General features: G+C 44.9%; 1 protein-coding gene across 4 annotated transcripts; it reads right to left on the bottom strand.

Annotated features, from left to right (window-relative positions):
- Positions 1-599: 599 nt before the first annotated feature.
- il15l (interleukin 15, like) lies at positions 600-97,919 on the bottom strand. Of its 4 annotated transcripts, none has more exons than XM_072274772.1 (7): positions 97,720-97,919; positions 79,425-79,569; positions 38,162-38,378; positions 22,485-22,535; positions 18,638-18,778; positions 6,047-6,365; positions 600-1,259 (listed from the first exon to the last, which is right to left on the bottom strand). In XM_072274772.1, the coding sequence occupies exons 3-6, from the start codon at positions 38,276-38,278 to the stop codon at positions 6,240-6,242; spliced, it is 435 nt and encodes a 144-aa protein (XP_072130873.1). In that variant the 5' UTR covers positions 38,279-38,378; positions 79,425-79,569; positions 97,720-97,919; the 3' UTR covers positions 600-1,259; positions 6,047-6,239. The 4 variants fall into 4 exon arrangements, with proteins under 4 accessions (XP_072130873.1, XP_072130874.1, XP_072130875.1 ...); XM_072274773.1 differs by having other exon boundaries at positions 79,440-79,569; XM_072274774.1 differs by having other exon boundaries at positions 79,425-79,517.
- Positions 97,920-122,148: the final 24,229 nt, after the last annotated feature.

Below are 122,148 nucleotides of genomic sequence, written 5' to 3'. Positions count from 1 at the left end.
TCCCTCCCTGCCAATCCTGATGCTGTCAGTGATAAGCATGGTGAAAAGTTTCACCAGGACATTGCGGTCATGGAGGAACTGATTCAAGGCAACTGGAATCCATCAACGCTGGCTGACTATTGTTGCACACTTAAGTGAGAAGCATCGGACACTGAGTACAAACAAAAACCATCAACAAAACATTTTTAGCTTAGTTGAGCTATTGCAAAGCGTCCACATCATTACGAATTTAAACACATAATATTCAAAAAAGTTAATTTCTTGTTTCCTCTACATTCCTACGTGACACAAGTAGTCTGAAATTATATTTTTGTGTTCAGCTTCAAGCTGTCTATCATAAATTTTTTAAAAATTCTGAGGAACCAACAGTTTCGAAAAAAGTTTGCTGTCCAGCATAATAAATGTACTTTGAATCTTTGAATCGAGTTCTTGGCCCCTGTCTCTCAGAGTTGCAGATATTAGGCCTCAGAGGTGTTAGGTCAATGCCTCAGCTCATCCCACAGAGCAATAGTTCACTGGTACTACACACTAGATTATTTATGCATAACAAGCTGCCTCAATGGAAGCTGCAATCAATATCTAGATTATTTGTACTGGGTATTGCAAAGGCAAATTGGTTTATTATTGTCACACTTACAATAAAAAAAATTTTGTTTTGCAGGCCATCCATATAGATCAGTTCATCTCATCAGAGCATTGAGGTAGTACAAGGGCAAATAGCAATAGAATACTTACGCAAGTTTAACAGCTGTGGGGAAAGTGCAGTGCAAATAGACATTGGTGCAAAATCATAATGAGGTAGATAAGAGTCCATCTTATACTAGGGAAATGTTCAATAGTTTTATAACAGCATCCTTGACCCTTGTGGTACATGCTTTCAAGGCTTTGATTGGAGAGGGGGGAGAATGACAATGTCTGGGATGGGTGTGGTCTTTGATTATATTGGCTGTTTTCCCAAGGCAGTGAGAAGTGTAGACAAGATCCATAAGACCATAAGACCTAGGACCATCATTAGGCCATTCAGCCCATCTAGTCTGTGCAGGCAGTGCTGGTAGATACTAATTAGTCTCCCCATTTCTAGTAGGCAGTTGCTATGATCTTTTAAAGGAGGGAGGGGTCTTCTGTCAATCTTCCTTTGAGTTGCCAAACAGTTTTCTGTCCCGTTCGAAGCGCCTTGTTATAGCGGACGTGGTCATTCGGAGAAATTCTTCATTTACTCTGCAGCCTTCCAAGTAAATCCTTCCTTTAACTTGTAGACTCTGGATGAAACCACAAATTAACTGTCGTTAGGGTGTATTCTGGAGTTATGCAATATTGCCAATATTAATCTCGACAGCAACAAGCCAACCTGGATTGTAGATTGAGTTTAAAATGCAGCTCAGAACGGTGGTCTTCCTGGAGCTGCAGACCGGGGTCAATTGTAAACCATTCACCTGAGATGTCTGCAGATGCATCAATGCAGCCCAGAGACAATGGCCATTAACGGCAATCATTTTGGGAGTGTTGGTGTGAAGATCTAGGTGTTTGAAAATTATGTGCAACTGAAAGGAAGCATTATGAATGCAATGTAACTATTGTCCTGTTGAAACCTTTGTTCTTTAACATATAACATATGATGTAATATTGGGTCAGGAGGCCTGTTCTTCCAAGAGTGTAACTGTACGATGCCTGCTTGTTGTGCAGAATAAAGACTTCTATAGCATCAACTTCAGTGTCTCCTGGTGACCTTGATCAAGGTCACAACATTTGGGGGCTCATCCAGGATATGTTTGTGACCCATCGTGTGGCAAGCAAACTCACCAGTCTAAGTGGGTGAGTATTTTTAAGATTAGCACTCACACGTGGGTCTGTTCAAGTCAATGACCACGAGATCACGAAGTTTCGCCTACACAGCGGAGAGTGGAACTGGTAGATATAGAGGCAGTGTGGTGTGTGCGTGCATGTGTGTTTTTGTAAGAGACTAGACATTTTTGGATAATTTGGTGAGACAGGGCCAAAGTGATCATGGGGATTAGGGATGTGCCAGTTGGTTCAAGGACAGAATGGGTGAAGGGATGTAGTTGTTCCTGAACCTGGTGGTGTGGGACATCAGGATTCTGTACCTCCTGCCCAATAGAAGCTGTGAGATGATGGGGATCTTTGAAGATGAATATTGCCTTCTCAGGAAAACACAGTGAACAGAAGCAAGAGAGGGCCATTCAGCCTTTCATGTCTGTTCTACCTTTCACTGTAACTCATTCACGTCTGACCTCTTACTTCATTGCAACTTACCTGTAACAGCTCCGCTTTCCTACACTAATCCCAATTATATTCTCCAATCAAAGAGTGAGGGGAGATTTGATAGAGGTATACTAAATTATGCAGGGCATAGATAGGATAAATGCAAGCAGGTTTTTTCCACTGGGGCGGGTAAGGCTAGAACTACAGGTCATGGGTTTAGAGTGAAATGTGAAATGGTGAAAAGGAACTTGAGGGGGACACCTCTTTTGGAAGAGATTTCTCTTCCCATTTAACTACTGGGTGGCCAGTTTCTTATCTTAACTCTGTTTTTGACCCTATTGCTCTTGGGAAGATTATAGAGAGTTCTGTGTAGGTCACAGACAAACGTTCAACTCTGGAACAGTCAGCAGTTAAACAGCAGGATTAAGATCATTCAGTTTCCTGGATTCTCCCAACTTTGAGGACACAGAGATTACCAATAGGGTTGAATCAAGAGGCTTGCTTTTCCACAGGGTGGGTGAGTAACTGCCTTTTATCCCTAACATGACCAGATATTTGTAATCAGCAACATACTGCTCACAGTGAGAGGCTATCAAAGCTTCCAGCAGGATTTGGACCCATTTGTAAAATGGGTGGAGAAAAGGCAGGTGGAATTTAATACAGAGAGGTGCAAAGTGTTGCACTTTGGGAGGACAAACTAGGGGAGGATGTACACAGTGAATGGTAGGGCACTGAGGAATGTGGTAGAGCCGAGGGATCTGGGAATTGTCATCATCATTATGTGCCGTGTTGTAATGACGTGGGCAATCATGGTGACCATGATTGTTCTTAGCTAATTTTTCTACATAAGTAGTCTGCAATTACCTTATTCTGGGCAGTGTCTTTACAAGACAGGTGACCCCAGCCATTATTAATACTCTTCAGAGACTGTCTGCCTGGTGTCAGTGGTCACGTAACCAGGACTTGTGATGTGCACCGGCTGCTCATGTGACCATCCACCACCTGATCCCGTGGCTTCACATGACCCTGATCGGGGGTGGGGCTAAGCATTTGCCCCAGAGTGACCTGCAGCCTAGCGGAGGGAAGGAGCACCTTCCACCTCGTTTGGTAGTGATGTATCTCCACCTCATCTGGGAATACAAATCCAGAATTCCTTGAAAGTGGCATTATATGTAGATCGGGTCACACAAAGAGCTTTAGGCACATTGGCCGTCATAAATCGAAGTACTGAGTACAGGAGATGGGATGTTATATTGAAGACATTAGTGAGGCCTAATTTGGAGTATTGTGTGCAGTTCCAGTCACCTACCAACAGGAAAGTTATCGATAAGATGGAAAGAGCGCTGAGAAAACTTACAAGGGTGTTTCTGGGACTTGAGTTATAGAAAAGGGATGAAAAGAGGTGAAGGCTTTATTCCCTGGAGTGAAAGAGAATGAGGAGAGGTTTTACAGAGCTATACAAAATTATGAGGGGCATAGGTAGGGTAAATGCAAGCAGGCATTTTCCCACTGAACACAAACAAGAGGAATTCTGCGGATGCTGGAAATTCAAGCAACACACATCAAAGTTGCTGGTGAACGCAGCAGGTCAGGCAGCATCTCTAGGAAGAGGTACAGTCGATGTTTCAGGCAGAGACCCTCCGTCAGGACTAACTGAAGGAAGAGTGAGTAAGGGATTTGAAAGTGGGAGGGGGAGGGGGAGATCCAAAATGATAGGAGAAGACAGGAGGGGGAGGGATGGAGCCAAGAGCTGGACAGGTGATTGACAAAGGGGATATGAGAGGATCATGGGACAGGAGGCCCAGGGAGAAGGAAAAGGGGGAGGGGGGAAACCCAGAGGATGGGCGAGGGTTATAGTCAGAGGGACAGAGGGAGAAAAAGGAGAGAGAGAGAGAAAGAATGTGTTTATATAAATAAATAAAAGATGGGGTACGAGGGGGAGGTGGGGCATTAGCGGAAGTTAGAGAAGTCAATGTTCATGCCATCAGGTTGGAGGCTACCCAGACGGAATATAAGGTGTTGTTCCTGCAACCTGAGTGACGGAATATAAGGTGTTGTTCCACTGAAGTTGAGTGAGTCTAGAACTACAGGTCATAGGTTAAGGGAGAAAGGTGTAATATTTAAGGGAAACATGAGCGGGGAATGTCTTTATCCAGTTGGTGGTAAGAGTGTGGAATGAGCTGCTGGTAGAAGTGGTGAATGTTGGTTTGATTTCAATATTTTGGAGAAATTTGGATAAGCACGTGAGTGCAAAAGTTGAGGTGTATGTCAAAGGGATTAGGCAGAATAACAGTCTGGCAGAAACTAGATGGGCTGAATGGCCTGCTCCTCTGCTGTCGTGCCTATACTCTCATTTCCCCAAATTTCCTTAAAATTAAAAAAAAAGGCATTCACGTGGGGTTGTCTAGGACGGAGTGCCCGTGGTCCTCTTTGGGCAGACAGCTATAAAGACTCACCACTCCCTGTGGAGGGATTTTTCCTCCCATTTATCTACTAGATGGCCAGTTCCTTATTTTGACAATGTTTCTGACCCCATTACCCTGGGGAAGATCATGGAGAGTTCTGCATGGATGTGGGCAAATGTTCAACTCTGAAACAGTCAGTGGTTAAACAGCAGGATTGAGAACATTCAGCTTCCTGGAACACAGCAGTTACTAATAGGGTCAAAGCCAAAGGCTTGCTTTTCCACAGGGAGGGTGAGTAACATGCCCAGTTTTAGTAATCAGCCACATACTGCTCACAGTGAGAGGCTACCAAAGCTTCCAGCAGGATTTGGACCCACTTGTAAAATGGGTGGAGAAAAGGCAGGTGGAATTTAATACAGAGAGGTGCAAAGTGTTGCACTTTGGGAGGACAAACTAGGGGAGGATGTACACAGTGAACGGTAGGGCACTGAGGAGTGCGGTAGAGCAGAGGGATCTGGGAATTGTCATCATCATTATGTGCCCTGTTGTAATGACATGGGCAATCATGGTGACCACGGTCGTTCTTGGCAAATTTTTCCACAGAAGTGTTTTGCCGACGCCTTCTTCTGGGCAGTGTCTTTGCAAGTCAGGTGACCCCAGCCATGATGAATTTCAGAGACTGCCCGGCGTCAGTGGTCGCAGAACCCAGAACTTGTGATCTGCACTGGCTGCTCATGCGACCATCCACCACCTGCTCCCGTGGCTTCACATGACCCTGATCGGTGGCGGGGGGGTGGTGGTGGTGTGAGATGCGAGGGGCTAAGCAGGTGCTACATCTTGCCTAACGGTAACCTGCAGCCTAGCAGAGAGAAGGAGCAACTTCCACCTCCTTTGGTAGTGATGTATCTCCACCTCATCTGGGAATACAAATCCAGAATTCCTTGAAAGTGGCATTAGTAGATCGGGTCACACAAAGAGCTTTAGACACATAGGCCTTCATAAATCATAGTATTAAGTACAGGACCATGCTAGCAATTGGAAGTGGTGGAGCCGTTTTGATAGCAATATTTAAGAGAAATTACGATAGTTACATGGATGGGAGGGATGTGGAGGGCTGTTGCCTGGCTGTGGAGCAACAGGGTTAGACAGAATAAAAGGTTGGCAAGGCCTATACGGGCTGAAGGCCTTTTCTGTGCCGTAAGTGCTCAGACTCTTTGAAGAAGGCCACATATAGTGCATCTAGGAATTTGGGAATTGGGTTGGGGGCTGAATGGTTAAGTGTTAAGTGTTTTTTTTTCTCCTGATTTTTAGAAGCAGCAGAGCAAAGACTTGTTCCACGAAGTGAACAGATTGTACTGACACAATTCCATAATAAACACAAATACTTCTCCCCCATGTAAAACATTGCATGATCATCTAACCTTAGTCAGCGTCCATATGCAGAGTCCTGTGTCCTTTCCAGAATGTTCCTTCTCCTTACTGAAGACCAGGGACATCCCCCAGAAAGCCTGTCGTCTCGCTGTAATCCGTCCACAGAAGATAGCCTCCATTTCGATAGCACTTCCACATCCATGGGGAGTCCAGGAGATAACAAGGCACTTTTTGAGCTGATGGTCAAAGCTGTAATCTGGAACAACTAAACCGGTTGAGGTACTGCAGAAGGCGCCTCAGGTTACCGAGGAAAATTTCAGCTGACTTCTCGTCATAGATCTCACAACGTTGGCAGCCGGTCGATGCATTCTGCAGAGAAGGCAGAGGCAGAAAGTGTTTACAGTGACAGAATCCTCCACTGGTTTACAGTGACAAAATCCCCCACTGGTTTAGTGACAAAATCCCGAACTGGTTTACAGTGACAAAACCTCTCACTGGTTTAATGACAAAATCCCGAACTGGTTTACAGTGACAAAATCCCCCACTGGTTTACAGTGACAAAAAAAAACCCACACTGGTTCACAGTGTCAAAATCCCTCACTGATTCGCAGTGACAAACACCCACACTGGTTTACAGTGACAAAATCCTCCACTGGTTCACAGTGACAAAATACCACACTGGTTTACAGTGATAAATGCCCCACCAGTCTACAGTGACTAACAGCCCCACTGGTTTATAGCAGCTAACACTCCCACTGGTGTACAGTGACTAACACTCCCACTGGTTTACAGTGACTGACACCCCCACTGGTTTACAGTGACTAACACTCCCACTGGTTTATAGCAACTAACACTCCCACTGGTTTACAGTGACCGCCACTCCCACTGGTTTACAGTGACCAAAAAATCACATTGTTTTACTGTGACTGACACCCCCACTGGTGTACAGTGACTAACACTCCCACTGGTTTATAGTGACTAACAGACCCACCGGTTTACAGTGATGAATGTCCCCACTGGTTTACGGTGACTGACAACCCCACTAGTTTACAGTGACTAATACCCCCACTGGTTTACAATGACCAACACCCCCACTGGTTCACAGCGACTATCACCCCCACTGGTTTACAGTGACGGTCAACCCCACTGGTTTACAGTGACTATCACCCCCACTGGTTTACAGTGACGGTCACCCCCACTGGTTTACAGTGACTATCACCCCCACTGGTTTACAGTGACTAACACCCCCACTGGTTTACAGTGACGGACATCACCACTGGCTTACAGCGACGGTCAACCCCACTGGTTTACAGTAACCATCACCTCCACTGGTTTACAGTGTCTGTAACCCCCACTGTGACAAAAAAATCACACTGTTTTACCGTGACTGACACCCCCAATGGTTTACAGTGACTAACTCCCTCACTAGTTTACTCTATCTTATGATGGTTAACATCTCCATGAGTTTACACTCGTTTTTGCTAGCTTTCAATGGTTAACAATCCCTGGCATAGTAGCATAGTGGTTAGCACAGCGCTTTACAATACCAATGACACAGCTTCAATTCCCTTGTCCTCCGTAAGGAGTTTGTACATTCTCCCCATGACGCATGATTTTTCTCCAATTTCCTCCCACAGTCCAAAGATGTACCGGTTAGTAGGTTAATCGGTCATTGTAAATAGTCCTGTGATTAGACCAGGGTTAAATCGGGGGTTTGCTGGGTGGCATGGCTTGAAGGACTGAATAGCCCAGTTATGTGCTGTATCTCAATAAACAAACAAATAAATAAATAATTGCACCAGATAAAGCTTGTTCACACTTGTTTACAATGGTTAACACTCTTGCTAGTTTACACAAGAGATTCTGCAGGTGCTGGAAATACTGGAAGAACTCAGCAGGTCAGGCAGAGGTATGAGGGGAGTAAGTAGTCAACTTTTTGGGCCGAGACCCTTCATCAGGACTAGTTTACACTAGATAACAATGGTTACCATTTCCATGAATTCACACTTCTTTACAATGATTAATATCTTCGGTACATCCATCCCAGTGAGCGAGGCCTTGGTGTTGGAGGTGTCTGATTGCTTTCTCAGGTAGTGCTCTTTGTAGGTGTGCACAATGGCAGGGAAGGCTTTCTTTGTGATGAAATTTGCTGTATCTGCCACCTGTTGTTGATTTTTCCACTACTTAGGAGGATTTTCCATTCAAAGGCATTGGTGTTTCCATACCTGGCTGTGATGCAGCCAGTCAATACACTCTCCACTGCACATCTGTAGAAATTTGTCAAAGTTTTAGATGACGTGATGAAACTGCATAAACTTCTAAGAAGGTAGAGGCACTGTCACGCCTCCTTTGTGATGGCACTTGTGTGCTGGTCCCAGGGCAGATCCTCAAGTACGATAACGCCGAGGAATTTAAAGTTACTGACCCTCTCCTCCCCCAGTCCCATAGCAAACACTTCCTCCTGTAGGCAACAAGCAGCTCCTTGCTTTTCTGATGTTGAGTGAGAGGAGGTTATTGTGGCACATTTCAGCCAGCTTTTCAATCTCTCCCTCCTACATGCCAATTCGTCACCACCCTTGCTTTGGCCAATGACAGTGCAGTTGTCACCAAACTTAAATATGGCGTCAGAGCTGTACTTAGCCTCACAGTCATGAGTGTAAAGTGAGTAGAGCAGCCATACAGTGCACCTGTACTGATCGAAATTGTGGATTGAAGCTTCAAAGGTTCAGAGAACATTTATTATCAAAGTATAATAACCTAACCCTAACCCTGAGATTTGTCTTCCTGCAGAGAGCCACAAAACAAAGAAACACCGTACAAACTGCTCCACGATAAACATCGAACCCCCAATGCACAAAGAAAGAACTAATCATGCAAGTGGCAAAAAGAGAACAAAAGACACAGAATATAAAAGGTCAAACCACAGAGTCTTTGAAACAGTCATGGAATGTTCAGTTTCAGCTCAGTTCAGTTCAATCTAGCTCCGTATTGTTCATTGATTGTAAGCTGCAGAGTCAGTCTGCTTTGGTCAAAATTGCCCAAAATAGCTATCAAAAAAGGAGCGACCAGAAACCAAAAACACATCATAACGTGAACTACAGCGTCACATCCACAAATCGCGTCGATTAAACCTTGCCCAAGACCTAAGACTTTGGCACCACCACCTGGCAGCATTGAACAAGAGGGAGAGGAAGAGAGACCGGTCGAATGCAGACGCCTTCCTCTGGCAGCAGTAAGCAGGAATTGTTGCCTACCCGTGAAGAGTTTGTCACACAGGAAATGTGCAAATTGCACACAGTGAGTACCCAGCACCAGCATCGAACCCTGGTCTGTGAGGCAGGGGTCAAAGAGCATAAAACGGTCCAGCACCGGGACAGGCCCTCCAGCTCACAGTGTGCTGAACACAGCGCCAAATTAAACTACATCTCTTCCATATCCCTCTTGCGGTTCTATGCAGCAGTGGGTTCCTGCTCTCCGATCCCGCCGAGCATTTTTCAATGTCTTCAGGAGCGGCCCGGAAGATGTACGCCTTTGGAGTGGGGCCCTGCAGCCCATTCGGGGTTTATCTTTTGTTCTGTGGATGTCTGTAAAGAATAAGGATTTCAGGTTGTATACTTTATACACTCTCTGATATGAAATGGAACTATTGAACCATTCACTGCATGTCACTGTCAAGCAGCCTATTAAACACATCGGTTGTATTTGCTTCCACAACCTCCTGTGGCAGCCCATTCCAGACAAGCACCAAACTCTGTGTAAGTGAAACGTGCCCTGTACATCTCCTTTAAATCTAACCCCTCTCACCTTAAACACAAGTCCTCTACTGTTTGATATCTCGATCTTGGGAAAAAGACTCTGGTACTTTATACAACCTTCACCTCTCATAATTCTATAAACTTCTATCAGGTCTCCGCTCAGTCTTGAACACTACAGAAAAGAACTCAAGTTTGTCCAATCCCTCCTTATAGCTCACACTCTCCAGTCCAGGCAGCATCCTGGTGACCCTCTTCTGCACCCTCTCCAAAGCCTCCTTTACAGCCATCATCATCATTATGCGCGGTGTCGTATGATGTGGGCGATCATGGTCTTTCCATGACCATGACTGCTCTTGGCAAATTTTTCTACAGAATTGGTTTGCCATTGCCTTTTTCTGGCCAGTGTTTTACAAGACGGGTGACCTCAGCCATTATCAATACTCTTCAGAGATTGTCTGCCGGGTGTCAGTGGTCACATAACCAGGACTTGTGATGTGCACCGGCTGCTCATACGACCATCCACCACCTGCTCTCATGTCTTCACGTGACCCTGATCGGGGGCTAAGCAGGCACCACACCTTGTCCAAGGGTGATCTGCAGGTTAGCAGAGGGAAGGTGTACCTCCAACCCGCCACCCATTTTTTAAACTTAAATTATTTAAATTAAAAATTAAATGATTTCTTTTTTGTATATATTTATTGTTATTTACAGTTTTTATTATTATGAATTATAAAGTACCACTACAGTAAAAAAACAAATTTCGTGACATATGCCAGTGATATTAAACCTGACTCTGATTCTGAAGAGGAACAGTGGGGTTGTTAAGAGATCTGATTGCAGAGAGGAAGATTTGTTGAGTGTGTGTCATCAGGCTCCTGTACCTCCTCCCTGATGGTCTGTCTGTCTGTCTAGGTACCATATCCGATGCGGACGTTGGTGCCATGGTTTTCCATATGGATCTATCCTTCGTCTTTTGGGTGACTTCCGTTTCCTCGATGTGTAGCCACCTGGCTATCCTTTTGACGTACAGAAGCCGAGGTCTTCCTCTAGGTTTGCTCCCCTCCATCTTTCCAGAGAGTATGAGTTTTTCCAGTTCATCTTTCCGCGTGATGTGTCCTAGGAATCTGAGTTGTCTTTCTCTTATTGTTGGTTTGAGTGATCGAACTGCTTGGGCTCTTCTGAGAACTTCTTCATTTGACGTGTGTGTGGTCCGTGATATTTTTAACATTCTCCTGTAGAACCATAATTCAGCTGCTTCTAGTCTCTTTTCCATCGCTGGGGAAATGTTCCAGCATTCACTTCCATAAGTCAGGATAGAATAAATGTAGCACTGCAGTATTCTGTTTTTAGTGTGCGTGCTCATCTTTCTGTCTGTTAAAATGGTAGTATTGAGAAAAGGGCATTGTCCTGGATGGTGACAGTCTTTAGTGATAGGTTTGCTAGTAGAAACCTGAATATTAATTTATTCTATCTCACCATGAATGCTGCCTGACTTGCTAAGTTTTTCCAGCAGCTTCTGTCTTCTCTGCTGCAAGCGTTTGGGAGACCAGTCCCAGCCGGTATACCTGGCTGAGTCCATGTTCTTTGAGGGGGTGGCCATGGGATCTTCAATATGAGCTGCAGGGGTTGTGAACACACTCAGCTCCATCATGGGCACCAGCCTCCCTGGCATCCTGGCACCTTCAATGTCCACCCCCACCTTTCCTATTAGCTGTTCCTCTGAATCACCTTGGATAGTTTATAAAAATGATTCTGACGTTTGGTGTCAGGATCTGAATTTCAGCTCATCACTCACCAAGTAATGAGCTGAAATTCACTTCCTATTGCTTTGAAACCACAAATTACTCTGCATTTAATGCTAGAGTAACTTTTCCCATCCAATTGTGCATGAAAGCTATGTTCTATTTATGTATTTACTGTAGGATCCTGATGTTTTTGAAATCCAAAGGTTCTTTGGAAGTCTGGATAAGGCATAAAATGTGTTTGCTGATGATCGCCCTCAACCATCAGGCTCTTGAACCAAAGGGGACTGCAAGGGAAATGGCTGATCAGGAATCAGAATCAGAATCATTTAATACCACTGGGAAATGTTGTGAAATTTATTAACCTAGCAGCAATGGTGCAATGCAATACATGAGAACAGAGAGAAAAAGAAAACTGTGAATTACAGTACATATATATGTACATACATACACACAGTCACATGCAAAAGATTGAGCACCCCTGGTCAAAATTTCTGTTACTGTGAATAGCCAAGCAAGTAAAAGGTGACCTGATTTCCTAAAAGCATAAAGTTAAAGATGACACATTTCTTTAATATTTTAAGCAAGATTACTTTTTTTATTTCCACCTTTTACAGTTTCAAAATAACAAAAAAGGAAAAGGGCCCGAAGCAAAAGTTTGGGCACCCTGCATGGCAGTACCTAGTGACACCCCCCTTGGCAAGTATCACAGCTTGTAAATGCTTTTTGTAGCCAGCTAAGGGTCTTTCAATTCTTGTTTGGGGAATTTTCGCCCATTCTTCCTTGCAAAAGGCTTTTAGTTCTGTGAGATTGTTGGGCCATCTTGCATGCACTGCTCTTTTGAGGTCTATCCACAGATTCTTGATGATGTTTAGGTCGGGGGACTGTGACGGCCATGGCACAACCTTCAGCTTGTGCCTCTTGAGGTAGTCCATTGTGGATTTTGAGGTGTGTTTAGGATCATTATCCTGTTGTACAAGCTATCCATTTCTCATCGTCAGCTTTTTTACAGATGGTGTGATGTTTGCTTCCAGAACCCTGGAGTCTGGTCTTGGAACTCAGAACATCAGAGCCTGGACGTGGAACTCGGAACATCGGAGCCTGGACTTAGAACTCCGAACATTGGAACACAGAGTCGGGACTCTTCCTAGACACAGGGCACAGAAAACAGAGCACGAAAAGACAGTTCCCTACTCAGGGTAGTGGCAAACGGCCGGACCTACCCAGCGGAGACGAGGACACGAAGAGACAGTTCCCAACTCAGGGTAGTAGCTAACGGCTGGACCTACCCAGCGGAGGCGAGGACACAAAGAGACAAAACACAATGATAGACAGTTCTTTTATCCTGGCACGAAGTGGCTCCACATAGCGGTGAGCTCTCGACTCGGCCCCAGAACTACAGACAGCGGCTCTAGACTCACTCTGGAAGGTTAACTTGACGGACCCGCTCTGGCGAGATAGCATAGTGGGCTCGCTCAGGCACGGTAACTTGACAGGCTGGATCTGGCGAGGAGAGGCGACTTACTGGCACTCGCTTCAGGGAGAAGACTTGACTTGCTCTGGCAAGGTGACTTGCTCACACTTGCTTCGGTGACGTGAGGTGACGTCAGGTGACGGTCTAGCCCCAAGCAGCTGTAAGCCCGAAACTATATACTGACTGTTCAGCTGAGAATCAAGTGCCTTTAATTACAGAGCCCAAGAAACATGGGGAAACAAAGAATTAAAGGAAAGCCAGGAGTCAACGGTCCCGGTCGTGACAGAAAGGAAACTTAAAGGGTCGGTATTTACTAACAATCAAAGATCCCCTCTTTTTCATTTATTCCGTGGTACTAGGCAGGGTTGTCCTCTTAGTCCACTACTATTTGATATTGCTTTGGAACCGCTAGCTATTGCTATTCGTGACTCCCCTAATAGATCTGGCATTACCCGTAGAAATGAGACTCATAAATTATCACTATATGCAGATGATCTACTATTATATATTTCTAACTCAGGGAAATCTATTCCGGCCATATTAACACTGCTTGCTCAGTTTAGTAGTTTTTCTGGTTATAAACTGAACCTAGGTAAGAGTAAACTTTCCATTAAATATGCAGGTTCCCATTTATAGAAATTCTCCATTTAGAGTGACTACTGACTATTTTACTTATCTAGGAGTTAAAATTACTAAGAGACATAAGGATCTATTTAATTTCAACCTTTTACCATTAATTAATCAAGTTAAACAACTGATTACTAAGCGGTCCCCATTGTCCCTATCATTGATTGGCCGAATCAATGCTATTAAAATGATTATTTTACCTAAATTTTTATATTTATTTCAAACGATACCAATTTTTATTCCTAAATCCTTTTTTGATACTATCGATTCTAAAATTTCCTCTTATATATGGCAAAATAAAAATCCAAGATTAAGTAAAAAATACTTACAGAAATCTAAGAAAGATGGTGCTTTGGCATTGCCTAACCTAAGATTTTATTATTGGGCAATTAATATTCTATATTTAATATTTTGGACACAAGATTGGACTATAACTCTAAGCCCATATTGGGTAAACCTTGAAGGCCACTCTGTACAAGGGTTTTCTTTAGCTTCCATTTTAGGAACTTCACTTCCTTTTGTACTATCTAAATTGAATAAACAAATGTTTAACACTATAGTTAAACATACATTGTGAATGTGGTTTCAATTTCTTAAATTTTTTGGCCTGAATGAATTGATGTTATCAAGTCCTATTATATCTAATTTCTTTTTTCAACCCTCGGTAATGGACCAAGCCTTTTTGATATGGAAAACGAAAGGTGTAATATGTTTTCGTGACTTATTTCTGGATAACTGTTTTATGTCTTTTGAGCAGTTATCTAAGAAATTTGATTTGCCTAGATCCCATTTTTTTAGATACTTACAAATAAGAAATGTTTTAAATACTACGTTGCCTACCTTTCCGACTTCAAATCCTACTGATATTATTGATAACATTTTAGGTTTAAATCCTTGTCAGAAGGGATTAATAGCAATTATCTATGATATAACTATGAAATTACAGCCAGGTATATCTGATAAGATTAAAAATGAATGGGAAAGGGAACTTCAACTTTGTCTACCTACAGAGAAATGGGATAAAATTTTTCAATTAGTTAGTACTTCTTCTATATGTGCTAAACATACATTAATACAATTTAACCATATAACCATATAACAATTACAGCACAGAAACAGGCCATCTAGGCCCTTCTAGTCCGTGCCGAACACTTACCCTATCCTAGTCCCACTGACCTGCACTCAGCCCATAACCCTCCATTCCTTTCCTGTCCATATATCTATCCGATTTAACTTTAAACGACAGCATCGAACCTGCCTCAACCACTTCTGCTGGAAGCTCATTCCACACAGCCACCACTCTCTGAGTAAAGAAGTTCCCCCTCATGTTACCCCTAAACTTTTGTCCTCTAACTCTCAACCCATGTCCTCTTGTTTGAATCTTCCCAACTCTCAATGGAAAAAGTCTAACCACGTCAACTCTATCAATCCCCCTCATAATTTTAAACACCTCTATCAAGTCCCCCCTCAACCTTCTACGCTCCAAGGAATAAAGACCTAACTTGTTCAACCTTTCTCTGTAATTTAGGAGATGAAACCCAGGCAACACTTTAGTAAACCTCTGTACTCTCTCAAATTTATTGACATCTTTCCTATAACTCGGTGACCAGAACTGTACACAATACTCCAGATTTGGCCTTACCAATGCCTTATACAAATTCAACATTACATCCCAACTCTTATACTCAATGCTCTGATTAATAAAGGCCAGCAAACCAAAAGCTTTCTTCACCACCCTATCCACATGAGATTCCACCTTCGGGGAACGATGCACCATTATTCCTAGATCCCTCTGTTCTACTGCATTCTTCAATGCCCTACCATTTACCATGTATGTCCTATTTTGATTAGTCCTACCAAAATGTAGCACCTCACATTTATCAGCATTAAACTCCATCTGCCATCTCTCAGCCCACTCTTCTAACTGTCCTAAATCTCTCTGCAAGTTTTGAATACCTACTTCATTATCCACAACTCCACCTATCTTAGTATCATCTGCATAGTTACTAATCCAATTTACCACCCCATCATCCAGATCATTAATATATATGACAAACAACATTGGACCCAGTACAGATCCCTGAGACACACCACTAGTCACCGACCTCCAATCTGACGCACAGTTATCCACAACTACTCTCTGGCATCTCCCATCCAGCCACTGCTGAATCCATTTTACTATTTCCATATTAATGCCTAATGAGTGAACCTTCCTAACTAACCTTCCATGTGGAACCTTGTCAAAGGTCTTACTGAAGTCCATATAGACAACATCCACCGTTTACCCTCGTCAACTTTCCTAGTAATCATCAAAAAATTTAATAAATTTAAAGTAGTACATAGAGCTCATATGTCCAAAGATAAATTAGCTCGTTTTTATTCCCATATAACCCCTATTTGTGATAGATGTCACTCTGAGGTGGCTTCTTTAACTCATATGTTTTGGTCCTGTCCTCTCTTGGAAAAATATTGGAAAGATATTTTTGACATTATTTCAACAGTTCTATGTTTTGATTTACAACCCCATCCTATTATGGCAATTTTTAGATTGCCAATGGTAGAACATAGATCTTTGTCTTCTTCAGCCTGTCGGACGATTGCATTTGTTACTTTAATGGCCAGAAGATCTATTTTGTTGAACTGGAAGGAAATCAATCCTCCTCCTACATTCCAATGGTTTTCTCAAACTACATTAAGTCTAAATTTAGAGAAAATTAGAAGTGATATTTTTGATCCTTCGGTTAAATTTGAAGAAACTTGGAGACCTTTTATACAACATTTTCATATGATGTAATCTGACCTTTCTGAATCATTTTTAACAATTTATATGAATAGAGTGGAGTTGATGACATTACTGAAGGTGTCTGATTCAAGATATTGCTCTAGCCCTGTTTTGTTCTGTTTCTTTTTGTTTTTTTTTCATTTTCTTTTGGGGATTTTTCTTTGTTCATATATATTTCTTTTTATTTCTTTTTTTATGACTAATTTCATTATGAGTTTGGAAGTCTATTATACCTATGTTACTTAAAATCCTTTTTGTATATGCTTATTAAGATTATTCCAATCTTTGTATCAACATTGTTACTATATTTATAATTTTGAAAATTAATAAAAAGATTTAAAAAGAAAAAAAGAAAAGGAAATTTAAAGGGAACTAGGGAATAACTGATTGGGACTGTGACAGTACTATGTCTGCCCCTGTCGGGAAAGCCTGGAATAGACCTGAATTCCAACAGGCATAACTTCACTTGCCCCATTATTGAAATGTTCCCACAACCAATGGACTCCCTTTCCAGGACTCTTCATCACATCTCAATATTTATTGCTTATTTATTAATTATTCCAATTAATTATTATTTCTTATTTTTTGTATTTCCACAGTTTGCTGCTTTCTGCACACTGGTTGAACGCCCAAGTAAGTGTGGTCTTTCATTGATCTGTGATGGTTATTATTCTTTAGATTTATTGAGTATTCCCACAAGAAAATGAATCTCAGGGTTGTATATGTTGACATACATGTACTTTGATCATAAATTTACTTTGAACTTTGACCGCCCAGGGCATGCTTCTTCTTGCTGTTGTCATCGAGAAGGAGGTACAGGAGCCTCAGCGCCCACATCACCACGTTCAGGAACCGTTATTACCCTCAGCCATCAGGCTCTTGAACCAGTGGAGATAACTTGATTCAGTAAGCCCACAGGAAAATGAATCTCAAGGTGGGGAAGTCTAGGAACAAAGGACACAGCCTCAGAATAGAGTGGCATCCTTTTAGAATGGAAATGAAGAGGAGTTTCTTTAGCCAGAGGGTGGTGAATCTGTGGAATTCATTGCCATGGGTGTTGTGGAGGCCAAGTGATTGGATATGTTTAAGGCAGAGGTTGATAGGTTCTTGATTAGTCAGGGCATGAAGGGATACGGGGAGAAGGCAGGAGATTGGAGCTGAGAAGGAAAATAGATCAGCCTTGATGAAATGGTGCAGACTTGGTGGGCTGATGAGCCTAATTCTGCTCCTATAGCTTATGGTCAATCCACATTCCTTCGAGGTACAGCACAGTAACAGGCTCTTCCTGTCAAAAGGGCTCCAGTAACATCCAACTAACTTTGTAATCTATACGTCTTTGGACCTGTCCAGTATAACACATTGATGTGGCATATGTGGAGATTCGAAGGTTCAAAGATTTAAAGAATTAAAGATTCAAATATTCAAGGAGTCAAAGGCATTTATTATACAAGTATGGACACAGAATACAGCTCACTAGTTCATCCTCCCATAGGCACCACAAAATAAAGAAACACCATGGAACCCATTCAAGAGAACATCAGAAGCTCCATGTGTGGAAGAGATTTTCCAAATTAATTCCTTTCCTGTGATTCCTGTACATCCTCTACACCTCTCACAGGATCAGGTCCAAAACCAACATGTAAATGAAGTAGACGAGGAGCTGAGAAGCTCAGAAGTGACAGAAACTTGGCTAAAAATGTAGACTCCATTCCATAATCAGAGGAACTCAGTGAACTTGTTGTAATCAGCTATTGTATTGAAATGTTGTTTATGTTCCAACCGTGAGGTGTTACATGTTAACCAAACTGAGCATTACACACACAAGAAAGCAGCATGCATCATCAAGGACCCAAGAGGAGCCCCAGATCCCACAGCACCAGGGTCAGGGACAACTCAACCATCTGGCTCCTGAATTGCTGTGGATAACTTCACTCACTTCAACACAGAACTGGTTCCACAACTGACGGACACACTTTCAAGGACTCTATAACTCATATCCTCAAAATTATTTATTCACTTATTTAGATATAATTTCTTTTTGTATTTACACAGTTTGTATTCTTTTGCATATTGGTTGTTTGTCAGTCTTTGTGCATAGTTTTTCCAATATATACTTTGATAATAAATTGCCTTTAAACTTTTACAAAGTTTTAAAAATGTAACTCCCTGTATTTGTTTCCAAGTCACTCAACCCCGTGAAGTCTCTGCTGTGGTGACACCAAAGAGTTAACAGATGTTTGCGGAGGAGTAGTGAGACTTACCAGGCGTAAGGTGAAGTACTCGAGTCTGTCACTTAATTTGGAAATGAGCTGAGACACATTTTGCTTCCAAACTCCATTAAATTCAAAGCCCAAGACAAAAAGTTCACTCTTAAAACATCTCAGCGTCTCCTTGTAACAAAACTGTGCAAAACAAATATCACAGTGTTTGTATTAGGACAAAAAAATACAGCGGGTAAGCATAGTATAGAAACATAGAAACATAGAAATAGGTGCAGGAGTAGGCCATTCGGCCCTTCGAGCCTGCACCGCCATTTATGATCATGGCTGATCATCCAACTCAGAACCCCGCCCCAGCCTTCCCTCCATACCCCCTGACCCCCGTAGCCACAAGGGCCATATCTAACTCCCTCTCAAATATAGCCAATGAACTGGCCTCAACTGTTTCCTGTGGCAGAGAATTCCACAGATTCACCACTCTCTGTGTGAAAAAGTTTTTCCTAATCTCGGTCCTAAAAGGCTTCCCCTCTATCCTCAAACTGTGACCCCTCGTTCTGGACTTCCCCAACATCGGGAACAATCTTCCTGCATCTAGCCTGTCCAATCCCTTTAGGATCTTATACGTTTCAATCAGATCCCCCCTCAATCTTCTAAATTCCAACGAGTACAAGCCCAGTTCATCCAGTCTTTCTTCATATGAAAGTCCTGCCATCCCAGGAATCAATCTGGTGAACCTTCTCTGTACTCCCTCTATGGCAAGGATGTCCTTCCTCAAATGTATCTACATTCAATGGCCACTTTAGGTATACCTGCTTGTTAATCGGCTGTCGGTGGTTTCATTTAATATCAGAGAGTGTTTACAGTATACAACCTGAAATTCTTACTCTTCACAGACACCCACAAAACAGAAGAAAATCCCCAAAGAATGAATGACACAGAATGTCAGAACCCCAGAGACCCCTCCCCACTCCCACACACAAGCAGAGGCAAAAGCACTAACCCTCGCCCCTTCTCTCGCTTTGCTGCAGCGGAAAAATCAACCCCCCTCCACTCACCATGCAAGCAATAGCAAAGCCCCAGAGACCATGACCTAGAGTCCATCAAAAACTACTGACCATCTCGGACAGAGTCTCTCTCTCTCTCACAAGGGAGGGAGAGAGAGAGATACTGTTCCTGCAACAGACAAGAGGGGAGACCAACAGCTCGCTGTTTAGTTGTTGCAACTTGCAGCCTTGTTCATTTGAGTTCCCCCGAAACTAATCAGCCAATCATGTGGCAGCAACTCAATGCATAAAAGCATACAGACATGGTCAAGAGGTTCAGTTGTTGCTCAGACCAAACATCAGAATGGGGAAGGAATATGATCTAAGTAACTTTGACTGTGGGATGATTGTTGGTGCCAGACTGGGTGCTTTGACCATCTCAGAAGCTGCTGATCTCCTGAGATTTTCACACACAACAGACTCTCGAGTTTATAGAGAATGATGTGATAAGCAAAAAAATATCCAGTGAGCAGCAGTTGATAAGCAAAAAAAATCATCCAGTGAGCAGCAGTTGATAATCAAAAAAAAACATTCAGTGAGCAGCAGTTCTGTGGGCTAAATTGCCTTGTTAATGAGGGAACACACACAAAATGCTGGAGGAACTCAGCAGACTAGGCAGCATCTATGGTAAAGAGTGCAGTCGACGTTTCGGGCTGAGACACTTCAACGGGACCTGTAATAGTTGATGAATTATTCTTGTTCATTTAAATAATTAATTGTTATATGTAGAAATATGTTAATTGCACACGTCATCACGCCACCATGTGATATGTGTGTGCCTCAATTAAAGCAAAGATGAAGTTTCACCCGTAATCTTGGACTCCTGTATCTTTATTTGAATTAATTGAATGTTTTAAGGTGCAAAACATAACATTGGCACCGAGGTATTTTTAAAACAAACCCGAGACGGCTACTGACCTGTCAAAGAGCAGCGAGTCATTTGGACTAAAATAAAACGCTGCGAGGAACGGTCATTAAAAGAAACAGCCTAACATGTGCAACGACACAGAGTTCAAAAGAAGGGCCATGAACGGACGAATTCAGGGTTCATAGAGTGAGAACTGGGTGAGAATAATCACTAAAAAAATCATAAATGGCCAGCTACATTGAAGAGATTACATAACAACCAATTGGTTCATGTATACTGAACTATTGGAACAATACCTTGAAGCAAATGAAATAACTAATGAGAAGCGAGTGCCAATTTTACTGAGTTCATTGGGCTTAAAGGGATAGGGTTTGCTTCAAACCTGCAGAAATTAGCTCTCCTGATACTGTCAAAGTAAATCAGGGACATTTGGAACCAAAGCCGTTGTTGATTGCAGAACACGTTAGGTTTCTTAAGTGGAATCAAAAAGAAAGTGAGTCCATTTCAGCGTACATGGCCGATTTGAAGAGGTTGTCTGAGCATTGTCAGTTTGGTGATAGGATTAATAATACACTAAGGGATTGTTTATTTTGTGGAATATTACAAGAAAGCATTCAAAATAGCTCCTAGGTGAAGCACAGCTTACATTTACAAGAGCACTGGAAATCATTGTTTCAATGGAAACCATAGACAGAGACACAACTGAGTTGCAGTCTGAAGGGCAGTACGGTAGCAAAATGCTTTACAGTACAGGCAACCCAGGTTCAATGCCTTTTAAGGAGTTTGTACGTTCACCCTGTGACTGTGTGGGTTTCCTCTGGGTGCTCCGGTTTCCTCCCACAGTTCATAGACATACCAGTTAGTAAATTAATTGGGCATTGTAAATTGACGCATGATTTGGCTAGGATTAAATCAGGGGATTGCTGAAGGGCACAGCTTGAAGGACCAGAAGGTTCTACTCTGCATTGTTCCTCAATAAATAAACAATGAAAGTGAGGGTGAATAAAATTTAAGCATTGAAACAGAAACCGGCCTGGCCAAACAAATAGTGTTACCGTTGTAATGTGGGTACTGAGTATAGAACATCAGAGCACTGTGCAGGTCTTTTGATCCACTATGCTGTGCCAAGTCTTTTAATGTAATCTATGATCAATATACCTTTTCCTCCCACAGAGCCCTCTATTTTTCTTTTGTCCCCATGTGCATACCGATCTCTGTGCAAAAAACTTACACCTGACATCCCCCTCACCCATACTTTGCTCAAATTACCTTAAAGTTATGCCCTCTGCTATTAGCCATTTCTGCCTTGGTTGTCATCTTGATCTAGACTACTGTGCAAAAGTTTTAGGCACATATATACATTATATATATATATATGTGTGTGTGTGTATATATATATATATATATAACTAGTATGTGTATTGTATATAGTATGTGCCAACGTAGAGCAGAGAGCAAATTGTAAATCTAGTGGGAGCAAAGGATGTTGGGAATGGTGAGGGTGGAGTGCCGCTGGAGGGGTGCAGGACAGGTGGCAGAGAGGGAGTGCCGGGGTGAGGGGTGGTGCGGGTATAGTCATACCAGACACTCTGAGACACCAGGAAAGTTCATTTGATTCCAAACAATTGGTTTATTGATCATCACAGAATGTCTCTCTGGTGCTTCCTGCTCCCTCCCCTCTCCCTTCCCCTTTTCCCAACCATGATTCCCCTCTCCCTGTCTCCTTGCCACTCTTAGTCCACGATGAAGACCCATATCAGAATCAGGTTTATCATCACTCACATAGGTCATGAAATTTGTTTTTTTTTACAGTGCAATACATAAAATTACTACAGTACTGTGCAAAAGTCTTAGGCACCCAAACTGTATATATATGCCTAAGACATTTGCGTAGTACTGTATGTTATACATAAACCATTCCTAAAGTCACAAAATCTTTTCTTTTGATACACGTAATGGTAATAAACCAATGACTTACTTCTATAAAATTCAGATCGGGGCAGTAGAGACTGATGTCACCTCCTCCTCCCTGAAAGAGATGAATATTTCTCATTTTAAAAATCAGTTCTCACAAACTCTGATCGGGGGCCACAGCAGACATCCCACCCTGCAAAAACTCATTTCAGGGAGATAGCACCATCAATTTGTGGGAGACTCCTGGAACTTCCGGGAGAGTTGGGATGTCTGCAATAGAGTAGCTCCTTAGCAGCCGGCCAGCTAGTTTAAATAACGTTAGCTATGCTAATGAACGAATGACACCTGTTAAACTCACCTCAACACGTCTTTTACATTTTAACCCAACATGGGCAATAGAAAAGTCACTGTTGCAAACAGTGCAGCGAGCAACACTGTCATTATTTTTGACCCCTATTAGGCAGGGGTACACTTTAGGGTAGTCTGGGGTGACGTACATTTTATATTTTCTTTTTTTGGAACACTTTCCCATGGCGCGTGCTCTCTCTCTCTCTCGTGGTCGCTCTCACGTTCGCTCTCTTGTGGTCTTTCTCGTGCTCTCTCTCTCGTGGTCTCTCTCATGCTCTCTCTCTCGTGGTCTCTCTTGCACGCCGCTCGCTCTCTCTTTCATGCGCACGCGCTCTCACACTCTCTCTCGTGGTCGCTCTCGCGCATGCTCTCTCTTGCTGTCGTGGTCTCTCTCAAAAAAATTGATTTCCCGGACATTGTATATAATTTGCGGGCATCAGGGAGCCACTATTAATAAGCGGGAGACTCCCGCAACTTCCGGGAGAAGTGGGATGTCTGCTACAGTACCACAGCGGTTGCCGTGACGGTATTACAGCTTGAGGTGTCGGAACTTGAAGTTCAATTCCGGCGCCGTTTGTACATTCTTCCCCCACGCGGGTTTCCTCTGGCTTCCTCCCACATTCCGAAGACCTACTGGTAAGTAGATCAATTGTCCTATGATTAGGCTTGGGTTAAATCGGTGGGTAGATGGACAATGCGACTCGGTGAACTGGAAGGGCCTATTGTGAGCTGCATCTCTAAGTAAACAAACAGAGTCCTGCCAAGGGGTTTCGGCCTGAAACGTCGACTGTACTTTTTCCCACAGATGCTGCCTGGCCTGCTGAGCACCTCCAGCATTTTGTGTGTGTTGCTTGGATTTCCAACATCTGCAGATTTTCTCTTGTTTGAGAACAGACAGACAGATGGATAGATGGACAGATATACAGATAGACAGATGGATGGACAGACAGGCAGACAGATAGATGGATAGATAGAGAGATAGATAGAATGACAGATGGACAGATAGACAGACAGATAGATAGAAAGATAGACAGATAGATAAATAGATAGATAGATAGATAATTAACCAACTAATCATCGAACTAACACAAAATGCTGGAACAATCAGCAGGCCAGGCAGCATCTGTGGAGACAGAAAGAGATCAGGCTGAAGACCTTTCATGAGAGCTCAGTTCCTCAGTACTTCAGTTTTGATTTCCAAAACTGTAGAAGATCAAAAAAAAAGCAGAAATTTGTAAACTCAGCCAGTTCCATCACGGGCACCGGGCTCCCCAGCATCCAGGACATTTTCAAAAGAATATGCCTCAAAAAGGCGCCATCCATCATTAAGGACCCCCATCACCCAGGACATGCCCTCTTCTCATTGCTACCATCAGGGAGGAGGTACAGGAGCCTGAAGACACACACTCAATGATTCAGGAACAGCTTCTTCCCCTCTGCCATCCGATTTCTGAATGGACATTGAACCCTTGCACTATTTATTTATTTTCTAGCTTAGATTAGATTTGTACCATATATCCTTTTCATAGCTGATAGTAATTTTATTATTTATTGCACTGTACTGCTGCCACAAAAGATAAATTCCGTGATGTAGACACAAAATGCTGGAGGAACTCAGCAGGTCAGGCAGCATCCATGGAAATGAGTAGACAGTCAACATTTTGGGCTGAGACCCTTCATGAGGACTGGGAAGGAAGGGGGAAGATGCTAGAATAAGAAGGTGAGGGGGAGGGGGAGGAGGATAGCGAGAAGGTGACGGGTGAAGCCAGGTGGGTAGGAAAGGTAAAGGGCTGGAGAGGAAGGAATCTGGAGGGGGGAGTGGACCATAGGACAAAGGGAAGGAGGAGGGGACCAGGGGAGGTGGTAGACAGGTGAGAAGACATAATAGGCCAGATTGGGGAATAGAAGAAGAGGGGAGGGGGAGGGATTTCTTTTTAGTGGAGGGAGAAACCAATATTCATGCCGTCAGGTGGAGGCTACCCAAACGGAATGTAAAGTGTTGCTCCTCCACCCTGATGATGGCCTCATCTTGCTACGAGAGGAGGCCGTGGACTAACATCTCGGACAGGAATAGGGACCGGAGTTAAAATGTTTGGCCACTGGGAATTTCCGCTTTTTGGGGCAGAGGTGCTCGACGAACTGGTCCCCCCAATTTGCAATGGGCCTCAGCACTGTAGGGGAGGAGAGCACTGGACACGATAGACAGCCCCGATGGATTTGCAGCTGGAGTGTTGGGAGGAGTGTTTGGGCCCTGAATGGGGGGTGAGGGAGGAGGGGCCGGTGTAGCACCTTGGCTGTTTGCAGGGGTGAGTGCTGGGAGGGAGGTTAGTGGGGTGGGATGAATGGATAAGGGAATCACAGAGGGAGTGAAAGCTGTGGAAAGTAGAGACAGAGTAAAGATATGTTTGACGGTAGGATCACCTTGGAGATGGCGAAGGATGATGCGATGGATACAGTGCTGATATATGCTTCTTCGCGGGTCAAAGGTGACCTGGCACTCGGGGCGGCTAGTGTTTCCAGGACTCCCTGTGAATGCGGAGCAGCGTATATTGGCCAGACGGGATGCACGGTGGAAACCCGCATCAAGGAGCACTAGAGGTGTATCCACTTGGGTTACCCAGAGAAGTCAGCAGTAGGAAAACATTGCATTCACAATGGCCACAGGATTGACCTTGACAGCATGAAAACTACTGTGCCGTGCCAATGGCTTTTGGGGCTGCCCGGTGAAGAAAGCCGTCAAAATAAAACCAGAGGAAAAGGATTTTAACAAAGATGAAGGTCTCGCTCTAAGTAAGAACTGGAATTCAATTGTTGGACGGCAGAAACCTGATTGGACGAGGACTAACCAATCAGGAGGGATGGACGGTGGAGGTATAAATACCACTGGGCTAGAGGTGCCCAGGCATCATCCCTGATGAAGATGGCAGAGTTTGTCATCAAAGCGTCAGTTAAAATTGATATCTGTCACCCGGCTGAAGCCTGGGAGTTTATTGTTTAATAGCTGTATTTGCTGCCAGTAAGTCATTGCTGTACTTCACCAGTGCCATCTTAATGATCTGACGTTGAAATTCACCGTCCTTGTTACATAACATTAGATGTTTAATGCCAATATTGTAGTTAATAAACATTGGATTAAATTTATACTTAATGCACAGAACTTATGCAAGCTCAGCAACAGTTTTTAAAGCAGCAGTTAGAATTTGTACCCACGAAGCTGGTTTTTGGGACTTGCAAAAGTTGATCAGCAGCAGAGACACCTATTCAGTACTTTAGGCTGCCAGTGCTGGATCTGAATCAGGTTCAAAGATACAAAGTTCATTTTTATCAACTTGTGTATGCAGTATACCTCTAAGATTTGTCCTCCCACTGACTACACAGAACAAAGAAACACCATGGAGCCTGTTCAAAGAAAAACATCAAACCCTAGCACACAAAGAAAAGAACGAATCGCGCAAACGGCAAAATAAACCGAGTGAAAAAACACAGAATATAAAACTTGAAACCACAAAGTAATTGAAACAGTCCAGGACAGTTCAATTCAGTTTAGTCTAGCGCATGTCGTTCGTTGACTGAAAACTGCAGAACCAGTACATCCTGATCAAAATCGCACAAAATAACAACAAAAGGGAACAACCAGAAATGAGAAACATCACGAGGTGAACTACAGAGCCCAATCCACAAACCGTGTCTAGGTGAATTAGCAGTGAACAGGGCACAGTCCCATTAACACCATCCATCGTGAACCACAGCCCAGCGTACCTGGATTCACTCAGATGCTGGAAGTCCAAAGCAACAGACAGAAAATGCTGGAGGACTCAACAGGCCAGGCAGCATCTATGGGAAAGAGCAAACAGTCGACGTTTTGGGCCGAGACCCTACATCAGGACTGGAAAGGGAGGGGAGAAGTCAGAGTAGGAAGGTGGGGAGAGTGGAGGAAGAAGTACAAGGCAGCAGGTGATAGGTGAAGCCCAGAGAGGGGAAGGGGGTGAAGTGAAGAGCTGGGAAGTTGATTGGGGAAAGAGATGAAGAGCTGGAAAAGAAGGAATCTGATAGGAGGGGCCAGAAGACCATAGAAGGAAGGGCCAGGGGATGAGCACCAGGGAGGTGATTGTCAGGTAGGAAGATGTGAGAGAGGGAAACAGGAATGGGGAATGGTAATTACTAGAAGTTCGAGAAATTGATTTTCTTGCCATGTTGCCCCCCCCGCCCCCCACCACTTCACCATTCCCCTTTCTTATTTCCCTCTCTCACCTTCTTTCCTTACTTGTCTATCACTTCCCTCTGGTGTCCCCTGTCTCCTCTTCCCCTTGGACTTCTTCCTCCCCTCCCCTCACCTTCTCACTCTGAATTCCCTCCCCCTTCCTTTCCAGTCCTGATGAAGGGTCTCGGCCTGAAACCTCGACTGTTTATTCATTTCCCTAGGTGCTGCCTGACCTGCTGAGTTCCTCCAGCATTTTGTCTGGCTGGACTTCGGTCGGAAACCAAAAACAAAATCGAAACTTTCAGGCACCAGAAAGCAGAAACAAGGATGAGCTCAGCATGTCAGGGCAGTGCTCTTGGAGGAGAAACAGAATTATCACACATCCACTCCAGGGACTTGTTCTACACCTCTCGTAGTCTTGGTAAGCAGCCAGCATAATCAAACCACCCGCCCTGAACATTCTCTCTTCTCCCTCCCATCAGGTAGATGATGCAAAAGCCCTCGGGGTTTGCTTCCGAAGCCTTCCCCATGAGTTGGTTTAGCCGCAAGGCAGCAGAGGTTTGAGATCAGAGCTTTCCTTTTCTGAGTTGAGCTGCCAACCACAGCTGACGAGACCCCCATCTACCCCACCCTTTCTTCCCATACCTTGCCACAGATGAGACCCACTTAGCTTTTACTTGTTTGCATTTACACTCAGTGCCTCCTGTACCTCATAAAGGTGTCACTGAGTGTACTTATGTAGAATTGCACAAAGAGACATGAAACAAGGAACCAGGCCCATCACCTCACACCAACCATCAAGAATTTTCTATGGCAGGGGTTCAACAATTTCTCAACATTGATCCTATTCAAGCCTCTCAGCCAAATACTTTATTAATAACACTTCCTCTGAAAAAATTATGGAGAACAATCATCACAAACAATCAAGAGGCAACTGAAGGTCCAGACATGTTCAAGGAGAAGTGGTCAGAACGAGGTGGTGATTGTCAGGTTGGAGTTGGGGTGTGTGAAGTGGAGGAGTTTTGGAGCCTGTCCACTCAAACCAAACAAGGTTTAATTGATCTAAGCACCAGGCTGATTTCTGGTACAGGCCAGAACGTGATGACGGGGTCCAGGCCCAGAGCATATTGATGTGACAGAGCCTGTGTCTTAGACTGAGGAACGACCTGCTATTTGGACGACTGAAATGCCAGCCCAGATGGATTTAAAAGGCAGGGTGTCAGGACCAGAGGCGAGGCGAGGCTTGGGACGGTTCAGCTCGCTGCTCTGTGATGTTCACTCTGCCCTTCCTGCACTGAGGCTGAGAATTGTTCTGTGGCTGCCTGTAAGGAGACAAACATCAAGGCTGTGTAATGCATACATACTTCGCTAATAAATGTACTTTCAGCTTTGAACTCATAACTTGTCAACTTCTATCAGGCATCCCTCAGACTTGAAGAAAAGCAAATCCAGACTACCCGGTCCCCCTTCACCACCAAAGTGCTCCATCCTGGGCAGGTGCATCTCAGTGAATCACCTTTGCATCCTTTCCAGTGCAATCATTCCCTTCCTAGTGTGGTGACCAGAATTCAGCCTAAACAATGTTCTTTATGGTTGTATCTTGACCTCACATTTATTTTCTATTCCTGGATAACAAAAATGAGCCTTAACTACCTGTTGCTCCTGCAGGAAGGTGTCTGCATTTGAATGGTTTCTCTCTCCTTTCGCTCGATTGTGCTGTAATCCTTGGCCTTGCGCAAGGTTTAATCGGCACTGTTTGTGGATTGGACTCTGTAGTTCACGTTATGATGTGTTTCTGGATTCTGGTCACTCCTTTTTCTGTTGCTATTTTGTGCATTTTGGTCGAGGCAGACTGTAGATAACGAATAACAGTGCGAGATTGCACTGAACCGAATGTCCTTGGATTCTCCCGATGACTTTGTGGGATGTTGTTTTATATTCTGTGTATTTTGCTTGTTTTTTTTGCCATTTGTGTAATTTGCTTTTTTGTGCGGTGGGGGTTTGAAGTTTTTCTTTGAATGGGGTCCATGGCTTTCTTTGTTTCATGGCTGTCTATGGAAAAGTCTTAGGCACATATATGTAACTAGTGAGACTTTTGCACTGTGGTAATTTTATGTACTGCACTGTACTGCTTCTGCAAAAAAAGTGATGATAAACCTGATTCTGCTTAAGGTCTCTATTGTGGACTGAGAGTGGAAAGAGGCAGAGAGAGGGGAGGAAGTGGGAAGCACCAGAGTGACAATCTGTAAGGACCAAGAAACCAATTGTTCAGAATCAAATGGTCTTGCCTGGTGTCTCAAGGCTGGCTGTGTTTGCAACCGTACTGTCACCCCCACCCCCCGGCACCCCTTCTCTGTCACCTGTCCCACTAGCGGCACTCCACCCTCACTATTCCCAACATTTTCAAACTCGGTCTCCAGTCCATGCTGACAAACACAGTACTGTGCAAAAATCTAAGGCATTCTAGCTCTATATATGTGCTGAAGACTTTTGCACAGTACTGTATATATTGCTCCATAGTTCCAGCATCTGCAGAATCTCTCTTGTCTCAGTTCAACTGAGAATGTCCATGACATGGCTGTGTTACTGGCAAACCCAGGCCTGGCCTTGAACTTGAACTTTTTCCACAGCCTGCAGTATGTTTGAATTGGGTACCACACTCGGGGTGAAGGAGCAACACCTCATATTCCATCTGGGTAGCCTCCAACCTGATGACATGAACATCGATTTTGTAAACTTCTGGTAATTGCCCCTCCCTTCCTCTCTTTCACCATTCCACATTCCCATTTTCCTCTCTCACCCTATCTCCTTACCTGCCCATCACCTCCCTCTGGGTCCCCCCCCTTCCCTTTTTTCCATGGTCTCATACCCTCCTATCAGATTCCCTCCCCTCCACCCCTCCTGATTTTACCTATCAACTACCACCTTGCTCTTCTCCCTCCACTTCCCCCACCTTCTTACTCTTATTTGACCCCTTCCTTCCAGTCCTGGCAGTTGTAAATTTGAGCTCTGCCCAGCCACACAGTCATGGGCAGAGAGAGCAGAACTGCGGGCTGAGCACACATCCCTCAGGAGTGCCAGGATTGATGGTCAGCGAGGCGGAGATGTTATTTCCAAGCTGCACTGATCGCGGTCTTCTGGTGAAGAAGTCAAGAATTCAGAGGTACAGAGGCCCAGGTCTTGGAGCTTGTTGATTAGAAGTGAAGGTATGATTGTGTTGAATACTGATCTGCAATCAATAACCAGCATCCTGACATAGGTATTTGTGTTTTCTAGGTGATCCAAGGCCGAATGGAGAGGCAATGAGATTGTATCCACTGTAGAACTATTGTGGCGATAGACAAATTGCATCGGGTCCAAGTCCCTGCTTAAGCAGTAGTTGATTCTGGCTAAAACTAACCTCTCAAAGCACTTCTTCATAGTGTATGTGAGTACACCTGGCCTCAATCAGAATCGCTCACACTCTTTTATACTAAGTTTGCACTATTTGTTTATTTTGCAACTCAATAAACAGTTTCTTCTTCTTTTCTGACGTCTCTTTTTTCATTTCAAGGTGGCTGAGGTCCTGTCCGAGCTGCTGCTCAAACGACCGTGCTCCACAGGCGCTGGCTTCTCACTCTCAGATGCACCGTGGGGACTGGAGTCTCAGTATCTCCAGGTACAGCCTGGAAGGTGTGCGCCTTTCGGGGTGCGGCCTCACGGATGACCCGGTTCCTCGCCGCTGTCACTGAATGAAGTGCTGCGGAAGATTGAAGCATGGAGACGGCAGGCGGTGCACTCTGCTGTCAGAAGAATCACGCCTGCACTCAAGCGACCCCTTTCTTGATGAGTGCAAGTCCGTCACGAGTCGGAGGGCTCAGACAAGCGGCACAGCAGATCGTAACATCGAAGCGGCGAGCTGCTCGTCTCCCCGCTCTTCTTTGTTGCAGTAGCAATCTCTCTCCCTCTCCCTCGCTCGTGAGGAAGAGCCTGTCTGAGATGTTGAAGTGTTGGGATGGACTGTAGTTTCTGATCAACTCCAGATCAACGCCTCTTTGAGGGCTTTGCTATTGCTTGCATGGTGAGGGTGGGGGGGGTGGATGCTTTTCCTGGAGCGAGCGGGGTGAGAGGGAGGGGAGAGAGTTGATGTTTTTGACGCTGCTTGTACTTGGGAGCGGGGAGGGGCTTTGGGGGTTCTGTCATTCATTCTTTCTGGCTTTTATTCCGTTTTGTGGATGTCTGTGGAGAGTAAGAATTTCAGATTGTATGCTGATACATTCCCTGATCTTAAATGGAACAAGTGGAATCATTAGTGTCACTTTTATGTATTGCACTGTACTGCCGCCACAAAACAACCAACTCCATGACATATCTCAGTGAGAAAATATCAGAACTCCAGGCAAAGCAGAGCAGTGAGGAGGGTGTCTGCCAGACAGTGGCAACTGGGGGGACATCTGCAAAAGGAGTGGTGACGGGGGAAGGACAGGCCATACACACCGGTGTCACCGGGATCCAGGTGCGCCCATTTGGGAATACGTACCGGTTTGGAAAGGTCGAGTGCGGGCCAGAAGCAGCCCAGAGTGTATCGCAGTGGCAGGACCCGGCTCCGAGTGCGGGGTTGACCCAGTGCTCGGACAATTTAAATTCCAGGCCAGATGGACTGAAGGCAAGAGTTGAGCGAGTTCAGCTCTGTGATATTTTACTCTGCTATCCTGTGAACTTGCTTCGGCTGCTACACGCTCTGTGTCTGCAAGTTTCACAGCCATTTGCCCTGCTATATGTTGAGCTGAGACCGAGGCTGTGGGCCTACGCCAGCTGCTCTTGGCTCCGGGCTCCGGGCTCCGGGTCTATGGGCTCAATCTGGTTCAGAATGCTGCTGCTTGCTCTTACTGTTTCCATGATTTGTGTTTCAGTCTCTTCCTCTGCGCGTCTTGTTTTAAAAATGGGTTCTTTCATGTTTCTTGCTTTGTGACTGTCCATAAGACAAATCTCAAAGTTGTATAATTTAAACATACTTTGATAATAAATGTACTTTCAACTTTTGAACTTTGGTATTGATTCTGACTGGCTGAAAACCTGTGAATGGCAGCCAGTGTCTGTACTCTCCCCACCTCTCCCCCTTCATGTGTGTAAACTTGCGCATTTTGAAAGCTTCCCAGAACTGACAAAGAGGTTCTGCAGATGCTGGAAATCCAGAGCACCACACACACACAAAGCTGGAGGAACTCAGCAGGTCAGGCAGCATCTATGGAAAAGAGTACAGCCGAGACCCTTCATCTGTATCAAGTCTTCATCATGAAACACTCACAGACACACACAATCACACACACACACACACACACACACACACACACACACACACACACACACACACACACACAGACACACGCGCGCACACACACAGATACACGCACACACACACACACACACACTCACACACACACACACACAGACACACGCGCGCACACACACAGATACACGCACACAGACACACACACACACACAGACACAGACACACTGACACACACATACACAGACACACGCGCGCGCACACACATTGACACAGACACACACACACACACAGCCACAGGTACACACACACATGCACGCACACACATTGACACAGGCACACACACACTGACACAGACACACACACACAGCCACAGGTACACACACACAAACACACACGCGCGCGCATGCACATTGACACAGACTCATACAGACACACACACTGACACAGACACACACAAACACAAACACACACGTACAGACACAGACACACATATAGACACACACACACACATGCACACACAGACATAGGCACACAAGTACACAGGCACACACAGACAGACACACAGACAGACACATACACAGACATACACAGACACATATACACACACACACACACAGACACACCCACACATACATACACACACACACACACACACACAGATGCAACATGCAATTTATAGTAATTAATAATAAATAGTATAGACAACAGAATAGTCAATATAACATAGAAATACAGTTGCGTCAGTCTGACGGCCTGGTGGAAGAAGCTGTCCCGGAGCCTGTTGGTCCTGGCTTTTATGCTGCGCTACCGTTTCCCGGATGGTAACAGCTGGAATAGATTGTGGTTGGAGTGACTCAGGTTCCCAGTGATCCTTTGGGCCCTTTTTACGCACCGCTCTCTGTAAATGTAACCTCGCGATAGACTGGTGTCCTATCCGGGGGGGGGGGGGGGCAGAGTCTCATACTCTTAGTTGCTTCACGCCACAAAAACCGGCATAACCGCCAGCTTGATGGGCCACAAGGCTCGGAACAGACTTTAACTTTTAACTTTGTAGATGTCCTGAATCATGGGAAGTTCACGTCCACAGATGTGCTGGGCTGTCCGCACCACTCTCTGTAGAATCCTATGATTGAGGGAAGTACTGTTCCCATACCAGGCAGTGATGCAGCCAGTCAGGATGCTCTCAGTTGTGCTCCTTCTTCAACTGTCTGAGGTGAAAAAGGCAAAGTTGTGTCTTTTTCACCACACAGCTGGTGTGTACAGACCATGTGAGATCCTCGGTGACGTTTATGCTGAGGAACTTAAAGTTGTTTACCCTCTCAACCCCAGATCCATTGATGTCAACAGAGGTTAGCCCATCTCCATTTCTCCTGTAGTCCACAACCAGCTCCTTTGTTTTTGCGACATGCACACACAGCGTGCGCGCACGTGTGTGTGTGTGTGTGTGTGTGTCTGTGTGTGTAGAACACATTAGATTCTCATTCCACTGTTGTTACACTGAGTGCGAGCACTTTACCGTCTTCTCTGGTGTCTTCTTAGAATGGGAATTAGTCCTAAAGTCAAGTCAAGTCTAGTTTATTGTCATTTAGCTTTACACAGTACATGTATACCAGCAAGCAAGGCAACAGTTGTTTGGGTCAGGGTGTAAAGCACAGTAGTACCATAACACACAATAGCTTAGTAAAGTAAGAATTAAATCTACAAATGAATTACACATAGTTAAACAAAGTAAATTAAATATTGCCGTGTACAGTACAAATTATTCAGTGATACTTGAAAAGTGATGCGGCTGGGAGTTCAGAAGCCTGATGGCCTGAGGGATGTTTTTCCATCCTGACTGTTCTTGTCTTTATACATCGGAGTCTCCTGCCTGATGGTAGAAAGTCAGAGGATGCTGGATGGGTGGGTGGGACCACTGATAATACTGAGGGCCCTGCGTACGCAGCACTCCCGATAAATGTCCCCGATGGACGGTAGGGAGACCCCTATGACCCTCTCGGCTGTTCTCACAGTCCTTTGTAGGGACTTCCAGTCCGATGCTCGGCTGCTCCCAGACCAGATGGAGATGCAGCTTGCCAGGGCTCTGTCCACGGTGTTGCTGTGAAGTTCAGTTAAGATGGTGGAGGGGAAGAGGGGCCTTGCCTCAATCTCCTCAGGGAGCGGAGGTGCTCTCACCCAGCCGGTGCGCTTGGCTTGGCTTTACAGCGCCTGTCCCACCGTACACGGCAGAATACTCCATTTCTTTAGTAATGGGGATGTGTAAATGTGTATATTTATATGTTGTTTCTATAAAGTATTTAATGTAGACACTAACCAATTTCCCCCGGGATCAATAAAGTATGACTATGACTATGCTTCTGTTTATATGATTGTAACTACATTGTGGGAAGCATCATATTCTGATGCATGTGTAGACTTGTTAACCTTGTGGGTAATTAAAGATGGTAGGTCGTAGTGCCTAAAACTGGGGTGGACCGCTCTCCATAGGAGAGAAATCGTGCCCCCAAGGGTTCACACTGGACAAAATAGTACTGCGTTTTCTGGCAGATACCTTTTTGTAAATATTGGTAGTTTTCTTTTCAGTATTTTCGCTAATTTTTGTCATTTTTTTTTATGACGCATCAAATAAACACCCTCACACGAAAATGCTAAGCAACTCCAGCCATTTGTTTCTTTGGTCAAAACCGGTGTGCCGTAACAATCACACACAAAGTACTGCAGGAAGTCCAGAAGCCAGGCTGCATCTCTGAGAGGAATAAAGGACAGATGGGCTGTTCAGAAATCTGATGGTGGAGGGGAAGAAGAAGGTCCCAAAACACTGGGTGTGTGTCTTCACTCTCTTGTACCTCCTCCCCGATGGTAACCATGAGAAGAGAGCATGTCCCAGATGGTGGGGGCCTTCATAATGAATGCCACTTTACTGAAGGAGTCCAATAAGGCATTTAATGATAAACTCTACTCAAGGAATAATGATATTTTGGAAGCTGCTCCTGCAGGAAAGGTTGGAGGCAAACAATTCAGAGGCAGTTAAGGCCTTTCAGAGACGGAGTGTAGAACGAGGAGAAAGTTCAGAACTTCCGGTATGCTTCTGGTTTAAGATGGTGCTACTGAAGTTGGGTGACAACTTACTGGTGGTTAATAAAGCAAGAAGTGCAACTAAATACTTTATTAATAACGCAGTTTTGGGGGTAATTTGTGGTGAACTATCATCGTAACCAATGAGGGTCCATGTCCTAGTGTGGGGCACGATCCGGTGTTTGGATGATTTTAACCCCAGCCCAGACTGAAAAGGCGAGATGTCGGGACCAGAGGCGAGGGTCAGGCCCATTCCGTTTATTCTTCTCCGATGCTTACGCCTCTCTTTGTGGCGCTGAGGCTGTGAGACTGCTCCGGCTGCTCCGTGCTTCATGTCTGTGAGTTTTGCGGTGATTTTCCCCGCTAAATGATGGACTAAGACTGAGGTGTTGCACCTGCTTGGGCTGCTCTGGGCTCTGCATCTATGGACTCAATTTGGTTCCCAAGTCTGTTGCTTGCTTTTATTGTTTGCATGATTTGTGTTTTTTTTTCTCTTTCTCTGAGCAATGGGTGTTGGTCTTGTTTTTAAAATTGGGGTTCTTTTGGGTTTCTTGCTTCGTGGCTGCCGTTCTCAAGGTTATATAATTATACTTTGATAATAAATGTACTTCGAAATCAGAGGTATAAAGGTCCTGGTTCAGAATTCCCTCAAGGAGAATTCACAGGTTGAGTCAGGAGTAAAGTTCAAAATAGATCTGTTATCCAAGTACATATATGTCACCATATACAACCCAGAGATTCATTTTCTTGTGGGCATTCTCAATAAATCCAGAATAGAACAATAACCCCAAAAGAATCAGTGAAAAACCATACCAATGAAGAAGACAAATGCAATGTTAGCATTCATTTCAAGAGTACTGGAATATAAAAGCAAGGATGTCATTCTGAGGCTTTAACCGGCATTGGTCAGAGTGCACTTGGAATATTGTGAACAGTTTTGGACCCAATGCAGTATCTAAGGAAGGATGTTCTGACCCTGGAGAAGATCCAGAGGAGGCTCATGAGACTGAAGGGTTTAACATACGAGGAGTGTTTGGTGGCTCTGGGCCCGTACTTGCTGGAGTTCAGAGAATGAGGAGGGATCTCAGTGAATCCTATCCAATATTGACCAGCCTAGATGAAGTGGACATGGAGAGGGTATTTCTAATAATGGGGGAGTCTAAAATCCCTTGAGAACGGAGATGAGGAGGGATTTGGTGGATCTGTGGAATTCACTGCCTTGGTATTGCCAAATTATTGGGTGTGTTTACGGCAGAAATTGTTAGGTTCTTGATTGGGAAGGAAGTTAATGGTTACAGGGAGGAGGCTGGAGAATGGGATTTTAAAAAATCAACCATGATTGAACTGCAGGGCAGACTTGATGGGCCAAGTGAGCTACTTCTGCTCATATGACCATTCGGCTCCTGAACCAGTGTGGATAATTTCATTCACCACAACTTTGGACTAATTCTGCAACCTGCAGACTCACTTTCAGAGACTCCTTACAACTCATGTTCTCAGTATCTTGTTTGTTTGCACATTGGTTGTTTCCTGTGAATGCCTGTGAGAAAATGAATCTCAGGGTAGTATATGGTAACATCCATGTCCATACGTTTGATATCTGACATGGGAGATCATGGTCCCTGCTCTTGGCACATTTTTCTGTAGAAGTGGTTTGCCATTGCCTTCTTCTGGGCAGTGACTTCACAAGAGGGGCGGCCCCAGCCATTATCAATACCCTTCAGAGTTTGTCTGTCTGGGGGTCAGTGGTCACACAACCAGGACTTGTGATCCGCACCGGCTGCTCATACGACCATCCGCCACCTGTTCCCACGGCTTCACGTGACCCTGATTGGGGGTGAGGAGGAGGGGCTAAGCAGGTGCTACACCTTGCCCAAGGGTGATCTGTAGGCCAGTGGAGGGAAGGAGCACCTTACACTTCCACCCCGCCACGCAACTTAATTGGTAGGGAGGTTAATGGTTATGGGCAGAAGTGATGTGGATAACTTCACTCACCACAACACTGAACTGATTCTATGACCTGCAAACTCACTTTCAGGGACTCCTTACAACTTATGTTCTCAGTATTATTTTTACCTGCACCCATAATTAGCAAGGTAGCATAGTGGTTTGCACAAAGCCTTACAGCGCCAACTATCAGGTTCAATTCCCACTGCCGCCTTTAAGGTGTTTGTGCGTTCTCCCCGTCACTGCGTGGGTTTCTTCCACGCGCTTCGGTTTCCTCCCACAGTCCAAAGACCCACCGGTAGGTAGGTTCATTGTCATGTGATTAGGCTAGGATTGAATCGGGGGTTGCTGGGCGGCGTGGTTCGAATGGCCGTAAGGGCTTATTTCACACTGTATCTCAATAAACGAATAAATAAAGTCTGTTTCCTTTTGCATGTTGGTTGTTTCCTGTGAATTGGTATCGTTCCTTTTGGCGCTTTGCGGTGCATCGGGTGGCATTCTTACCCTTTCCGTAGCATTTGACTACTTTTTATGAGGCTGAGTTGCTAGTTCTATGCTTAACCCAGCACGGATGGAAAACGTGCAAGGAGCCGGCCAGATTCGAACCCAGGATCATTCACACCGAAGTCCAGTGCTGATGCCACTACATCACTGGCTGGTTAGTTTCCTGTGAATTCCCGCAAGAAAATGAATCTCAAGGTAGTACATATATTGTGAACTTTAAACTATATTTGATGGTCTTACAGATAAAGCAGTGAAAGGAGAACAGAGGGTCACACCGATGGATTTTTATGAGAGAACGTAGGAGGTCAGGTAGAGAACAGACGATGGGGTTGAATGAATCTTTGAATGTACATGGCTATGAGACACAGTCAGTCGGAAACTCAATGACCCTTACCACAATTTTCTGCAGGTCATCCAGATCGATGATGGCCTCGTTCAAACACCCGACCATGCCCTGAGCCATCGCCATGACAACACACAGCGGGAGGCAACAGTAGTACTGGCTCATCATGTCTGGCTCTTCAGGGTTGGACGCTAAGCACTGAGGATGCCTGGGGAATGTTTTCACTGCTCCTCACTATTGCCCGTCTCCCTCCTGCAGTCTTCATCTTCTGAAAAGCAAACCAACCATCAGCAATGGATTCAGAGTAGAGGCCTGGGCCTAGCATTAATTTTGAAAGGACTTGAATATAAAAATGAGTATGTGCTGCTGAGGCTTTATAAGACATTGGTGAGGCCTCACATGGGCCTCTTATCTAAGAAAGGATGTGCTGGCATTCAAGAAGGGCCAGAGGAGGTTCACGAGAAAGATTCTAGGAATGAAAGGGTTAATGTAGGAGGACTATTTGATGGTTCTGGGCCGGTACTCACTAGAGTTTAAAAGAAAGGGAGGGGTATTCTATTTGAAACTTATCGAATATTGATGGACGTGGAGAAGGTGTTTCCTATAATGGAGGAATCTAGGAGCAGAGGACCAGAGTAGAGGGGCGTTAAGGAGGAGATAAGGTGGAATAGTGGTGAATCTCTGGAATTCATTGCCACAGACAGCTGAGGAGGCCAAATCTTTAAGGCAGAGGTTGATAGATGTTTGATTGGTCAGGGCATGAAGACATCCGGGGGAAGGATGTTCAGCGCGCGAAGGGACATGGGGATTGGGGCTGAGAGGGAAATAGGTCAGCCATGATAAAATGGCAGACTCGATGGGCCAAATGGCCTAATACTGTTCCCATATTGTATGGTCTTTTGGAATGTCACTCACAAGGAGTCTGAGATCCCCACATTCAGTAATTTGCAGTATGTTTCATTGCTTAGAAAGAAGTTGGGTAACAGCATTGATTGTGCAATCAGATGGAACTGATTGTGGACTTTAGAATGAGGAAGGCACCAGTCCTCATCCAGGGAAAGTGTGAGCAATTTCAAGTTCCGGGGTGTCAGCATCTCTGAGGATCTCTGCGCCCAACTTATTGATGCAGCTACTGAGAAGGCACAGCAGCAGCTATGTTTCATTGCGAGTTTGAGGAGATTTGGTATGTCTCGAAAAACACTCAAAACTTTCTACAGATGTACCGTGGAGAGCGTTCTAACTGGCTGCATCACCGTCTGGTGTAGGAGTGGGGAGCTACTGCACAGGATTAGAATAAGCTTCAGAGAGCTGTAAGCTCAATCAGCTCCATCATGGGCACCAGCCTCTGCAGTATCCAGGGAAACTTCAAGGAGCGAAGCCTCAGAAAGGCAGCATCCATCATTAATGACCCTCATCACCCAGATCATGCCTTGTTCTCATTGCTACCATCAGGGAGGAGGTACAGGAGCCTGAAGGCTCACACTCAGAATTTCAGGAACAGCTTCTTCCCCTCGGCCATCAGATTTCTGAATGGACATTGAATTCATTAACCTTACCACACTACTTCTTTATTTCTGTTTTTCCATTACTTATTTAATGTAACTATTTAATATATATACTTAATGTAATTCAGTTTTTTCTCTATCATTATGTATTGCATTGTACTGCTGCGCAAAGGCAACAAATTTCACAACATATGGCAGTGATATTTAACCCGATTTTGAAACCATGCTCCACTAAATATGATATTGGGAAGACAATGAAGAACATCTTGACCTTTTTCCACAGTGCAGGATAGCAGTCAGAGATTTCTTTCTACACATTGGCTGTTCGTCAGTTTTCGTGTGTAGTTTTTCACTGATTCTGTAGGTGGACCTCAAAGGGCAGCTGAAGTTCCCCAACCATATCGCAGCCACCACCCTGCGGCCAGACATTGTCCTAGTGTCTGAGTCTACTAAGCAAGTGGTGCTGCTGGAGCTGACAGTCCCATGGGAAGATAGCTTGGAAGAGGCCTTTGAAAGGAAGCTCTCCAAGTACGCAGGACTGGTCAGCAACTGTCAGCAGGCTGGATGGAGAGCGAGGTGTCTCCCAGTGGAGGTTGGTTGTAGGGGATTCGCAGCCCGTTCTTTAGTTAGAGCCTTCAGCATTTTGGGCATCGAGGGAGAGAGGAAGAGGAGAGCCATCCACAGCACCACCGATGTGGCAGAGAGGGCCTCAAGATGGCTGTGGCTCAAAAGAGGGGAGCCATGGAGTCATAAGTAGCTAGCCAGCTGGACACAAGCTGGGGTCTGATCAGCCCCGGCTGGGTCACCTAGAGGAGGTTGTATGATGTTGAAAGACCCGAAACACCTGATGATTCCAGGAACATCACTGAAGATGTGTCCGGAAGCATCAATAGATGTATGTACACAGGATTTCTTTGATGTACTGTGAATGCCTGCAAAAAAATGAATCTCAAGGTTGTAGTTGATGACATGTATGTACAGGCATTTGAAAATAACTTTACTTTGAACTTTGAACATCTGTCGTTACCAGAATCAAATGTGTACCTGCCGGAGTTTAAAAGAATGAGGGGAGGGGGCAACTCATTAAACCAATTGAATATTAAAAGGCCTAGAATAGACGTGGAGCAACATGTATGAAATGCTGGTTTGGTTTTCAGCCCGAAACCTCGACTGTTTATTCACTCCTCCATTGACACTGCCTGTCCTGCTGAGTTCCTCCAGGAGGTGGCCACAACTCCAGGCCTTGGAACGAAGTATCCAGTCTCCCACCATGAGATGATCATGCAGAAGCCAATCCCCAGGATTTGTCCAGAAGGACTTCAGGGTACATGGGCCCCACCTTGAAGGTACACTGGTTTAGACTGGGAGTGGGTGGTTTCCAGTCCCATTGCTTAGGCAGAGATTTGAACAGGTACATGGATACGAAGGGGGTCCCAGCTTGGGATCCACTCACCACTCGGTTAACATCGAAAAGGTTAGGAGCCCCTTGTTTAGAGGGATATGGGCCAGTGGACTAGCTCAGATGGGCATGGCTACCAGGAGTTCAAAAACTTTCAAACGTGAACAAATATGAAACCACCCACAGACTGTGTGTACTGTGAACATTAGGAGATCCATTCCCGTGATCACCAGACAGCTGTCTGCTCCTGTATGCCTCTTTTGTTATTCAATACCTTAAGATCATAAGAGAGGTGTTCTTAACATGGAGTCCATGAACCCCTTGGGGGTACTTGGATAGATTCCAGGGGTCCATGAACTTGGGTGGGAAAAATTTACATCTTAATTTTCACTAATTAACTGAAATTTAGCATTTCCTTCAATGATGATGTAGGCAAAAAACCGCAGGAGGATTAGCTGTACCTTTGACTTTGTCACCAATAGAAATCATGGAGATTTTCATATCATGTTACGAATGTTATAAGTATCTCAAAATACCCAGCCTGGAAGGCCAGCGCACCTTCAGGGTGCCAGGTTTTCATAGCCCTGGAGGTGGGTAGCCCATAGACCCAAGTTCTTTGGGCACAGAGCTCAGAAAAAGCGAGGTCTCCCCTCTGGCTGTGAAACAGGGACACCTCTTCTTTCCTTATTAGGAAGAGAGAGGGAAAGCTTGTGGTATGTTGAATTACCGGGTGAACGAGTAGTCTTTGGGGTTCTGCAAGTCTGTGGCTTTACTGATGCTTTGTTGCACGCTTGAGTGCTCAGTGGGGGCAGTCGATGTTTTTTTGCTGGTGGAGGGGGATCGTTGCTTGCTGCTGCTTGTGTACGGGAGGGGGGAGCTGGGGGTGGCCTTTGGAGTTCTAACACTGTCATTCATTCTTTGAGGCACTCCTCTGTTTTTGTGGATGTTTGCGAAGAAAAAGAATTTCAGGATGTATATTGTATACATTTCTCTGACACTAAATGTACCTGCTGAACTTCAAAATGACTATAGTTATTAGACCTGCCGCTGGATTGAATGTGATCGCAGTCTTACTGTCTGCAGATACTTGTGCGACGTAGCTGGCCAACTATACGCCCCACAGCCACCTGTGGCAACAAATTCCACAGATTCACCACTCTCTGGCTAAAGAATGTTGGAGTCCATTATTTAAAGATGCGATTTCAGAGTACTTGGAGGCACATGATGAAGTAAGCCAAAGTCAGCATGGTTTCCTTATGGGAAAATCTTGGCTGACAAATCTGTTGGAGTTATTTGAAGAAATAACAAGCAGGATCGAGAAAGGAGAATTGGTGGATGTTGTGTACTTGGAATTTCAGAAAGTCTTTGACAAGGTGCTACACATGAGGCTGCTTAACAAGATAAGGGCCTATGGCATTACAGGAAAGATAGGAACCTGGATAGAAGATTGGCTGATTAGCAGGAGGCAAAAAGTGGGAATAAGGGGAACCTTTTCTGGTTGGTTGCAGGTGACTGGTGGTGTTCCACGGGGGTCTGTGTTGGGACTGCTTCTGTTCACGTTATATGTCAACGACTTGGATGACAGAATTGATGGCTTTGAGGCCAATTTTGTGGATGACACGAAGATAGGTGGAGGAGCAACAGGTTGGGAGTCCTTGTGCAGGATTCACTAAAGATTAGCTTGCAAGTTGATCTGGTGGTAAGGAAGGCCAATGTGATATGAACATTCATTTCAAGAGAACTAGAATATAAAAAACAAGGCTTTAATGCTGGGGATTTATAAGGTATTGGTCAGATCACACGCACAGTATCGTGAGCAGTTTTGGGCCTCTTATCTAACAAAAGATGTGCTGGCATTGGAGAAGGAGCAAAACAGGTTTATGAAAATGATCCTGAGAACGAAAGGGTTATTTAACGAGGAGTGTTTGATTTCTCCGGGTCTGTACTCACTGGAGTTTAAAAGAATGATGGGGGATCTCATTGCAAAGTATTGAATATTGAAAGGCCTAGACAGAGTGGAGGTGGAGAAGATGTTTTCTACAGTGGGGAAGTCTAGGATAAGAGAGCACAACCTCAGATAAGAAGGACATCCCTTTAGAACAGGGATAAGGAAAAATCCCCAGGGAAAACACAGACAGCCAGGAGCTGGTGGACATGGAGATGATGCTTCCATTAGTTTAGGAACAGAGGACACAGCCTCAGAATAAAGGGATATCAGAACAGGCTATGGAACGTATATCAGATATCAGAACAGGAAGAATTTCTTTAGCCAGACAGTGTTGAATCTGTGGAATTCATTGCCACAGACAGCTGTGGAGGCCAAGTCATTGGGTATATTTAAAAAGGAGGTTGATAGATTCTTGGTTAGTCAGGACGTCAAAGGTAACAAGGAGAAGGCAGGAGAATGGTTTTAAGAGGGATAATATATCAGCCATGATAGAATGGTAGAGAAGATTTGATGGGCCAAATGGCCTAATTCTGCTCCTATGTCTTAAGGTCTTACCTTTCTACTGAAGTGAAAAGTTTCAATAGAGAACCTCCTCTGATTGCCATTTGACATTAATACCTCTGTTCCCGTGTTAGGTTCTTCTGTTGAACATCACGGAACTTGTGCATGCAAGGTGAGTGGGCACGAAGTCCCATGCATTGAGAACTCTGCATATTTCACTGTTTTAAAAACATAGCTTTCAGCCAAAACAAATTGACCTGTTGCTATAACTTTATTTCTCTGTAGTACCAGCATAAAGCATGCCTTACTACAGTGAAAAACTGTTGTAAAGCTGAATGGAATTCAGCCAAGCTTGACAGAGTTCTCTTCCAAGAATTTAGTTTAAGTTAGCAAATTCTTTTCTGTGCACTTAGCAACAATGATATTGGTAATCCCCCCAGTATGGTTTAACAAGATATCTCGCACGCCCATATTTTCTTGGAACATTGAAGGCCTTCGGAAAATTATATGGTTTAGTAGGAGGTATTATTTATTCCTTTGCTCATGAATCACTATAATCCGAGCCAAGGTCTTTTTCACAGAAATTAGGGATTTCTAAGGAAGCTGACACAAATTCTTTGTGGAGTCTCTGATACCTCCCACCAATGTACACTGTATTGTCTGGTTTGGCTCAAGTTTCAACGATTCAAAGTACATTTATTATCAAAAGTTTGTGTGCAGAAAACAACCCTGAGATTCATCTTCCCCACAGACAGCCATGAAGCAAACAAACAGCAGTTCAAAGAAAAAAATCAACCCCACCCCGCACACACAGCCTGCAAAGACAAAACCGATCATGCCAATGGTAGAAATGAGCGAAAAACACCGAGTACAAAACGTCAACCAACAAAAACATTGAAAATTCAGGTCCACAAAGTTCAGGCCAGTTCAACCGAATGTGGTGGCAGAAACTTCTTCTGTTGGGTTCTTGTATTTTGTATTCTGACAGAAAGTGATCCCAAGATTCCCCGTTCTCCTGGAACATCCTATCTTAAAAGGAACATCCAAAATTCCACAGCTAGAAATGTTAAAGTCACCCCTGCTGCTGCCTCTTGGATTTATGGACCAAGTGAGGATTCGAGTACAGGAGCAGGGAGGTACTACTGCAGTTGTACAAGGCCTTGGTGAGACCACACCTGGAGTATTATGTGCGGTTTTGGTCCCCTAATCTGAGGAAAGACATCCTTGCCATAGAGGGAGTACAAAGAAGGTTCACCAGATTGATTCCTGGGATGGCAGGACTTTCATATGAAGAAAGACTGGATGAACTAGGCTTGTACTCGTTAGAATTTAGAAGATTGAGGGGAGATCTGATTGAAACGTATAAAATCCTGAAGGAATTGGACAGGCTAGATGCAGGAAGATTGTTCCCGATGTTGGGGAAGTCCAGAATGAGGGGTCACGGTTTGAGGATAAAGGCGAAGCCTTTTAGGACTGAGATTAGGAAAAACTTCTTCACACAGAGAGTGGTGAATCTGTGGAATTCTCTGCCACAGGAAACAGTTGAGGCCAGTTCACTGGCTATATTTGAGAGGGAGTTAGATATGGCCCTTGTGGCTAGGGCGATCAGAGGGTATGGAGGGAAGGCTGGTGCAGGGTTCTGAGTTGGATGATCAGCCATGATCATAATAAATGGCAATGCAGGCTCGAAGGGCCGAATGGCCTACTCCTGCACCTATTTTCTATGTTTCTATGTTTCTATGAGGGGACAGGGTGTTGAGCTGTATCCATCAGCCATTCCCAGAAAATCCTTTCCATCTTCAAGATGCCAGCAGATTCCATTAGCACCCCAGGAGCTGAGCGACACCAAAGCCCTCTGGCAATCTTTGTAATTTCTGGATTGGCCCAAACCATCACACAACTCCAATAGATGCCTCAAGTCATTCCTGGCTGTCCATCTGCCAACTGAAGCCGCCATTATTTACTTAATGATCCTCAAGTACCAAGAGCATGGACAACCATATGATCCCATGGTCTATGGATACCCATAACACCAGAAGATGTTGGGGTGGAACTGGTGACCCATGTTGAATTCCTGCTGCTGCGTGTAAGGTGTTTGTATGTTCTCCCTGTGACCGTGTGGGTTTCCTCTAGGTTCCTCCCACAGTCCAAACACCTACTGGTTGGTTTGTTAATTGGTCATTGTAATTTGTCACATAATTAGGTTAGTGTTAAATTGGGGGGTTGCTGGGTGGCACGGCACGAAGGGCCTGAAGAGCCTATTCCATGCTGTATCTCAATAAATAAATATAGGAACAGAAATAGGCCATTCAGCCCATCAAGTCTGCTCTCTCATTCAATCATTTTTCTTTTCTCAATTCCATTCTCCCATTAACTCCCTTACTAATCAAGAACCTATCAATCTCTGCCTTAAATAGACTCAATGACATGGCCTCCACAGCCCTCTGTGGCAAATGAATTGGATGCACCACACTCTGGCTAAAGAAATTTCTCCTCACCTCTGTTCTGATATCCCTTTATTCTGAGGCTGTGCCCTCTAGTCCTAGACTCTCCCACTAATGGAAGCTCATCTCTATGTCCACCATCACCAGGTCATCAGTATTTGCCCAGAGCTATGGTAATGACAGATGCCCTCACACTCATCTAGTGATCTGCACCAGCTAGGCCTGGTGTAAGATCATTGACTTATTCCCCAAAGTGGATTCTCAGTTCAAAGGTTCATGAGTTAACTTTTACTATCAGAGAAATAACTCAGCCAGAACACTGGTTTTCAATCTCCCGGGGTCTGTGCACAGTGAAACTGCTGCCCTAAAACACTCAGATCCAGGAACATCTATTCCCAAGTACAGATATACTACAAGCTAATGTGCAATGTTCCCTCTAAATTTTAGCAGTCAATGTGTGCAAAAATCTTACGTTGTGCAATTTTTTTTCCTGTGACAAAAGTATGTGCACACTGAATGCACACGTGGCACAATTTATGTAGGTTTACAAAATATTTGACATAAAACTGCACAGAATAACAACAAACTAACATACATATTTAAGTCACTCAGTTATTTTTTCTCTCTCCTGTCTTTGGCATTTACCCATTCTTTGTAAACTATCTAGACTAATAGAACTTCCATCGAATTGATAGCTTTTGATTCTCATTAACATATCCAAATGACATTCACCCAAACGGTTTCTCGGCTTGTTTTTGAGTTGATTCATTACACTAAAACCTCGCTCACAGTCCGCACTAGACGCAAGAAAGGCTCCCCCAATGTCCATCAGCTGTGCAAGGTGGCAAAACTGTTCATTTTGAAGTACAAATGCCAACATTTCAGCAAAGTACGAAATCAGTTTGGATTTAATATTTTCTTGCACGGAAAATTTGAAATCATTAAACTGTCTAACTATTACAGTGTTTTCAGCTAGAAAATGGTGATATTTTAGACATAAGGCATTAACTTGTTCATCGCCAAATGTGAAGTCACAATCTGCAATTGCAGAGAAATCAAAAGCTGACCATTCTTGTACCTCATCTTCAGGAAACCTTTCTTCTAAATGAACACAAAGACATTTATATAACACATAACACATTTATAAAAGCCAACAGTGAACTTGAATCTACTGTTGTTGGCTTAGCAGAACTTTAACTTTGTCACTCCACGAAACATTGTCTCCCAGCTACTGCTTTCTTACCTTGTTTATTTTGCCTCACGTAAAATGAAGTGAATCAATCAGTGACAGGCCACTGTTTTGCAGAATCTTGCACAGTGCAGCCAGTTCATCAAAGACATCACTTAAAACATGTAAAGCTACTTTGTATGTGATGTTTATTAATTTCTTGTGACAGTATTTAGCCACAGGGTCAGTTGACTGATCTTTCTCAATAAAAACTTAGTAAGCTACCTACAGGATTTGAAACAAGTCTTTGTAAACTTTACAACATGAACACTGTCTGCCAAAGATGGCTGCCGCCGTGATGCAGCTGTACAAACCAGAACCGGAAAGGTGAGGTGACGTAAATTAGTGATGTGCATTGTGGTATTTGAAAAACCGATTAACTAGTTAACAGAAACATTTAGCTAAAAGATCGTTTTCAATAATTATAATTATTAATTACTACATTATTTTAGGAAACAATTTCCTTTGTACGCTGGTTGAAAAATGTGTGCGCGCGTGCGCACGGCTTAGAGGGAACATAGCTAATGAGGTGAACAAAAATGTTTGTAACGCGTTCAAAAGTTCATTTTAAGATCAGAGAATGTATACAGCATACAACCTGAAATTCCTACTTTTCACAGACATCCACGAAACAAGAACCCCCATAGAATGATAGAAGCATCACAGCCCCAAAGCCCCCCTCCCTTCACACAACTCAAGGACCGACAGGGTCTCCCGCTCTCCGTCAAAAGAGAGGGAGAGAGAAAAGGATCATCTGAGTATCAGAGCCTTCATCCAGTAATAGCTGGTGATTAGGAAGAATACTGCCTCCTGTATTGTTGTTTGGGGATCAGATTAGAAAAAAAAGGTTAGTAAAATTAGTTATTAAATCCAAGTGGCTAAATTTCAATGTTAGGAGAAACAATTAGTTTTATCACTATCGAGACATGGTAAACTATTGGAACAGTTCTTGCATACTGTATTTGGATAAAAAGACAGATCCCTTGAAGCTGTGAGATGCTCTGTTTTCAAGTTCTTTTGTGTTAATACCAATAGCTTGCCCTAGTTCAACTGCATGGACCCTATGAGCAAAGAATCTCACCAGCACCTCTGCTTCCTCAGGAGGCTATTGGGATTCAGTATATTCCATTAGACTTTCGCCAATTTCTTTTTACATAGATATACCATAGGATGGGATAGCAGAGTGGAGATATGTCTCTACCCAAGGAGGTGTAAGGTGCTCCTTCCCTCCGCTAGCCTGCAGGTCACACTTGGGCAAGGTGTAGCATCTGCTTAGGCCCCCCCCACCAACAATCAGGGTCTTGTGACGCCACGGAAGCAGGCAGTGGATGGTCGTATGAACGGCTGGTGTATTTCACAAGTCCTGGTGATGCAACCACTAACAGCAGACAGACAACCTCTGAAGAGTTTTGATAATGGCTGAGGTCACCCGACTTGTAAAGACACTGCCCAGAAGAAGGCAATGGCAAATCACTTCTGTAGAAAAATTTGCCGAGAACTATCACGGTCATGGAAAGACCACGACTGCCCACATCGTACGACACGGCGCATAATGGCGATGTAATACGACACGAGACATAACGAACGACAACTGTTTACTCTGTGGGCTTCACGTGAGCAAGAACACTTCATCGCAGCCTGTTGCACGTGACAATAATAACACCCCCCATTTAATCCTTGCCTAATCACAGGTCAATTTACAGTGACTAATTAACCCATTAACTGGTACGTCTTTGGGCTGTGGGAGGAACCTAGGGCACCTGGGGGAAACCCACCCATTCCACAGGGAGAATTTACAAACTCCTTACAGTGGACTCCGATCTGCATCACCTTCAAGTGTAATAGCTTCCTTCCTATTTGGCCCTTTACCTTTTCCACCTATCATCTCCCAGCTTCTTACTTCATTCCCCCAGCATCCCCACTCACCCAGCTTCCCCCTCACCTGTCACCTGCCAGCTCGTACTCCTCCCCTCCCCCACCTTTTCATTCTGGCTTCTTCCTTCTTCCTTCCCGGTCCTGAAGAAGAGTCCTGCCCCAAGATGTCACTGTTTATTCATCTCCATAGACGCTGCCTGACGTGCTGAGTTCCGCCAGCATTTTGTGCTCTGGATTTCCAACATCTACAGAGATTCTTGTGTTTATGACTCTTACCAATTCTTGTAGCTAGCATTCCCACCTTGGTTTGGGCACCTGGTCACTGAGACAGACACCAGAAACAACCTCGATTTCTGTAAACTGACTGTGGGGTCATTAAATGTAAAGCTAAACTGTAATTTACTTACTATCCAAAGTTCAAAGTAAATTTTATTATCAAAGTATGTATACATCACACATAGAACCCCGCCAACAATCAGGGTCATGTGAAGCCACGGGAGCAGGCGGTGGATAGTCATATGAGCAGCTGGTGTATTTCACAAGTCCTGGTGATTCAACCACTGATGGCAGACAGGCAGTCTCTGAAGAGTATTGGTAAGGGCTGAGTCACCCATCTTGTAAAGACACTGCCCAGAAGAAGGCAATGGCAAACCACTTCTGCAGAGACACTTGCCAAGAACAATCATGGTTATAGATGTCATACAACACAGCACATACAGTGCCTATAAAAAGTATTTACTTCTCTTGGAAGTTTTCATATTTTATTGTTTTACAACATTGAATCACAGTGGATGTAATTTGGCTTTTTTTTGACACTGATCGACAGAAAAAGACTCTCTCGGGTCAAAGTGAAAACAGATCTTTATAAAGTAATCTAAATTAATTACAAATAAAAACACAAATTAATTTATTCTATAAGTGTTCACCCCCGCCTTTAATACGACACACCAAATCATCACTGGTGCAGCCAATTGGTTTTAGAAGTCACATAATTAATTAAATGGAGATCTGTTTTTGTAGACCTGTGTACAGACAAGGTGTTTCAATTGATTGTAGTAAAAATACACCTGTATCTGGAAGGTCCAACTGCTGGTGAGTCAGTATCCTGGCAAAAACTAGACCACGAAGACAAAAGAACATACCAAGTAAATCCCCAAAAAGGTTATTGAAAAGCACAAGTCAGGAGATGGGTGCAAGAAAATTTCCAAGTCACTGAATCCCTTGGAGTACAGTTAAGTCAATCATCAAGAAATGGAAAGAATATGGCACAGCTGTAAATCTGCCTAGAGCAGGCCATCCTCAAAAACTGAGTGACCGTGCAAGAAGGGGACCAGTGAGAGAGGCCACCAGAAGACCTGTGACAACTCTGGAGGAGTTACAAGCTCCAGAGACTGAGATGGGAGACACCGCATACAACAACTGTTCCCCGGGTGCTTCATCAGTCACAGCTTTATGGGAGAGTGGCAAAGACAGAGCCACTGTTGAAAAATCTCACATGAAATCTCAGCTAGAGTTTGCCAGAAGGCATTTGGGAGACTTTGAAGTCAGCTGGAAGAAGGTTCTATGGTCTGATGAAAGCAAAATTGAGCTTTTTGGCCATCACATTAAGCACTACGTTTGACATAAGCCAAACACCACAGATCATCAAAAAACACACCATCAAAATTGAGTTACAGAGAAAGGTTGAATAGGTTAGGACTTTATTCCCTAGAGCGTAGAAGAATGAGGGGAGATTTGATAGAGGTATATAAAATTATGATGGGTATAGATAGAGTGAATGCAAGCAGGCTTTTTCCACTGTGGCAAGGGGAGAAAAAAATCAGAGGACATGGGTTAAGGGTGAGGGGGAAAAAGTTTAAAGGGAACATTAGGGGGGGCTTCTTCACACAGAGAGTGGTGGGAGTATGGAATGAGCTGCCAGACGAGGTGGTAAATGCGGGTTCTTTTTTAACATTTAAGAATAAATTGGACAGATACATGGATGGGAGGTGTATGGAGGGATATGGTCCGTGTGCAGGTCAGTGGGACTAGGCAGAAAATGGTTCGGCACAGCCAAGAAGGGCCAAAGGACTTGTTTCTGTGCTGTAGTTTCTATAGTTCTGTCGCTACCGTGAAGCATGGTAATGGCTGCATCATGCTGTGGGGATGCTTCACTGCAGCAGCCCTGGAAGGCTTGTGAAGGTAAAGGGTAAAATGAATGCAGCAAAATACAGGGAAATGCTCAAGGAAAACCTGATTCAATCTGCAAGGAGTCTGTGATGTGGGAGAAGATTTGTTTTCCAGCAAGACAATAACCCAAGCATAAAGCCAAAGCTACACAGGAATGGCTTAAAAACAACAAAGTTAATGTCCTGGAGTGGCCAAGAATTTGTGGCTGGACTTGAAAAGAGGGGTCACTCACCATCCCCATGCAACCTGACAGAGCTTGAGCAGTTTTGTAAAGAAGAATGGGGAAAATTGCAGAGTCCAGTTGTGCAAAGCTGATAGAGACCTATCCACACAGACTCAAGGCTGTAATTGCTGCCAAAGGTGCATCTACTAAATACTGACTTGAAAAGAGTGAATACTTATGCAACTAATTATTTTGTGTTTTATATTTGTAATTAATTTAGATCACTTTGTAGACATCTGTTTTCACTTTAACACAAAAGAGTCTTTTCTGTTGATCAGTGTCAAAAGAGCAAAATTAAATCCACTGTGATTCAATGTTGTAAAACAATAAAACATGAAATCTTCCAAGGGGATGAATACTTTTTACAGGCACTGTAACGACGATGGCTCATGCATCACAACTTGGGTTGGCATCTGCTCTGCCCATGACTGCAAAGTCTTGCAGAGCTGTGGATGCAGCACAGTAAACCCGCCTCCCCTCTCCTCCCGTGACTCTGTCTCAACTTCCTGCCCCGCAGTAAACCAGACAACTTACTCAGATACACCTTCCACCCCGTTCATTCTCTCCTCTCCAACCCTCTGATCATGCAAAAGATACAAAGGCTTGGGGATACATGCATGAACAGGCTCAAGAACTTCTATCCCACTGTTATCAGACTCTTAAACAAACCTCTTGTACGATCAATATGAACTCTTGTACGATCAATAACGAAACCCAATCTCCCTCGGGGTCAATAAAGTATATCTATCTATCTATCTACGTTTGTATCTATTGACCTCTCATTCTATCTTGCACTTTATCTGGTTACCTGTCGTGCTCATTCTCTGCATTCCAGTCCCAGGGTGGAGGAGCAACACCTTATATTCCGTCTGTCTAGCCTCCAACCTGATGGTATGAATATCGATTTCCACTTCCAGGTATAAAAAATTTTCAAGGGGAGAAACAATACCATCACACACAAATTGCTGGAGGAACTCAGCAGGTCAGGCAACATCTATGTAAAAGAATGAACAGTCGATATTTTGGACCAAAACCCTTCTTCAGCGCTGAAAAGGAAGGGGAGAATGACGGAATAAAAAAGTGGGGGGGAGGAGAAGGAGGACAGTTGGAAGGTGATAGGTGAAGGCGGATGGGTGGGAAAGGTAAAGGGCTGGAGAGGAAGGAATCTGATAGGAGAGGAGAGTGAACCACAGGAGAAAGAGAAGGAGGAGGGGACCCAGGGGTAGTGATGGGCAGATGAGAAGAGACAAGAGTCCAGAGTGGGAACTGGAAGAAGGGAATGGGAGTGAAAATTTAGTTTACAGAAGCAGAAATTGATACTCCGTCAGGTTGGAGGCTACCCAGACGGAGGCTCGTTCAATCTAACAGCACCAAGATTTGCAGGGAAGAAGTCTAAATGGGAATGCAGAAAATTAATCTTTCGTGACCTGTTGCATTTCATGGTTTTGTCAACTAGCAGCACATAGTTTGGTGCTCTGCAGTTGCCAAGAAAGTTTAACTGGGACACAGCGGGGGAACTCTTACTTGCATGCACAGAATGTCAGCGAAGTACTTCATGAGTACTTTGTCAAGTATTTGCCAAGGATAATAAATATAGAGTAAGCTAGGGCATTTTGAGGTCAAGGAGGAGGAAGTGTTGGATCTCCCAATATACTAAGCTGGATAGGTCTCCAGAGCCTGAGGAAATTTACTCACATCATTGAAGGAGGCAAGAGGCAGGAGACGAGATTGACCAGGAGTAGAATTAGGCCATTTGGCCCATCAAGTCTACTCTGCCATTTCATCATGGCTGATCCAATTTTTCTCTCATTCCAACCTCCAGCCTTCTCCCTTCATGCACTGACAAATGAAGAATCTATCAATCGATCCCTTAAATATACAAACAGACTTGACCTCCACAATTGCCTGTGACAAAGATGTCCACAGATTCACTACTCTCTGGCTAAAGAAATTCCTTCTCTTCACTGTTCTAAAAGGACGCCCCTCTAGTCTGAGACTCTGTCCCCCTGGTCTTAGAGACTCCCTCCATAGGAAACCTCCTTTCCACATCAACTCTACCAAGAACTTTTAACATTCGATAGGTTTCAATTAGGTCATTCTTCTGAATTCCAGTGAATACAAGTCCAGAGCCATCAAACATTCTCCATATGACAAACCGTTCAATCCTTGAAATATTTTCGTGAACCTCCTTTGAACTCTTTCCGGTTTCAGCACATCCTTTTTAAGATAAGAGGCCCAAAACTGCCTCACCTGTGCTTTATAAAGCCTCAACGTTACATCCTTACTTTTATATTCCAGTCCTCTTGAAATGAATGCTAATATTGTATTTGCTTTCCTCACCACAGACTCAACCTGAAAACTAACCTTCAGGGAATCCTGCACAAGCACTCCCAAGTCTGTTTGCACCTCAGCTTTTTGTATTTTCTCTCCATTTAGAAAATAGTCAACAAATTCAATTCTTTCGCCAGAGTGCATGACCGTACACTTCTCGGCACTGTATTCCATCTGCCACTTCTTTCCCCACTCTCCTAATCTGTCCAAGTCCTTCTGTAGCCTCTCTGCTTCCTCAAAACTACAGCCCCTCCACCTATCTTCGTATCATCTGTAAAATTTGCAACAAAGCCATCAATACCATCATGCAAATCATTAACATATAACGTAAAAAGAATTGGTCCCAACACAGACCCCTGTGGAACACCACTAGTCACCGGCAGCCAACCAGAAAAGGCTCCCTTTATTCCCACTCTTTACCTCCTGCCAATCAGCCACTGCTTTATCCATGCCAGAATCTTCCCTGTAATACCATGGGCTCATAGCTTGTTAAGAAGCCTCATGTGTGGCACCTTGTCAAAGGCCTTCTGAAAATCCAAATATACATCAACTATTTTTCCTTTGTCTATCCTTCTTTTTATTTCTTCAAATAATTCCAACAGATTTGTCAGGCAAGATTTTCCCTTGAGGAAACCATGCTGACTATAGCCTATTTTATCATGTGCCTCCAAGTACCCCAAAATCACATCCTTAAGAATCAACTCCAACGTCTTCCCAACCACTGAGGTCAGACTAACTGGTCTATAAATTTCCTTTCTTCTAAACTCTCTCCCTTCTTGAAGAATAGAGTGACATTTTCAATGTTCTAGTCTTCCAGAACCATTCCAGAATTTACCGATTCATGAAGATCACTTTTAAAGCCTCCACAATCTCTTCAGTCACTTTTTTCTGAACATTCGAGTGTCCACCATCTGGTCCAGGTGACTTATCTACCTTCAGATCTTTCAATTTCCCAAGAACCTTCTACCTGGTAATGGTAACTCCACACACTTCATGACCCCTGACACCTGGAACTTCCACCATACTGCTAGTGTCTTCCACAGTGAAGACTGATGCAAAATACTTATTCAGTTCATATGCCATTTTCTTGTCCATCATTACTACCTCTCCAGCATCATTTTCCAGCAATCTGATATCTACTCTTGACTCTCTTTTACACCTTGTGTATCTGAGGAAACCTTTGGTATCCTCTTTAATATTATTGGCTGGTTAACTTTCGTATTCCATCTTTACCTTCTTAATGACTTTTTTAGTTGTCTTCTGTTGGTTTGTTAAAGCTTCCCAACCCATTAATTTTTGCTCTATAATAAGCCCTCTCATTTGCTTTTATGTTGGCTTTGACTTCTCTTGTCAGCCACAGTTGGGCCATCTTGCCTTTAGAATGTTTCTTCCTCTTTGGGATGTATATATCCTGTGCCTTCCAAATTGCTTCCAAAAATTCCAGTCATTGCTGCTCTGCCATCATCCCTGCCAGTGTTCTTTTCCTATTAATTCTGGCCAAATCCTCTCCTATGCCGCTGTGATTCTCTCTACTCCATTGTCATGCAAATGCATCTGACTTTAGCTTCTCCTCAAATTTCAGGGTAAATTTAATCATAGTATGATCAATTCCCCAAGGAATTCTTTTACCTTAAGCTCTCTAATCAATTCTGGATCATTGCACAACTCCAAATCCAGAATAGCCGATTCCCCAGTGGGCTCAACCATGAGCTGCTCTAAAAAGCCATCTCGTAGGCACTCTAGAAATTCCCCCTCCTGGAAGCCAGCACCAACCAGATTTTCCCAATCTACCTGTATATTGAAATCCCCTGTGACTATTGTAAACATTGCCCTTTTGACATGCATTTTGTATCTCCCATTGTACTTTATAGACTACATCCTTACTACTGCTTGGGGGTCTGTACATAACACCCTTCAGTGTCTTTTTACCCTTCCCATAGTTCCATCCATAATGATCCAACACCTTCCGACCCTACGCACACTTCTTTCTGATGATTTGATTTCATTTTTTTACCATCACAGCCAGGCCATCCCTTCTGTCTATCTGCCTGTCCTTTCAATACAATCTGTGGCCTTGGACGTTAAGCTCCCAGCTATAATCTTCTTTCAGCCATGATTCAGCAGTACTTACAACACCATACATGCCAATCTGTAACTGTGCTACAAATTTATCTACCTTATTCCACATTCAGAAGTAACACCTTCAGTCCTGTATTCACCTTTACAATTTTGTCCACCTTTTACACTGCAACTCATCCTGCTGACTGCGGTTTTCTGCTATCATCTCCCCTTGCTAGGAGTCTCACCACACAGTTCCTCTGTTTGTAAACCAACTACCTTATCTTCAGCACTGAAACTCCAGTTCCTACCCCCCTGTCAGTTTAGTTTAAATCCACCTGATCAACTCTAGCCAACCTGCCACAAGGATATCAGACCCCTGTGGGTTCAGGTGTAACCCGTTCCTTTTGTACAGGTCATACCTTCCCTAGAAGGTATCCCAATGATCCATAAATCTGAACCCCTGCCCCCCGCACCAGTTCCTCAGCCCGGTGAGGCTCACCTGCCAAATTATCCTAGCCTTACCCTCTGGGTGGGCACAGGCAGCAATCCAGAGATTACTACCATGGAGGTCCCGAGTCTCAGCTTTCTTCCTAGCTCCCTAAAATCTCTCTTCAGGACCTCCTCACCTTGCCAATATGTACCATGATGTCTGGCTGCTCACCCTCGCCCTTGAAAATGTCATGGACCTGATCCAAGCCATCCCCGAACCTGGCACCAGGGAGGCAACATACCATCCGGAAGTTTCTACCGCGCCCACAAAACCTCGTCCCTGTTCCTCTGACTATGGAATCCGCTATAAGCACTGCAGTCCATTTCACCTCTCTGCCCTTCTGGGCCATGCCACCAGATTCAGTGCCGGAGTCCCCGTCAGTGTGACTCCCCCCAGTTGGTCGTCCACCTCAATAGTATCTAAAGTTGTATACTTATTATTGGGGGGAATGGCCACAGGTGTACTCTGCACTGGCTGTGCACTTCCCCTCCTCCTCCTGACGGTCATCCAGTTACCTGTCTCCTGCAACCTAGGGGTGACTAACACCCTGTAGCTCCTGTCCGTCACCTCCTCATTCTCCTGTATGGGTGGAAGGTCATTGAGCTGCACCTTCAGGTCCATGACACATTCTTTCAGGATTGCTGGGCCCTTGACCACTATCTTTGTGCCCTCTCTAGCCATAGGCAAGGTCCTGGAAGACTGGTGAATGGCTAATTTTGTACCTCTATTTAAGAAGGGAACAAGGAAAAATCCTGGGAACTCTTGACCTGTGAGTCTCACTCTAGGAAAATTGCTGGAGAAAATTCTTACATTCTCATAATATGATTAGGAATAGTCAGCGTGGCTTTGTGAAAGGCAAGTCGTGCCTTACAAGCCTGATTGAATTTTCTGAGGATGTGACTAAACACATTGATGAAGGTAGAGCAGTAGATGCAGTGTATATGGATTTCAGCAAGGCATTCGATAAGGTATCCCATGCAAGGCTTACTGAGAAAGTAAGGAGGCATGGGATCCAAGGCCACATTGCTTTGTGGATCCAGAACTGGCTTGCCCACAGAAGGCAAAGAGTGGTTGTAGATGGGTCATATTCTGCATGGAGGTCGGTGACCTGTGGTGTGCCTCAGGGATCTGTTCTGGGACCCCAACTCTTTGTGATTTTTATAAATGAAAGTGGAGAGATGGGTTAGTAAATTTGCTGATGACACAAAGGTTGGGGGTGTTGTGGATAGTGTGGAGGGTTGTCAGAGGTTACAGCGGGACATTGATAGGATGCAAAACTGGGCTGAGAAGTGGCAGATGGAGTTCAACCCAGATAAGTGTGAAGTGGTTCATTTTGGTTGGTCAACTATGATGGCAGAATATAGTATTAATGGTAAGACTCTTGGCAGTGTGGAGGATCAGAGGGATCTTGGGTCCAAGTCCATAGGACGCTCAAAGCAGCTGCACAGGTTGACTCTGTGGTTAAGAAGGCATTCGGTGTATTGGCCTTCATCAATCGTGGGATTGAGTTTAAGAGCCAAGAGGGAATGTTGCAGCTATATAGGACCCTGGTCAGACCCCACTTGGAGTACTGTGCTCAGTTCTGGTCGGCTCACTATCGGAAGGATGTGGAAACCATAGAAAAGGTGCAGAGGAAATTTACAAGGATGTTGCCTGGATTGGGAAGCATGCCTTATGAGAATAGGTTGAGTGAATTTGGCCTTTTCTCCTTGGAGCAACGGAGGATGAGAGGTGACCTGATAGAGGTGTATAAGATGATGAGAGGCATTGATCGTGTGGATAGTCAGAGGCTTTTTCCCAGGGCTGAAATGGCTAGCACGAGAGGGCACTGTTTTAAGATGCTTGGAAGTAGGTACAGAGGAGATGTCAGGGGTAAGTTTTTTACGCAGAGAGTGGTGAGTGTGTGGAATGGGCTGCCGGTGACGGTGGTGGAGGCAGATACGATAGGGTCTTTTAAGAGACTCCCAGACAGGTACATGGAGCTCCGGAAAAACAGGGGGCTATGGGTAACCCTAGGCAATTTCTAAGGTAGGACAAGTTCGGCACAGCTTTGCAGGCCAAAGGGCCTGTATTGTGCTGTAGGTTTTCTGTGTTTCTATGAGAGGATCTATGAGCATTTGGAAACCCAGGGCCTATTTAGGGAGAGTCAGCATGGCTTTGTGTGAGCAACTTGACTGAGTTTTTTGACAAGGTGTCGAGGGAGATTGACGAGGGTAGAGCAGTGGATGTTGTCTACATGGATTTTAGTCAGGCATTTGACGAAGTCCCTAATGGGAGGCTAATCCAGAAGATTAAAATGCATTGGGGTCTGCAATGAATTTGCTGTTTGGATTCATAAATGGCTTGTGCATAGGAGACAGAGGGTAGTGGTTGAAGGAGCTTATTCCAGCTGGAGGTCTGTGATTGGTGGTGTTCTGCAGGGGTATGTGCTGGGACCTCTGCTGTCTGTGATCTATGTAAATGATCTGGATGAAAACGTAGATGGGTGGGTTAGTAAGTTTACAGGTGATACCAAGACTGGTGGAGTTGTGGGTGGAGCAGAAGACTGGCAAAGTATACAGCACGATGTAGACCAGTTCCAGATATGGGGAGGGAAATAGCAGGTGGAGGTTAACCCAGGTAACTGTGAGATAAGGGCAAGACCCTTAACAGTGTTGCTGATAGATCTTGGGATCCAGGTTCATAGCTCCTTGAAAGTGGCTACACGAGTCGATGAGGTGGTTAAGAAGGGCTATGGAATGCTTACTTTTATTAGTCAAGGCATTGAGTTCAAAAGTCAGGAGGTTATGTTGCAATTTTATAAAACTCTAATTGGGCCACATCTGGAGTATTATTTACAGTTCTGGTTGTCCCACTATAGGAAAGATGTAGAGGCTTTGGAGAGGGTGCAGAGGAGGTTTACCAGGATACTGCCTGGTTTAGAGGGCATGTGCCATCATGAGAGGCTGGACAAACTTGGGTTGTTTTCTCTGGAGCAGCGGAGGCTGAGGGGAGGTCTGACAGAGGTTTACAAGATTATGAGTATAGATAGAGTGGACAGAGAGTATCTGTTTCCCAGGATGAAATGTCTAATACTAGAGGGCATGCATTGAAGGTGAGAGGGGGTAGGTTCAAAGGGGGTGTGAGGGGTAAATTTTTTACTCAGAGAGTGGTGGATGCCTGGACTGCGCGGCCTGTTACAGTGGTGAGGTTTTTAAGAGACATTTGGATGTGAGGAAGATGGAGGGATATGGACACAGTGTAGGTAGGAGGGATTAGTGTTTGGGTGATCTTGATTTGCTTTTTAGCTGGTTCAGCACAACACTTTGGGCCGAATGGCCTATTTCTGTGCTGTACCTTTCTCTGTCCTGTGTTAAAATCTTCAACAACATCCTTGCAACCCTTCCGTATGATTTTCTCAAGTCCCACTAGAGTTCTTCGAATTGCCTGTCATGATTTGTGGACCAGCAAAAATACTTTCCTTGATCTTGGCATCAGTTATTCTGACTTGAATTATGAATTAAATAACAAAAATAGGCAATTTTTAAAAAATGGGTGCATCATAGGGAAACTTCATGGTGATTTTCAACATAAAATCCATAAGATACACCCAAAAGTATTCAGGAAGCAAAATCTTTGTTGTCCATTATAATGAGTATGTACGTGATTATATAAAAATAGAAACAAGCACAGGAAAGTTAAACAACAAGAAAAATATCAATACTTCACCTAAATCTAACAAGGGGTTGGATGGGTGAGGGGGAAAACGAAGAGAAGAGGAGCACGACTGGGAACATGGAGTAATGGAGCTCGTTTTGGTTCTGGGAGCCACTCATGTCTGATGTGACAGAAAGTGGTGCCATAGACTGAAAGCATTCCAGAAAAAATGTTTATCAAAAGAAATGAGATAACATTGGGATGCAGGAACTTACAAGTGTGCAAACTAAAATCTGGAATACCAGATAAAGCTCCAGAGAACCTTGTGTGGTGATGGATGCAATATCATTGTTTTCCAGAACTGATTACAATAAACACTTTAGTAATACTAATATACACTCAGAGAGATTATTAACTATTGTTAAAGACTTTTTCCCTCAAATAATTTATAAAAGACTTGATCAATTTATTTTTCATTTATTGATTAATTTTATTTTAATCAAAGGCCAAAATAAATTTATTATCTCAGTACGTTCGGTAAATATCACTATATACTACAGTGAGATTTGTTCTCTCACAGGTATTCACAGTAGGGCAAAGAAACACAATAGAATCAATGCAAATCTACACACGAACAAACAGTCAGTGTGCAAAAGAAGACAAACTAGCTAAATAACAATACTAATAGTAGATAAATGAATAATAACAAGAACAAGAGTTGTAGACTGCTTGAAAGTGAGTTTGTAGGTTGAGGGATCAGTTCGGAGTTGTGCTGAGTGAAGTTATCCACACTGGTTCAGGAGCCTGATGGTTGTGGGGTAATAACTGTTCCTGAACCTGGTGGTGTGGGACCTGAGGCTCATTGTGGTGAGTGAAGTTATCCACACTGGTTCAGGAGCCTGATGGTTGTGGGGTAATAACTGTTCCTGAACCTGGTGGTGTGGGACCTGAGGCTCATTGTGGTGAGTGAAGTTATCCACACTGGTTCAGGAGCCTGATGGTTGTGGGGTAATAACTGTTCCTGAACCTGGTGGTGTGGGACCTGAGGCTCATTGTGGTGAGTGAAGTTATCCACACTGGTTCAGGAGCCTGATGGTTGTGGGGTAATAACTGTTCCTGAACCTGGTGGTGTGGGACCTGAGGCTCATTGTGGTGAGTGAAGTTAGCCACATTGGTTCAGGAGCCTGCTGGTTCTTCTTAAGCCCATCACGCCCACTAGGGCATAGGCCACCGACAGTAGCTCACCAGAGTCCTCCGTCCTGGGCCAGTAGAAGATTGATTGGCCCTGTGGCTTCCACTTTTACAACATGACTTCATACATCTTCTAGATGAAGATCCTTCCTCTCCCAGGTATGAGGTCTTTGGAAATTTTTTTAACATTACTGTACCTCTTGTTTTTTTTTAAAGGATGGGGTTCCTAGCCTCATACCCAACCCTCCTTCTTATGCATCCAGGCTTGAGACTATCCATGGCAAACTTAAGCTGATGGTTGATGGGTTAATAACTATTCCTGCACCTGGTGGTGTGGGACCCAAAGCTTCCTTACTTCCTTCCCAATGCAGCAGGGATAGGACAGCATGGCTTGGATAGTAGGGGCGCTCACCATCCGAGACATGCCCTCTCCCCATTTCTACCATCAGGGAGAAGATACAGAGGCCTTGCAATATACTGTAGGGTTCAATGTAATCCTCCCCACCCACCCCCACCATTCTTCTAAACTCCAGCAAATACAGTTCCAGAGTTATCAAACGCTCCTCACTGATTAGCCCTATCATTCCTGGGAGTATTCTTGTAAACTACCTCTGGCACCTCTCCTGTCTTAGATAAGGCATCCAAAACTGCTCACAATACTCAAAGTGCAGTGTTACCAATGCCTTTTAAAGCCTCAACATTACATCCTTGCCTTTATATTCTAGCCCTCTTGAAATGAATACTAACATCGCATTTGCTTTATTTACCACCAATTCAATCTTGAAGTTAACCTTCAGGGAATCCTGCACAAGGACTCCTAAGTCCCGTTGCACCTCCGATTTCTGAATTTGCTCCTCGGTTAGAAAATAGTCTATACATATTTTCCTTCTGCCAAAATGCATGACCATTGACGATATTCCACTTCTTTGCCCATTCTCCTCATCTGACCAAGTCCTTTTGCAGACTCCCTACTTTCTTAACTCTATCTACCTCTCTGCATATCTTCATTTCATCTGCAAACTTGGCCACAAAGCCATCGATTTCATCATCCAGATCACTGACCTATAATATTTTGTCCTGGTGCCTGCCGTTCTCACTGGTAGACTTTCCCCATGTCAGAGATGCTGTCGGAGTGTCTTAGCTGAGTATCACCGTGTGCCAGTAGTGGGAGAGGGAAGGGTTTAGGTACTGTAGCATAATCACTATTCCAGTGTCACTGACCCGTGTCCACTTCTGTCACTCTCTGCAAAGAGTATATCCCCCGTGAATTTGTGGCTTTCTTCCAGGTACACTTGTTTCTGAATCATATTTAATAACTCCGGCATATTGTACGTTGTGAGATTTGTGGTTTTGCGTAATGCAATACATCATAAAAAACTATACATTACAATAGAAATTTTATATATAGAAGAATTAAATAAATAGTGCAAAAGTAGAGAGAAAAACTAGTGAGGTAGTGTTCATGGGTTCAATGTCCATTCAGAAATCGGATGGCAGAGGGGAAGAGTCTGTTCCCGAATCGCTGAGTGTGTGTCTTCGGGCTCCTGTACCTCCTCCCTGATGGTAGCAATGAGAAGAGGGTATGTCCTGGGTGATGGGGGTCTTTAATGATGGAAGCTGCCTTTTTGAGTTGTTGCTCCTTGAAGGTGTCCTGCTTACTATAGACATATGGTAAGGTTATCAAGTTGTGGACATTCGACGTTGCTGCAGGAAGCATGCAGACATTTGCGTTCTGACCACAGCACAAGCCTCACCAATTTGATTTGACATAGACGATGCAATTCACGGAATATTTTGATGTACATGTGATAAATAAAGCTAATCTTTAGCTTTATCTTAGGGTAGGACATTGATGCCAGTAATCCAACCTATCCAGGAACGTGAGGAGTATTCCATCACACTCTTGACTTGTGCCTTGTGGATGATGGAAAGGTTTTGTGGTTACATTACTGGATGGGAAATCTAGAGGATGGTTCAAAGGTTCAAGGTACATTGATTATCATAATACGTATGCAACGTACAACTGAAATTCATCTTCTCCAGACAGCCACAAAACAAAGAAAACCATGGTAGTTGCTCAAAGAAAAACAACTAACCCCCCCACACAAAAAAATCAGATCTCGCAATCACAGCAAACAGCAACAAGGATATTAAACCCCAAACCCCCCACCCCCAGCCCCTCCTTCAGACAAAAACATAAGGAATTTCGGCAAACGGCAACACATAAACTGAAAGAGGCCAATTTGAACTATAACCTGAGACAATCTGAGGAGAAGAATTCAAATCCCACACAGTTGCAAGGACACTTAGAAGTGGCAGTAGTAGATGGAGAAAACATTCAGTGCAACACAGACCCGTCAGCTCACAACTTTTAACCTTCTTGAAAATCATTCCCTCCCACACACCCCTCTGTTTTTCTTTTATCCATGTGCCTATCTAACAGTCTCTCAAATATCCATAATGTATCTGCCACTACCATCACCTCCATCAGCGCATTCCACACACCCACCACACTCTGTGTGAAAAAAAACTACCTCTGACATCCACCATATACTCTCCTCCAATCACCTTAAAACTATGCTCCTTCAGATTATTCCCAGAGCGGAAATGGCCCAGGAAAAAGTCTCAGGCTGTTCACTTGATCTATGCCTCCTATCATCCTGTATGCCTCCATCAAGTCATCTCTCACCTCCTTTGCTCCAAAGGGAGAAGCCCTACCTTACTCAACTTATCCTCATAAGACATGCTCTCCAATCCAGGCATCATCCTGGTAAATCTCCTCTGCACCTTCTCTAAAGCTTCCACATCCTTCCTATAAAGAGGCGACCAGAACTGAACACAATATTCCAACTATGGTCTAACCAGGGTTTTATAGAGCTGCAACATTATCTCGCAGATCTTGAAGTAAATCCGCTGACTAATGAAGGCCAACAAATCACAGTCCTTATTCACCAGCCTATCAACTTGTGGAACGTGAGGTACATCTGTTCCTCCAGACTGTTAAGCATCCTGCCATTAACCCTTTACTTTTCCTTCACGTTTGACCTTCTAAAGCAGGGGATCTAGCCTGGCTCCACAGACCCCTCGGTTAATGACAATAGACAATAAGTGCAGGAGTAGGCCGTTCGGCCCTTCGAGCCAGCACCGCCATTCACTGTGATCATGGCTGATCATCCACAATCAGTATCCAGTTCCTCCCTTATCCCCATAACCTTTGATTCCACTATCTTTAAGAGCTCTATCCATCTCTTTCTTGAAAGCATCCAGAGACTTGGACTCCACGGTCTTCTGGGGCAGAGCATTCCATATAGCCACCACTCTCTGGGTGAAAAAGTTTTTCCTCAACTGCGTTCTAAATGGCCTACCCCTTATTCTTAAACTGTGGCCTCTGGTTCTGGACTCACCCATCAGCAGGAACATGCTTCCTGCCTCCAGCGTGTCCAATCCCTTAATAATCTTATATGTTTCAATAAGATCCCCTCTCAGCCTTCTAAATTCCAGAGTATACAAGCCCAGTCGCTCCAATCTTTCGACATATGACAGTCCCGCCATCCCGGGAATTAACCTTGTGAACCTAAGCTGCACTCCCTCAATAGCAAGAATGTCCTTCCTCAAATTTGGAGACCAAAACTGCACACAGTACTCCAGGTGTGGTCTCACCATGGCCCTGTACAGCTGCAGAAGGACCTCTTTGCTCTTATACTCAATTCCCCTTGTTATGAAGGCCAGCATGCCATTAGCTTTCTTCACTGCCTGCTGTACTTGCATGCTTGCTTTCAGTGACTGATGTACAAGAACACCTAGATCTCATTGTGCTTCCCCTTTTCCTAACTTGACTCCATTTAGATAATAATCTGCCTTCCCGTTCTTACCACCAAAGTGGATAACCTCACATTTATCCACATTAAACTGCATCTGCCATGCATCTGCCCACTCACCCAGCCTGTCCAAGTCACCTTGCATTCTCATAACATCCTCCTCACATTTCACACTGCCACCCAGCTTTGTGTCATCGGCAAACTTGCTAATGTTACTTTTAATTCCCTCATCTAAATCATTAATATATATTGTAAACAGCTGTGGTCCCAGCACTGAACCCTGCAGTACCCCACTGGTCACCGCCTGCCATTCCAAAAGGGACCCGTTAATTGCTACCCTTTGTTTTCTGTCAGCCAGTCAATTTTCAGTCCATGTCAGTACTCTGGCCCCAATACCATGTGCCCTAATTTTGCCCACTAATCTCCTATGTGGGACTTTATAAAAGGCTTTCTGAAAGTCCAGGTACACTACATCCACTGGCTCTCCCTTGTCTATTTTCATAGTTACATCCTCAAAAAATTCCAGAAGATTAGTCAAGCACAATTTCCCCTTCGTAAATCCATGCTGACTCGGACCGATCCTGTTACTGCTATCCAGATGCGTCGTAATTTCATCTTTTATAATTGACTCCAGCATCTTTCCCACCACCGACGTCAGGCTAACTGTCTATAATTCCCTGTTTTCTCTCTTCCTCCCTTCTTGAAGAGAGGGACAACATTAGCCACCCTCCAATCTACAGGAACTGATACTGAATCTATAGAACATTGGAAAATGATTACCAATGCGTCCACGATTTCTAAAGCCACCTCCTTAAGTACCCTGGGTTGCAGACCATCTGGTCCCGGGGACTTATCAGCCTTCAGACCCAACAGCCTATCCAACACCATTTCCTGCCTAATATAAATTTCCTTCAATTCATCCATTACCCTCGGTTCTTTGGCCACTATTACATCTGCGAGATTGTTTGTGTCTTCCCTAGTGAAGACAGATCCAAAGTACCTGTTCAACTTGTCTGCCATTTCCTTGTTCCCCATAATAAATTCACCTGCTTCTATCTTCAAGGGCCCAATTTTGGTCTCAACTATTTTTTTCCTTTTCACATACCTAAAGAAGCTTTTACTATCCTCCTTTATATTCTTGGCTAGTTTACCTTCGTACCTCATTTTTCCCCGCGTATTGACTTTTTAGTTACCTTCTGTTGCTGTTTAAAAGTTTCCCAATCCTCCGGCTTCCCACTCGTCTTTGCTATGTTATACTTCCCTTTTATTTTTATACTGTCCACTACTTCCCTTGTCAGCCACGGCCTCCCCTTACTCCCCTTAGGATCTTTCTTCCTCTTTGGAACAAACTGATCCTGCACCTTCCACATTATTCCCAGAAACACTTGTCATTGCTGTTCCACTGTCATCCCTGCTAGGGTATTGTTCCATTGAACTTTGGCCAGCTCCTCCCTCATAGTACCATAGTTCCCTTTGTTCGACTGTAATACTGACACTTCCGAGTTTCCCTTCTCCCTCTCAAATTGTAGATTAAAACTTATCATATTATGGATACTACCTCCTAATGGCTCCTTTACCTCGAGGTCCCTGATCAAATCCGGTTCATTGCACAACACTAAATCTAGAATTGCGTTCTCTCCGGTAGGCTCCAGTACAAGCTGTTCTAAGAATCCATCTCGGAGGGACTCCACAAACTCCCTTTCTTGGGGTCCAGTACCAACCTGATTCCTCCAGTCTACCTGCATGTTGAAGTCCCCCATAACAACTGTAGCATTACCTTTGCGACACGCCAGTTTTAACTCTTGATTCAACCTACACCCTACATCCAGACTACTGTTTGGGGGTCTGTAGATAACTCCCATTAGGGTCTTTCTACCCTTAGAATTTCTCAGTTCTATCCATACTGACGCTACGTCTCCTGATTCTATGTTCCCCCCCTTGCAAGGGACTGAATATCATTCCTCACCAACAGAGCCACCCCACCCCCTCTGCCCATCAGTCTGTCCTTTCGATAGGACGTATACCCTTGAATATTCATTTCCCAGGCCCTGTCCACTTGAAGCCATGTCTCTGTTATTCCCACAACATCATACTGACCAATTTCCAACTGTGCCTCAAGCTCGTCCACTTTATTTCTTATACTCCGTGCATTCATATACAATACTTTTAATTCATTACTCCCCTCACCTCCCATATCAATTCCTATTTCACTTGGCCATACTGTACGATCCCTTCTTGAGCTTTCTGCTCTGTTGATTCTGCTGTCATTCCTAACTTTTCTTATTCTCACTTTCCCTTTATCTCCATCCTTATGTTTCCAGTTCATCAGTTCATCCCCTCCCCCCACTACTTAGTTTAAACACACCGGTGTTGCAGAGGCAAACCTGCCTGCCAGAATGCTGGTGCCCCGCTTATTAAGGTGCAACCTGTCCCTTTTGTACAATTCATCCTTACCCTGAAACATACCCCAGTGGTCCAAGAATGTAAATCCTTGCTTCCTGCACCAGTTCCTCAGCCACACATTCAGATCCATTATCTCCCTGTTCTTGACCACTCCAGCACGGGGAACTGGAAGCAAACCAGAGATAACCAACCTGGAAGTCCTGCTTTTCAGCCTTCTTCCGAGTTCTCTGAAGTCACGCTGTGACTGGGACCCATGACATAATAAAGGTTGGGAACCCTCTTCTGAAGTAAATCAATTCACTCTTTCCTGGATAATGCAGCTGACTTTCAACTTCCCTCGCTGACAATGGAAACTTGTCAGTATGCAGACAACAGCGAATCCAGGATGCAAAAAGAGGACTGGAATAATAAAGCAAGGATGTAGTGCTGAGGCTTTATAAAGCACTGGTGAGGCCTCACTTGCAGTATTGTGAGCAGTTTTGGGCCCCTTATCTGAGAAAGGACGTGCTGACATTGGAGAGGGTCTAGAGGAGGTTCGCGAGGATGATTCCGGAATTGAAAGGCTCGTCATATGGAGAATGTTTGATGGCTCCGGGACTGTACTCACTGGAATTCAGAAGAGCGAGGGTGAGATCTCACTGAAACCTATTGAATGTCGAAAGGCCCAGATAAAGTGGATGCGGAGAGGACGTTTCCTATGGTGGGTAAGTCTAAGACCAGAGGACACAGCCTTAGAATAGAGGGGCGTCCTTTTAGAATGGAGATGAGGAGGAAGTTCTTTAGACAGGGGGTGGTGAATCTGTGGAACCTGTTGTCACAGGCAACTGTGGAGGACAAGTCTTTGTGTATATTTAAGGCAGAAGTTGATAGATTCTTGAATAGTCAGGGCATGAGGGGATACGAGGAGAAGGCAGGAGATTGGGGCTGAGAGGGAAATGGATGAGCCATGATGAAATGGCAGAGCAGACTCAAAGGGCCAAATGGCCTAATTCCTCTTCTATATCTTATGGTTTTATGGTCCCATTAGGGTGGCATGCAGGTTCGACTCACCCATGCCAACCTGAATTAGTCTGTCCACTACAGAGCTAAATGCCAACCTGCATTTTGGCCCAGATCCCACTAAAACCTTTCCAATGTCCTTGAAATGTTATAGATCATTGCAAAACACACCCACCTCTGTGTAGGAAAGAAAACTTTCCCCTGTAAATGTGTCCCGTCTCACCTTTAACCTATGACCTCTGGTTTTAGCTTGCCCTACCCTGGGGAAAAGGCTGTGACCATGCACTTTATCTCTGCCCCTAATGATTTTATAAACCTTAATACTGAAAGCTGGTTGTCATGGTGGTCGCTGGCAGAACTGGACTCAGATGCATAGGAACAGCAGGCTCTGTCACGGCGGGTGCTGGCAATGACCTGACCTAGGGGGGACCCCAAGATACGTCTGCTCCTCTACACCGTTAGGAACCTCACCATTAACCTTTTACCCATCCTTCAAGTTTGACCTTCTAAAGCAGGGCTTCCCAATTTGGTGTCCACTGTGATGAGAATACACATAGATTAAGATGTAGCTGGCACCAGTGGGATCAGCAGTTGGTCTGCCACCTGTCTTCAGGAGAAAGAGAGATAAGGAAAACAATGGAGCAGCATTTGGAGATGTTAATGAAGGGATGGGAGAGTTTAACGGAAGGAGAGCTGTCAAGATCGGCTCCCCCTTTGAACCCTGAACTGTTTGAAGTGATGGACAGGCGATACCCCAGCAGGGGGATAAAAAGGGACAGGTTCGCTAAGGCAAGACACACACGACACCCCGAGGTAACGAGACCCTGGAAGCGGTGCGTCTCCCACAAGTCGGTGGGACATTTTGGAGGGCTGGTCGCGGGACCAAGCCATAGACGCACAGGGTGGAAAGGTACGATCGGCGGGAACCTGGTGTGTGTCCGCCCTTGCCTGGGTGCCAGGTTTCACAGCAGGGAAACGATTATATCTAGAAACGGGGGGGGGGGTCACAGTTGGTGACCTCAGAAGACATCACAAAGGGCTCGCCCGAAAGCTGACTGTGAAGAATATCGAAGGTCTGTGCGGAAGCCGTTTGAATATTCATTCGTTTTTGCTCTCTCTCTCCCTCCCCCCACTGTTCATCGCCACAGCAGTGATTACTGTGAACTGAACTGAACTCAATTGAACTGAACTTTGCGTCACTTTGAAACTGGTCATTTACCCCTAGACGACGATAGAGCTTGATTGATCCTATTATCCAAATTCTGTGTACATGTGTGTTTATCATTGCTGAACTGTTGCATTTATTATCCTTTTGATTAGAGTACTGTGTTGCTTGTTTCTTTAATAAAACTTTATTAGTTCTAGTAATCCAGACTCCAACTGAGTGATCCATTTCTGCTGGTTTGGCAACCCAGTTACGGGGTACGTAACATAAGTGGGGTTCTCGTCCGCGATTTTGAACGCTAAATTTGGAACAGAGTAAATTGATTGGGTTAAAATTCCGGAAAGAAAGAAAAGACAAACAGCAGAAATGGAGGTTGAGGAATTTATAAAGGCGCCGACCTTGGAGGCATTAGAGGATGCCAGGAAAGCGGAATTGGTAACTGTGGCCAAACGGTTGAATCTTGTTAAGGGAAAGTCGACAATGAGGAGAGAGGAGATACACAGAGCTATCGTAGAGCACTATGTATCTAAAGGTGTGTTTCCCCAAGGGGAGCTGGAGGTGGTGTCTATTGAAAAACCTGCTGGAGACGCGGTACAGGTGCAGCTTGAAAAACTGAGATTCGAGCACGAGTTCCAGGTACGGCAGCTAGAACACGAAGAGAAAGAGAGGCAATGGGAGCGAGAAGAGAAAGAAAAGCAGTTAGAAAGGCAGGAGAAAGAGAGAGAGTTAGAAAGACAGGAGAGAGAGAGAGAGAGAGAGAGACACAGTTGGAGCGAGAAGAGAGGCAGTTGGAGAAACAGAGGGAAAGGGAATTTGAGCTGGAGAAGTTAAAGATAAGGGCAGAGCAGGGGCCCGTGCCGAACCAAGGTGGAGGGTTCAGGGCGACCCAGGAGGTTAGGCTGGTTCCCCCATTTGACGATACCGACGTGGATCGGTACTTTCTCCATTTCGAAAAAGTTGCTACAAGTCAGAACTGGCTGAGGGATAAGTGGGCTGTTTTGCTTCAGAGTGTACTGAAAGGGAAAGCCCAACAAACTTACTCAGCTTTGTCTGCGGAAGATGCCCAGAGGTATGAGGTGGTGAAAGAGGCCATCCTCAGGATTTATGAGTTGGTCCCGGAGGCATACCAGCAGAGGTTCCAGAATGCGAGGAAGCAGTGGGACCGCACGTATTTAGAGTTTGCCCATGAGATGCAGACATATTGTGAGCGTTGGTGCGCCTCGAAGGGGGTAGAGGGGGATTATGACAGACTGCTACAGCTGATCCTGATTGAGCAGTTTAAAGGTTGTGTCCCTGAGGGTATGAGACCCTACCTAGATGAGAAAGAGGCAGCCACGTTAGCCGCAACTGCTAAGTTAGCGAATGAGTATGCGTTGACGCATAAAATGAAGTTTGCCCCGAGTAAAGGCTACCAGAAGGGTAGTCAGGATGGCTGGGAGAGTCCGCCAGAAAAGTCAGAAAGTAAGCCGGGGACTAGTGAGAAGGATAAGGTAGACCGGGAGCAGTCTGGTAGGAAGTCTCCTAGGGTCGTCTGTTATAATTGTGGGAAAGTCGGACACTTTGCATCCAGGTGCTTTGCCCCAAAGAAGGAGACGGGAAAAGGAAAAACGGCGATTTTGACTGGCTGTATCGAGCTGGTAAACGAACCGCTAGGAGAGGACAGGTCTGCCAAAGTTCAGGAAGGGCGCGAGAGGTTTATCTCGGCCGGATTGGTGTCAGTGAAGGAGAGATTAAACCCAGTTCCAGTGCGGATCTGGAGAGACACGGGAGCGTGTCAGTCATTGATATTGAAGAGTGTATTAGAGTTTAGTTCAGAGACCCAGACTGGGGAGGTCAAGGTCAAAGGTATTGGGGAAGGGACAGAGGCAGTCCCTTTGCACAAGGTACACCTACAAAGCAACTTGGTCTCTGGACTAGTCACAATCGGAGTGAGGTCCGAATTACCGATGAAAGGCGTGGAAGTCTTGCTCGGTAATGACCTCACCGGGGGAATCATGTTCCCAGCCGTGAGATTGACAGGTCAGCCTGCCAGCATTGACCATGGACCACAAGTTCATCCTGGGATTGCCAAAGTAAATTTAGCTGAGATGTAACAGGAGGAGGTAGAAAGTGAAAAGAAGGAGTGTAGCGAAACAAGAGGTAGTGAGGGAGCTGAGACAGACTTAGCATTAGCCAGGAAAGAATTTGTGCAGGCACAGGAGCGAGACGAGGGGCTGATGGTTTTGGCGGAGACAGCTCTCTCTGACGCAGAATTAAGAAGGGAGCCAGTAGGTTATTGTGTGGAGGACGAAGTGCTAAGGAAGAAAGGGAGACCAAGTACCGTACCTGCAGATGAGGAATGGGGGGTGGTGCAAAAGAGTTATGGGGATGAGATTTTTAACCTGGCCCACAAGGTAGCCCTCGGTGGACATTTTGAGGTGCTGGAGGAAACAGTTGGTGGAATCATGAAAGAGGTTTACCGGCTGCCCAGGAGGAAGGATGTTATTGATAATGGCAGACGCGAACTGAGACGGTCACAGGCTTTTGATATGCTAACAAACCTAGTCGGTGTTAGCGCGGAAATCAATGAAGCTAGGGTCCCCCTGATAAGAAAAAGACACCATTTTGAAAAGATGAGTATGGTATCGACCAGATGGGAGAAGGTTATTGTTTTGGCCAGCTGGGCTGATAAGGTCTCTCCCTTAATCCCCGAACAAAGCGACTCTTTAGGAGAAGTAATTAAATGGCTCGCACACGTGTGTTTGATTGTCCCGAGGCGATGCAAAGAACTGGGACGTTGGGTGGCGTTTGTTACGCTAGGTCAGCCTAGTGAGCAACAACCCTATAGAATGAGTAATTCAGTGACGAAAGGGCTAACGAACACAGAAGTGTATATTGGCGATGTAATACGGCTGTCTGAAGCCAGCTTGATAGTGAACCTTAAAAAAAATGAGTTCGGCCACACGAAGGTCACCTATCTGGGAATTGTGGTAACACAGGGGCAGCTGGCAGCGATGCAAGCTAAAGTGCGGGCTATCTCTGACATCCCAACCCCGACAGACAAGAGGGCCCTCAGAAGGCTCTTGGAGATGGTGGGGTACTGTAGGAAGTTTTGCAATAACTCTGCGGTTACTACCCCTCCCCCTCCTACTAAGCCCTTGTGAGAGAAAACTAAGTCGGGATGGGACGACCCTTGTTATTGTGGTCCGGGACGAAACCCAATGAGAGGTTACATTGATTGCAATTCATCAGTGTTTTTAGCCACTTTGAAGTTTGCTAAGTTGGAGCCTGGTTTAAGGAATTTGATATAAAAATTACACATATAAAAGGAACGGAAAATGTGATTGCTGACTGTCTGTCAGGTGTTGACAACTTAAAATTCGCTGTATTAGCCAAATAGCTGATGAAGATGTATATTTGTGTGTATCAAATAATGTATTCATGTTTGTAATTTTTACCCCGGTAAAAATCCTTAAAGGTGAGGGTGTGACGAGAATACACATAGATTAAGATGTTAGCTGTCCTGTGCTGGCACCAGTGGGATCAGCAGTTGGTCTGCCACCTGTCTTCAGGAGAAAGAGAGATAAGGAAAACAATGGAGCAGCATTTGGAGATGTTAATGAAGGGATGGGAGAGTTTAACGGAAGGAGAGCTGTCAAGATCGGCTCCCCCTTTGAACCCTGAACTGTTTGAAGTGATGGACAGGCGATACCCCAGCAGGGGGATAAAAAGGGACAGGTTCGCTAAGGCAAGACACACACGACACCCCGAGGTAACGAGACCCTGGAAGCGGTGCGTCTCCCACAAGTCGGTGGGACATTTTGGAGGGCTGGTCGCGGGACCAAGCCATAGACGCACAGGGTGGAAAGGTACGATCGGCGGGAACCTGGTGTGTGTCCGCCCTTGCCTGGGTGCCAGGTTTCACAGCAGGGAAACGATTATATCTAGAAACGGGGGGGGGGGTCACAGTTGGTGACCTCAGAAGACATCACAAAGGGCTCGCCCGAAAGCTGACTGTGAAGAATATCGAAGGTCTGTGCGGAAGCCGTTTGAATATTCATTCGTTTTTGCTCTCTCTCTCCCTCCCCCCACTGTTCATCGCCACAGCAGTGATTACTGTGAACTGAACTGAACTCAATTGAACTGAACTTTGCGTCACTTTGAAACTGGTCATTTACCCCTAGACGACGATAGAGCTTGATTGATCCTATTATCCAAATTCTGTGTACATGTGTGTTTATCATTGCTGAACTGTTGCATTTATTATCCTTTTGATTAGAGTACTGTGTTGCTTGTTTCTTTAATAAAACTTTATTAGTTCTAGTAATCCAGACTCCAACTGAGTGATCCATTTCTGCTGGTTTGGCAACCCAGTTACGGGGTACGTAACATAAGTGGGGTTCTCGTCCGCGATTTTGAACGCTAAATTTGGAACAGAGTAAATTGATTGGGTTAAAATTCCGGAAAGAAAGAAAAGACAAACAGCAGAAATGGAGGTTGAGGAATTTATAAAGGCGCCGACCTTGGAGGCATTAGAGGATGCCAGGAAAGCGGAATTGGTAACTGTGGCCAAACGGTTGAATCTTGTTAAGGGAAAGTCGACAATGAGGAGAGAGGAGATACACAGAGCTATCGTAGAGCACTATGTATCTAAAGGTGTGTTTCCCCAAGGGGAGCTGGAGGTGGTGTCTATTGAAAAACCTGCTGGAGACGCGGTACAGGTGCAGCTTGAAAAACTGAGATTCGAGCACGAGTTCCAGGTACGGCAGCTAGAACACGAAGAGAAAGAGAGGCAATGGGAGCGAGAAGAGAAAGAAAAGCAGTTAGAAAGGCAGGAGAAAGAGAGAGAGTTAGAAAGACAGGAGAGAGAGAGAGAGAGAGAGAGACACAGTTGGAGCGAGAAGAGAGGCAGTTGGAGAAACAGAGGGAAAGGGAATTTGAGCTGGAGAAGTTAAAGATAAGGGCAGAGCAGGGGCCCGTGCCGAACCAAGGTGGAGGGTTCAGGGCGACCCAGGAGGTTAGGCTGGTTCCCCCATTTGACGATACCGACGTGGATCGGTACTTTCTCCATTTCGAAAAAGTTGCTACAAGTCAGAACTGGCTGAGGGATAAGTGGGCTGTTTTGCTTCAGAGTGTACTGAAAGGGAAAGCCCAACAAACTTACTCAGCTTTGTCTGCGGAAGATGCCCAGAGGTATGAGGTGGTGAAAGAGGCCATCCTCAGGATTTATGAGTTGGTCCCGGAGGCATACCAGCAGAGGTTCCAGAATGCGAGGAAGCAGTGGGACCGCACGTATTTAGAGTTTGCCCATGAGATGCAGACATATTGTGAGCGTTGGTGCGCCTCGAAGGGGGTAGAGGGGGATTATGACAGACTGCTACAGCTGATCCTGATTGAGCAGTTTAAAGGTTGTGTCCCTGAGGGTATGAGACCCTACCTAGATGAGAAAGAGGCAGCCACGTTAGCCGCAACTGCTAAGTTAGCGAATGAGTATGCGTTGACGCATAAAATGAAGTTTGCCCCGAGTAAAGGCTACCAGAAGGGTAGTCAGGATGGCTGGGAGAGTCCGCCAGAAAAGTCAGAAAGTAAGCCGGGGACTAGTGAGAAGGATAAGGTAGACCGGGAGCAGTCTGGTAGGAAGTCTCCTAGGGTCGTCTGTTATAATTGTGGGAAAGTCGGACACTTTGCATCCAGGTGCTTTGCCCCAAAGAAGGAGACGGGAAAAGGAAAAACGGCGATTTTGACTGGCTGTATCGAGCTGGTAAACGAACCGCTAGGAGAGGACAGGTCTGCCAAAGTTCAGGAAGGGCGCGAGAGGTTTATCTCGGCCGGATTGGTGTCAGTGAAGGAGAGATTAAACCCAGTTCCAGTGCGGATCTGGAGAGACACGGGAGCGTGTCAGTCATTGATATTGAAGAGTGTATTAGAGTTTAGTTCAGAGACCCAGACTGGGGAGGTCAAGGTCAAAGGTATTGGGGAAGGGACAGAGGCAGTCCCTTTGCACAAGGTACACCTACAAAGCAACTTGGTCTCTGGACTAGTCACAATCGGAGTGAGGTCCGAATTACCGATGAAAGGCGTGGAAGTCTTGCTCGGTAATGACCTCACCGGGGGAATCATGTTCCCAGCCGTGAGATTGACAGGTCAGCCTGCCAGCATTGACCATGGACCACAAGTTCATCCTGGGATTGCCAAAGTAAATTTAGCTGAGATGTAACAGGAGGAGGTAGAAAGTGAAAAGAAGGAGTGTAGCGAAACAAGAGGTAGTGAGGGAGCTGAGACAGACTTAGCATTAGCCAGGAAAGAATTTGTGCAGGCACAGGAGCGAGACGAGGGGCTGATGGTTTTGGCGGAGACAGCTCTCTCTGACGCAGAATTAAGAAGGGAGCCAGTAGGTTATTGTGTGGAGGACGAAGTGCTAAGGAAGAAAGGGAGACCAAGTACCGTACCTGCAGATGAGGAATGGGGGGTGGTGCAAAAGAGTTATGGGGATGAGATTTTTAACCTGGCCCACAAGGTAGCCCTCGGTGGACATTTTGAGGTGCTGGAGGAAACAGTTGGTGGAATCATGAAAGAGGTTTACCGGCTGCCCAGGAGGAAGGATGTTATTGATAATGGCAGACGCGAACTGAGACGGTCACAGGCTTTTGATATGCTAACAAACCTAGTCGGTGTTAGCGCGGAAATCAATGAAGCTAGGGTCCCCCTGATAAGAAAAAGACACCATTTTGAAAAGATGAGTATGGTATCGACCAGATGGGAGAAGGTTATTGTTTTGGCCAGCTGGGCTGATAAGGTCTCTCCCTTAATCCCCGAACAAAGCGACTCTTTAGGAGAAGTAATTAAATGGCTCGCACACGTGTGTTTGATTGTCCCGAGGCGATGCAAAGAACTGGGACGTTGGGTGGCGTTTGTTACGCTAGGTCAGCCTAGTGAGCAACAACCCTATAGAATGAGTAATTCAGTGACGAAAGGGCTAACGAACACAGAAGTGTATATTGGCGATGTAATACGGCTGTCTGAAGCCAGCTTGATAGTGAACCTTAAAAAAAATGAGTTCGGCCACACGAAGGTCACCTATCTGGGAATTGTGGTAACACAGGGGCAGCTGGCAGCGATGCAAGCTAAAGTGCGGGCTATCTCTGACATCCCAACCCCGACAGACAAGAGGGCCCTCAGAAGGCTCTTGGAGATGGTGGGGTACTGTAGGAAGTTTTGCAATAACTCTGCGGTTACTACCCCTCCCCCTCCTACTAAGCCCTTGTGAGAGAAAACTAAGTCGGGATGGGACGACCCTTGTTATTGTGGTCCGGGACGAAACCCAATGAGAGGTTACATTGATTGCAATTCATCAGTGTTTTTAGCCACTTTGAAGTTTGCTAAGTTGGAGCCTGGTTTAAGGAATTTGATATAAAAATTACACATATAAAAGGAACGGAAAATGTGATTGCTGACTGTCTGTCAGGTGTTGACAACTTAAAATTCGCTGTATTAGCCAAATAGCTGATGAAGATGTATATTTGTGTGTATCAAATAATGTATTCATGTTTGTAATTTTTACCCCGGTAAAAATCCTTAAAGGTGAGGGTGTGACGAGAATACACATAGATTAAGATGTTAGCTGTCCTGTGCTGGCACCAGTGGGATCAGCAGTTGGTCTGCCACCTGTCTTCAGGAGAAAGAGAGATAAGGAAAACAATGGAGCAGCATTTGGAGATGTTAATGAAGGGATGGGAGAGTTTAACGGAGGGAGAGCTGTCAAGATCGGCTCCCCCTTTGAACCCTGAACTGTTTGAAGTGATGGACAGGCGATACCCCAGCAGGGGGATAAAAAGGGACAGGTTCGCTAAGGCGACACACAGGATACCCCGAGGTAACGAGACCCTGGAAGCGGTGCGTCTCCCACAAGTCGGTGGGACGTTTTGGAGGGCTGATCGTGGGACCAAGCCATAGACGCACAGGGTGGAAAGGTACGATCGGCGGGAACCTGGTAGTGTGTCCACCCTTGCCTGGGTGCCAGGTTTCACCGCAGAGAAACGATCGTATCTGGAAACGGGGGGTCACAGTCGGTGACCTCAGAAGACATCACAAAGAGCTCGCCCGAAAGCTGACTGCGAAGAACATCGAAGGTCTGTGTGGAAGCCGTTTGAATATTCATTCGTTTTTGCTCTCTCTCTCCCTCCCACTGTCCATCGCCACGGCAGTGATTACTGTGAACTGAACTGAACTCAATTGAACTGAACTTTGCGTCACTTTGAAACTGGTCATTTACCCCTAGACGACGATAGAGCTTGATTGATCCTATTATCCTAATTCTGTGCACATGTGTGTTTATCATTGCTGAACTGTTGCATTTATTATCCTTTTGATTAGAGTACTGTGTTGCTTGTTTCTTTAATAAAACTTTATTAGTTCTAGTAATCCAGACTCCAACTGAGTGATCTATTTCTGCTGGTTTGGCAACCCAGTTACGGGGTATGTAACACCACGAAAACCCTCGGTTAACGTAGGGTCCACGGAAACCCTCGGTTAATGTAGGGTCCATGGCCTAATAAAGGCTGGGAGCTCAGTTCTAAAGTGAATCCCAAGAGAAGGAAACAAGAGGTTAGACACAGGAATACCAACAGAGTATTGGAGCAACATCATGAGACAAATCATTCTCCACAAACACAAGGACTCCACTACAGAGCTAAACGAGAGGCCCTTTAAATAATCACAGAACGCAAGAAACCCGTGTCAGTCATAATTAACTCCACCAGATCAAGCAGAGGGCTTAACTGCTCTTTTTTAGCGTAAACACGAGGAAATCTGCAGATGCTGGAAATCCAAGCAACACCCATCAAAGTTGCTGGTGAACGCAGCAGGCCAGGCAGCATCTCTAGGAGGAGGTACAGTCGACGTTTCCGTTAGTCCTGACGAAGGGTCTCGGCCCGAAACGTCGACTGTACCTCTTCCTAGAGATGCTGCCTGGCCTGCTGCGTCCACCAGCAACTTTGATGTGTGTTGCTTAACTGCTCCGGTTACGATAACCACACTGGACAATGAAGACTTTGCTTCCTGAATACTTTTGGGTGTATCTGATGGATTTCAGGCTGCTGATTCTGAAAATCACCATGAAATTTCCCTATCACACAGTTGTTCTGAAATTACCTATAATTTTTATTTCAATTCATAATTCAACTGAATGAAAACATTGCCCTCAGTGTAAGATGAAAATTTTTCTGCCTTGTCCAGGTGGGTCTGGGTTTGCTTCGGCAGGACGGGCTTTAGAAAGCCTATAAAAGCATCGTACTGTACGTCTCTTGAGTACGTAAATACAGGTGCTTGCGAGGCCCCGTGCTCTACGGCAAACTGCAGAGTCCCACAGTGCTCATGACACTGGCAACATCCTTACCAAACTGATAAAGGTCGAGTAAGTGAAGAGGAGGGGTGATAGAGTCTAAAAAAGAGTTGGTGCTACTTCATAACCAGCTCTTTTTATACACATACAGTAGATAAGAAACATTCCACTCAGACTTGCAGGTAAGAGTCAGACGATCAGAAAGCCCTTTCTCAAATAATACCGAGGATGCCACAGACACTAGTACAGCTCGGGGTGTTGCGGAGTTCGGAGTTCAATTCTGGACTTTTCTATAGGGATCGCATGGGATTTCCCTGGGTGCTCCGGTTTCCTCCCACAGCTCCAAAGGTGTGCCGGGTAGGTTCACTGGTTGCCGAAAGTGATCCCGTCGTTAGGTTAGGATTAGTCGGTTTGCTGGAGCATTGTGGCTCAAAGGGCCAGAAGGACCTACTCCACATTGCATCACTAAGATAATGTAAAAAAAAGTGATACCAAGAGAAGCTTCCAGAACTTTCCAGAATCATACAAATCTGATGACTCGGGGACACTGAACAACGGTGACCACGAGGAAACATATTAAACAGATTCACGAATATAAAAACTACTTACAGTATGAGAACGAACCTAAGAAAGCCTGCAGATGCTGGGAATCCAAAGCAACACCCCCAAAATTCTGAAGGAAGTCAGCAGGTCAGGCAGCCCCTGTGGAAATGGGTAAACAGTTGATGTTTCGGGCTGATACTCTTCATCAGCACTGGAGGAAAAGAAGAGAAGTCAGAGTTAGAAACTGGGGGGAGAGGAGGAGGAAGTAGAGCATGGTAGGTGATAGGTGAAGCCGGGAGAGGGTGAGGGGTGAAGTAAAGAGCTGGGAAGTCGACTGGTGAAAGGGATACAGGGCTGGAGAAAGGGGAATCTGATCGGGGAGGATAGGAGACCATGGAACACTCACAACATGCTGGAGGAACTCAACAGGTCGGGCAGCGTCCATGGAAATGATCAGTCAACGTTTCGGGCTGGAACCCTTCGTCAGGACTGTAGAGGGAAGGGGCAGAGGCCCTATAAAGAAGGTGGGGGGAGGGTGGGAAGGAGAAGGCTGGTAGGTTCCAGGTGAAAAACCAGTAAGGGGAAAGATAAAGGGGTGGGGGAGGGGAAGCAGGGAGGTGACAGGCAGGAAAGGTGAAGAAGGAATAGGGGAAAACTCAATGGGTAGTAGGAGGAGGCAGAACCATGAGGGAGGTGACAGGCAGCTGGGGGAGGGGGCAGAGTGACATAGGGATAGGGGAAGAGAGAGGGAGGGAATTACTGGAAGTTGGAGAATTCTATGGTCATACCAAGGGGCTGGAGACTACCTAGACGGTATATGAGTTGTTGCTCCTCCAATCTGAGTTTAGCCTCATCATGGCAGTAGAGGAGGCCATGTATGGGCATATCTGAATGGGAGTGGGAAGCAGAGTTGAAGTGGGTGGCTACTGGGAGATCCTGTCCGTTTTGGCGGACGGAGCGGAGGTGCTCGACGAAGCGGTCCCCCAATCTGCGTCGGGTTTCACCGATGTAGAGGAGGCCGCACCGGGAGCACCGGATGCAATAGATGACCCCAACAGACTCACAAGTGAAGTGTTGCCTCACCTGGAAGGACTGTTTGGGGCCCTGAATGGTGGCAAGAGAGGAGGTATAGGGACAAGTGTAGCACTTGCGCTTACAGGGATAAGTGCCAGGTGGGAGATCCGTGGGGAGGGACGTGTGGACCAAGGAGTCGCGGAGGGACCGATCCCTGCGGAAGGCGGAGAGGGGTGGAGAGGGAAAGATGTGCTTAGTGGTGGGGTCCTGTTGAAGGTGGCGGAAGTTGCGGAGGATAATGTGCTGGATCCGGAGGCTGGTGGGGCGGTAGGTAAGGACAAGGGGAACTCTGTCTCTGTTGTGGTTGCGGGAGGATGGGGTGAGGGCCGAAGTGCAGGAAATGGAGGAGATGCAGGTGAGGGCATCAGTGATGACGGCAGAAGGGAAATCACGATCCTTAAAGAAAGAGGACATTTGAGATGTTCTGGAACGGAAAGTCTCATCCTCGGAGCAGATGCAGCGGAGACAGAGGAACTGGGAATAGGGAATGGCATTTTTGCATGTGGCGGGGTGGGAAGAGGTATAGTTGAGGTAGTTATGAGAGTCAGTGGGCTTGTAGAAGATGTCAGTGGACAGTCTGTCTCCAGAGATGGAGACCAAGAGATCGAGAAAGGGGAGAGAAGTGTCCGAGATAGACCAAGTGAATTTGAGGGCTGGGTGGAAGTTTGAAGTAAAGTTGATGAAATTGACGAGGTCAGCATGGGTGCAGGAAGCAGCACCAATGTAGTCGTCAATGTACCGAAGGAAAAGTTGGGGAGCAGTACCAGAATAGGTTTGGAGCACAGACTGTACAACATAACCAACGAAGAGGTGGGTGTAGCTGGGTCCCATGCGAGTTCCCATAGCTACACCCTTAGTCTGAAGAAAGTGGGAAGAGCCAAAAGAGAAGTTATTAAGTGTGAGAACCAGTTCCTCCAACCAGAGGAGGGTAGTGGTGGTGGGGAACTGGTGAGGTCTATTATCCAGAAAGTAGCGGAGGGCTTTGAGGCCTTCTTGATGGGGAATGGAGGTGTATAAGGATTGGACATCCATAGTGAAAATGAAGCGGTCGGGGAACTGGAAGTTATTGAAGAGGTGGAGGGCATGGGATGTATCCCGGATGTAGGTGGGGAGGGATTGAACTATGGGTGACAAAATGGAGTCCAGGTAGGCAGATATAAGTTTGGTGGGACAGGAGCAGGCAGAAACTATGGGTCTATCGGGACAGTCAGGCTTGTGTACCTTTGGGAGGAGGTAAAATTAAGCAGTACGGGGTGTGGGAATAATGAGTTTAGCGGCTGAGGATGGAAGGTCTCCAGAGTTTATAAGGGCGGTGATGGTGCGGGGACCCAGCTATGCCTGTCTCTTCGTTGGGTATGTGGAACAGTCTGTGCTTCAAACCTATTCTGGTACTGCTCCCCAACTTTTCCTTCGGTACATTGACGACGGCATTGGTGCTGCTTCCTGCACCCATGCTGAGCTCGTCAATTTCATCAACTTTACTTCAAACTTCCACCCCTCTCCACTTTTCGCAGGGATCGGTCCCTCCGCGACTCCCTTATCCACACGTCCCTCCCCACTGATCTCCCACCCGGCACTTATCCCTGTCAGCCCAAGTGCTACACCTATCCCTACGCCTCCTCTCTTGCCACCATTCAGGGCCCCAAACAGTCCTTCCAGGTGAGGCAACACTTCACTTGTGAGTCTGTTGGGGTCATCTATTGCATCCGGTGCTCCCAGTGTGGCCTCCTCTACATCGGTGAAACCCGACGCAGATTGGGGGACCGCTTCGTCGAGCACCTCTGCTCCGTCCGCGACAACAGACAGGATCTCCCGGTAGCCACCCACTTCAACTCTGCTTCCCACTCCCATTCAGGTATGTCCATACATGACCTCCTCTACTGCCATGATGAGGCTAAACTCAGGTTGGAGGAGCAACACCTCATATACTGTCTAGGTAGTCTCCAGCCCCTTGGTATGAACATAGAATTCTCCAACTTCCAGTAATTCCCTCCCCCTCCCTTCCTCTATCCCTATGTCACTCTGCCCCCTGCCCCAGCTGCCTATCACCTCCCTCATGGTTCTGCCTCCTTCTACTACCCATTGTGTTTTCCCCTATTCCTTCTTCACCTTTCCAGCCTATCACCTCCTTGCTTCCCCTCCTCCACCCCTTTGTCTTTCAAATTACTGGTTTTTCAACTGAACCTACCAGCCTTCTCCTTCCAACCCTCCCCCACCTTCTTTATAGGGCCTCTGCCCCTTCCCTCTACAGTCCTGACGAAGGGTTCCGGACCAAAACATCGACTCATCATTTCCACGGATGCTGCCCGACCTGCTGAGTTCCTCCAGCATGTTGTGAGTGTTGCTTTGATCCCAGCATCTGCAGATTATTTTGTGTAGAAGAAGGGAACGGGGAGGAGCACCAGAGGGAGGTGATGGGCAGGCAAGGAGATAAGGTGAGAAATGGGAATGGAGAATAGTGAAGCAGGGAATTTGAGAAATCGGCGTTCATGCCATCAGGTTGGAGGCTAATCAGACAGAATATAAGCTATTGCTCCTTCAACCTGCACCTGACCTCATTGTGGCAGTAGAGGGGCCATGGACTGACAGGTCGGAATGAGAATGGGAAGATTAATTGTTAAGATGCATAGAAAATAACAATTTAACAGTCCAATCTAAGAATTATACAGTCTGATCCAACAGCACTCAGCACTTCAGTTCCTCCCAGCACTACTCCAGATTGAGAGAGGGAGGAGAGGTAACACTGAATACAAGGCACCATTCCCTGAGGTCCACAAGAGCAGAGGCACCTGGGTTGCGTGTCCAGAGATGACTGAGAGTAATTTATAATGACTATGTACTGTAACACCAAACTTCGATGACAGAGCCAAAGAGAAGTCATGCCAAGCTCTTAAAAACCAAGTAGACTTTGCCGGGAGGGACGAGCTTGTTTATGGTTTCACGAGCACCTCAGCTGGAGGCAACATGAGCCTTTCTGAACCAGTCACACGTGCCTGCTTTTGGGCCATGTCCCTCAAACACAAGAGTCATTCAGCGTCTGTCAAACCTTCCCTCACTCTCCTACGCTCCAAGGAATAAATTCCTAAACTATTCAGTCTTTTCCGAAAACTCAGGTCCTCAAGCCCCGTCAATTTCCCAGTAGGTGACCCGAACAGTACACGGTACTCTGGAAACATGGCTGCAGGGCAGGGCTCCAGGTAGGACTGATCCGCAGGGTCCTAAGGTCTCCCCTCACACCACTTGAACCTCCTGGCTAATGTGCAAGATCAAAGACCTCAAAGGAAGATCACTCCATGAGAAACTGCTGCTGGCTCTGTTTGTCAGAAAAGTGGCTCACGCCTAACTCTCCTTTCACTGCACTCTAGCCTGGGGGCGGGGGAGGGGGAGGGGGGGGCTGTTTGTTTATTTATTTATTTATTTATTACTGCGCTACAACACGGAACAGGACTTTCCTGCCCAATGAGCTGCGCCTCCCAGCAACCCACTGATTTAATCCTAGACTAATTACAGGACAATTTACAATGACTAATTAGCCTACTAACCGGTACATCTTTGGACTGTGGGAGCAAACTAGAGGGACCGGAGGAAACCAACGCGGTCACAAACTCCACTCTGGCTTCTCACCGCGTCTCCTTGCCTGCCTATCACCTCCCTCTTCCTTTTCTCCTATGATCCACTCTCCTTTCCTATCAAATTCCTTCCTCTCCAGCCCTTGACCTTTCCCACCCACCTGGCTTCACCTAGTGCCTCCAGCTAGCCTCCCTCCCCTCTCCCGAAGCACCAGAAGAAAGCCACGAACAAACAGAAGATGTCAGAGTTGAACTCTGAGCTCCAACTCCCTGAGCAGTAATAACATCGTGATAACCACAAGGTGACCACAGTTTTTTTACCATCCACCGCATGGACCGGGAAAGGGAAGAAGTGGTAATGTCTGCTTATTAATAAACTAACCACGGCACAGAAACGTGTTGCCCTCACCCCCGTCTTGCTCCCCCACAGCCTAGTCTCAACCCCCCACATGTTCCTGCCCTACCTGACCTAGTCTGCCCCTACACCCCTTGTTCTTGCTCTCCTGGCCTAGTCTGCCCTCATTCTTGTTCCACCTGGCTAGACCTCCCCCCCCCCCCAGTCTTGCTCCCCACAGCAACTCCCCCCACCCATTCTTACTCCAACCAGCCTAGTCTCCCCAAGTTCTTCCTCCACCCGACCTAGTTAGCCTCAAAAGCAGCTGGTAAACCTTTACCAATGTGTAATTGAGAGCATACTGACCTACTGCGTGACAGAATTTATCTTTCTATCTATCTATCTATCTGTCTATCTATCTCTATCTATCTATCTATCTCTATTTGTCTGTCTATCTATCTATCTCTCTATCTATCTATCTGTCTATCTCTCTATCTATCTCTATCTATCTATCTATATATCTATCTGTCTATCTATCTATCTCTCTATCTATTTGTCTGTCTATCTATCTATCTCTCTATCTATCTATCTCTATCTCTCTATCTATCTATATCTATCTATCTGTCTATCTAGCTATCTCCATCTATCTATCTGTCTATCTATCTATCTCTCTATCTATCTATCTATATCTATATCTATCTATCTGTCTATTGGGATACAGCGTGTAACAGGCCCTTCTGGCCCTTCGAACCGTGCCCACAATCCCCTGATTTAACCCCAGCCTAATCACGAGATGAGTTACAATGACCAATTACCCTGCTAACCAGTATGTCTTTGCGCTGTGGGTGGAAGCTGGAGCACCCAGAGGAAACCCACCTAGGTGACGGGGAGAACATATAAGCTCCTGACAGGCAGCAGCAGGAGATGACCCCGGCTTGTCTGTACGGTCGAGCATTGTGCTAATCACTACACTGCCGTACTGCCAGCTGGCATGGTACACGAGCTGCAACAAGATCGACCAGAAAGCACTTCAACGAGTGATCAGGACTGCTGAGCACATCACTGGGACACAACTACCCGATATAGAAACCACCGACAACTCACAATGTCTACCGGCTCATTATGTTGTGATGGGCTCATCACACCCCAGTAATCGCCTGTCCAATCTCCTACACATCCAGCAGGAGATATGGAAAGGATAAGATGAGGAAACATACACCGGTCCTCATGGAGGGGTTAGAAGTGGAAAGAGTGAGCAATTTCAAGTTTCTGGGTGTCAATTTTTCTGAGGACCTGACCTGATCCCAACAAATTGATGCGGCTACAAAGAAGACACGACAGCAGCTATATTTCATTTGGGAGTTTGAGGAGATTTGGTTTGTCACCAAAGACACTTGCAAATGTCGACAGTTGTACCATGGAGGGCATTCTGTCTGGCTGTATCACCGTTTAGTATGGGGATGGAGCAACTGCTCAGGATCACAATAAACCATAGAGAGTTATAAAATTAGTCAGCTCCATCATCAGCACTAGCTTCCATAGTATCCAGGACATCTTCAAGAAGCAATACCTCAAAAAGGCAGCTTCCATCATTAAGGACCCCCATCACCCAGGACATACCCTCTTCTCATTGCTACCATCAGGAAGGAGGTACAGGAGCCTGAAGACACACACTCAATGATTCAGGAACAGCTTCTTCCCCTCTGCCATCTGATTGCTGAATAGACATTGAACCCATTAAGTATTATACACAAACACACACACACACACACACACACACACTGTAATTCACCGTTTTCTCTATTTATTTATCATGTATTGCATTGTACTGCTGCTGTAAAGTTAACAAATTTCATGACATATGCCAGTGATATTAACCCTGATTCCCAACTCTGTGCAGACATCCAGGGCTGTTGTGCAACTGGACCACACCCCAGTACAGAGTTGCTTGTTTTCAATTCTGTTGTAACTTAGATGTCACTCTAAATAACTCAGACGTTATTTAAAATTTAGTCATTGTATTTTTAGTAATTGAAGTGATTGTATGCTGTTTTGCACTGAATGGATTAGCACTGCAAACTCGTTGTCCTCAGCAATGGCAATAAAGCTCAAATTAACTAACTAACTAACTGGAACATCCGGCAGTGAGGTGCCAGCTGTTCTATACCTTCCATGGGAGCTCTCCGCTGCCTTCCTGACTGCAGTCTACAGCCCCCCTCAGGCAGGCATCGAGTTGGTTTCTGAGGAACTGAGTGCTATGATCATGGGATCTAAGGGTTGTACCTCCAAACCCACCAATCAGATCGAAGGACCATACACCCAAACCCTCCAATCAGATCAAAGCATTTTAACCCCAAGTTCACCAATCTGACCGAAGGGGTGTACCCCCAGACCGACCACATTGTGATGGGAGTCTTTAACTCGCCCAGTTTGAAGAAGTCTCTGCCTGACTACCATCAGCATGTCAAGTTCCAGTTTATTGTCATCTGATTATACACGCACACAACTAAATGAAGCTACGTTCCTCCGGACTACAATACACATATCGCATACGGCACATAAAAAATATTACTGTAAATAAGTAAGTTAATCAAATACAATTTTAAATTCATTTAGTGCACAGTGTAAGCAACAAACAGCTCGCCATTGTAGTGACGAGATCTCAGTGGTGGTAGGGTATTCATTAGTCCTGGGAGAAGAGGCTGTTACCCAGTCTGGCAGTCCTCGTCCTGATGCTCCTGTACCTCTTTCCTGATGGTAGTGGGTCAAAGAGATTGTGCGATGTGTGGTAGGGGGTTCTCCATAATGCTTCAGGCCCTTTGTCTGCAGTGCTCCAGGTAAATGTATTTGTTATTATTATTTCTTTATTTTTGTATTTGCAGTTTGTTGTTTTTTGCAGTCTGGTTGAATACCCAAGTTGGTGTGGTCTTCCATTAATTCCATTGGGGTTATTATTCTATTATGGATTTATTGAGTATGCCTGAAAGAAAATTAATTTCAGGGTTGCAAGTGGTGACATACATATACTTTGGAAGTAAATTTACTTTGAACTTTGAAATTTTAAATGTCACAAGGAGGAGGGAGGGAGAGCCAGTGATTCTCTTGGTGGTTTTTAACCCTCCTCTGTGGGGTCTTGTGTCCTGATGCCTTGCAGCTTCTGAACCATGCAATTATGCAGACAGACAGGACACTCTCAACGGTGCTCCTGTAGAAAGTTGCTATAGGAAGAGACAATGGCGCCTAATGGCGACTCCTTTGTTTGCATCTTCAGAAACAGCTCTATTTCCATCTTTAATATCTCTATTTTTCCCTTTCAGGGTTCTTTTAAAGACCCTAAGTTCGATTCTTTGCAGGAACGGGACCTGCTCTTGGAATTTCATGACTGCCGTTATTCGACATGCCAAGGATGTGGTCTAAGAACTTAGCTCGTCTTCGGAGTTCTGGGATCTTGTGGCTCTGGAGACAGGCAGACCGAAGGTCAGTGTCCCGGCAGGAGATCGGCGTGTCCTGGGAGACGGAAGATCTCTGGCTGTGTGCCCAGAGACCCAAGATCTTTGGACACAGAGCTCAGAAAAAGCGCCGCAATGGACTTTTAACATCGTAAGTCAGCCAGTTGTTTGTTATGCCTCCCCTCTCACTGTGAAACAGAGACATCTCTTCCTCCCTTATTAGGGAGAGAGAGAGCCCGTGGTGTGTCGAATACCGGGTGAATGAGTAGTCTTTGGGGTACTGCAAGTCTGTGTCTTTGCTGTTGCTTTGCTGCATGCTTGAGTGCTCGATGGTGGGTGTTGATGTTTTTTTTTGCTGGTGGAGGAAGGGGGGTCATTGCTTTGCTGCTGCTTATGTGTGAGAGGGGGGAGCTGGTGGGGACTTTGGGGTTCTAACATTTAACCGTCATTCATTCTTTGGGGGCAACCCTCTGTTTTCGTGGATGTTTTGCGAAGAAAAAGCATTTCAGGATGTATATTGTATGCATTTCTCTGACATTAAAGATACCTTTGAAACCTTTGAATAGGGGTGCGTAGATTCACCACACTCTGGCTAAAGAAATTCCTCCTCAACTCCATGTCGGTTCTGATGCTATGTCCTCTAGTCCTGAGCACAAAATACTTTGCAGATGCTGGGGTCAAAGCAACACTCACAACACGCTGGAGGAACTCAGCAGGTCGGGCAGCATCCGTGGAAAAGATCGGTCGACGTTTCAGGCCGGAACCCTTTGTCAGGACTGTAGGGGGAGGGGGCAGAGGCCCTATAACGAAGGTAGGGGGAGGGTGGGAAGGAGAAGGTTGGTCAGTTCCAGGTGAAAAACCAGTAAGGGGAAAGATAAAGGGGTGGGGGAGGGGAGGCAGGGAGGTGATAGGCAGGAAAGGTGAAGAAAGAATAGGGGAAAACACAATGGGTAGTAGAAGGAGGCGGAACCAAGAGGGAGGTGGTAGGGAGCTGGGGGAGGGGACAGAGTGACATAGGGATAGGGGAAGGGAAGGGGAGGGAACTACCCGGAAGTTGGAGAATTCTATGTTCATACCAAGGGGCTGGAGACCACCTAGACGGTATATGAGGTCCTCTAGTCCTAGAGTCTCTCACGGTAGGAATCATCTTCTCCACATCCACTCTATTGAGGTCTTTCAATGTTTGATAGGTTTCAATGAAATCCCCCCCCCACCATTTTTTCTGAATTTCAGTGAGTACAGGCCCAGAGCCATCATTCGTTTCTCCTATGACATATGGAATCATTTTCATGACCCTCCTTTGAACACTCTTCAATATCAGCACATTCTTTCTCGGATATATGGCCCAAAACTGCTCACAATACTACAAGTGAGGCCTCAGTAGTGTCTTATAAAGCCTTAATATTACATCCTTGCTTTTATATTCTAGTCCTCTTGAAATGAATGCTGACATCGCATTTGCGTTCCTTACTGAGGGGCCCTAGGATCCCAGGTTGGGGACACCTGCTTTAGGAGGTTAAGGACGTTTGGTTTGTCACCGATTGTGTTATGAACTTCGACCAATGTACTAGAACATAGAAGAGCACAGCACAGGAACAGGCCATTCGGCCTGCAATGTTGTGCTGAACCAGTTAAAAAGCAAATCAAAAACTCCCAAACACTAATCCCCCCTACCTACACAATGTCCATATCCCTCCATCTTCCTCACATCCATGTGCCTATCCAAACGTCTCTTAAAAGCCTGTGATGTATTGGCCTCTATTACTTACCAGGCAGCACATTTCAGGCAGCCAAGGCTCTCCAAGTAAAAAACTCTGACCCCTCACATCCCCATTGAACCTACCCCGTATCATCCTCAATGCATGGTCGCTGGTTTTAGACATTGCTACCCTGGGGGAGAAGTCCCTGTCTATTTTATCTACACCTCTCATAATCTGATAGACCTCTATCAGATCTCCCCTCTGCCTCCACCACTCCAGACAAAACAACACAAGTTTATCCAGCCTCTCATGCTAGCACATGCCCTCTAAACCAGGCAGCATCCTGGTGAACCTCTTCTGCATCCTCTCCAAAGTACTGTTGAATGTGTGCTGACTATTTGCACTATGGTGTGCTGTGGCAATTTGTGTGCACAGGAACATGACAAAGTTGCACAGATTGGAGGACTCAGCACAAAACATCACGGGCACATCCTTCCCAACCATTGGTCATATCTACAGGAGGCGCTGCCTCACAAAGGAGCATCCATCATCAAAGATCCCCACCATCCTGGCCATGCTATCTTCTCACAGCTACTGTCAGTCCCACACCACCAGCTTCAGGAACAGCTACATCCCTTCAATTATTCTGTTCTTCAACCAACTGGCATATCCCTAATCCCCATGATCACCTTGGCCCTGCCTCACCAAATTATCCCAAAATGTCTAGTCTCTTACAAAAACACATATGCACGCACACACCACACTGCCTCTATATCTACCAGTTCCACTCTCCGCCGTGTTAGCGAAACTTTGTGATCCCGTGGTCATTGACTTGAACAGACCCACGTGTGAGTGCTAATCTTAAAAACACTCACCCACTTAGACTGGTGAGTTTGCTTGCCACACGATGGGTCACAAACATATCCTGGACGAGCCCCCAAATGTTGTGACCTTGATCAAGGTCATGAACACTGAAGTTGATGCTATAGAAGTCTTTATTCTGCACAACAAGCAGGCATCATACAGTTACACTCTTGGAAGAACAGGCCTCCTGACCCACTATTACATCACATTTTATATGTTAAAGAACAAAGGTCACAACAGGATAATTTCTACAGTTACAATGCTTTCATAATGCTTCCTTTCAGTTGCACATAATTTTCAAACACCTAGATCCTCAATACCAACACACCCAAAATGATGGCCATTAATGGTCACTGTCTCTGGGCTGCATTCATACAACCGCAGACAGCTCAGGTGAATGGTTTACAATCGACCCCAGTCTGCAGCTCCAGGAAGACCACCGTTCTGAGCTGCATTTTAAACTCAATCTACAATCCACATCCAGGTCTGCAGACTGGTTGCTGTTGAAGTTAATATTTGCTCTAGCCCATAACGCAAGAATATTCCGTAACAGCCCCTTCTGGGCAAAACTAAATATGTTCCATGAAAGGCCAGACCTTACAGAGGATCCAGTCAAGAAGGGCAGCAAAAATGCCCCGTACTTTGGACCCACTTCCCCAATAACCTATCATATCTCTATGTTCATCCTCACCTTCGCTGTCATCCCCGATGGCTACCTACAATACTCTAATCAAAGTTAATCCCAGAAATTTGACCAGCAGTCTTTAAAATGCAGCTTCGTCCTTCGTATGCCCGATGCCTTCCTTCCTGCTGGCTGATTGCAGTTTAATTGTGTGCTAAAACTCAGCAGAGGCTATCAGCTAGGTAAATGTATCAGGCACACAGGTAACTGTTCACACTCCATGTCATGAGAAAAGATTATCAGAATCTTGACAACTAGTTTCTCAGGCCCTCTCATTGATGTGCAGGAGGAGTTGAGGTGGTCTCTATTTGAATGACTGCAATGACCTCACTCCCCAACTCCAGAATACACCCTAATAATTCAGCCTAACCAATGTTCTTTACGGTTGTATCTTGACCTCACATTTATTTTCTATTCCTGGATAACAAAAATGAGCCTTAACCACCTGTTGCTCCTGCAGGAAGGTGTCTGCATTTGAATGGTTTCTCTCTCCTTTCACTAGATCATGCTGGAATCCTTGGCCTTGGGCAAGGTCTAATCGGCATTGTTTGTGGATCGGATTCTGTAGTTCACGTTACAACGTGCTTCTGTATTCTGCTCTCTCCTTTTTCTGTTGCTACATTGTGCATTTTGGTCGAGGCAGACTGTAGATATCAAATAACACAGCGCGAGATTGCACTGAACCGAATGTCCTTGGATTCTCCCGATGACTTTGTGGGATGTTGTTTTATATTCTGTGTATTTTGCTTGTTTTTTTTGCCATTTGTGTAATTTGCTTTTTTGTGCGGTGGGGGTTTGAAGTTTTTCTTTGAACGGGGTCCATGGCTTTCTTTGTTTCATGGCTGTCTATGGAAAAGTCTTAGGCACATACAGTGGCACTCCTGGCACTTTGGGCACCCCTGGTCAAAGTTTCTGTTACTGTGAATAGCTAAGCGAGTAAAAGATCACCTGATTTCCAAAAGGTATAAAGTTAAAGATGACATATTTCTTTAATATTTTAAGCAAGATTACTTTTATTTCCATCTTTTACAATTTCAAAATAACAAAAAAGGAAAAGGTCCCGAAGCAAAAGTTTGGGCATCCTGCATGGCAGTACTTAGTAACGCTCCCTTTGTCAAGTGTCACAGCTTGTAAACACTTTCTGTAGCCAGCTAAGAGTCTTTCAGTTCTTGTTTGGGGGATTTTCACCCATTCTTCCTTGCCAAAGGCTTCTAGTTCTGTGAGATTCTTGGGCTGTCTTGCATGCACTGCTCTTTTGAGGTCTATCCACAGATTCTCGCTGATGTTTAGGTCTGGGGACTGTGAGGGCCATGACAAAATCTTCAGCTTGCACCACTTGAGGTAGTCCATTGTGGATTTTGAGGTGTGTTTAGGATCATTATCCTGTTGTAGAAGCCATCCTCTTTTCATCTTCAGCTTTTTTTACAGACGGTGTGATGTTTGCTTCCAGAATTTGTTGGTATTTAATCGAATTCATTCTTCCCTCTACCAGTGAAATGTTCCCCATGCCACTGGCTGCAACACAAGCCCAAAGCATGATTGATCCACCCCCGTGCTTAACGGTTGGAGAGGTGTTCCTTTCATGAAATTTTGCACCCTTTTTTATAGACAATAGACAATAGGTGCAGGAGTAGGCCATTCGGCCCTTCGAGCCAGCACTGCCATTCACTGTGATCATGGCTGATCATCCACAATCAGTATCCAGTTCCTACCTTATCCCCATAACCTTTGATTCCACTATCTTTAAGAGCTCTATCCATCTCTTTCTTGAAAGCATCCAGAGACTTGGCCTCCACAGCCCTCTGGGGCAGAGCATTCCATATATCCACCACTCTCTGGGTGAAAAAGTTTTTTCTCAACTCCGTTCTAAATGGCCTACCCCTAATTCTTAAACTGTGGCCTCTGATTCTGGACTCACCCATCAGCAGGAACATGCTTCCTGCCTCCAGCATGTCCAATCCCTTAATAATCTTATATGTTTCAATAAGATTCCCTCTCAGCCTTCCAAATTCCAGAGTATACAAGCCTAGTCACTCCAATCTTTCGACATATAACAGTCCCGCCATCCCAGGAATTAACCTTGTGAACCTACGCTGCACTCCCTCAATAGCAAGAATGTCCTTCCTCAAATTTGGAGACCGAATCTGCACACAGTACTCCAGGTGTGGTCTCACCAGGGCCCTGTACAGCTGCAGAAGGACCCCTTTGCTCTTATACTCAATTTCCCTTGTTATGAAGGCCAGCATGCCATTAGCTTTCTTCACTGCCTGCTGCACTTGCATGCTTGCTTTCAGTGACTGATGTACAAGAACACCTAGATCTCCTTGTGCTTCCCCTTTTCCTAACTTGACTCCATTTAGATAATAATCTGCCTTCCCGTTCTTACCACCAAAGTGGATAACCTCACATTGATCCACATTAAACTGCATCTGCCATGCATCTGCCCACTCACCCAGCCTGTCCAAGTCACCTTGCATTCTCATAACATCCTCCTCACATTTCACACTGCCTCCCAGCTTTGTTTCTCCAAGCATGCCTTAGTTTGCGGCCAAAAAGTTCTATCTTATCTTCATCAGTCCACAGCACTTGTTTCCAAAATGCATCAGGCTTGTTTAGATGTTCCTTTGCAAACTTCTCACGCTGAATTTTGTGATGAGGATGCAAGAGAGGTTCTCTTCTGATGACTCTTCCATGAAGGTCATATTTGTGCAGGTGTCGCTGCACAGTAGAACAGTGCACCACCACTCCAGAGTCTGCTAAATCTTCCTGAAGGTCTCTTGCAGTCAAACGGGGGTTTTGATTTGCCTTTCTAGCAATCCTATGAGCGGTTCTCTGGGAAAATGTTCTTGGTCTTCCAGACCTCAACTTGACCTCCACCGTTCCTGTTAACTGCCATTTCTTAATTACATTACGAACTGAGGAAACAGCTACCTGAAAACACTTTGCTATCTTCTTATAGCCTTCTCCTGCTTTGTGGGCATCATTTATTTTAATTTTCAGAGTGCTAGGCAGCTGCTTAGAGGAGCCCATGGCTGCTGATTGTTGGGATGAGGTTTGAGGAGTCAGGGTATTTATAAAGCTTTGAAATTTGCATCACCTGGCCTTTCCTAACAATGACTGTGAACAAGCCATAGCCCTAACAAGCTAATTAAGGTCTGAGACCTTGGTAGAAGTTATCTGAGAGCTCAAGTCTCTTGGGGAGCCCAAACTTTTGCATGGTGCTCCTTTCCTTTTTTTCACTCTAAAATTGTACAAAACAAAAATAATACACTAATCTTGCTTTAAACATTGAAAAGAATGTTTCATCTTTAACTTTATGACTTTTGGAGATCAGTTCATCTTCTACTCACTTAACTATTCACAGTATAACAGAAATTTTGACCAGGGGTGCCTAAACTTTTGCATACCACTGTATATGAATGACTGCAATGACCTCACTCCTCAACTCCAGAATACACCCTAATATGGTCTTATTGAAAATTCTATTTACATTCTTTCTTGTAAGAATTTATATTAGGCAGGAAATGGTGTTGGATAGACTGTTGGGTCTGAAGGCTGGTACGTCCCCGGGACCTGATGGTCTGCATCCCAGGGTACTTAAGGAGGTGGCTTTAGAAATCGTGGACGCCTTGGTAATCATTTTCCAATGTTCTATAGATTCAGTATCAGTTCCTGTGGATTGAAGGGTGGCTAATGTTGTCCCTCTCTTCAAGAAGGGAGGAAGAGAGAAAACAGGGAATTATAGACCAGTTAACCTGACATTGGTGGTGGGAAAGATGCTGGAGTCAATTATAAAAGATGAAATTACGACATATCTGGATAGCAGTAACAGGATCAGTCCGAGTCAGCATGGATTTACGAAGGGGAAATCATGCTTGACTAATCTTCTGGAATTTTTTGAGGATGTAACTATGAAAATGGACGAAGGAGAGCCAGTGGATGTAGTGTACCTGGACTTTCAGAAAGCCTTTGATAAAGTCCACACATGGGAGATTAGTGGGCAAAATCAGGGCACATGGTATTGGGGGCAGAGTACTGACATGGATTGAAAATTGGCTGGCTGACAGAAAACAAATAGTAACGATTAACGGGTCCCTTCCCGAATGGCAAGCGGTGACCAGTGGGGTACCGCAGGGTTCAGTGCTGGGATCGCAGCTGTTTACAATATATATTAATGACTTAGATGAGGGAATTAAAAGTAACATTTGCAAATTTGCCGATGACACAAAGCTGGGTGGCAGTGTGAAATGTGAGGAGGATGTTATGAGAATACAGGGTGACTTGGACAGGATAGGTGAGTGGGCAGATGCATGGCAGATGCAGTTTATTGTGGATAAATGTGAGGTTATCCACTTTGGTGGTAAGAACAGGAAGGCAGATTATTATCTAAATGGAGTCAAGTTAGGAAAAGGGGAAGTACAACGAGATCTAGGTGTTCTTGTACATCAGTCACTGAAAGCAAGCATGCAAGTACAGAAGGCAGTGAAAAAAGCTAATGGCATGCTGGCCTTCATTACAAGGGGAATTGAGTATAAGAGCAAAGAGGTCCTTCTGCAGCTGTGCAGGACCCTGGTGAGACCACACCTGGAGTACTGTGTGCAGTTTTGGTCTCCAAATTTGAGGAAGGGCATTCTTGCTATTGAGGGAGTGCAGTGTAGGTTCACAAGGTTAATTCCCAGGATGGCGGGACTGTCATATGTCGAAAGATTGGAGCGACTGGGCTTGTATACTCTGGAATTTAGAAGGCTGAGAGGGGATCTTATTGAAACATACAAGATTATTAAGGGATTGGACACGCTGGAGGCAGGAAGCATGTTCCCACTGATGGGTGAGTCCAGAACCAGAGGCCACAGTTTAAGAATAAGGGGTAGGCCATTTAGAATGGAGTTGAGGAAAAACTTTTTCACCCAGAGAGTGGTGGATATATGGAATGCTCTGCCCCAGAAGACTGTGGAGGCCAAGTCTCTCGATGCTTTCAAGAAAGAGATGGATAGAGCTCTTAAAGATAGCGGAATCAAAGGTTATGGGGAAAAGGCAGGAACTTGATACTGATTGTGGATGATCAGCCATGATCACAGTGAATGGTGGTGCTGGGTCAAAGGGCTGAATGGCCTACTCCTGCAACTATTGTCTATTGTCTATTGTCTAATTGCATTTACTTATATTAGCTTGTGAATGCTGCTGGTCTGATGCTATGTGCCGGAGAGGCTGCTGAAAGTCAGTTTTCATTGCACCCTTCCGTAGGTACAGTGCAGAATTACTCCTTTCAACATCAGAATCAGAATCAGGTTTAATATCACCAGTGTATGTCGTGAAATGTGTTGTCTTGCAGCAGTAATAATTTCAATTCATAATTTTAAAACTATAAATTACAATAAGAAATTTATACATACACACACACATATACACAGTAAATATTGAGTTAAATTAAATAAATCAAAAAACAGCAAAAAGTAGTGAGCTAGTGCTCCTGGGTTCGATGTCCTTTCAGAAGTTAGATGGCAGAGGGGAAGAAGCTGTTCCTGAATCGCTGAGTGTGTGCCTTCAGGCTCCTGACGGTAGCAATGAGAAGAGGGCATGTTCTGGGTGATGGGAAGGGCGGGTAGGTGCTTAATGACTGATGTCGCCATTTGCAGGCATCGCCTTTTGAAGACGTTCTCGATGCTGGGGAGGCGAGTGCCGGGATAGAGCTGGCTGAATTTACATCGTCCCGCAGCTTTGACCGAGCCTGTGCAGCGGTCACTACTTGCCAGCCGTCAACGCAGATAGCTAAAACGCTTACTTGACAGTCAGCTCGGCTTTGACAAACCAGGACTCGAGCTCAGGGATAAAATAAAGCGGAGGAGCGGGATGGAATTAAGAGCGAAACGGCACATTAAAAATGATTAGGCGGTGCTTGGGTGGGAGTCGGGAGCTGACTACGGTAGGTGCAACTTCAAAGGCAGGCTTCAGCAGGGCTTTGGCTACCCGACGGCGCGGGAGGGTGTGTGTGGGACTGGTGAGCTTTGCCTGTGCTAGGCAGCTGGTGCATTCACGATGGGCCGACTGGGGTCCTGACCGCCAGGAAATCGGGTCGGGGGTAGCAAGTAGATTAAACAGCGCCAGTGACGCGGGTTCGAGACCCGTTGCTGTATGTAAGCAGTTTGGAGGTTCTCCCCTCCACCGCGTGGGGTTCCCCCAGATACCCAACAGATCCTGAAAATGCAGAGCAGCACACGCACGACGTACTGGAGGAGCTCAGCAGGGTCGGGCAGCGTCTATGGAAATGAATTCGACGTTTCGGGCCGAGACCCTTCATCAAGGTAAATGAGTTTCCAATGGGAGCTCCGCTGTTCTTGCATATTCCAAAGACGAATAGGTGGGGATGAGTTGAGGGCAGATTACGTTGGCGCTGGAAACATGGCATCCTCGGACTGTGCTGACCGTTGACGCCAAAAAGACACACATTTCACTGTTCGTGTCACAACTAAAACTTATCTTTAAACGACTGAGGTGCAGGTGATGGGAGCGAGAGAGGGCAAAAGGGGCATCTGTCAAGAGACAAGAAGCAGGGTACTCGCTCAGCCACAAGAGACCCAAGTCCCCAATAAATCGTTCTAGTTTCCTTTTACGGCTTCACACACACTGACTGACAAAACTGGAAAGCACGGATAAATAATTTACAAGACCGCGTCTATTATCTCCCTTACCTTTATGTAAATGAACGCAGAACCTCTGGATTCCGATCACCGCCCGAGACAGAACAGTTCGACCAACATCCAGGCTGGGAACTTTGGCCTGCCAGCTCGTTTCCATCAGAGACACTCCCTCCCAGAAGAAGGAAGTGCAGCGGGGAAAGGTTTTCAAAAACGAAAAAATATATATTGGGAATCTCAAAGGGGAGGGCTTATAAAATCTACTGGAGGAAGGCAATCCTGATTCCCACCTCCTATCCCTCCCTCAGCTCGAGTCCTGAAGAAGGGACCTCAGCTTGAAACGTCGACTGTTTATTCATTTCCCAGGATGCTGCCCGGCCAACTGAGCAGTTTATGCGCGTTGCAGTGGGAGGGAGAGCTTGGCCTCGGCCGGAGAGGGTCGTGGGGAAGGGGAGGGGAGGACGGAGGGAAGGAATTTGACAGCTGGGGTCGGATAATTAAATTTGGTGGAGATCTAGAGGTTTTGGGGGTTGAGGGGTTGGTGGTTAGAAGAGGTTCCAAGTGTCACGCCTGAACCACCACACCAGAGGCAAGGCTACCTAGGGGAATGAGTGGTGCGATGGAATTGATTCTGAACTCCACAAAATCTCCTCGAATCTGGGCAAACATGGGTAAGGCCATCTCTTCCTGATTCCTTCCTCCTATCCCTCCCTCAGCTGACAACTCCATAATGCATTAGAGCAGAATTAGGCCATTCAGCCCATCACGTCTACGCTGCCATTCCATCATGGCAAATTTATTTTCCCTCCCAACTCCATTCTTCTGCCTTTTCCCTGTACTGTACTTACTTGCTCCAAGCTCCACCACACTGAATAGCAGCCGGAGAGACCAGGACACAGGATATCCTCTGGGTGGGGACTATGAACAAGTGACTGGTGACTAACCTGGACATTTCCTGAAGGGAACTGTTGCCGAGGGTTGATGGCGGTTGGGCAGGGATGGACCAGAGGAAGTAATGGATGATCTTCTGTTCACCTCCCGACTAACCCCTGTGCAGACAAGAATCTTCTACCTTCCCCTCCCCCTCCCCCATATTGAGTTACCCTCAATGGTGAAGACTTGGGGCAGACCTGATGATGGCCTACGGCCTCATGCTGTGGGTTATCCCTTGCTCTGAGGCTGTAGCGCTCCAGCGGGAGCCATGGTGGTGTGCAGAAGGGTGTGGCACACTTGGTACGGACCTGGAGAAGCGACTCATGTCCCGCTGTCCCGCCGCATCTAGTTGTGAATGGCAGGAGTACTCGCACCACAAGTGGAAGGAGGTTCTGAGAGGTACCTCCTCATCCTCAGCCATGGTTTTACCAGACAGGGAGTGCCAAAAGCCATGCTGGATCATTCACAACTACACACAGTGGTACCTCCCGTCACTAATTAGTGATCATTGACTGTATGTCCCTGGTTTTCTGCTGCTGAAACCCATCCACTTCAATTTCAATGCGTTGTGCATTTAGAGATGCTCTACACACCACTGTTGTAATGCGTGCTTATTTGAGTTACTGTCTCCTTCCTGTTATCCTGAACTAATCTGTCCATTCTCCTCTGACCTCTCTCACTAACAAAGTGCTTTTGCCCACAGAATGACTGATCTCTGAATGTTTTTTTGTTTCTCACACCATTCTCTGTACATTCTAGAGACTGTTGTGCCTGAAGATCAGCAGTTTCTGAGATACTCAAACCACCCCATCTGGCACCAGCAGTTATGCCACATTCAAAGTCACTTAGATCACATTTCTCTCCCATTCTGACGTTTGGTCTGAACAACAACTAAATCTCTTGACCACGTCTGCATGTTTTTGTGCATTGAGTTGCTGCCACATGATTGGCTGATTGGAAATTTTCATTAACAAGCAGTGGCCACTGAGTTATGTTCAGCCATGTGCCAAGTGGATGAGCATAAGACCCAAAGACAAAGGGTCAATCATTGTAAGACCATAAGAAATAGGAGCAAAATTAGGCTATTCAGCTCATCAAGTCGACTACCAGACTCACTGACTTCAGTCTTTGGTCTTCCAGTTTAAACCTTCGTTATCAACCCCTCTGCCTCCTACATTCCAAGGAATAAATACCTAAACCGCGCAGTCTTCCCTCTAAGCCAAGTCTTCAGGTGCTGTTGATGTTCTTATATATTACTGAAGTGTACTTTCCAGTTTAAGCATACCTTCCTACTTTCAGTTTAAGTTGACGCTGGTGAATCTTAGCGACTTCTGGCTGATGGCCAATGAAACAATGAAAACAGTGAAATACTTTGTTAATCACTCATTTTTCCTGGCAAATGATCCCATCAGACAATAACCTGTAACTTCCCTTTGGACTTGGAGGCAATTCCACGTGGCAGAGCCAATGTGAAGCGAGGCAGTGGGTCAAGAGCTGAGGCCCTGAGGTTCGATCGATTTAAGCGCTGGGCAAAATTGGAAAGGTGGGGTGCAGGCTAATTCGAGGAGGCAGGGTCCAGGACCCAGGGCATATCGAAACGATTACACCCGATGTTTGGACGATGAATTAGGCACCAGGCCAGACTGAAGAGGTTAGTGTGTTGAGGCCTGAGGCACAGGATGGGCCGGTTCAGCTTGCTGTTCCACTCTGCACTGAACTAAGGGTCTGTGGACTTACTCTCTTTGTAGACTTCTGTTCAGAATGCTATTCGTTTGCTTTTTTTTTGCATGATTTGTGTTTTTTTTCACTCTCTGCACATTGGGTGTTTGTTGGTCTTTTATTAATGGGTTAAAAGAATGGACTTCACGGACTGGACCATGACAGTTTTGGGTTTCTTTGTTTAGTGGCAGCATGTTAGGAGACAAATCTCAAGGTTGTATAAAGTATACATACCTCGATAATAAGTGTAATTTTGAACTTTGCAAACTGTACACAGTACTGCAAGTGCAGCCTCATTGGCAATTTCCACAACTGCAAGGTAATGTCCCAAATCCTATACTTAGATGGTTTCAGAACAGCCCATGAACACTACAGCCTTGTTCTTTCATTTTTGCGCAATTTATTTATTTTGTCGTTTATAGTAAATTTATTCCTTTTCCCTGCACAGCTGCCGCAAAACAACAAATTTCACATCATAGAAGGCCAATAATAATAATAATCCTGATTCTGTTTCTGAAAAGTATACACAAGGGTGAGCAGGATGCTATTACAACTCGGGCATCAGGATTCAGAGTTCAATTACGATGCTATCTTAAGGAATTTGTGTGCCCTTCCTCAGGAACACAAGTTTTGTCAGGCCTGCTGCCACTGACACCCGCAGTCTACACATGCAGGCGCCTCCTAGCCAATAGGATTACCTGCCTCTCATTACAGACTCAACATCTGCAACCTATTTAATATCAGTTCCCATCCACAGTCGTTGTACACTCGTCGAAGCAGCTGACTTGACCATTTGCTCCTGGCCATCACTCTCCATGTCTAAAGTTTACCTTGTTGCCTGTTGTGCTTGATTTCTGTTCTCTCTTGTTTTGCGCCCGCTTGTGGCTTGATATTTTGAAATCTATTTTTTCAGTTATTGTTCACCGCTGCTCTGTTTTTAGATCAAGCCTTTTTTATATGTCCTTATAGCTTCCTCCGGTTGCCCCAGTTTCCTCCCGCAGTCCAAAGACGTTCCAGCTGGTAGGTTAATGTGCCATTGTAAATTGTCCTGTGCTTAGGCTAGTGTTAAATAGGTGGGTTGCTGGGTGGAGCGCCTCAGAATCACTATCATCGACTCTGCTGCTGGGTCTAATTGACTGTAGAAAAAGTTTGGCAATTGCACGCATGAGTTGCACATTCCAGCTAACCCGTATATTATTATGGCAGTATTTACGCCCTTTTTTTCATTTTCATTTTGCTGACACTTGATCAAGAGCACAGCAATGCTTACTCTCCCTGATTACCCGCATCCTTGTCCCAGAAAGAGGACGACCGCCTCGACTGATGCTGTAAAGAAGAGCTAGTCATTTAATATTTAGTTACTGTTTCCAGTCACAGTGTTGGCGTTATCTTTCAGTTTGAGAGTTTTAGGTTAGTGTCGAGTTGGCCTGGCTTTTATTGTATTTCTTTTCCTTTAACCCCTGAAAGTGTCCTCATTAAAGTCAGTGACCTGTCGACAACCTCAGTGTCCGTCTCTCTCCGCACTTGGCTGCATGCGAATGTTTTGACAAGAAAGACCTGTTTTGCGCTGTGTCTCCAGGTAATATTAAAAAAATAAAAAAGACAAGAAATGTTTGGTCTACACAGAGCTCTCTTTGTTTCAGAGAAGCATTATTTTGATAATGTAGGCACTGATATCCTGGTAAAATCACATTGGAATTAAAACGAAGTGAATGCCACCTGCCTAACTGGAATAATACCCAATTGCAATTTAACTTCGGTTACACTTGGCCAGGTTTCTTTTATTCAATTGACATTTTATCAGTGGTAAGTTCATTACAGATTCCACCATTCTCCGCTCTGCTGTCTCTCCACTGATGAGTGACCTGATCTAAAAGATGTTCTGTGTTGGAACATTGAGATCTAATCTGCATGAGTGCCTCCTGGACCTGCTGTAAATGACTGCAAAGATTGCCCTAATTCAGAATAAAGATTGCTGGGTAATTCAGACACCAAACTCAGGAGAAACTCAGCAGGTTAGGCAACATCTATGAGGGAAATGAAACGTCGATGTTTCCGGCCAAGACGCTTCCTCAGGACCAGAAAGGAAGGCGGCATAAGCCCAGATGAAGACACGAGGTTCTGAAGGTGCTGGAGATCCAGAGCAACACACACAAAGTGCTGGCGGAACTCGGCAGGTCAGGCAGCGTCTACGGAGAGGAATGAACAGTCAACGTGTCGGACAGAACTGGAAAAGAATTGAGTGGAAGTGAGAATAAGAAGGTGGGGGGGCAGGGGGAAGAGTGCAAGCTGGCAAGTGATAGGTGGGACCAGGTGAGGGAGGAGGTGGGTAGGCGGGGGAAGGGATAATGATGTGAGAAACTGAGAGGTGATTGAGAAATTTAACATTTCTTTCTTAAGTGTGTTTTTTTAATGATTGCAAGAGTATATTCGACTCCAAAAACTTTGGGTACAACAGGTCTACCACATCAGTGAGCTGCTCGTTGATTGGAGGAGCTGGCAGGGGGGGTCGGAGAAGGAGACGCCAGAGGCTGGTGCTGCCCTCCACTGTTCGATCAGTGGGATGACAGGCTGGATTACTGGGAACTGTACCATCAATTTGTGGGACATGCTGCCCAGTGTTTTGGACTATATATATATTCTCTTGCATGACTATATTTTCTTTGTTCGCTATTTTGAATGTGCTGTGTATGTTTTGCACCTTGGCCCCATAGGAACACTGTTTTGTTCAGTTGTATTCATGTACAGTTGAATGATAATTAAACTTGATTTGATTTGCTAGGTGGAAGAGGTAAAGGAATCTGATAGGAGAAGAGCGGGACCATAGGAGAAAGGGAAGGAGGAGGGGCACCAGAGGCATTGACGGGCATGTCATGAAGGCAGAAGAGGACACACAAAATGCTGGAGGAACTCAGCAGGTCAGGCAGCGTCTATGGAGGGGAATAAGCAGTGAATGCTTTGGGCTGAGACCCTTCATCAGGACTGGAAAGGAAGGGTAATTCTCTGTCAATCATTGCTGAGAAAGTTTATCTAGTCTTTGGCTTGTTTCAAATGTAAGGCGTGTGTGTAATTTGTCGAAGAAATTAAAGAAATATAAATCAGCGCATTATTTATCAAAGAAAGAATGATATATTTCTCTAGTGCCTTAAAGCACATTTAAGAATGTCTTGAAATGTTTTATAGTTCTCGATGTGCCTATGGTGTGATTGCAGATGGAAAGAAGGAAATATGGTGGCTGATTACACAAAAGCTGAAAATTAAAACTTCAACTTTCAAAGTAAATTTATTATCAATGTCACCATATACAGCCCTGAGATTCATTCTCTTGCAGGCATTCACAATAGAACAAAGAAATACATCATCCTCATCATTATGTGCCGTGTTGTATGACGTGGGCAATCACAGTCTTCGACCATGATTGTTCTTGCCAAATCTTTCTACAGAAATGGTTTGCCATTGCCTTCTCCTGAGCAGTGTCTTTACAAGACGGGTGACCTCAACCGTTATCGATACTCTTCAGAGATTGTCTACCTGGCGTCAGTGTGTGGTCACATAACCAGGACTTGTGATATACACTGGCTGCTCATACGACCATCCACCACCTGCCCCCATGGCTTCACGTGACCCTAATTGGGGCGGGGGGGGGGACTAAGCAGGTACTGCACTTTATCCAGGAGTGACCTGTAGGTTAGCGGAGAGAAGGATTTGCCTTACACCTCCTTTAGTAGTGATGTTTCTCCACCCTGCCGCCTTGGGCAGTGGATACAAAAGTTCTTATGGTCTTCTATCAGTTAACTTTTTCAATTTTCTGGGCTGTGCTTTCATTTGAGTTTAGTGGTGTATACTTCTTATCAGAATTGCACATGCTCACGTGGAGTGCTGAGTCCTGTTTTCATTGATAGAAGTATATCCTGTGAAGTTTTATCTGACTGGTGTGTAAATTTTTTATGTCTGTTAACTCCTCTTCCTCTTTCTGGCCTTGGAGACGTTGAACTAAGTGCATTCAAATATACAGAGTGTTTACAAACATTTCTCATTTCAATTCTCAGCTTTCTTTGTAAATTTTCCAGATCAGTCTTGGACCAAGGTATTATGCCAAAAGATGTTAATATAGGTATAGCAATAGTGTTTATTGCCTTTGTTATATTTTCACTATTGAGCTGTTTGGCAGATTTTCGTAAGCCTTTAAATAAATTCTGTTAGAAGTTTTCCTTTTATTGCACTATCATCTATTTTCTTGGCTTGCTGATATCCCAGATATTTATATGTCTCATGTTCATCCATCGGTTGTATTGTATCCTGCTGCTCTGCTTTGTATTCTACTAGCTCTATCGCACCTTTCCTTATGTTTAATGTTCTGTACTTATCTAGTCCAAAGTTCCTGTTCACATCTTTCAAAAATAGTTCTACTATTTGAAATAATTAATTTAGGTTTACTGATGAAGGATTAGATTAGATTATGAGGACACGCAGTCCTCTTTTATTGTCATTTAGTGCATGCATTAAGAAATGATACAATGTTCCTCCAGTATGACATCACAGAAACACAAGACAAAACAAGACTAAAAAAATTGACAAAACCACATAATTATAACATATAGTTACAACAGTGCAAAGCAATACCATAATTTGATAAAGAACAGACCATGGGCACAGTAAAAAAAAAGTCTGAAAGTCTCTCGAAAGTCCCATCATCTCACGCAGACGGTAGAAGGAAGAAAAACTCTCTTCCTGCTATGAACCTCCAGCGCCGCAAACTTGCCGATGCAGCATCCTGGAAGCACTGGACCACAGCCAACTCTTGAGTCCGTCCGTAAACTTCGAGCCTCCGACCAGCCCTCTGACACTGAGCACCGAGCACCATCTCTGTCGAGCGCTTCGACCCCGGCCCTGGCAACAGGCAATAGGCAAATCCGGGGACTTGGGGCCTTCCCCTCCGGAGATTCTCGATCGCACATTAGCAGCGGCAGCGAAGCGGGCATTACAGAAGTTTCCCCAGATGTTCCTCTGTGCTTCTCACGTCTGTCTCCATCAAATCAGGATTGTGCACGGAACCTACTTAACAAATACCGATATCATTTCAGAGCGGCCGCACGTGCTGCATCGAGTCACCATCTTCTCCTCCCCTCCTCATATAAAGACAAATCATCCATGTATAGAAAGTGTATCAAGGTATAATTCATTTGGTTGGTCCTGATATGATACCTTGTTTTCATCGGATTCAATATATTATTTTCTTCTTCGGTTGTCCATCGAAATCCGATGACAACGTCCACTCCTTTAACGGTGAGATCTTTGATGACTATACAGTCCTATCCTGAACCCACAAGCTCTATTGCAGGTGGGACATATATATGTGGGAGTGGTGGCACCCATGGCTGCATTTCTCCTGGCTCCCTCCTGCTGTCTTCTAGTTGTTCTTTCCATCTCCAGAATACGAACCCCGTCCCTACACAGCTGTCGCCAAGTGTTACGGTCAGCAGCAACCTCCTCCAGGTCCTCAGGTCTGATCTTGCACTTCCTTAAAGCATTCTTCATCTGATCATTATAGCGCTTCTTCGGCCCTCCAGCTGAGCGTCGACCATGATGTAGCTGGCTGTACAACACTTTGCAGGGTAGCGGACATGGGGCATCCTTATCACGTGCCCCAGCCATTGCAGCTGACGCTGGGCGATCATAGCTTCAATACTCCTGCAGTTAGTCTTTACAAGTATTTCAGAGTGAGGCACCCGCTCACGCCAGGTAATTCCCAGGATGAGCTGGAGACAGCTTATGTGGAAGCGCTCCAAGGACTTGATGTGATGGCTGTAGGTTACCCAAGTTTCACAGCTATAAAGGAGGATGGTGACACAGACCGCTTGGTATACGGTGACCTTTGTGGAGGGACGAAGGCTCCTGTTCTGAAAAACTCTACGCGGAAGTCTCCCAAAGGCAGCTGATGCCTGTTTAATGCGGCTCTGGATGTCGTTGTCAACGCTGCTATCCTCAGAGAGAATGCTCCCTGGGTATTTGAAAGATGACACTACTGACAGCTTTTCATCACCAACAGTGAAGGCAGGTAGAGTGGGTGGGAGACTGGTACTCCATTGGCAAACCACTTCCGTCTTGGTGGTATTGACAGTCAGCCCCATCCTGCTGTACGCTCTCACCGCCACAGCAAGGACAGTCTGAAGATCCTCCGGAGTGTGGGCCACAAGAGCACAGTCGTCTGCATACTGCAGCTCCAGGACCCACTCTCTACGGAGTTTGGTGGTTGCGTGGAGCCTCCTGATGACAAAGAGGTTGCCATCTAATCTGACGTCCACTGCCACACCGCTGCTGTCTTCAATCTCGTTGTGGAGAAGCTTGGTAACTCACAAGGGGAAGATGTTAAAGAGCACTGGCTCTAGCACACACCCCTGCCTCACCCCTGTGCGTACAAGGAAGGGCTCGGACTCTTGTCCTCCTATGGTCACCCGAGCAGTCATCCCACCATGGAACTGGCAGAAGGTGTTAACGAATTTATTGGGACAGCTAAACCTGAGGAGGACATCCCATAAGAGCTCTCTTTGCACAGTGTTGAATGCTTTGGAGAGGTCGACAAAGGCCATAAACAGGTCCTGATGTTGCTCCCGGCACTTTTCCTGAAGCTGCCGGGCTGTGAAGATCATGTCGATCGTGCTCCTGTTCTTCCTAAATCCACACTGTGATTCAGCAACATTGACTCGGTGACCAGGAGGTTCTATCAGCTGTCCATTCCCCTAAGAACAACAAGTCCCCTGCACTGACAATATCCTTACTGAGTTACTGAAAAACGGAGGGTACATGTGTATGCACACCCTCTACCAGTACATCACCAAGGCCTGGACTGATGAGAACATCCCACAGCAATGGAGAAATGCAAACATCGTTGTCATTTATGAGAACAAGGGTGACACGGCCATCTGTGGCAATAGTAGGGCATATCACTCCTTTCTGTTGCTGGAGAGGTCCTGGCTAAGGTGATGCTTCAGAGACTCATCAGCAACATCACCGAGTCAATGCATTAGAGAGCGAGACAGAACCATTGTGGGCTTAGAGGGTCGCCCTCAAAAATCCCTTTGTTTATTTCAAACTTTCCAAAATTTTAAAGTTTCAAAGTGCACTTATTATCAAAGAATGTATAAATTATACAACCTTGAGATTTGTTTGCTTACAGGCAGTCGGTTTATTCTGATAATGAAGGTTATTCTTTTTTGGTTATTAATAGATAGGGTGATCACTGTATACTAATGCTTCATCAGAAGTTGAAGAAATTTCAAAAGTATTGGGTGTAGTTTGCGTATATCAAGAACTTAATTAACCATGAGTGTGGGACAGAATCCAATGCTTTTTGGTAGTCAAAATAACAGCATGAAAGATTTCTGCTTTTCTGCTGGGCTTTGATTTCGAATTGTGGAATCCATTATCAGTTGTTCTCAACATTCTTTCACACCATTACTTCATGTTTTCTGCTTTTCTGTAAGTATATTATAATTACTAAGTGAGTGGTGATTAGTTGCGAGATACATGACGTTACAGTTCTATATATAGTTTGTAAACAAGTGATAGGGTTTCCCCTTTAGGTAAGAAATGTGACTTAGCTTCTGTCAAAAATCCGGGTTCTTTTTCAGGAGTTTTGAGAAAACAGTTGATACTTATTAATAGATGAAGACAAGTAAATCATTAGACCAAAATTTATGAATATTATCACTGCTGGTACCTTTCAGTTGTGGGGATTTTTTATAACCACTTTTAGGATATCATTGTAACATCAAGTGTTTGCATTTCTTCAATTGAGCGAGTGTGTTCTTTTATTATTAATATTATTATTTTCATTTGTATTTGCACAGTTTGTTGTCTCTTGCACACTGGTTGTTTGTCTGTCCTGTTGGTGCGGTCTTTGTTTCTTGGATTTACTGAGTATGCCCGTAAGAAAATGAATCTCAGGGTCGTATGTGGTGACATATAAGTACCCCAATAATAGATTTACTTTGAACTTTGAACAATGCTGTGCTGACCTTTTAACATATTCTAAGTTCAATCTAACCCTTCCTCCACGTAGCCCTCCATTTTTTTCCACCCATGTACCAGAAGAGATAGGAGCAGAATTAGGCCATTCAACCCGTTAAGTCTGCTCTGCCATTTCATCATGGCAGATTTATTATCTGTCTTAATCACATTCTCTTGCCTTTCCCCAGTAAGTAAAGATGTCTACAAATGGGGAAAACTCAGTTCTGTTGCTACTCTCCATAGGAGTGGGCATCCTGCTAAGATCACACCAAAAGCATAGCATGCAAAGCTTAAGGAGGTGAAAAAGTACTCAAGGGTAACAGCAAAAGACCTGCAGAAACTTCTAGAACTTTCTAAGGTCTCTGTTCATGCATCCACTATAAGAGAAACACTGAACAGGAATGGTGTTCATGGAAGGACGCCACAGAGGAAACCACTGCTCTCCAAAAAACGAACATTGCTTCACATCTCAAGTTTGCAAAAGACCACCTGGATGTTCTACAATGCTTCTGGGACAGTGCCAATGTGCTTTTGGCCTAGATGAGACAAAAGTTGAACTTTTTGGCAGAAATAAACACCGCTATGTCTGGAGGAAAAAAAAGCACTGCACGCCAACACCCAAACCTCATCCCATGAAGCTTGGTGTAAGGAGCTTCATAGTTTGGGGCTGCTTTGCTGGACAGCTTGTAATCATTGAGGGAACAATGAATTCAAAATTGTATCAAAACATTTTACAGGTGAATGTCAGGGTAGCCGTTCGTCAGCTGAAGTTGGATAATGCAACAAGACAATGATCCGAGAGACAAGGGAATGGTTTAAAAAGAAGAAAATTCATGTTTTGGAATGGCCAAGTCCAAGTCCTGACCTTAATCCTACAGAAAAGTTGTGGAAGGACCTGAAACAAGCAGTTCATGAAAGGAAGCCCACCAACACCCCAGAGATGAAACAGTTTTGTAAGGAGGAATGACCTAAAATTCCTCCAAGCCGATGTGCAGAACTGATCAACAGTTACTAGAAATGGTTGCTTGAGGATATTGCTAAACAAGGGGGTCACGCCAGTTACTGAAAACAAAGGCTCACATATTTTTTCCAACAAATACATGTAATATTGGATAATTTTACTCAATAAATAAATGAAGAAGTACAATGTTTTCTGTGTTATTTATTTAATTTGGTTCTCTTCATCTAGTTTTAGGACGTATGTGAAGATCTGACCACATTTTAGGTCATATTTATGCAGAAATGGAGAGAATTCTACATTGTTCACAAACTTTCTAGCACCACTGCATGTGTGCTACCTTGTTGCATTTCTACAAATTTTGTCTTTAAAGCTGCATTGGTCTGGTGTATGTGAGCCTCTGCCGCAATGGTAACACAATTTGTTAAACCAGGCTGGTTTCTGTTTAGGCGATGCAATTTTATTGACACTTACTTTCATTCCTGATTGTAACTCAGTTATGTCTGTCTGTAGTTTCCATTGAAACGGTGATTTCAAGTGCTCATTTAAATGTAAGTTGTGCTTTCAGTTTTTGAATGCTTTCTTCCAAGATTCCACAAACAAAACGATCCCTCAGTGCATCATTAATCCCATGACTGAGCTGGGAATGCTCAGGCAACCTCCTCAATTCAGCCATGCATGCTGAAATGGACATCCCTTTTTAAATTCTAGTTATGAAATCTAAAGCGTTCTGCAGTCAATAATGACTTTGGTTCTAAATGTTCCTGCACTACTTTAACAGTATCAGGAAAGCCCATTTCTGCTGGTTTGGTTTGAGTAGTTAAAATTTGAATTTCAAATTTTAAAATTTGAAGCAAACCATATGCCTTTAAACCCAATGCACTTAGCAGAATTGGTACTTATTTTTCATTGGTTATTTGCTTCAAAATACTGTTCAATTTGCTCAGTATATAAATTCCAGTTATCTGTTGTACAATCAAATGTGTCAATCTTTCCAATATAGACAGTCTTTTATGCTTTTTTATGATTATTATCACCCGGTGATCACTCTTTAGGAACCCGTGAATTCCTTCTTTCTCTTTATAAACATAAAACCTTCCGTTTTCTGACTTTTTCAAAATCCCGACCGTATCTTCCCTTCTGAAGAGCATATGCTGTGCTGTTTTTTACCAAATCTTGACTGTGCCTTCACATGCTGGGCTGTTGTTTGTTTTTTAATTCAACTGTTTCTTGCTGCGTTTTTTTTTAGTTGGAACACCTTACTGTGCTTTAACAGTGCAGTAGCCTGCTCAGGTTCGTTTTAAAAATACCAAGTCACCAGCGTTATGCTCTGTAACTTCAAAACGTTAAACCAATTCAATGAAAGGAAGGGGAGTCCGAGAGGTGGGTCTAAATTCATGTTTACTTTAAAGGATTTGTGTACATATCACACAGTAGCGTGAAAATGCATGCAATGCACATATTTTTGTGGATATTACAGATTGCAATGAATAATTTAAATGAACAAGGATGTAATCAAACAATATGTTTACAATATTACTCAAATACTACTGAAATATTAAATACACAACAATAACCTTTAGAGAATCCTAAACAAGTCCTTTGGCCAAACTCATCCATGCCTGTGTCCCATTGGCTAGCATATGTTTCATTTCATTAGCTGGAGTCTGAGCTAAATTTGTTACTGAAGTGCGAGACAGATGGAACCACTCCATTTTTTGATTTCCATGGAATTTTGCTTGGGTCATTACAGCCAGCGGGATCTGGTCCATGGTGATGTTTTTAAACTTTACAGGAGTAGCCTCCAGCTGAGCTTGCTAATATTTTCCAACTGCTGAGTGGCATTTTGGAATTTGCTGCTGGCTGGGTGACTTCCAGTCTGCACTGAAGTACAAGGTTTGGAAGGTATTTGTCCTCACAGAGCGCGCTGCTGTCATCTGGTCTTCTCCTTGTCCCTCTACTGGCTAAGTCCCTACGTGCACCAGGGTGTCGGGGAGTGTGTCTGTGCTGCGGTGGTCAGAGAGATGCTGACAGGAATAGTCTCATCACAGAAATACTCACAGGACAAATGGATGAACTCAACAACATTCCCTGCAACCTCAGAAATCTCCTGATTGTGGCCTTGGGTTCCACAACACCAGGTTCAGGAACAGTTATTACCCCACAACCATCAGGCTGCTGAACCAGTGTGGATAACATCACTCACCACAATGAGCCTCAGGTCCCACACCACCAGGTTCAGGAACAGTTATTACCCCACAACCATCAGGCTCCTGAACCAGTGTGGATAACTTCACTCACCACAATGAGCCTCAGGTCCCACACCACCAGGTTCAGGAACAGTTATTACCCCTCAACCATCAGGCTCCTGAACCAGTGTGGATAACTTCACTCACCACAATGAGCCTCAGGTCCCACACCACCAGGTTCAGGAACAGTTATTACCCCACAACCATCAGGCTCCTGAACCAGTGTGGATAACTTCACTCACCACAATGAGCCTCAGGTCCCACACCACCAGGTTCAGGAACAGTTATTACCCCTCAACCATCAGGCTCCTGAACCAGTGTGGATAACTTCACTCACCACAATGAGCCTCAGGTCCCACACCTCCAGGTTCAGGAACAGTTATTACCCCACAACCATCAGGCTCCTGAACCAGTGTAGATAACTTCACTCACCACAATGAGCCTCAGGTCCCACACCAGCAGGTTCAGGAACAGTTATTACCCCACAACCATCGGGCTCCTGAACCAGTGTGGATAACTTCACTCACCACAATGAGCCTCAGGTCCCACACCAGCAGGTTCAGGAACAGTTATTACCCCACAACCATCAGCCTCCTGAACCAGTGTGGATAACTTCACTCACCACAATGAGCCTCAGGTCCCACACCACCAGGTTCAGGAACAGTTATTACCCCACAACCATCAGGCTCCTGAACCAGTGTGGATAACTTCACTCACCACAACTCTGAACTGATTCCACAACCTCAGAATCAGCTTTAATATCAGGATGTGTTGTGAAATTTATGTGGCAACAGTACATTGCAATACGTAATAATAAAAACTGTAAATTACATTAAGTATATATTTATTTTAAAAATTAAATTAAATAAGTACTGCAAAAAGAGGGAAAAAATAGTGAGTTAGTGTTGATGGCATCGGTGTCCTTTCAGGAATCTGATGGCGGAGTGGGAGAGGCTGTTTCTGAGGCTCCTGTACCTCCTCTATGATGGTTGCAATGAGAAGAGGGCAGGTCCTGAGTAATGAGGACTCTCAGTGAAGGAGTCCACCTTTAAGATGGCCTGGATGCTGGGGAGGCTGGTGCCCATGATGGAGCCCACTGAATTTACAACTTCCTGCAGCTTATTTCGATTCTGCACTGTTCCCCCACCCCCCCATACCAGACGGTGATGTTGCCAATTAGAATGCTCTCCATGGTGTATCTGTAGAAATTTGTAGGTGTCTTTGGGACATACCAACTCTCCTCAGAATGAAATATAACCCCTTTTGTGCCCTCTTTGTAGCTGCATCAATATGTTGGGCCCAGCATAGATCCTCATAGATGTTGATACCCAGGAACATGAAGTTGCTCACCATGCTCACCCTTTCCACTTGTAATCCTTCGATAAAACTGATGTGTGTTCCCTCGTTTTACCATTTCTGAAGACCACAGTCAATTCTGTGGTCTTCCTGATGATGAGTGCAAGGTTGTTACTGTAACACCACTCAACCAGCAGATCGATCTCCCTCCAGTACGCCTACAGACTCACTTTCAGGGACTCATTACAACTCATATTTATTTTATTTAGAGGTTCCTTGTAACCTTGGAAGGCCTGGTAACGGGCCTTCCTGGCTGCTCAAGACCCAATTACACTCGTGACCAATTAACCTACTAGCCCGCACGTCTTTGGAAGGTAGTAAGAAACACGAGCACCCAGAGAAAAGCCACACAGTCATGGGGAGAACGTACAATCTCCTTGAGGACAGCAGCACAATTGCACCTGGGTCACCATCACTGTAACTCCAAAACAAAACCCTAATTGAAAGGGAAGCAAGGGGGCTGGGAATGCAAATCTGACCCTGATTTTACTCTAAGTGAGGCACATAGGTATGACGTGGCCATGTGATGGGGTGTGCCATTTACATGCCTTTACAAATAACCCACAGTGCATTATGTAAAAATCAAATGGTGCTTAATCAAATGATATGTTTACGGTTTTACTCAAATAATAAATACACAACACTCCTCCCTGCTTTGCTATGAATTCCAACTCAACAAACAATCCATCTGCAGGGTTCAGTTCAGATCTTTGAAGTGTTATTAAAACTCATTTTGTGGAATGACTGAGGCAGCCGAGCCAGCATTCAGCTCTATTTTAATTCATTTGCTGTTCACTTCTCATTCTTGTCTATTGTTAGTTTCCATATGTAAATCTCAACATTACCCAGTGCTGCATCATTCTAATCATTATCAGATTTTTTATCAACAGCATGAAGATTGCTGCTCTTTTTGAAACTACAACTCGACTTTTTATCTTCTTCTCTTCCCTGTGGAGTCCATTAATTTTCGAGTACGTAACATGCTCTTTGTACGTGTTCTACTTTGTTGCATTTTCTGCAAGTTTCGCCTTTGAACTTCGGTCTAGTGAATGTGAGCATCTGCCACAAAAGTAACACAGTTTGCTTGGCCAGGCAGGATTCTGTTTAGACGCTGCAATTTTGTTTGTGCTCTTTTTCATTCTTGACTGAAACTCAATTGTGTCCATGGCTGCTGTTTCCATTGACACAGCTATTTCAACCACTCTTTTAAATGTGAGTTGTGCTTCATTTAGGAGATGTTTTTTGAATGCTTTCTTGCAAGATTCCACACGCCAAACTATCTCTTGGTACATCATTAAGCCCATCACTGAACAGGCAATGCTCAGACAATCTCTTTAATTCAGCCTTGTACTCTGAAATGGACTCCCTTCCTTTTGATTCCACTTATGATATCTAAACCATTTTGCAATCATCAATGACTTCAGCTCTAAACGTTCTTGCATTAATTTCATGATATCAGCAAAGCTCATTTTGGCTGGTTTGCCCGGTGGCAGTTAAACTTCTAAGCAAATTGTATAGTCTTCCACTTAATGCATTCAGCAAACAGGCACTTGCTTCTTACTGACTATTTCATTTGCTTCAAAATACTGTCAGGTTTGTTCTGTATACAGCAGCCAATTATCTCTTGTGCATTCAAACATGTCTATCTTTCTGGTGTAGGCAAGTATTTTGGCTTTTTTTTAAAAAAATGATCATTATTATTGCATAGTACCCAATGTTTATGAACCTGCAAATTTGTCTGATTCTTGTCTCTTCAAAACTTAAATGTCATCTCCTCTTGTGAAGAAAGTGAGCTGTTAAAAAACTTCAGTGTCTCGCAATGCTTTTTAAAAACTCAAATAGCTCGCTGTGCTTCAACAGGTAGGTAGCCACCTTGAGTTTGTTTACAAGACCATAAGACTGAAAGATATAGGAGCAGAATTAGGCCATTTGACCCATTGTGTCTGCTCCGCCATTTCATCATGCCTGATGCAATTTTCTTCTCAGCCCATTCTTCTGCCTTCTCCCCATATTCCTTTGTGCTCTGGCTAATTAAGAATCCATCAACCACTGCCTTAAGTATACATAAAGATGGCCTCCACAGTTGCCTTTGGCAAAGAATTCCTCAGATTCACCACTCTCTGGCTACAGAAGTTTCTCCTCATCCTATTCTAAATGACCTCCCTACTCTGAGGCTGTGTCCTCTGATCTTAGACTCTCCCACCATAGGAAACAAGCTCTTCACATCCACATTATTAAGGACTTTCACCATTCGATAGGTTTCAATGAGGTTACCCTTCATTCTTCTGAATTCTAGTGAGTACAGGGCTAGAGCCATCAAACACTCCTTGTATCACAAGCTGTTCAATCCTGGAAACATTTTCATGAACCTTTGAATCCTCTCCAGTTTCAGCACATCCTTTCTAAGATTATGGGCCCAAGCCTGCTCTCAGTACTCCAAGTGAGGCCTCTCCAGTGCTTTGTAAAGAATCAACATTAATTACATCCTTGCTTTTATATTCTAGTCCTCTTGAAGCGAATGCTAAGATTACATTTGCCTTCCTCGCCGCAGACTCAACCTGCAAATGAACCTTCATGGAATCTTGCACAAGCACTCCCAAGACCCCTTCCCCCACAGTTTTTTGTATTTTCTTTCCATTTAGAAAATAGTCAACACTTTCATTCCTTCTACCAAAGTGCATGACCATACACTTCCCAACACTGTATTCCATCTGCCACTTCTTTGCCCATTCTCCTAATCTGTCTAAGTCTTCTGTAGCCTCTCTACTTCCTCAAAACTACTTGCCCCTCCGCCTACCTCGGTATTGTCTGCGAACTTTTCCACAAAGCCATCAATTCCATCATCCAAATCATCGACATATGATGTAAAAAGAATCGGTCTCAACACAGACCCCTGTGGAACACCACTAGTCACCAGCAGCCAACTAGAAAAGGCTCCCTTTATTCACACTCTTTGCCTCCTGCCAATCAGCCACTGCTTTATCCATACTAGAATCTTTTCTGTTATACCGTAAACTCACAGCTTGTTAAGCAGCCTCATGTGTGGCACCTTGTCAAAGCCTTTCTGAAAATCCAAATACACAACATCTCTCTTGTCTATCCTGCTTTTTATTTCTTCAAAGAATTCAAACAGGTTTGTCAGGCAAGATTTTTTCTTGAGGAAACCATGCTGACTATGGCCTATTTTATCATGTGCCTCCAAGTACTCCAAAACTACATCCTTAACAATCGACTCCAACATCTTCACAACCACTGAGGTCAGACTAACTGGCCGATAATTCACTTTGTTCTGCCTCTCTCCCTTCCTGAAGAGTGGAGTGACATTTGCAATTCTCCAGTCCTCCGGAACCATGAAAGATCATTACTAGTGCCTTGGCAAACTCTCCAGCCACCTCTTTCAGAACCCTGGGGTGTACACCATCTTACTGACTGACCTTACGGACCTTCAGACCTTTCAGTTTCCCAAGTACCTTCTCCCTAGTAATGGCAACTTTACTCACTCCTGCCCCAGTACTCTCAAACTTCTGGCATACTGCTTGTGCCCCCCACAGTATCTTACCTCCTCATCGCCACTGTAAGATTTCTGTAAGCCCAAAACATAAAACTAATAGAAAAGAAAACAAGGGAGCCATGAATGTGAGTCTAACTTTGTTTTTACTTTAAGCAAGATGCGCGCGCATGACATGGCGGTGTATTGATGGGTGCTATTTATCCACAATGCATTCTGTAAGTAAGAAAGAATGCTTAATCAAATAATATATTTAGAATATTACTGAAATATTAAATACACAACAGCTCCGTCACCAAATTCTGTGTGGGAATAGGCCTTACATTACTTGTCTGGCAGACGATGTTTCCTTCACCGACTTGCCCCCAGCCACATCCACTCCGAAATTCAATATGCATAAAGTGACGAATAATCTGCTGGAGTCGGTCACGGGTTGAGCAGCATCTGTCTTTCTCACTGATGTAGTAGCTTTGGGAGGAGGCCTATTGCCAAAATAAAAGTTCAAAGTCTTTGGCCAGAGGTCTGTGGGGATTTCCAGAGTGCTGTGTGGATAATGAGCTTATTTACAGTGGATAATCTGGTTATACGTTGAAAATTACCATTCAGTCAGTTCGTAGAATCAGTGCAAGACGGAGCAAGGTCCAATGCTGGTTGGAGATAAATACTGACTCCAGGCCAGAGGGGGAAGTTTTGCTAACACAAGACATTCTGCAGATGCTGGGAATCCAGAGCAATACACACAAAATGCTGGAAGAACTCAGCAGGTTAGGCAGCATCTGTGGAGGGGAATAATAGTCGATGTTTCAGGTAGAGACCCTTCATCAGGACTGGTAAGGATGGAAAGAGGATCTAGAATAAGAAGTTGGGGGAGTGGAACGAGTACAAGCTGACAGGTGACAGGCGAGACCAAGTGAGGGGGAAGTTGGGTAGGGGAGGGAGGGTGGTGGAAAGTGACAGGTGGAAAAGGCAAAGGGCTGAACAAGGAGTATTCTGACGGGGAGGGAGAGTGGACTTTGAGGAAAGGGAAGGAGGAGGGGAACCAGAGGGAGGTGATGGGCAGTTGAGGTGAAGAAAAGGATTGAGAGGGGAACCAGAATGGGGAATGGAGAAATAAAGAAGAAAGCGGGGAACAAATCAAAGTCGGAGGGTACCCAGGTGGAATTTGAGGTGTTGCTTCTCCAACCTGAGGGTGGTTCATCGTGACCATAGACAAACTTGTCGCAATGGCAGTGGGAAGTTGAATTGAAATGGGTGGCCACCTGGAGATCCCACCTTTAGTGGCGGACGGAGTGAAGGTGCTCGACAAAGCAGTCCCCCCAGTACGTCAGGTCTCACCAGTGCAGAGGAGGCCGCACTGGGAGTACCGCATAAAAAAGGTGACCCGGCATACCCACAGGTGAAGTGTTGCCTTACCTGGATGGACTGTTTGGGGCCCTGAATGGTGGCATGGTAGGAGGTGAAGAGGCGGGTTTAGCACTTGTCCCACTTGCAAGAAGAATTTCCCTGTTCTTCTCAAGTCTTGGCATGGGACTGTATATCTACCAGAAACAGCATGTGAGGCCTAAAGGTTGGCCGTTTCTCCCTCGAGGTACTGCACTTTGTCATCTAGCCTGCAGATTGGTATTTGAAGTTGGCTAGTCCTGAAGTCGAGGCCCAATCATTAAAGCCCTTGGGTTGGCGTGTCTGATGTCGTAGGCCCGATGTTTAGGAGTCTGTGCACCCACCGGAGGCTGGTGGGCAGAAGCAGCCTACGCTGGGGTTTGAGGCCTGTCTGTCTATGTGTGGTTGGGTGCATGGGAGCAACAAAAGGGGCTTTTTATGCTGTTATTGTTGTGTTGTTGTTGTTTGTGTTTTTCCGGTGAACACTGGAATGTGTGGCGACACTTGCGGGCTGCCCCCCAGCACATCCTTAGATTGTGCTGGTTGTTAACGCAAATGACGTATTACACTGTACGTTTCAACGGACACAATAAATAAAACCATAAGAGATAGGAGCAGAATTAGGCATTCAGTCCATTGTGTCTGCTCCTCCATTTCATGATGGCTGACCCACTCTCTTCTCAACCTCAGTCTCCTGCCGAACATAAGAACATAAGAAATAGGAGCAGGAGTAGACCATCCAGCCCATCAAGCCTGCCCCGCCATTCAATAAGATCATGGCTGATCTGTCCATAAACTCAGCTCCGTCTACCTGACTTTTCCCCATAACTCTTATGTGGTGTCTGAAAAGAGGATACTGTCTAAGTTGCATGCCAACTTGGTCAATGTCTCCCATCCACTACATAATGTACCGGTTGGGCACAGGAGTACATTCAGCCAGAGACTCATTCCACCGAGATACAGCACAGAGCGTCATAGGAAGTCATTCCTGCCTGTGGCCATCAAACTTTACAACTCCTCCCTTGGAGGGTCAGACACCCTGAGCCAATAGGCTGGTCCTGGACTTATTTCATAATTTACTGGCATAATTTACATATTACCATTTAACTATTTATGGTTTTATTACTATTTATTATTTATGGTGCAACTGTAACGAAAACCAATTTCCCCCGGGATCAATAAAGTATGACTATGACTATGACTATGACTTAATTCCCCTACCACGTAAAAATCTATCTAACTTTATCTTAAATATATTTAGTGAAGAAGCCTCAACTGCTTCCCTGAGCAGAGAATTCCACAGATTCGCCACTCTCTGGGAAAAACGGTTTCTCCTCATCTCTGTCCTAAATCTTCTCCCCTGAATCTTGAGGTAATGTCCCCTAGTTCTAGTCTCACCTACCAATGGAAATAACTTTCCTACTTCTATCTTATCTAACCCTTTCAAAATTTTGTATGTTTCTATAAGATCCCCTCTTATTCTTCTGAATTCCAGAGAGTATAGTCCCAGGCAACTCAATCTCTCCTCATAGGTTAACCCCTTCATCCCTGGAACCAACCTGGTGACCCTCCTCTGCACTGCCTCCAAAGCCAGTATATCCTTCCTCAAGTATGGAGACCAGAACTGCACACAGTACTCCAGGTACGGCCTCACCAGTACCCTGTATAGTTGCAGCATGACCTCCCTGCTCTTGAATTCAATCCCTCTAGCTATGAAGGCCAACATTCATTTGCCTTCTTAATAACCTGTTGTACCTGCAAGTCAGCTTTCTGTGATTCATGAGCAAGCACTCCCAAGTTCCTCTGCACAACAGCATGCTGCAATCTTTCCCATAACTTTCATGCCCTGACTAATCAAAAATGTATGAACCTTGGCCTTAAATACATCCAATGACTTGGCTTCTACAGCCACCTGTGACAACGCATTACACAGATTCACCACTCTCTGGTTAAATAAATTCCTCCTCATCTTCGTTCTAAATAGACGTCCCTCTATTGTGAGGCTGTGCCCTCTGGTCCTAGACTCCCCCCACCATAGGGAACATCCTCTCCACATCCACTCTATTGAGGGCTTTCAGCATTTGATGAGATCCCCGCTCATTCTTCTGAATTCCAGTGAGTACAGGCCCAGAGCCATGAAACACTCCTCCTATGATAAAGCTTTCAATCCCAGACTCATTCTTGTGAACTTCCTCTGAAGTCTCTCCAATGACAGCACATCATCTCTTAGATACGGGGCTCACAATACTCCAAGTGAGGCCTCACCAGTGCCTTATAAAACCTCAATATTATGTCCTTGCTTTTATGTTCCAGTCCTCTTGAAATGAATGCTAACATCACATTTGAGTAAATCTGATTCCGATTCCTAAACACGAGGAAATCTGCAGATGCTGGAATTTCAAGCAACATATATAAAAGTTGCTGGTGAACGCAGCAGGCCAGGCAGCATCTCTAGGAAGAGGTACAGTCGATGTTTCAGGCCGAGAAGGGTCTTGAAATGATGAAATGACGAAGTGTCTCGGCCCGAAACGTCGACTGTACCTCTTCCTAGACATGCTGCCTGACCTGCTGTGTTCACCAGCACTTTTATGTGTGTTGCTTGATTCCGATTCCTTTCTGATTGTGGGGAAGAACTCCAGCTATCGGCTCTGATGCAGGGACCAAAACGATAGGATTCACACTTGTAAGTCAGGCAGCATCTGTGGAAGGGAATAAGCATTCGATACTTCAGGTTCAGACCCTCCGTCAGGACATTTCCTCTCCATAGATGCTGCCCGACCCACTGAGTTCCTCCAGCATTTTGTGTGTGTGTTGTTCTGGATTTCCAGCGTCTGCAAAATCTCTCGTGTTTCAGAATCAGAATCGGGTTTAATATCACTGGCCGGCATGTATCGTGAAATGTGTTGTCTTTGCAGCAGCAATACATAGTAATAGAAGAAACCTGTGAATTACAGGAATACTGTATATATACTAGATAGTTAAATGAATAAGTAGTGCACATATAGAAATAAAAAAAAGTAGTGAGGTTGTGCTCATGGGTTCATTGTTCATTCAGAAATCAGATGGCAGAGGGGAAGAATCTGTTCCTGAATTGTTGAGTGTGTGTCTTCAGGCTCCTGTACCTCCTCTCTGATTGTAGCAATGAGAACAAGGCGAGAAGGCAGGGCCTGGGTGGTGGGGTTTCTTAATGATGGCTGCCACCTTTTTGAGGTATCGCTCATAGAAACATAGAAAACCTACAGCCCACAAAGCTGTGCCAAACATGTCCTTACCTTAGAAATTACCTAGGGTTACCGATAGCCCTCTATTTTTCTGAGGTCCATGTACCTATCCAGGAGTCTCTTAAAAGACCCTATTGTTTCTGCCTCCACCACCGTCACCAGCAGCCCATTCCACACACTCACCACTCTCTGTGTAAAAAGCTTACTCCTGGCATCTCCTCTGTACCTGCTTCCAAACACCTTAAAACTGTGCCCTCTCATGTTAGCCATTTCAGCCCTGGGAAGAAGCCTCTGACTATCCACACGATCAATGCCTCTCATCATCCTATACGCCTCTATCAGGTCACCTCTCATCCTCCGCCGCTCCAAGGAGAAAAGGCCGAGTTCACTCAACCTATTCTCATAAGGCATGCTCCCCAATCCAGGCAACATCCTTGTAAATCTCCTCTGCACTCTTTCTATGGTTTCCACATCCTTCCTGTGGTGAGGCGACCAGAACTGTGCACAGTACTCCAGGTGGGATCTGACCAGGGTCCTATCTAGCTCCTTGAAGATGTCCTGGATTCTACGGAGGCGAGTGCCTATGATGGAGCTGCCTAAGTTTACAACTCTCTGCACCTTATTTTGATCCTGTGCAGTAGATCATCCACCCCACCCCCACCCACTCCCACCACAGGACGGTGATGCAGCCTGTTAGAATGCTCTCCATGCTGCATCTGAAAAAGTTTGCAAATGTCTTTGGTGACATACGAAATCTCCTCAAACTCCTATTGAAATATAGCCGCTGTCATGCCTTCTTTGTAGCTGCATCGATATGTTGGGCCCAGGATAGATCCTCAGAGATTTTGACACCCAGGAACTTGAAATTGCTCTCTCTCTCCACTTCTGACCCCTCGATGAGGACTGGTATGTGTTCCCTCATCTTATCCTTTCTGTATTACATCTTACCCTTTCTGTATTATATCTTACCCATTCTGTATTACATTCTGTATTACATCTTACCCTTTCTGTATTACATTCTGTATTGCATCTTACCCATTCTGTATTACATCTTACCGTTTCTGTATTACATTCTGTATTACATCTTACCCATTCTGTATTACATTCTGTATTACATCTTACCGTTTCTGTATTACATTTGGTTCCAGA

This window comes from Mobula birostris, chromosome 12, assembly GCF_030028105.1.
Source record: "Mobula birostris isolate sMobBir1 chromosome 12, sMobBir1.hap1, whole genome shotgun sequence".
Classification (NCBI taxonomy): Eukaryota; Metazoa; Chordata; class Chondrichthyes; order Myliobatiformes; family Myliobatidae; genus Mobula; species Mobula birostris.
The sequence above is the reverse complement of the archived record's forward strand: the minus strand, read 5'-3'. Positions and strand labels throughout refer to the sequence as shown.

Excerpts from the sequence above, each read along its gene's own strand:
- il15l (XM_072274772.1), bottom strand. The coding sequence starts at position 38,278 with ATGATGAGCCAGTACTACTGTTGCCTCCCGCTGTGTGTTGTCATGGCG. Across the intron at positions 22,536-38,161 it reads ATGACCTGCAGAAAATTGTG|GGAGGAGGAGGTGACATCAG; the intron begins GTAAGGGTCATT and ends CATCTCTTTCAG. Across the intron at positions 18,779-22,484 it reads CCGATCTGAATTTTATAGAA|TTTTGTTACAAGGAGACGCT; the intron begins GTAAGTCATTGG and ends TGTTTTGCACAG.